At 64.2% G+C, this 134,411-nt stretch overlaps 7 protein-coding genes across 10 annotated transcripts; 5 read left to right on the top strand and 2 right to left on the bottom strand.

Moving 5' to 3' along the window:
• Nucleotides 1-4,445: 4,445 nt before the first annotated feature.
• Nucleotides 4,446-7,847, top strand: LBX2 (ladybird homeobox 2). The gene is made up of 2 exons (XM_039542093.1): nucleotides 4,446-4,779; nucleotides 7,385-7,847. The coding sequence occupies exons 1-2, from the start codon at nucleotides 4,446-4,448 to the stop codon at nucleotides 7,747-7,749; spliced, it is 699 nt and encodes a 232-aa protein (XP_039398027.1). The 3' UTR covers nucleotides 7,750-7,847.
• A 63,919-nt stretch (nucleotides 7,848-71,766) lies between these two features.
• Nucleotides 71,767-91,646, bottom strand: TTC31 (tetratricopeptide repeat domain 31). 3 transcript variants are annotated; one of them, XM_039540638.1, is made up of 18 exons: nucleotides 91,478-91,646; nucleotides 90,313-90,395; nucleotides 89,386-89,467; nucleotides 87,033-87,283; nucleotides 85,724-85,807; nucleotides 83,763-83,819; nucleotides 83,332-83,511; nucleotides 82,971-83,102; nucleotides 80,428-80,482; nucleotides 79,909-79,999; nucleotides 78,776-78,917; nucleotides 78,513-78,617; nucleotides 77,865-77,952; nucleotides 76,910-77,102; nucleotides 75,062-75,136; nucleotides 74,448-74,550; nucleotides 73,737-73,846; nucleotides 71,767-73,385 (listed from the first exon to the last, which is right to left on the bottom strand). In XM_039540638.1, exons 1-18 carry the CDS (start codon nucleotides 91,629-91,631, stop codon nucleotides 73,253-73,255), a joined length of 2,118 nt encoding a protein of 705 aa, XP_039396572.1. In that variant the 5' UTR covers nucleotides 91,632-91,646; the 3' UTR covers nucleotides 71,767-73,252. The 3 variants fall into 3 exon arrangements, with proteins under 3 accessions (XP_039396572.1, XP_039396574.1, XP_039396575.1); XM_039540640.1 differs by having other exon boundaries at nucleotides 83,371-83,511; XM_039540641.1 differs by having other exon boundaries at nucleotides 91,350-91,484.
• A 1,284-nt stretch (nucleotides 91,647-92,930) lies between these two features.
• On the top strand, nucleotides 92,931-107,565 carry LOC120406894. Its single transcript, XM_039542071.1, has 9 exons — nucleotides 92,931-93,450; nucleotides 100,466-100,631; nucleotides 101,490-102,986; nucleotides 104,058-104,144; nucleotides 104,373-104,534; nucleotides 104,947-105,107; nucleotides 105,389-105,541; nucleotides 106,118-106,232; nucleotides 107,384-107,565. The coding sequence occupies exons 1-9, from the start codon at nucleotides 93,400-93,402 to the stop codon at nucleotides 107,563-107,565; spliced, it is 2,574 nt and encodes an 857-aa protein (XP_039398005.1). The 5' UTR covers nucleotides 92,931-93,399.
• A 737-nt stretch (nucleotides 107,566-108,302) lies between these two features.
• LOC120406585 (coiled-coil domain-containing protein 142-like) lies at nucleotides 108,303-109,899 on the top strand. Its single transcript, XM_039541535.1, has 2 exons — nucleotides 108,303-108,499; nucleotides 109,564-109,899. Exons 1-2 carry the CDS (start codon nucleotides 108,412-108,414, stop codon nucleotides 109,818-109,820), a joined length of 345 nt encoding a protein of 114 aa, XP_039397469.1. The 5' UTR covers nucleotides 108,303-108,411; the 3' UTR covers nucleotides 109,821-109,899.
• A 5,652-nt stretch (nucleotides 109,900-115,551) lies between these two features.
• On the top strand, nucleotides 115,552-121,704 carry LOC120405984 (programmed cell death protein 4-like). The gene is made up of 11 exons (XM_039540061.1): nucleotides 115,552-115,702; nucleotides 116,580-116,853; nucleotides 117,389-117,486; nucleotides 117,713-117,826; nucleotides 119,121-119,342; nucleotides 119,609-119,706; nucleotides 119,810-119,924; nucleotides 120,032-120,139; nucleotides 120,329-120,439; nucleotides 120,714-120,853; nucleotides 121,330-121,704. Exons 1-11 carry the CDS (start codon nucleotides 115,676-115,678, stop codon nucleotides 121,379-121,381), a joined length of 1,359 nt encoding a protein of 452 aa, XP_039395995.1. The 5' UTR covers nucleotides 115,552-115,675; the 3' UTR covers nucleotides 121,382-121,704.
• Nucleotides 121,705-123,120: 1,416 nt separating this feature from the next.
• On the top strand, nucleotides 123,121-127,629 carry MOGS (mannosyl-oligosaccharide glucosidase). Of its 2 annotated transcripts, none has more exons than XM_039540059.1 (4): nucleotides 123,121-123,235; nucleotides 124,808-125,028; nucleotides 125,446-125,636; nucleotides 125,758-127,629. In XM_039540059.1, the coding sequence occupies exons 2-4, from the start codon at nucleotides 124,813-124,815 to the stop codon at nucleotides 127,493-127,495; spliced, it is 2,145 nt and encodes a 714-aa protein (XP_039395993.1). In that variant the 5' UTR covers nucleotides 123,121-123,235; nucleotides 124,808-124,812; the 3' UTR covers nucleotides 127,496-127,629. The 2 variants fall into 2 exon arrangements, with proteins under 2 accessions (XP_039395993.1, XP_039395992.1); XM_039540058.1 differs by lacking the exon at nucleotides 123,121-123,235 and adding an exon at nucleotides 124,577-124,586 and having other exon boundaries at nucleotides 125,758-127,628.
• Nucleotides 127,630-128,190: 561 nt separating this feature from the next.
• WBP1 (WW domain binding protein 1) lies at nucleotides 128,191-132,320 on the bottom strand. Its single transcript, XM_039540063.1, has 4 exons — nucleotides 132,189-132,320; nucleotides 130,771-130,873; nucleotides 130,296-130,457; nucleotides 128,191-129,808 (listed from the first exon to the last, which is right to left on the bottom strand). The coding sequence occupies exons 1-4, from the start codon at nucleotides 132,252-132,254 to the stop codon at nucleotides 129,126-129,128; spliced, it is 1,014 nt and encodes a 337-aa protein (XP_039395997.1). The 5' UTR covers nucleotides 132,255-132,320; the 3' UTR covers nucleotides 128,191-129,125.
• Between the last annotated feature and the right edge of the window lie 2,091 nt (nucleotides 132,321-134,411).

The raw sequence follows: 134,411 nt of genomic DNA, 5'->3' as shown, positions 1-134,411 counted from the left end.
TGATGGGGGCGCCGATCGGGCCGGGGGAGCCCGGAGCCAGCCGCGCCCGGGGCCGCGGCTCTGTCCCTGGCCTCCGCGGCGCGCACTGTCCCGGGTGGGGTCCCGGCCTCCCAACCCAGGCCCGGCGGGGGCTGCCACGCACCCCCCCGCCCAGGTTCAAGATCAAACGTCACCAGCTGCCCCTGCGGTGCCGAGCAAATCGCGCTCCCACGCGTGTGCGTGCGCCCCGGGGCTGTGGCGGGGCGCGGGGGGGGTGCCGGGGTCCAGCCGTCTCGGAGCGGGACTGCGGGGCGTGGGCACGTTTCTCCGGGTGTCTCTGTCCCTCTCCGCGCTCGGCCTGACCCCAGCCCGGACACGAGTCCCGCTCCCTGGGGAGGGGACGGTCCCGCTCCGCGGAGCCCAGGCGCGGCCCAGTGTCCGAGTCTCCCTGGGTAGAACAGCCGGGGCCAGCCCCGCCGGACACGGCGCTGCAGGCACCCCTGGGCCCCTACCTAGCGCCGGGACCGGGACCCGGCCGGCTGGGCATCTGGTCCCGCTGGCCTCGGCTCGGCGCAGCGCTCCGGACCCCGCCCGGGGCCTGCCTCCCGGACCGCAGAGCCCCAGGGAGCGGAACCCGCAGCCCGGGGGTGCCCAGCGCCCTCCCGACCAGAGAAAAACCCGGGAGCTCCTGGCTGCGGCTTCGCCTTTATCCCTCCAGGCCGGGCTTGGCCTGAAAAAACCCGGCTCACCACAGAACGGAGCCGAGTCTAGCCCGGAACGGAGAGAGAGAGGGTGTGTGGGGATAGATAGATAGATAGATAGATAGATAGATAGATAGATAGATAGGGTGTGTGGGGATAGATAGATAGAGGGGGGTGGATGGGGGTAGATAGATAGATAGATAGGGTGTGTGGGGGTAGTTAGATAGAGGGGGGTGGATGGGGTAGATAGATAGATTGATGGGGTGTGTGGGGATAGATAGATAGAGGGGGTGGATGGGGATAGATAGATAGATAGATAGATAGATAGATAGATAGATAGATAGATAGAGGGGGTGTGTGGGGATAGATAGATAGAGGGGGGTGTATGGGGGTAGATAGATAGATAGATAGATAGATAGATAGATAGATAGATAGATAGATAGATGCGGTGGATGGGGGTAGTTAGATAGAGGGGGGTGGATGGGGTAGATAGATAGATAGATGGGGTGTGTGGGGATAGATAGATAGAGGGGGTGGATGGGGGTAGATGGATTAGATTGAGGGGCTGGCTGGATCCCTAGCAGACGTGTACGGGAAATGACAGACATGACACACAGACGGGTGTCTATGGGGATGGATCGATTTGTATCGGAGTGGTGGAGATATGAACATGTATCTGTGCTTCTGTGCGTATAGGGAACAGCAGTGGGGTTTGTGTGTGTGTGTCTGTCTGTCTGGGTCTGTGCGCGCTGGGCAGACACACGAGCGTGTAGCACACACAACCCGTCTCGGGAATAGCGGTGATCGGCGTGTCTGTAGCAGTGGGTGTTTGTGGGTGGGTGTGTGGGGGGGGGTGTAGCTGTGGGTCAGTGCAGTGAGAAGCGGGCGGGGGTCGATGGTGGACACACACCAGCCAGTGGGTGTTGGTGGGTGTTTGTGTGGGTCTAGGGGGGGTGTAGCTGTGGGTCAGTGCAGTGAGAAGAGCGGGGTCGAGAGTGGGTGTTGGTGGGGTGTTTGTGTGGGTCTAGTGGGGGTGGAGCAGGGGTCGATGGCGGACACACACCAGCCAGTGGGTGTTGGTGGGTGTTTGTGTGGGTCTAGGGGGGGTGTAGCTGTGGGTCAGTGCAGTGAGAAGCGAGCGGGGGTCGAGGGCGGACACACACCAGCCAGTGGGTGTTGGTGGGTGTTTGTGTGGGTCTAGGGGGGGTGTAGCAGGGGTCGATGGCGGACACACACCAGCCAGTGGGTGTTGGTGGGTGTTTGTGTGAGTCTAGGGGGGGTGTAGCTGTGGGTCAGTGCAGTGAGAAGCGGGCGGGGGTCGATGGCGGACACACACCAGCCAGTGGGTGTTGGTGGGTGTTTGTGTGAGTCTAGGGGGGGGTGTAGCTGTGGGGCAGTGCAGTGAGAAGCGGGCGAGGTCGATGGCGGACACGCACCAGCCAGTGGGTGTGGGTGGGTGTGGGGGGGTGTGTGTGGGGGGTGTAGCTGTGGGTCAGTGCAGTGAGAAGCGAGCAGGGGTCGAGGGCGGACACGCACCAGCCAGTGGGTGTGGGTGGGTGTGGGGGTGTGGGGGGGGGGGGTGTAGCTGTGGGTCAGTGCGGAGAGAAGCGAGCGGGGGTCGATCGCGGACACGCACCAGCCAGTGGGGTGTAGCTGTGGGTCAGTGCAGTGAGAAGCGGGGTCGATGGCGGACACACCAGCCAGTGGGTGTTGGTGGGTGTTTGTGTGGGTCTAGGGGTGTAGCGGGGGTCGATGGCGGACACACACCAGCCAGTGGGTGTGGGTGGGTGTGGGGGTGTGTGGGGGGGGGTGTAGCTGTGGGTCAGTGCAGTGAGAAGCGAGCGGGGGTCGAGGGCGGACACGCACCAGCCAGTGGGTGTTGGTGGGTGTTTGTGTGGGTCTAGGGGGGTGTAGCGGGGGTCGATGGCGGACACACACCAGCCAGGGTTCCCCGGGTCGCTGTGCGCAGGCTGATCCTTGCGCAGCGGGTTTGCTCCGGCCCGGTGGAGACACAGTGACACGAGTCTCCCAGGGCCGCTCTGAACCCAGGATCGCAGCTGGGCCCGGGCGCGGGGGCCGGGCCGGGAAGGGCGCTGAGCTGTCCCGGGCGCGCTGTGTGTGTGTCCCGGCCCCAGACAGCCTGGCCGCGGGTCCCCGGCTGCCGGCCCAGCTGGCGCAGCGCAGGGGGCTTTACAAGTGCGCGGGATCAGAAAGCCATTTGTACGAGGGTTTATAGCCGGGCCGCGCTGTGAAACCCAAAACCAGCGCAGAGCCCCGGGCCCGGAGCCCTAATCACTGCCAGACGCGGCGGCCCCTGCGCTTTTATGGGGCATTTAGAGCAGGGAGCTAATAAATTTCTGGGACGGCAGCAGCCCCGCGGGGGGACGGGGAAGCCGGGGTGAAGGGCCGCAGGAGGGAGCCGCGCACCCGGCTGCAGTGGGGAGGGGAGGCGCGGCCCAGACGCGCCGCACATGGCCCGGGCCCGCCGGCCGCAGGAACTTTGAAAAGCTCTTTACGATAGTCCAGGAAAAGCCTTTTATCGCTCGCTTTTATATGGCTGGGGCCGGGTCTGCCTTGCATTAGCGAGCGGGCTGGAGGGGCCGGGGCGCCGGGGGAGGCTGGGCCCGGGCCTCGGCGGGCTGCAGCCGCGGCCCCCACCCGAGGGCTGCAAGGGGCAGGGCCGGCTCGTGGGGCCGCCACCCGAGTCCCACTCGCGGCAGCCGCAGGGCAGCTACAGCCGCCGCCCTGCGCGCCGCCCCGGGCACGGGCCGGACACGCCACCACCGGGGAGCCTGGCAAGGACCCGGAGCCCCGCACGGAGCAGCCAACAGCCGGGGCCGCGCGTCCACCTAACCCCGACGGAGGCCGAGGCAGGGCCCCGCCGGAGCGAGGCGAACAGCGGCTGCCGGGAGCCTCCGGACAAAGCCGCTGCGGCGAAGGGGCGAGCGCCCTGGCCCAGACGGCCCCGGCTCCGGCCGCAGGTTCGTGGGGAACAGCCCGGCCCGCCCCCCGCTGGGCTCCCAGGACAGGGACGGTCGCCCCCGCACGAGCCGCCTGTGACCATCCCGGCCCGCGTGTGCAGAGCCCGGCCCTGGGCAGCGGGTCCCCGGGGCCCGGAACGCGAGGCCGCCCGCAGGCCCCAGCCCCGAGCGTCCGGCACGTCCCGGTACCGCCGCTGGGGGCGGCGCGGGGTCGCTCGGGGCTCTGTGGGGATCCCAGGCCAGCAGGCCCCGTGTGTCTGCCAAGGGCCGTCTGTGGAGTGTGTCTCCGCGCTTCTGGGGGGCCTGGTCCTCGGGGACCCCCCGCACCAGCGGGGCCTGAGCCGCGGGACACCCCCCCGCAGCGGGCCCTTGGAAGAGGGGTCCCCCTCCCACTCCCGCCAGCTCCCAAACTTTGCGAATACTCCAGCTGAGGCTCCTCCTACCCCGGTGCCCAATTAGTGACTCTGGCCCTGTCCCTTTAAGGCTCCAGCGCCGGGCCAGCGAGGGGGAAGCTTTGGCTAGAACTGAACTCTCCGAATCAGCGGTGACTCGTTAGCGGGGAGCCGGGGGAGCCCCGCAGCTGGGAGCCGGGCCCCCGCCGGGGGACTCGGGGAGGTGTGAGCGTTGGCAGCAGCGGGCGCGGGGGCGGCGGCTGGGAGCCCGGGAGCTCAGTCTCCTGGGGGGACCCGGCCCCATGGCTCGGGGGGGCTGCTGAGCCCCTGCCCGGCGGAGGACGCGGAGCCAGGAGCCCGGGGCCGGGCGGGGGCTCCCCTCTTCTGGGGCCATGACCTCCGCCAAGGAAGGGAAGGCGGCGGCCCCCCTCTTGTACCCCGCCGGCCAGGAGAGGCGGAGGAGCCCGCTGGACCAGCTGCCGCCCCCGGCCAACTCCAACAAGCCGCTGACCCCGTTCAGCATCGAGGACATCCTGAGCAAGCCGTCGGTGCGGAAAGCGCCCGCCGGGCCCTGCGCCCCCTCGCCCCGGCTGCTGGACAAAGCGGCCGGCTCCGGAGCGCCCCGGAGCGGCGTGCCCGCCCCGTCCTCCCCGCTCTGCGCCCTGGAGGAGCTGGCCAGCAAAACTTTCCAGGGGCTGGAGGTGAACGTGCTGCAGGCTGCGGAAGGTACCGGGGCGCGGCCGGGGCGGGACGGTGGCCAGGGCCAGGGCCAGGGCCAGGGCCAGGGCGGCCTCCCCCGGGGCTCCGGCCTTGCCGACCCTGGCTGCCAGGGGGGGGCACCGCGCTGACCCGGCCGGCCGGCGGCCTCTGGGAGATGGGAAGGAGAAGCGGCCCCGACCTGCGCCGGGCTCTTTCCGGGACCCTGGCGGCCCCGCGGCTCCCCCCGCCCGGGGCCCGGGACACTTCGGTCCCGGAGAAAGCGAAAGCGCCCGGCGCAGGGGAGTCCCGCCGCAGGCAGGGAGGGCGAAGCCTCGCGCTGGGGAACGTCCCGGGGCCCAGGAGCTGCGGGCGGGACGGGGCTGAGGATTCAGGTTCCTTAGCGCGGTGGGGCCCGGCCGGGGCCCGTTACCCCGCGGGTGCCCGGGCTCTGCCGGGGGCAGCAGCTCCCCCGAGCTTGGCCTGGTTGTGCAAGAAAAGCACCGGCGAGGGCAGAACCGACTGGCGTTTCGGAGACGCGGCTCGTTTGTCCCGCGCTCCACAGCGCGGTGCCCGCGGCGCGTTCCGAGCCGCGGGGATTCAGTGTGTGAGTCCGGGTAAGAATGGGGCGGCGGCGGCCATTGTTCAGTGCCGGGCGCCGGGACACTCCCGGGCCGCGGGCCGCCTGGAGCCGGGCGCCCCGGACCGGTCAGACTCCGGTCGGGAAAGGCCGCGAGCCGCAGCCTTAGCTTGTGCCGGGGCTGGGCTGGTGCAAGACTCAGTCCCCGTTCCCCAGACAGACCGACCGACTCCCGGTAACTCGCCAGCCCGGCCCAGGCACGCGGATCCCAGCGCTGTCTGTGCAGCTCCGCGGGGCTGGAGCCTCCCCCGCGCAGGAACGAGCGGCGGGTTCCCGTTCCGCTTGGCACAGACATTGTTACAGTTATTGGGGCGGTGAAACAAACGCTCCGCGTGTGGCCGGGACCCGGTTTCGCTCCCCAGCCCGCGGGGGAACGCGGCGATTTACACCAAGGTGCGTGGAATCCGCTCTCCCGGGCGCCGCGCGCCAAACGCGGGCTCTGGATTTGCGGCACAGCCGGGTTTCGGGTTTCGGAGGCACACGCACGATTCTCCCGACACGCCGGGTATATGCCAAAGGGAGCCGGCTACACGGCCGGTACGAACAGCCGGCGATGGCCCCGGGAGACGTAGCAAATAGACCGCGGGGCGCGTGACAGCGAATTTCTTTCGGACTTTCTCCCGGGCGCACCCAATTCACGCGGCCCCGGGAAATGTGTGATTCGATACAACTAGCAGGGTGCACTCAACCCACGCAATCCACGGGCAGACATCGGCCGCCGGGCGGCTAAACTCGTTTCTCCCGCCCGGCCCTTTCCGCTCCTACGAACACATCGAGTTCTGGTGCGTTTTGCCGCCCGCGGGTTTACTGTCTCGGAGCGTGCACATTGCGGCCGAGAAAGGGCCCTGCGCGCCTCTCCGAAAGTGCAAAACTAGACTCGAAGGTGCCCGACCTTTCCAGGCAACCCGGCCCGCACATCGGGCTCCGTTCGTCCGCCCCGGTGTGTCTGTGTCGGACACGCGGTAGCGCAGCGTCGGGACAGACACATTCCTAGAGGGGAGGAAGGAACCGATCTTCGCTATTCTGCACACCCGCGTCTAAACTCGCTCGCGGGGGCCGGGGACCGATGTGCGCCGGGTTGGCCTGGCCTGGGCTCGGCTCCGGGAGTTTCGAGAACGGAGCCCGCAGCGGTCTCGTCGGGGAGATTTTAGCTCCGAAGGAAACACACAATAATTTCTAGAACGGAAGAAAGACGCTGCCGTGTGCGGGCTGTTTTCACCCGGCCCGGGTCTGTGATGCGGGAGATTTTCCGTTCAGAGTCGGTGAATCCAGCCACGGATTGTAACAAACGCGGCGATCGCTGCGTGTCAACGCACCACTGGAGATCCGCCGCGGCCCCTGGGGCCGGCCTGGCCCCCTCGCCCTGGCTGCGGCCGGGTTAGGGGGCTGCGGCGCGGGGAATGAAGCCGCGGAGAAGAGAATTTCACAGCCGGGAAGCTGCCCGGCCGGCAGGGTCCGTGTCAGGCCCGGCCGGGCCGGGAGATTTCGGGTGACTCGAGCCCCTTCGCCTAGCTCCAGTTGTCCGCGGCCCGGCCTCAGCCCGAAGGACAGGCCGCGGGCCGCCTGCAGGGCCCGACCCGCCGCTGCTGCCAGCTGCCCCAGCCCCAGGGAAGTCCTGGGAGCCGGGACAAGTCGCAGCAGCCGGCTCGGCCCCGGGCAGCGGGTGCGGGGCACCGCCCCGAGCGCACGAGAACGGAGCAGCTCCCCGGGACAGGCCACGGGGCTGCAGAGGGAGGCGGTGGGTGCCCCGCGGGGCCCTGCCCCGTTCCCCCCAGAGCGGTTCCCTCTCCCCCCACAGCCGAAATGAGCCCGGGCTGTGAGGTGCCTTCTCTCGCCCCGGGCAGCGTGCGGGGGGCTCGTAGGCCGCGCCCCAGGGAGCCAGACCCGCGTCCGCATGGCCCGGGGGTGCCGAGGAACAGGCCCCGGCCGGGGGCGGCGCAGGCAAGGTGCCCCCGGCCAGCAGCCGCCCTGACCGCCTCTCCCTCTCCCCCGCAGGTCGCGACCCGCTGGGCGCCTTCGGGCCGCGGCCGGCCAGCAAGAAGCGGCGGAAGTCGCGCACGGCCTTCACCAACCACCAGCTCTACGAGCTGGAGAAGCGCTTCCTCTACCAGAAGTACCTGGCGCCGGCCGACCGCGACCACCTGGCGCAGCAGCTCGGCCTGAGCAACGCGCAGGTCATCACCTGGTTCCAGAACCGCCGCGCCAAGCTCAAGCGGGACCTGGAGGAGATGAAGGCCGACGTGGAGTCGCTCAAGAAGCTGCCGCCGGCCGCCCTGGAGAGCCTGGCGGGCCTGGGCGAGCCCGGCGAGCCCCCGGGCCCCGAGCCCTGCTCCGAGGAGGAGATCGAGGTGGACGACTAGGGGCAGGGGCCAGCGCCCGGGGACCGCGGCAGGGACCCCCCCAGGCAGCCGGCTTTGGGGGCCAGACCGGCCCCCCGCCTGCCCCCTCTGAACTGAGAGCCCGGGACTTACCAAATACACCTCACTGAGGGGGGGCCCCGTGCCTACCTCCGCCCGGCCCCTCCCAGGCGCGGGTACCCTTCCCCCACCCCCGCCTACCTCCCCCCGGCCCCTGCGGGCGCGGGTACCCTCCCCCCGGCCCAGCCTACCCCTCCTACTGCCCCTTCCTCCCTCTCCTCCCCATGCGGGCCGGGGTACCCTTCCCCACCCCCGCCTCCCTCCCCCCGGCCCCGGCGGGCGCGGGTACCCTCCCCCCGGCCCAGCCTACCCCTCCTACTGCTCCTTCCTCCGTCCCCACCCCCTGCGGCCGGGGGTACCCTTCCCCCACCCCCGCCTACACCCCCCTTTCCCCCTCCGGGCCGGTGCGCCTTCACCCTCCTTCCCCTCCCAGGCCGGGGTACCCTTCCCCACTCCCGCCTACCTCCCCCTCCCTCCGGGCGCGGGTACCCTCCCCGGCCCAGCCTACCTCCTACTGCCCCTTCCTCCTCTCCTCCCCTGCGGGCCGGGTACCTTCCCCACCCCCGCCTACACCCCCTTTCCCCTCCGGGCGCGGGTACCCGCCCCCCGGCCCCGCCTCCCCCTCCTACTGCCCCTTCCTCCCTCCCCTCCCCCTGGGGGCGGGGGTACCCTTCCCCCACCCCCGCCTACACCCCCCTTTCCCCCTCCGGGCCGGGGTACCGCTCCCCACCCAGCCTACCCCTCCTACCCCTTCCTCCGTGGGCCCCCACCCCTCCAGCTCTGGAGATTGGCCTATCCACCCCGCCTACACCCCCTCTCCCCCCTCTGGGGGGGTACCCCTCCCCCCCCCCCCCTACCCCCCCCCCCCTGGTAGGTGCTTAGAGGGGATGGGGATCTGGGGCAAAAATCAGCCTGCTAGGGCGGGGGGGGGCCTCCTCTCTCCCTTCCTTCCAGATTGGCCCATCCCCCCAATGTTACCCTTCTCCTGGCCCAGCCTATCCCGCCTACTGCCCCTTCCCACCCGCTCCCTGCGCGGGTACCCTTCCCCGACCCCATCTTGCTTCCCCGCCTACCCCCTCCCCCCCAGGCGCGCTGGACCCTTTCCGGACCCCACACATATTACCCCGCCTGTCCCACCTACCCCCTCCTCCTCCCCGGGCGCGGGGTACCCACCTGCCCCGCCCCGCCCCGCCCGCTCCCGTCGCTCTCTGGGGGGATTTGGTGCAATTTCATTTTATTTTATTTTATGTTCTAGCGTCGTCTGGTCCCGTCGGGTGTGTCCGTGTCCCTCGGCTGCTCCCTGCCGCGGGCGGGGGGGGGAGCCCTGGCCTGGGGGGGGCGCTCAGTGAGAACGGGGGGCTCCGGGAGTCGGTGAAAGGAACAAGGGGGCGCGCCCGGCCCCCCTCCGTGGCCCTGCTCCTGGCTCTCCCCGCGGGGAGGGTGAGTGGGCCTGGCCCGCCCCCCTTTGTGTGTATATAGTTTGAATAAAAGGAGACACCTTATTAACAGCCGGGTGCGGCCCTTCTTGCTGCAGGGCCGGGCCGGGAGCCCGAGCGGAGCGGAGGGGGAGCGGGCCCCTCCCCCGCGGCCTCTTCTCCACGCCGTGTCGGCTCCGCTTGCGATTCAATTAGGAGCCGGCCGGGCTCCATATGGTTTGCGAGTCGCTGCAGCCCCGCCAGGCGGGTGATTGATCGGGGGCCAGTCGCACCCGCCCCAACCGGCGGCCGGCCCCGGGGTGGGGGGAAGCGGGGGGGAGCCACGGATTAGCTGGGTCCCGCGTGACGCACCACGGGCTCCCCAGCGGCTTCGTCCGGCCGCGACCCACTGGTAACGCTGCGCAGATCAATCACCGCCTGTTTATACTGGGGGGCGGGGGGGGTCAAGGCCCTTTCTTCGCCCCCGCGCGGCCTGCAGGGGGAGCGGGCGGGCCCCGGCCAAGCTTAGCGCCCCCCCCGGAGATCAGAGCCCTGGGGCGCCCCTCCCCGGAGATCAGAGCCCCCCCCAGACCAGGAGATCTGAGCCCCGGGGCGCCCCCCCCCGAGATCAGAGCACTTCCCCCCCACCTGGAGATCAGAGCCCTGGGGCGCCCCCCCCAGATCAGAGCACTTCCCCCCCACCCGGAGATCAGAGCCCTGGGGCGCCAGATCAGAGCCCCCAGACCAGGAGATCAGGAGATCAGAGCCCCGGGCGCCCCAGATCAGAGCACTTCCCCGGAGATCAGAGCCCTGGGGCGCCCCAGATCAGAGCACTTCCCCACCCGGAGACCACACCCCTGGGGCGCCCCCGAGATCAGAGCACTTCCCCCGACCTCGAGATCAGAGCCCTGGGGCGCCCCGCCGGAGATCAGAGCCCCCCCGACCAGGAGATCAGAGCCCCGGGGCGCCCCCCCCCCCGAGATCAGAGCCCTTCCCCCCCACCCGGAGATCAGAGCCCAGGGCGCCCCGAGATCAGAGCACTCCCCACCTGGAGATCAGAGCCTGGGGCTCCCGCCCCGGATATCAGAGCCCTGGGGCGCCCCGAGATCAGAGCCCCCAGACCGGGAGATCAGAGCCCCGGGGCGCGCCCCAGATCAGAGCCCTTTCCCCACCCGGAGATCAGAGCCCCGGGGCGCCCCCAGACCAGGAGATCAGAGCGCTCAGGCCCCTCCCCGTCACTTGACCATGGGCCCCTGCCTAGGAGGAAGAATCCCCTCCCCTCCCCTCGGATTCCTGCTGCTCCGCCCCCAGCCCCGACGTGACCGTCCCTTTCCCATTGTTTCTCTCTCTGGCTCGGTCCTGGCTCCAGCCCTTTTGTTCTCTCTCTGGCTTTGCTGCCGGGCCCAGGGACACGAGCTGTTCTCGGCTCCCCTTGGCCAGGAGCCCCCCCACCCCCAGCCGTTTGGGGGCCTGGCCCTGGGTGGGGTCTGGGCGGGACTCACGCGAGCGGCAGGGAGCCAGACCCCGCCGGCCTCAGGCAGCCCTGGATCGGGGAGGCACTGGACAGCCCGGGCAAACTGAGGCTGCTGCTGAGTGAATGGTGTGAACTCAGCTGGGGAGAGGCGCAAGGCCGGAGCAGTGGAGGGGCTGGTCCCCGGCCGCAGAGCAAGGCCCAGCGAGGCCCTGTGCCTGGGGGGCTCCAGCCCCCCTTCCTGCTCTGTCCCCTGGCCCCCTCGGGGGGCTTCTCCAGGCAGGGAGGGAACTTTCCTTCCCGGGAAGTGCAGCTGTTCCCAACATACTAGGGCTTGTGTGTGTCAGTGCGTGTGTGTCTGTGTCAGTGCGTGCGTGTCAGTGCGTGTGTGTCTGTGTCAGTGCGTGCGTGTCTGTGTCAGTGCGTGCGTGTCAGTGCGTGTGTGTCTGTGTCAGTGCGTGCGTGTCAGAGTGCATGTCTGGGGGGGTCAGTGCATGTGTGTATGTTAGTGTGTCTGTTAATGTGTGTGTCTGTGTCAGTGAGCGTGTGTCCATGTGTGCATGTGTGTCCGTGTGTGTCTGTGTCAGTGCGTGTGTGTCTGTCAGTGCGTGTGCGTCTGTGTCAGTGCATGCGTGTCAGTGCGTGCGTGTCAGAGTGCATGTCTGGGGGGGTCAGTGCATGTGTGTATGTTAGTGTGTCTGTTAATGTGTGTGTCTGTGTCAGTGAGCGTGTGTCCATGTGTGCATGTGTGTCCGTGTGTGTCTGTGTCAGTGCGTGCGTGTCTGTGTCAGTGCGTGCGTGTCTGTGTCAGTGCGTGCGTGTCAGAGTGCATGTCTGGGGGGGTCAGTGCATGTGTGTATGTTAGTGTGTCTGTTAATGTGTGTGTCTGTGTCAGTGAGCGTGTGTCCATGTGTGCATGTGTGTCCGTGTGTGTCTGTGTCAGTGTGTGTGTGTCTGTCAGTGCGTGTGTGTCTGTGTCAGTGCGTGCGTGTCTGTGTCAGTGCGTGCGTGTCAGAGTGCATGTCTGGGGGGGTCAGTGCATGTGTGTATGTTAGTGTGTCTGTTAATGTGTGTGTCTGTGTCAGTGAGCGTGTGTCCATGTGTGTCCGTGTGTGTGTGTGGCTGTGCGTGTGTGGCTGTCCCTGGATCTGCAGCAGACACTCCTGTGGCTCTGGGCAGGCAGCGGGCTGGAGGGCGGGGGCAGGGAGCAGGTTCCCCGGGGCTGCCTTAGGATAACCATGTTACTGCAGCATGGGGGGCAGAGGGCCACATTCCAGCCCCACAGTGATGGATTAAGCCTGGCACCGTTTCTATCTTGTCATGCCAAGAAAGTGATTTCAATTGAATTGGGAGCACGGAGCCCTTATGCGACACACATGTGCCTCCAGCAGGCCCCGCCCGCGCGCTGCAGCCACTGGGCCCCCCCGCTGCAGCTGCCTGCACCGTCGGATGCGTGGGACACCTGCCCGCGGGCTGGCGGTGATGTCGCCGCTCAGAGCGGTGACGTCACACCAAGCCCTGCACGGTTCCCCGAGGAACACGCCCACGCGGCCCCGGCTGAGGGAGAGGCCAGTGACCCACGAGGGACTTGGCTGGTGACATGACGCCAGGGCTGCTCAGGGCCCCGGCGCTCGGCAGAACTGACCCTTCGGCTGGGCGCTAGGTACCGACCCAGGCGCAGGGCACAGCCTCGCACCGCGGCCCTGCCAGGGTGGGGGCTAGTGCTGCCCCTTGCTCAGCTCCCCAGGCGGCAGCCAAGACGCTGCCCCCACTCCGGCCGTGGGAACAGCCGGGGGCTGAGCAATGAGATCTCGCTCCCAAAGCGCCTTTGAGCAGCCGCTGCAGGGAGCTGCTTTCAGTGTGACAGTTGTGAGGCCTGGGAGAGCCAGGCACCATGCACGTGCCTGGCAGAGGCGCTGCTCACTAGCCTGCCTGGGAACCGGGTTAGCCGCGGGTAGGGGGTAAATGCACCTCGACCGCAGGCCCCAGCGGGGCTGCACCAGTGCTCCGGAGGGCAGAGCCGGGAGGCAGCGCGGCTGGCTCAGGTGTCCTGCCTGGCAGAGCCGAGCTGCCAATTCTGCTGATGACGCAGGAGCTGCACTAGACAGCGAGAGCAGCAGCTCAGGCTGGTGCAGGCGGGGGCCAGGTGCACAGTCACTTTTCAGAGCCAAGTGGCAGGTGACGGGCCCATGGGGGACCTTGGGTGGCTCCACCCGCCTGGGGCTGCCCTCACACAGCTCTGGGCCTGTCCCTTCACTGGGCCTGCCCCCTCGGGGCCAAGGGCCATGGCCAGGCCTGCCCCAGGCCCCTGCCCCTTCTCCTCCGCCTGAGGCCCAGCCCCGGCCCAAGTGAGAGCAGCCAGGGCCGCCCCAAGACTGGCCGGACGTGCTGCCCCAGGCACGTGCCGCCCGCTGGCACCTGGAGCCGGCCCTGAGAGCAGCCCAGGGAGCCCGGGCAGCTGTGGGGCGCTGCAGCCCCTCCCCCTGCCCTGGGGGACACGGGTTGGGGGCTGCTCTCGGGCCCCACCACCCCAAGCAAATGAAGGGGCCCGGGCTCGCTGGCCTGGCCAGGGGGCAGGGCCTTGAGGGAAGGGGCGGAGTCACAGCAGGGGTGGAGCTCATGCCCCCCCAATGTTAGGAAGAATCCATTGCCCCGCCTCAGGGTGACTCTCTGGGGGGGGGGGCCTGGCTTCCCCACCTCCTGGGACCGACCCTCAGAGCCTTCAGCCCCCCGGCATCACCCTGTGAGCTCCCTGCAGGGAGGCCACCCAAGCCGGACCCCTGGGGGAGCCCTGCACCCCACCTCCGCGATGGGCCGGGACGCTCGGCCAGCGGGTGACAGCGGGGGGCTGGAACGGCGTAGCCAGTCCTTGGTTACAGCCTGGGCTAGGGATGGCCAAACCCAAGGTGGGCCCCAGTGCCCGGAGCAGGGCCCCACCCCCGCTTGGTCTCTTCCCCCCAAGGTCCCATCTACCAGACTGGGGTGGGGGGAGCTCAGGGCTTCTCCCTGCAGCAGGGTGGTGGGTCTAGGGGCTTCTGCCAGAGACGCCTGGGGCCTGCTGAGCGTGCGGCGCACTATTTAAAGGTTCATCCCCCCCACAACAGCATGAGGCATGGCCCCCCAGGCACCCCCCTTACCCTCAGCAGCCCCTCCCCACAGGGAGGGGGCCTGGCAGCACCTGAGTGGGGGCAGGAAACCCTGGCAAAAATAGGGGGAGGGAGTGCACGTGACCCCCACATGCCTCCCCATGTGATACCTCTGGCTTCTGCCCGACGGGGACGGGGGTCTTGAGGCTTCAGCAGGAGCCGGGCAGAAGCCCTGAGACCCAGCAGGTGCCCTGGCTCCTCGGAGGCCACCCCTGAGACATCTCCCCTGCCTCCAGCCGCCCCCGCAGAACCAGCCCACCTGCCCCACCTACGGCCTTTGTCCTCCAGCTGCGCACACTAGACCTGCCACCTAAGGAGGGGCTGGGGGGGCATCCAGGGTTGTTAGGTGCCAGGTGCCAAATGGCTGGGCGATTGGAGTGGCCATTGTCTTCTGGGACTGTCCGTGGGCCTGGGGCCCAGCCAGGTGCCGTCACACCGGGATCTCTGCACAGAGTCAACACCCTTCTCCTCCACATCTAGTAACGATGCAGCACTAGGGGAAACCGAGGCACACACAATATTCATTCAACATATTATGACTAAGTCTCACTCCGTCACAGAGCACCGGTATGCTGGGGGACTGGTGAGTGGGTAAGGGCCGGCACTGCACGCACCCACCCCCACCCTCCCGGTCTGGGGGGCAGAGCACAGTGGGCTGTGGAGTGTGGCTTCAGGCACCAGTTGGAGCAGCCCTGATGCTGCTCTAACTTCCTCCAAGGGCCGGCTGAGTCCCCAGCAGCTCCCGGGGCTGGGAGGATGGAAAGCTCCGCTGATGGACCGGGATGTCTCGCCTCAGACCTTCATCGTGCCCCGGGGGGCTCTGGCGCTACACGGCACTGCTGCCTGGGCTGCCCCACCCCCCCAGCCGTAGCGATGCCCCTCAGTCCTGACCCGCAGCCCCCGGCTGCGCCCATGCACCAGCCTCCAGCCCTGCCTGTAGGTGTAACATGGGCAAACGGCCAACAGGCCCTTGAAAGTGAACCCCGCCCTCACTTCACTGGTGCCCTCAAGGGGAGGCTTTAGCCCCAGCGGCTCCACAATTACCGGCCTGCGCGTGTCCCCCACTGCTGGGAATGGGCCACAGGAGATAGGGCAGGGGCTGCCCCCCGCGCTGGAGGGCGGCTGCTCTGGGGACCGAGCGCTCGGCTGGACTCGCAGCCTCCCCCTCTGGCAGGAACCTGCCCCAGGCCTGGCCGTCCTGCCTCCCCAGAGGGTGAAATCCCCCCCACCAGCCCCAGCGCGTCCGGCTGGAGGGGGGGCTGGCGTGGGCAGTGCCAGGCCTGTGGGCTCAGGGCCATGGCGCCCCTGCGTTGTCAGCCCTAACCTGCCCTGGCCTGTCGCTGGCCAAGCCTTAGCCATGGTGGGGGGCTGGGCTGGGGGCTGCCGGTGTGACTGACCCCCCCGAGCTCTCTGGCCTCGTCCCAGCCTGGCTCACCAGCTGAGATCCCCCCCCCCGGATCCCTGCCCTGCCTGTGCATGGGGGGTTCTCAGCCCTTGTGCACCCGGCAGGCCAGGCCGGGGCAGACCCTCCGGGTGAGTCTCACACAGTGCTGCCCTCTGCAGGCCAGACTGCTGTGACTGTGTGAGGGGGCTCCACTGGCGGGAGGGAAGGGGTGTGTGGCAGGGGGCTATGGGGCCGGGACCCCCAAAGGGCAAGCCCTTCCCCCGCCCCCTGGCAGAAGCAGCCAGCTCTGGGAACCAGCACCGGCTTCAGCCTCTCCGTGTCCCTGAGGAGCCTGAGCCCAGCGTAGCTAACGAGCCGAACGCCCGAGGGCGAGGCCGTGGGCAGCAGCTCCCCGCCTGTGCGCCAGTGGAGCGCTCGACCGCATGGGCAAAGCCGTGTGTGCCGGCACCAGAGGTGTGTCGCAGGCCGGTGCCAGGCTGCGGAATGACCCCCCGGGAACTACGGGCCAGCCCACCCCACCTGCTGCCCCGGCGCCAGCACAGAGCAGGGTGGCCATCTCAGAGCCCCCCTTCTGGGCACAGGGGGGCCATCTCAGAGCCCCCCTTCTGGGCACAGGGGGGCCATCTCAGAGCCCCCTCTCTGGGCATGGGGGGAGACCATCTCAGAGCCCTCCTTGGCTTCCCTGTCTCAGGGCTCCCCCAGACACTTCAGCACACTCAGGCTGCGGAATGAGCCCATGACAGGGCATTAGTCACACGGACGCCCCAAGGGTGGGGGTTTCAGGCTCCCCTGCCTGCAGGGCCCCCAGGCTGTTCCTCATCTCACACGTCCTGCAGCCAGGAGGGCTCCTGGGCTCCCCCGCCGGCTTCCCCCCACCCTGGACCCACTGAAAGTCCCGCAGCCTCCCGGGCTCCCTGCCCCGTGTGCAGCACAGTGCGCGGGGTGTCCCCCTCCCTGCTGCCGGCCGGGCTCTTCAGCGGGCCTGTAGCTCCAGCCCTGCTCCCAGGCCATGTCTGCCCAGCCAGGGCCTCTCCCTTAGGGCTCCCTGCCCTGTGACACGGGCCACGCCGGGCAGGTGCTGCAGGACAGGGCGGGGCCCAGGGCCCCGGCAATGGGGGGCCGGGGGAATCGGCCTCGAGCTTGTTACAGCCACAGCCCAGTGCTCAGGCTGCAAAGTCCTGCCTCCGCGTCAGGAAACCGCAGAATTCGGGGTGTCTGGGCAGCCTTGAGTCAGCCCCTGTGCCCATGTGGGACCCGAGCAGCCTCATCCATGCACACAGGCCTGTGAGCTCCTCGCTGCTCCGTGAGCGGCCCCAGGCCTCTCTACGCCCACTGCCCAGCCCCACGCTGAAGGCAGAGTCACTGAGTCCCTCCTGCGCGTTGCTGGGGCGCCCGTCGCTGCAGAGCCTTCGTGCATCGTCCCAGCACGCTGGGGTGCCCAGCTCAGCGCTGGCTGTCCCGAGCAGCCCTTTGTCCGTTCAGCGCCCGGCTGCAAGCACTCAGCACAGCTGCAGAGCCGGCCCCGGGTCCCACACCAGGCGCCCGGAAAACAGGGAGCGTCCCGGTAGCACCCACCCGGCCAGCCTGGGTGACGTCACGCAGGAGCTCTGGGGCAGGGGCAGGAGCCGACTCCAATTGGCTGGGCGGCATTGCAAACCTGTCCTCTCCTGCCCAGCGCCCGAGCCCCACAGCCACAGCCCGCCTAGCAAACAGGAGCCGAACCTGGGGCTGGCCTGGGAGCCCCCCGCTGCCTCCCAAGGGGGTGACCTAGCCACGCTCGCCCACCCTCCACTTCCCACCCCGATGCCAAGTGGCCGGAGCTGCTCCCACCCGAGGATGGCAGGGAACCCGTGGGCCAGCCTATGCTGGCTCTGGCTCCTGGCTCCTCTGAGGAGCAGCATGGGTAGTTGTGAGGTAGGGGGAGGTGGTTGTTGGTGTGTTTGTGGGGGGGTCTTTGGTTGGTTGGTCGAGTGGGGTGTGGGTTGTGCATGCGGTTGTGGGATGTGGGGTTTGTGGAGGGTGGTTATGGGTGTGATTGGTGGGGGGGTTGGTTGGTTGCACGGGGCTGGCTGTGGGGGTGGTTATGGGGTGCAGGGTTGGTTGTGGGGTGTGATTGGTGGGGTTGGTTGGTTGCACGGGGCTGGCTGTGGGGGTGGTTATGGGGTGCAGGGTTGGTTGTGGGGTGTGATTGGTGGGGTTGGTTGGTTGCACGGGGCTGGCTGTGGGGTGGTTATGGGGTGCAGGGTTGGTTGTGGGGGGTTGGTTGGTTGGACGGGGCTGGCTGTGGGGGTGGTTATGGGGTGCAGGGTTGGTTGTGGGGTTGGTTGGTTGCACGGGCTGGCTGTGGGGTGGTTATGGGGTGCAGGGTTGGTTGTGGGGGGTTGGTTGGTTGCACGGGGCTGGCTGTGGGGGTGGTTATGGGGTGCAGGGTTGGTTGTGGGGGGTTGGTTGGCTGCACGAGGCTGGCTGTGGGGGTGGTTATGGGGTGCAGGGTTGGTTGTGGGGGGTTGGTTGGTTGGACGGGGCTGGCTGTGGGGGTGGTTATGGGGTGCAGGGTTGGTTGTGGGGGTGTTTTTTGTCCAATAGTCAAAGCTCCTCCCCACATTGGGGCTCATAGCGCCCAAGCCAGATGGGGTCACATTCCCAGCTTCCCTCCCCAGCTGGGTGAGCGAGAGGCTGGCTGGGCCGGGGAAGTGAGAGCTAAGCCCTAATCACGGGACTCCAGGAGCTGGGGCTTCCAGGGAAATCTCCCCTATGGCAAGACAGGTGCTGGACTCCCAAGTCTGCAGCCAGAGGGTGTGTTCAGAGCAGGCGAGGTGTGGGCGGAGCCGTGTGCGGCTGTATTTTAGCTGCTGGTTGTGTTTGTGCCTGTAGTGTTGTGTGTTAGGTTTGGGCTGTGCGTTTGTGGTTGTGTGACTGGTATTTAGACGTGTGTGTGCGTGTGGTTGTGACTGCACGCGCGTTTCCCATTTGGGTTTGGAGTTGTGGCTGTGTGTAGCGGTGTGTGTGGAGGTGCGGCTCTGGGCACCGGCCCGGCTGAGGAGGTGGGGGGCTCTTTCCCAGGGGTCTGCTGGCTGTGGGAACTGGCACCGGGGACGTTGTTGCTGGCAGGTTTCCCAGCGCCTGGACCATCTATCAGTGAAATAACATCTGGGCCTCGGGGCTCTGACTCCAGGCCCACGCTAGCCGGGAGACACTGCCCAGCCCTGCAGCCGCTTCCTCCCCACGGCTCCAGCTCTGCGCACGGGAAGGGGCTGGCATTGCGGGGGTGGGGGGGAGATGGTGACAGCAGGGCGGGGGGGCTCGGGAGAGCAGAGGGCCAGGCTCCAGGGGAGGAAGCCAGGGAGCTCTACAGACACAACCCTGCAGGGGAGAAGGCCCCACAATCCATCCAGCACTAAGCAGCCGGGAGCTTTGCAGCCAGGGACCCCCGAGCTGGCACATGGGAGTATTCTCCCCATTTCACTGGGGGAGGGGGAAACTGAGGCACCTGGTGGGGTGGTGACCTGCCCAAGGTCACCCAGTGGCAGTGGCAGAGCTGGGAATAAAATGCAGGAGTCCCAGGCCCTGGCCCAGGCGAGCGGCGTTCACAGATGGGCACAGCGCTGCAGAGGGAGCAGGCGTCCCTGCGGCCACGCAGCACCTTGTCCTCAGCGCCAGGCCGGGAGCCAGCCTGCACCGCTGCACTAACCACTGCCCTACGCTGCCTCACCCAGCCCGGCTCAGCTACCCGGCTGCTGGCATGAGCTCCGAGGAGGTGGGGGGGTGTCCCCTGGGGCTGGGGGTGGGACCCCATGGGGAACAGAGGGGAGGGGGCCCGTCCAGCGCTAAGAACTAGAAAGAGAAGGCGAGGGCAGCCCCAGGCTGGCGGAGGCACCGAGACGCCCCCAGGCACCGCAGAGGAAGGGCGACTCCTGCAGCTGCTCGCTTGTATTAGCACGATGGAAACACGCCCTCGCGGGGGGAGCCTGCTGGCTGCCCGGCCCCCACTGCCGGGCCCAGGCCAAGTGTTGCTGATGGACCCAGCAAACAGCAATGACTGTGCAAGCGTGCAGTAGTGTGTGCACGTGCTCCAGGAGTGTGTGCGCCCCACGAGCGTGCCCCATGAGCGTGCCCGCAGGCTGTGGGAGCGTGTGCCGTGAGTACAGGGCCATCCTTACCCATACGCAAAGTAGGCAGCTGCGTAGGGCACCAGGAAACGTGGGGCACCATGTCTCCTGTTGCCCTGCACAGCTGCGTGCTGCTGCTCCAGCCCCTGCCCCTCCTCTTCCCCAGGGCCTCAGCCCCTGCTCCGCCCCCACTCCCCTGAACTCTGCAGCGGGGCCGGGCCCCCTCCCCCGCCCCGGTGGCGGGAAGTGCAGTCCTGGCCCCAGCCACTCCGCCGGTGAGTGCTGGTTCCCCCCTGCCCCCCAAGCCAGTGCCCCCCCACGGAGGCCTGGAGACAGCCCCCCCACTCGCCTCCCGCAGAGGCCTGGGGCCCCACACCCCCCTCCTTAGGGCCCTGCGTGAGTCGGAGTGCAAGCCGAGTGTATGCACCATGAGTGTGTGCGTGTGCCTTGAGTGTGCACATCAGTGGGGGGGATGTGTGTGTTCCCATGCACAACTGGCAGAGGGCTGGGGATCTGGTGTAACTGGTTTGGGAGCTGGGAAGCAGCAGATTGTGGATGACTGGGGAGGGGTGTCGGGGTTATGATGGGTTTGGTCACAGAGACCCCCTTGGGACTGTCACCCGATGGTGCTGAGACTACCTCCGAGCCCATTTTCCCTGCCAGCTTGGGACTCCAGAACCCTGCCTGCTGGAGCCAGACGCGCCAGCCTGCTGCAACACCGACCCAGGTCTGGTCAGCACCCCCAAAGCTGCAGGCTTAACTGAAAACAGCTCAGCAAGTCACCTATCTCCAGCACCCAGACACCCAGCTCCCAGTGGGGTCCAAACCCAAATCAATCCATTTTACCCTGTACAAAGCTTAGACAGGGTAAACCCATAAATTGCTCTCCCTCTATAACACTGATGGAGAGATGCACGGCTGTTTGCCCCCCAGGTATTAATTACTTGTTCTGGGTTAATTAATAAACAAAAGGGATTTTATTAAGTATAACAAGTAGGATTTAAGTGGTTTCAAGTAATAACAGACAGAACAAAGTAAGTCACCAAGCAAAATAAAGCAAAAACACGCAAGTCTGAGCCTAATACATTAAGAAACTGATTACAGGTAAATCTCACCCTCAGAGATGTGCCAATGAGCTTCTTTCACAGCCTAGACTCCTTCCTAGTCTGGGCCCGATCCGGTCCCCTGGTCCAGCCCTTGCTCCAGCTCAGGTGGTAACTCGGGGATTTCTCATGACTGCAGCCCCCTTTGTTCTGTTCCACCCCCTTATATGGCTTTGGCACAAGGTGGGAATCTTTTGTCTCTCTGGGTCCCTGCCCCCCCTCCTTCTCAATGGAAAAGCCCCAGGTTTAAGCTGGATTCCAGTAGCAGGTGACATGGTCACATGTCCTGTGAGACCCCAAACCTCCATTCTTCCCGGCCTGACTCACAGGAAGGCCTGCAAGTAAACAGCCGTCTGCAGTCAGTTGTCCTGGTTGATGGGAGCCATCAAGCTTCCAAACCACCATTAACGGCCCCCACTTTGCATAACTACAATAGGCCTCAGAGCTCTACTTCATATTGCTAGTTTCAGACACAGGAGTGATACCTTCATACAAACAGCATGAACACAGCGGTAGATTCTAAGCTTTGTAATGATACTTCACAAGAGACCTTCTCCATGAAGCACGTTCCAGTTACATCGTATTCACACTCATTAGCATATTTTCATACCATCATATGAAGCGCGACATCACGGGGTGCTGCTGTGTTTGTTTTATTTGGCACTGGGAGGGCGACACTGATCCCTGGCACCGGGCTCTGCGTGCACTCCCCCCCCACCCCCGCCACGGGAACAGCTCTGCCTGGCGCACAGCTTCCTCCGGCCCGCAGGGAGGGGGCAGGATGGGGCTGTGGTGCTGGGGGTGACAACGCTCCATGCCCCACCGCAGCAGTGAAGCAAAGGGGGTGTCACCAGGTGTGAGGGCAGGATCTGGCCCTGTCTGTCTAGGCAGAGCCCAGGCCCCTCCCCGCCCCGATGGGGGGGACAGAGCCACCTTGGGGGGAGGTGGGGCAAACTCAGCCCCTCCACAGGTAGGAAATGCCAACGCAAGGGGGCCCGTGTTGCCTGGGCCCAGCCAGGAAACAAAGCCTGAGACCCAGGGCCAGGAGTGGGCCCTGCAGGGCCAAGGGGCAGGGGTGAAAGTAACTTCCAGGACTTACCTGTACTGCCGGAGTCCTGAGGGGGCGTGGCCTCAACCAGAAGAGGCGGGGCCTCAAGATTTAAAGGCCCTGGGGCACTGGCTGTGGCTGGGAGCCCCAGGGCCTTTAAAGCAACCTGGGCTCACGGCAAATTAAAGGCCACGGGGCTCCGGCTGCGAGGAGCTCCGAGCCCTTTAAATCCCAGCCCCAGCCCAGCAGCCGGATCTGCGGGGGAGATTTAAAGGGCTCTGGGCTCTCCGCAGCAGCAGGGAGCTCCGAGCCCTTTTAATCCCGGCCACGGAAGCCGGTGCAGCCCGGCACGACATACTGGCTCTTGCCGGTACGCCGTACCAGACCATATCGGCTTACTTTCACCCTGCCAAGGTGAGAGATCCAGAGCGGGACAGGGAGTCCACAACCACGGTCACACCTAGAACCAACCCAGACCCCGCAACCACACCCACCAACCACGGTCACACCTACAACCAACCCTGACCCCGCAACCACACCCACCAACCACAGTCACCAGCACATCCAACCAACCACACCTAGAACCAACCCAGACTCTGCAACCACACCCACCAACCACAGTCACACCTACAACCAACCCTGACCCCGCAACCACATCCACCAACAACCAACCAGACCCACCAGCACACCCAACCAACCACACCCACAACCAACATTGAGCCCACAACCACACGCACCACCAACCAACCACACCCACCTACCCACACCCAACCAACCACATCCACAACCATCCCAGACCCCACACCCATCACCAACCAACCACACTCGCCTACCCACACCCACCATCACACCCAACCAACCACACCCACAACCAACCCTGATCCCACAACCATACCCACCACCAACCAACCACATCCACCAGCACACCTACGACCAACCCTGACCCCACAAGCAAAATCACCACCAACCACACCCACTCACACACAACCACACTTAACCAACCACATCTACAACCAACTCTGAGCCCACAACCACACCCACCAACCAACCACTCCCATCTACCCACATCCACCACCACCCACAACTACACTTATAACTAAACCTGATCCCTCAATCACATCCACCACCACCTAGCCACACCTACATACACACTCACAACCAGCCACACCTATGCCCAACCACAACCAACTATACCCAACCAATCACACCCACATACCCCCAAACCCACAACCAGTCACACCCCCACAATCACATACATCCAACGTTCCAGAACTACATCCCCACAACCAACCCAGAACCACACCCACCCAACCCCACATCCACACACCACTACATCCGCGCCCATAGACTCTCCCACACAGCAGACTTGCAGTGGCTCAAGATGCGAGAACCAACCTCAGGACAGGCTGTTGGGAACCAGGGCACAAACTCCACATTGGCTGTGAGTTCTGTGCTCAGATTTCACCAATCAGTTATCAAGTGTAAACTCCTCAGGCCCCGTAACACCTGACCATGGAGCCGCAGGTCTGCCTGGCTGTGGGACAGCTGGTCCCTTCCACCACGACTCACAGCAACACTCAGGCGACTCCCAGTCCCAAAGGACCAGTCACTGTCCCCAGGTCGATTGCTCCTAGCCAGGCCTGTAATAAACCAGATACAGATTCATTACTAGGAAGAGGAAACTGGAGAGTTATTTACAAGGCTAAAGCAGGTGAACATCAACACACAAATGGGTCACAATAAGATAACAGAAGTGTCTGTAATCAGCAACCTCTGTGTGCCCTTTCGGGCCGGCCCAGCTAAGCACTGGGGATTGTGACGGGTTGTCACCCTGGGCTGCAGTCTGGGAGCCGTGAGAAACCTCTGTGCCCCTCCAAGACACACAACTGGGTTGGGGCCACAGCCAGCCTCGCCCAGGCCCTGTTCTTACTCAAAACGACAGCAGGTGGCGCCACTCACCCAAACTGGGCTACCTGAGTGCCCCCAGCAGACACCAGCCAATCTCCCAGCTCCCCAGGCTCCCTGCCCTCCCGCCCCCCAGTATAAACCCAAAATTGTACCGTCTTGCCCTGCACAGGGATCTGTACAATGTCAGCTCATCACGTTCACCCTCCCCTCGAGGCACAAGCCGCCTGTGTTAAACCAAGCTGAGATTTTCTCCAGGCACTTGGGTCAAAAGCTCCCTGGTTCTAGAGAAAGCAAAACAAGAATCACAGAATCTCAGGGTGGGAAGGGACCCCAGGAGGTGTCTAGTCCCACCCCCTGCTCAGAACAGGACCAGCCCCAACTCAATCAGAAGTTTATTAAGTACAAGAGACAGGGTTTCGATATGAGAAGGGAAAGCAAACAGATCAAAGCAGATTACCCAGCAAACACACAAAACGCAAACTAAGCTTAACACGCCGGGTTAGGATGTGAAGTAACAATCTCTCACCCTGGCTCATGGGACAAGCAGGCTGCAGATTCTCAAGGCACAACACAAGCTGCACCGGCTTTGCATCTTGGGCTCCCCACCCCCACCCCCAGTCCTCTCAGGTGTTCAGTTGCGGGGCCCGACGATGTCACTCCCGGCCTTACACAGCTTTAGCACAGGGCTGGACCCTTGGTTCCAAAACCAGCTCCCAGCCCATCTTGTGGGAAAATCCAGGTACCCAAAGTGGAGTCCAGCGTCATGTGGCCTGGCCACCTGCCCTTGCAGAGGCAGAGCAGCCATTGCTTCCCGGCTGCCTGGAGCCTTCTCAGGACGGCTCACTGGCGGGAGGGGGCGCTAAGCTTCTCCTAAGGACTCTTGTTTTCTCTGGTGGCTCATTCCCTGAACAGGCCCTCCCCCGCTGTCTACACTGGAAGCATTTTCCCGAGTGGGCGTTACCCAGGTGTGACTACATGTGAAATACACACAGGCAATATCCAGAACTTCAGATGCAAAAATGATCCATGCACACAAATGAGATAATCATATCCAGCCAATCATAACTTTTCCAATGACGCCTGACATCACCCACTTTGTACAAAATGCATCATAATGATGCCATAATCATATCATAATAATATTACTATGATGAGTATGGCAGGTGGTGTCACAGGGAGCCCTTGCTTATGCCTAAGAAACCTTGCCCCCAGAGTCCAAGCAGCAGAGATTAACCCCCTCCAACCACACACTCAGAGCTGCAAGCTCAGCTGAGGGCAGGGGAGGGAAGTATTTTGTTCTCTAGTTGCAGGCACACAACTCCCACAAGGGTCCGTGTGGTGTCTCTGGGCCTTCCCTGGTGGGCAGCACGTAACAGCTTCTGCTGGAGACCAGTTCTCCCCACCAGTTACTGGCTCTCTCCTGCCTGGGGAGCGCCAGAGGCTCCAGAACAGCGCGCAGTGCGGGAGACACACGTTCCACGTGAGAGTCATGCCGGCAGCAGCTCACCAGCAGCTCCCATTGTAACACCACACAGCCCGGTATCTGTCACTGCTCCGCTGAGACATGGGCACCTTGGCATGAGCTGGCAACTGGCCTGCAGCGTCACACCAACCATCCACCCCCCCCCCAAGCTGCACCCCAGGGCGATGGGGGAAGCTGCTCTATGCCCCCAAACCCCTCCCTTCGCTGCATTTGAGCACATCATCCCACCCTTCTGAATGGTGGGGTGGGGTGGGGCCCTCCTTAGCCCCAAGGAATCACAGCGAGGAGAAGTCCACAGAGGACTCCCAGAGCCCATAAAGTGCCAGATCCCCTCTGGCCTGAGCAGCGCCCCTGGGGGACAGAGGCTGACGGGCTGAGCTAGGATCCCAGTGCCAGTGAGGGCCCCTTGCCGGGAGGCCCAAACCGACCCACACAGATCGGGGCCTGGGGAGCCTGGCAGGATCGGCTGAGGCCACTTCAGGGTCGGAGTGGGTGAGAAACGCCCCAGCCCAGTGTTTCCTCTCTGCCCATTCCTTCATTCTCTCCTTCTGCCATCACCCCGCCTGCGCTCCCCCTGCGCCCCTTCCTCATACACCCCTCTGTCCCCACACCCCCTCATGCACCTCTTTATCCCTACATCCCTCATACACCCCTTTATCCCTACACCCCACACACCCCTCATACACTCCTCTGTCCCTACATCCCTCATACACCTCTTTATCCCTACATCCCTCAATCCCCACACACCCCTCATATACTCCTCTGTCCCCACACCCCCGTCCTCACACCCCCTCATACACCTCTTTATCCCTACATCCCTCATACACCCCCCCGTCCCCACACCCCTTTATCCCTACACCCCTCAATCCCCACGCCCCCCTCATACACTCCTCTATCCCTACACCCCCTGCATACGCCCCTCTGTCCCTACACACCCTTCATGCACCCCTCTCTCCCCATACCCCCCTCATACACCCCTTTATCCCTACACCCCTCAATCCCCACACATCCATCATACACTCCTCTGTCCCTACATCCCTCATACAACCCTCTATCCCTACACCCCCATACACCCCTCTGTCCCCACACCCCCTCATACACCCCTTTATCCCTACATCCCTCAATCTGCACACACCCCTCATACACCCCTCTGTCCCCACACACCCCTCATTAATCCCTTTATCCCTACATCCCCCTCTGTCCCCACACCCCCTCATACACTCCTTTATCCCTATACCCCTCATACACCCCTCTATCCCTACACCCCCACATACAGCCCCTCTGTCCTCACACACCCCTCATATACCCCTCAATCCCTACACACACCCCTCTAGCCCTACACCCCCCCACATACACCCCTCTGTCCCCATACACCCATCTACCCACCTGTCCCTACACCCCCCATACACCCATGTATCCCCACACACCCTTCTATCTGCATGCACCCCAGACACCCAGCTCTCTAGCCCCAGACACCCCACATCTACCTGTCTGTCCCCCCTCACCCACCTCCATCTAGCTACCTGATCTCGGTTTATAGCCTTCTGTCTCCTGTCGTCAGGTGGCTGCGCCGTGCCCATCCCCGGGGTATCTGATCCGCCCGGAGGGATCTGACAGCTTCATCCCCAGCCTGTCCCCTCCCTTCACTCGCGCATCTCTTTCCTCCTCCAATTTTCTGGCTGATTAACTCTGCTGCTGTTTCCTGACAACCTCTGCTGTTGGTATTAATTTCTTTTAACTGGTGATTAATTACTCCCACTCTCCCTCTCCTCTCGCCCATTTGCATATTAATCAAATTCCACTTGATGGCCTGACTGTATCTTACAGACATGGGGTGGGGGCGACTCGCATCACTTGCAAATGACACTTCGCTTGGCAAACAGCAGGGGCTCCGCGTGCACACGCACCCCCACCACGCGCGCCCCCCCCCCCGGCCCCAAACAGCCTGGGGAGGGCCAGGCAGGGCCTGTGCTCCAGCAGCTGCCATTTGGGAGCCGCCGAGGCCGGAAGGCAAGTTGAGCCCTCCGGAGCCCCGCTCCCGCCACAAGGAGCCTGATCCCTAGGGACGGGGGGAAACTGAGGCACGGAGGGGCAGTGACCCAGCCCGGGCCAGTCAGGAGCCCCTGGCGGAGATGGGAACGGAGCCCGGGTTTCCCCTGGGTGCCCCTTTCCCCCGGCCCTCAGACAGCCCTGCGGACGCTGCGCCATGGGGGGCGCAGCCATGGGCGCCCCCAGGGCCGGGCGGGGCTCCAGGACCCAACACGGGTCAATAGGCGCCCCCAGTGCCGGACGGGGGCGGGGCCATAGGCGGGGGCGGGGCCCCAGAGCCGGGGGCGGGGCAATGGGCGGGGCCCCAGGGCTGGGCGGGGCAATGGGCGGGGCCCCGGGCCCGTGGGGGGGCATGGGCGGAGCCTCCGTGGCCGAGCGGGTCATTGGGGGGGGCACCCCCGGGTTGGGGGGGGCCAGGGGCGGGCCCCTCAACCCTGGGGGGGTCAATGGGCGGGGCCCCCAGAGCCGTGGCGGGGCCATGGGCGGGGCACCCCAGGGCTGGGCGGGGCCCCAGGGCCGTGGGGCGGCGCCATGGGCGGAGCCTCCAGGGCCGGGCGGGGGGCGGGGCCACAGGCGGGGGCGGGGCCCCAGAGCCGTGGCGGGGCCATGGGCGGGGCCCTCCACACTGGGCGGGTCAATGGGCGGGGCCCCAGGGCCGTGGGGCGGGGCCATGGGCGGAGCCTCCAGGGCCGGGCTGGGAGTGGGGCACAGCCCAGCCCAGGCACTAGCCCCGGGAGCCCGTCACTCGGGCAGCCCCTGCTCGTTCAGAGAGCGGCGGAGACTACAGCTCCCGGCATGCTCTGCTCCGGCGGGAGGCGCGGGTGGGCGGCATTGCATGCCGGGAGCTGTAGTCCGGCACACTGCGGACAGGCGGGAGGCGCGGCCCGGGCGCACTGACGTCACTGCGGACTGGGGCGCTCCCGTCACGTGCCGGGGCGCGCGGGACAGACACGTGTCCCGGGGCGGGGTGCGCGTGGCGGCGCCTCAGCCCCTGCGCGCGGCCCGTCGGTCTCCAGCGCTGCTGCCCGGCCCGGCGCACGGGGGGCCCGTGGCAGGCTCGCGTGGGACCTGCCCCCGCTGCAAGGGCCAGGGCTCCACCACCCCCCACCAGGAGCCGGCTGCGAAGGCCCCGTGCAGCCTGTAACGAACCTGGTTCCCGCGGGACCCAACTGAGAGGCCCCATTGCTGAGAGCCGGGCGGTCACAGCCCGCGGCTGGGGCCTTCGCACACCCCGGAAACCCAACCAGCCAGCCAGAGAGGCCTTTGGTCTCACCCCGCTGGCTAACCACCCGTCACAAGCAATTCCCTTAGACACTCCAGTCTCCCAGTCTCCCCACCAGTGCACTCGTCCTGGGGATGAATGGTTATGAAAACCAACACCCCAATAAAAGAAAAAGGTTCCCTCGATCCCAAAGGACCAAGCCCCAGACCCAGGTCAATATACACATCAGATCTTACCCACAAATCACGCTGGTGCCAATCCTTTAGAATCTAAAATCTAAAGGTTTATTCATAAAAGGGAAAAGATCGAGCTGGGAGCTAGAATTGGTTAAATGGAATCAGTGACATCCAGTGATGGCAAAGTTCTTAGTTCAGGCTTGTAACAGTGATGGAATAAACTGCAGGTTCAAATCAAGTCTCTGGAGAACATCCCCCGCTGGGATGGGTCATTCAGTCCTTTGTTCAGAGCTTCAGTTTGTAGCAAAGTCCCTCCAGAGGCAAGAAGCAGGATTGAAGACGAGATGGAGGAGCTGCAGCAGGCTTTTGTGGTCTCTTGTCATGTGGTCTTTGCTTTCTTTGTTCCAGAGACAAGCTGTCCATCACATGGCATGAAAAAAACCTTAAGAGTTCTATCCATAGGCAGGTCCCTGCCAGCCTTGCTGAGTCACAAGGCATATCTGCCTTCTCTCCATGGGTCAATTGTGTAGCTGATGGTCCTTAATGGGCCATCAAGCAGGCTAGGCTGAGCTAACACCAACTTGACTGGGGTGTCACCCAGAAGCAGAGCACAAGGCTACACTGGCGAGTTGCAGCGCTGGAAAGCCTCCACCAGCTCTGCAATTAATAAGTGGCCACACCTGCAGGGCACTTCCAGCGCTGCAACTCCCTGGCTGCAGCGCTGGCCGTACACCTCACTCAGCATGGGGAATAAGGATTCCAGCGCTGGTGCTGCAGTGCTGGTCATCAAGTGTGGCCACACACCAGCGCTGTGATTGGCCTCCAGGGTATAAGGATGTATCCCAGAATGCTTTTATAAATTACTCTCTCTGTTTTGTTATGAACGAGCTCCGCACGGAGCTCCGTTGCCGCTGCTGCTTATCTAAAAAACAAACAGAGCTCCTGTTTGCTGTGATCATCTGTACCTGGCTGTAAACAATCACATGAGATTGCAGGCAGGGAGGGAATGAAACAGCGGGGAGTCGTGTTGGCTGCAGGCTGTTTGCAATTAAGAGTTAAGACTAAGGGGTCGGAAACATGTTCTGATTTTTCAAGGCAGGAAGCTAAACACACAGTGTTGGCTCCAAAAATCCCCTCTCTCTCCCCCCGCTCCCTGTCACACTAGACCCCACTCCACCCCCCTCTTTTGAAAAGCACGTTGCGGCAACTTGAACACTGGGATAGCTGCCCACAATGCACCACTCCCAACAGTGCTGCAAATGCTGCAAATGTGGCCACACACCAGCGCTGGCCCTGCACAGCTGGATGACCAGCGCTGCAAACCGTAAGTGTAGCCATACCCACAGACAGTCTAGAGCCAATACTCATAACTTTAAATACAAAAATGCTGCAAGCACCTAGACAGCATAACCATAGCCAGCCAACCAGAACCTGGTCTTAGACAGCCTATTTGACTCCTTTTATACAAGATTTGCTGCAAATAAATAACAGTGGTTGCAACAATGATCTATACAGTCACAGGTTATGTCAATAACGTCACACAGACACCTCTGCACAGTGGCCCAGGCTCCCACACTCACCCCACCCCTCCACACACACTGCCCCACCCCCCAGATCCCTGCCCTCCCACCCGCACCCACAGTGGTGAGAGTGGGGAGTGTTGTGGTTGAAATAGCTGCTTGGGAGGGGCTCATCCACTGAGTGGTGGGGCAGGAATGGGAGTGAGCTGGGGCAGGATGTGCTGTCTGGAGTGGAGTGAGGGAAAGATGGATGGAGGGAGGGAGGGAGGAGAGAAGAGGTATGCTTGGGGGGATGGACAGTCAGACGCTCTGTGTGGGACGGGTGGATGGATGGATGCTCTGTGCAGAATGGATGGATGGATGGATGGACGCTCTGTGCGGGATGGAGGGATGGGTGGACGCTGTGTGCGGGATGGAGGGCCGGGTGGACGTTCAGTGCGGGATGGATGGAGGGATGGATGCTCTGTGCAGAATGGATGGGTGGACACTCAGTGTGGGATGGATGGAGGGTTGGATGGATGCTCTGTGCGGGATGGAGGGCCGGGTGGACGCTCTGTATGGGATGGAGGGACACTCTGTGCGGGATGGAGGGCCAGGTAGATGCTCTGTGCGGGATGGAGGGATGGGTGGACGCTCTGTGCGGGATGGAGGGATGGGTGGACGCTCTGTGCTGGATGGATGGAGGGCCGGGTAGATGCTCTGTGCGGTATGGAGGGATGGGTGGATGCTTTGTGCGGGATGGAGGGATGGGTGGACGCTCAGTGGGGGATGGATGGAGGGATAGATGGACGCTCTGTGCGGGATGGCTGGAGGGATGGATGGACGCTCTGTGCGGGATGGAGGGATGGGTGGACGCTCAGTGCTGGATGGATGGAGGGATGGGTGGACGCTCTGTGCGGGATAGAGGGATGGGTGGACGCTCAGTGTGGGACGGAGGGATGGGTGGATGCTCTGCGCGGGATGCAGGGATGGGTGGACGCTCAGTGTGGGATGGATGGAGGGCCGAGTAGACGCTCTGTGCGGGATGTAGTGATGGGTGGACGCTCTGTATGGGATGGATGGAGGGATGGGTGGACGCTCTGTGCGGGATGGAGGGATGGTTGGACGCTCTGTATGGGATGGATGGAGGGATGGGTGGACGCTCTGTGCGGGATGGAGGGATGGGTGGACGCTTAGTGTGGGATGGAGGGATGGGTGGACGCTCAGTGTAGGATGGATGGAGGGATGGGTAGACGCTCAGTGCGGGATGGAGGGATGCTTGGACGCTCTGTATGGGATGGATGGAGGGATGGGTGGACGCTCTGTATGGGATGGAGGGCCGGGTAGACGCTCTGTGTGGGATGGAGGGCTGGGTAGACGCTCTGTGCGCGTGTGACGGTGCTGCCCGTGGGAGCCAGCTGAGGTCACTCAATCAGGGTGAACTGCAAACCAAACGGGGCAGACAAACCCCAAATGCTGGTGGTTATTCCAATACTTAGATTTACCAACCAGCACAAAACAGCTTCTCTAGTACCTCACTGGTCACTTAGAAGTCCAAACCCCGCAGTTCCCTTAAAGTGCCCAGCCTCAGGCCTCCGTCCAGACACACCTGTCAGATATGATGATGATTCCTGAAAATCTTACTTCATCATATAAAAGAAAAGGTTCTTCCAATCCCAAAGGATCAGCCACATACCCAGGTCCAATTATAACTTAGATCTTACCCAAAATACACGCTATAGCCTATTCTTATTAACTAAGCTAAAATTTATTAAAAAAGAAAAGATAGAGAGTGTTGGTTAAAAGATTAATCTACAGACAGACTTGAATTCAATTCTTGAGGTTCAGATACACAGCAGAGATGAGCTTGTAGTTGCCAAAAGTCCCTTTAGAAATAGTCCATAGGTTACAGTCCAATGTCCATATTCAGGGGGCTCCAGTCAATGACTGGGGATCTCAATCCTTATGGCTTAAGGGTTCCCCCTCTTGAAACCCAGAGTAGATCGGAGATGAAGCAGGATCATGTCCCAGGGTTTTTATACATTTCCAGCAGCCTTTCGGCCTGAGAAAACAATAGGCTCAACTCCTTCTCCCAAACATCCTGGCAATTAGCACAGAGTAATTTATCCATTAAACAGTTCAGATACAGGTTAGCACAACCTTCAAAGAGACACACAGACAATAATACTATTTCACTCAAGTATCATCATAAATGTTAATATTCCTTTTTTGATCTTTGAATTAAAACTCTAGCAATAGAGGAGACTTGTTTGCTGTCATCACAAGACCTGAGCAAACATCTCCCCTTCTACCTCTAACAATGCAGACTTGCATTTCAAAGCTCTGTTCATTTACAGATCTTCCTAACCCGTTGTGACGTTATTGATATAAATTGGGACCATATAGAACATGGGTTGCAACCAAGGTCCTGCAGTGGCACCAAATCTTAGATAAAGGGGGTCATCTAAGGTGTCTAAGACCAGGTTCCGGGTTGCTGGTTATAATTATGCTGTCTGTATGTCTGTATCATTTTTAGTTGAAGTTATGAATGTTGGCTCTATGCTGTCAATATTTCAAGTTTGTGCTGTGCTTCTGGGGGAAGCCTCCCAGACAAGCTGGTGTTAGCTCTGCCTAGCCTGTTTGATGGCCCATTAAGGACCATTAAGGACACAATAGACCCATGGAGAGAAGGCAGACACGCCTTGTGACTCAGCAAAGTATGCAGGGACTGGCTCATGTGACTCAAGGCTCCATTTTGCTGTAAAATTCCACAGTGAAGACAAAGGGATTCTTACACCTGGAAAAGTCTATATAAGCCTGATGCTTCGTCTCCATCTTGTCTTCAATCCTGCTTCTGACCTCTGGAGGGACTTTGCTACAAACTGAAGCTTTACACAAGGGACCGAAGGACCCATCCCAGTGGGGGATGTTCTCCAGAGACTTAATCTAAACCTGCAGTTTATTCCATCGCTGCTGCAAGCCTGAACTAAGAACTTTGCCATCACTGTATGTAATTGATTCCATTTAACCAATTCTACCTCTCTTCTCTACCTTTTTCCCTTTGTAAATAAACCTTTAGATTTTAGATTCTAAAGGATTGGCAACAGCGTGATTTGTGGGTAAGATCTGATGTGTATATTGACCTGAGTCTGGGGCTTGGTCCTTTGGGATCGAGGGAACCTTTTTCTTTTATTGGGGTGTTGGTTTTCATAACCATTTATCCCCAGGACGAGTGCACTGGTGGTGATACTGGGAGACTGGAGTGTCTAAGGAAATTGCTTGTGTGACTTGTGGTTAGCCAGTAGGGTGAGACCAAAGTCCTTTTTGTCTGGCTGGTTTGGTTTGCCTTAGAGGTGGAAAAACCCCAGCCTAGGGCTGTAACTGCCCTGTTTAAGCAATTGGTCCTGATTTGGCACTCTCAGTTGGGTCCCGCCAGAATCGCTCCGTCACACCCGTCCTCAAGGTTCACCCATGGGTCAGGTCAGTCTGTGAGTTAATTAACTCTTTCTGGCCCTGTCATCTTACAATATCTCATTGAATCACAGTCATAACATCACAGCGGGATGAAGTGATGGGTGGACGCTCTGTATGGGATGGAGGGATGGGTGGACGCTCTGTGCGGGATGGAGGGATGGGTGGACGCTCAGTGTGGGATGGATGGAGGGATGGATGGACGCTCTGTGCGGGATGGAGGGATGGGTGGACGCTCTGTATGGGATGGATGGAGGGATGGGTGGACGCTCTGTGCGGGATGGAGGGCCGGGTAGATGCTCTGTGCGGGACGGAGGGATGGGTGGACGCTCTGTGCAGGATGGAGGGCCGGGTAGACACTCTGTATGGGATGGAGGGATGGGTGGACACTCAGTGGGGGATGGAGGGATGGGTGGACGGTCAGTGTAGGATGGATGGAGGGATGGGTAGACGCTCTGTGCGGGACAGAGGGATGGGTGGACGCTCTGTGCGGGATGGAGGGATGGGTGGAGGGTCAGTGTGGGATGGATGGAGGGCCGGGTAGACGCCCTGTATGGGATGGAGGGATGGGTGGACGCTCAGTGGGGGATGGAGGGATGGGTGGAAGCTCAGTGTAGGATGGATGGAGGGCCGGGTAGACGCCCTGTATGGGATGGAGGGATGGCTGGACGCTCAGTGGGGGATGGAGGGAGGGCCGGGTAGACGCTCTGTGCGGGACGGAGGGATGGATGGACGCTCTATATGGGATGGATGGAGGGATGGGTGGACGCTCAGTGGGGGATGGAGGGATGGGTGGACGCTCTGTGCAGGACGGAGGGATGGGTGGACGCTCAGTGGGGGATGGATGGAGGGCCAGGTAGATGCTCTGTGCGGGACGGAGGGATGGGTGGACGCTCTGTGCGGGATGGAGGGCCAGGTAGACGCTCTGTATGGGATGGAGGGATGGGTGGACGCTCAGTGGGGGATGGAGAGATGGGTGGACGGTCAGTGTTGGATGGATGGAGGGCCTGGTAGACGCTCTGTGCGGGACGGAGGGATGGGCGGACGCTCTGTGCGGGATGGAGGGCCGGGTCGACGCTCTGTATGGGATGGAGGGATGGGTGGACGCTCAGTGTGGGATGGATGAAGGGCCGGATAGACGCTCTGTGCGGGACGGAGGGATGGATGGACGCTCTGTGCGGGACGGAGGGATAGGTGGACGCTCTGTGCGGGATGGGTGGACGCTCAGTGTGGGATGGATGGAGGGCCGGGTAGACGCTCTGTGCGGGACGGAGGGATGGATGGACGCTCTGTGCGGGATGGAGGGATGGGTGGACGCTCTGTGCGGGATGGATGGAGGGCTGGGTAGACGCTCAGTGCGGGATGGAGGGATGGGTGGATGCTCTGTGTGGGATGGAGGGCCAGGTAGACGCTCTGTATGGGATGGAGGGATGGGTGGACGCTCAGTGCGGGATGGAGGGATGGGTGGACGCTCTGTGCGGGATGGATGGAGGGCTGGGTAGACGCTCAGTGCGGGATGGAGGGATGGGTGGATGCTCTGTGTGGGATGGAGGGCCGGGTAGACGCTCTGTATGGGATGGAGGGATGGATGGACGCTCTGTGCGGGACGGAGGGATGGGTGGACGCTCTGTGCGGGATGGAGGGATGGGTGGACGCTCTGTATGGGATGGATGGAGGGATGGGTGGATGCTCTGTGCGGGATGGAGGGCCGGGTAGACGCTCTGTATGGGATGGATGGAGGGCAGGATAGACGCTCTGTGCGGGACAGAGGGATGGGTGGACGCTCTGTGCGGGATGGAGGGATGGGTGGACGCTCAGTGGGGGATGGATGGAGGGCCGGGTAGACGCTCTGTGCGGGACGGAGGGATGGGTGGACGCTCAGTGTGGGATGGATGGAGGGCCGGGTAGACGCTCAGGGCGGGAGGGAGGGATGGATGGACGCTCTGTGAGGGATGGCGGGCCTGGTTGACGCTCTGTATGGGATGGAGGGATGGGTGGACGCTCAGTGCGGGATGGAGGGATGGGTGGACGCTCAGTGTAGGATGGATGGAGGGCCGGGTAGACGCTCTGTATGGGATGGAGGGATGGATGGACGCTCTGTGCGGGACGGAGGGATGGGTGGACGCTCTGTGCGGGATGGGTGGACGCTCAGTGTGGGATGGATGGAGGGCCGGGTAGATGCTCTGTGCGGGACGGAGGGATGGATGGACGCTTAGTGGGGGATGGAGGGATGGGTAGACGCTCTGTATGGGATGGATGGAGGGATGGGTGGACGCTCTGTGCGGGATGGAGGGATGGGTGGACGCTCAGTGGGGGATGGATGGAGGGCCGGGTAGACGCTCTGTGCGGGACGGAGGGATGGGTGGACGCTCAGTGTGGGATGGATGGAGGGCCGGGTAGACGCTCTGTGCGGGATGGAGGGATGGGTGGACGCTCTGTGTGGGATGGAGGGCCAGGTAGACGCTCTGTATGGGATGGAGGGATGGGTGGACGCTCAGTGGGGTCTGGAGAGATGGGTGGACGCTCAGTGTAGGATGGATGGAGGGATGGGTGGACGCTCTGTGCGGGACGGAGGGATGGGTGGACGCTCTGTGCGGGATGGAGGGCCGGGTAGACGCTCTGTATGGGATGGAGGGATGGGTGGACGCTCAGTGGGGGATGGAGAGATGGGTGGACGCTCAGTGTGGGATGGATGGAGGGCCGGATAGACGCTCTGTGCGGGACGGAGGGATGGATGGACGCTCTGTGCGGGACGGAGGGATGGGTGGACGCTCTGTGCGGGATGGGTGGACGCTCTGTGCGGGATGGATGGAGGGCTGGGTAGACGCTCTGTGTGGGATGGAGGGATGGGTGGACGCTCAGTGGGGGATGGAGGGATGGGTGGACGCTCAGTGTAGGATGGATGGAGGGCCGGGTAGACGCTCTGTATGGGATGGAGGGATGGGTGGACGCTCAGTGGGGGATGGAGGGATGGGTGGACGCTCAGTGTGGGATGGATGGAGGGCCGGGTTGATGCTCTGTGGTGGATGGAGGGATGGGTGGACGCTCAGTGTGGGATGGATGGAGGGCCGGGTGGACGCTCTGTGCGGGATGGAGGGATGGGTGGACGCTCAGTGTGGGATGGATGGAGGGCCGGGTAGACGCCCTGTATGGGATGGAGGGATGGGTGGACGCTCAGTGGGGGATGGAGGGATGGGTGGAAGCTCAGTGTAGGATGGATGGAGGGCCGGGTAGACGCACTGTCAGGGAAGGAGGGATGGGTGGACGCTCAGTGGGGGATGGAGGGATGGGTGGAAGCTCAGTGTAGGATGGATGGAGGGCCGGGTAGACGCCCTGTATGGGATGGAGGGATGGATGGACACTCTGTGCGGGATGGAGGGATGGGTGGACGCTCTGTATGGGATGGATGGAGGGATGGGTAGACGCTCTGTGCGGGATGGAGGGATGGGTGGACGCTCAGTGGGGGATGGATGGAGGGCCGGGTAGACGCTCTGTGCGGGACGGAGGGATGGGTGGACGCTCAGTGGGGGATGGATGGAGGGCCGGGTAGACGCTCTGTGCGGGATGGAGGGATGGGTGGACGCTCAGTGGGGGATGGATGGAGGGCCGGGTAGACGCTCTGTGCAGGACGGAGGGATGGGTGGAGGAGGGTGACCCGTGTTTGGGGCAGACACAACGCAGTCCTTCGGGTTATTGTGTCTGCCAGGACTGCAGTAGCTGCCTCACAGTCCCCGGCCCGGCAGCCAGGCCTGCCCTGAGCAGGCCCTTTGCCCCGAATGTATCTGACTCGTAGGCTGTTTCCATCCTGCAGCGCAGCTGGTAAACGGTTCCCATCCCCTCGCCTTGGCATCGGGTGTCTCCCTGCCAGCCTGTGCCCATGCTCGGGAGCAGCTAGCCCCCTGCTCCCCTGGGGCAGCGCTGGGGCTCCCCACCGCCTGCCCCACGCTCAGCTGAGGCCAGAGCCAGGCCTGGGCGACTAGGAGCGCTGTCTGGGGGTGGGTGGGGGGCAGGGTGGCCATGGAGAGCCCCCTGCCGGACGCCTGGTGACACCCCGCTGCCCGAGTACCATGGTGCACAGCCTAGCTGGGCCCCAAGGGGGCAGAGTTAAGGTTCTCCGGGGGCACAGCACAGTCACGGCATTGCCTGCAGTGCAGGGTTGGGGGGCCTATCGGTCCGGTAGTGGGGCAGGAGCCTGCGGGAACACTGCACTCACCCGTTTGAGCTCACGCGCACTGGAGGGGCGAGGTCCCACCGCATGGCGGATGCCCTTTCATACAGATGCGCTGGAGGGGAATCACGCCGGAGGCCCAACATTCCCAGGGTCCCTAGCCTCTGCGTTTGGGGTCTGCAGCCCCACAAGCCAGGGTGCAGGGAGCAGAAGCCCTGTTGAGGGGTCAGGCCCAGGCACCTCCACCCTGGCGGGTCAGGCTGATGCCCAGAGCGGTCTCAGCTCTCCAGGGCTGGGCGGGGTGGTCACTCACATCCCCCCACACTGCTCCCCTGGCTGCTACCTGCAGGCCAGCTGCCCTCCCCTCCCGCCTGGGGGTCTCCGGAGCGGCCTCCCCATGGCCTGCAGCACGGTTAATGCAGCAGCCACTGGATGGCAGCAGAGACTCGTCCTTGAGCCGTGGGGGTTCGGGAAGGGATTGGGGGCTCGCCTGAGATCCAGCCCCAATGGCCTTTCTCAGTGCCCCTCATGACACCTCCCCCCTCCCCCTCAGCTCGCCCAGCTCCCCCAGGCTGCCCCAGGGCCCTCCCCTTCCCTCCCCTGCCCCACGTCGCCCAGCGCCCCCAAGGCACCCTGCCCCACTCAGGAGCTGAAAGCCCCGCTGGGACACCCCACCCCTCGGGACATGAAGGGAAAAGGTTCTGGTCCCGCTACTTCCTAATGCCGAAAGCAAAGGGGCCTCGGGCCCAGCCTGCACCCGCGTCGCCTCAACAAGTCTCTCCGAAAGGTGACGTTTCGCATCACCTCCCTGGCCTCCCCCGGCCGTGCTGAGCAGGACGCCGGGTGTCCTGGCAGGCTGAGAACAGGGCGAGCCGGCAGAGCGGGGCACAGAACCAGCAGCTCCGTTTAGCTTCCGCCCCGGCTGAGCAGACAGAGCCTGGAACTGGTGACGCCGGCTGGCGCCTGGATCGGCCGGACCCAGCCAGCCGGACAGAAACGGACACCGCAGGCGGCCTGTGACCTCTGCATGCACTTGGGGGGCCGGGTGGGGTCTCCTACTACACATCTGGGGGGTTTCCTGGGGCCCGGGGGAGCAGGCGTCCTGCACGTCCCCGCTGCTGGGGGCTAGGGACAGGCTAAGGGAGCCCAGCCGGAATTCTCTCTCTCTGAGAAAGGTGTTGAACTTTCTGGTCAGGATGGGAGCTCCGTCCCCCCCTTTTCCGGTGCCTGAGGAAACACGGGGACCCCTGGCGCCGCACAGGCACCTCCTCTAGCTCCAAGAGCTCAAAGAGCCTGCGGCCGTACAGGCTCCTGGCGGGACCCCTGCATAGGGCTACGGGCGGGGGCGGCGGGGGGGCAGGCCCTTGGTGCTAGTGAAGCCATCAGCCCGGCAGTGCTGGTGGGGGTGCCCCCGTCTCTCTAGGGCAAGCCCGGCGGGCGGGGGGGGGGTTCAGTGTCTGTGGCCCAGCAGTGCCCGGCCTCTCCGCTGGCTCTGTCCAGTCAGTGCAGAGCACGGGGCTCAGTGTGTGATGTAGGAGCCGAGACCCCCAAACACAGGGGCCGCCGACAGCCCATAATCTCTGCTGAACGGGGCAGGATTCACGCAGGGAAAGGCCCCAGCTACAGCTCGGTAGCAGGGCCCCGTACCGGGTACTAAGTTACGGGGGAGCCTCTGTGAGCATCTCGAATACAAAATCCCCCAGTGGCAGAACACGCCGTCCCGGGGCCGCACGCACTGGGGACAGGCCAGCACGTTAGATTTTCCCATGGGGGTTGCCAGCAGTTTGAACCCCATGATATGCTGCAGCCCGGCCAGACTGTTTCCTCCAGGGGCTCTGCCTAGACTGAGGGCTCCAAGCACCCTGGCTGCCCAGAGACCCCCTGGCAGGTCCCCAAAAGGCTGGGGCGGTTGCTGGGGCAGCACAACAAGCCAGGGCAGCTCCTGCTCTGCGGGAGGCCCAAATCTAGCTCCATCTTCCAAGCCTCGCTGCCTACCTGCAACCAGCACCAAAAGACCAGACACACCAACGGCCTTCACGATAATCCGTCAAACTGTTTAGTACCTGAGTGATTCCTTCTGGGGGAACAGCTGCTCTGCAGCATCCAGCAACAGTGACAAAACAGAAATAAAAATCTCAACAGGATCGTCAGCATCAGTATTATGCTTTAATAAAAACCGCAGTGACACTTGGCAAAACAGACAACACGTCCCAGCCACTTGCCCCGAGCCCTCCAGGCCCGGACGTCACGGACACAGACCCCTGGCTGGCAGTCACTGCCCTCCAGACTCTCACACATACAAAGTGAGCCACTGCGCAATCTGGGGTTGGTTGGTTTTTTAAAAGCTCCATTGAAATAATATCCCAAAAATATGTAATGCAAAAAAATACATTTATGTTATACAAAGATTGAAAAATATCTATTAAAATTATGAAATACTATTAAATCCTCTTACAAACAGCAGGAAACGGTTATAAACTCTAGTTATTTACCTTCAACAGCCAGTAAAACTCAGAGATTCTCAGAGAAACAAACCAAACTCCCACTTTCGCTTGGGGCAGAATCCCCTCCCTGATCCCCGGACAAGTTCAAATACTGTATTTACAATAAACACTTTAGATACAACACAGCAAATCTAATACATTTTCCTTAAATCTCATATTTTTTTAAATCTTTTTTTAAAAAATGGGTTCACTTTGGTAAACAAAACCATGTGGTCTGTGCAGTCCGGGTCAGACAATAATCACCTCTTAGCAGCTAAGACATTCAATAGGAAAACGACATTTTTGCATTGTATTGGGATGAGTGTGCGTGTCCGCACCCCCCCGCAGAGCTACATATGACATCACACGCTCCCGCACACACTGGACAGACCGACAGACAATTCTGTACAATGCAAAGAGCTACGCTAGTCGGACACCCCCACAAAGTGTCTTTTGAGGCAACTGTTGCATTTCCGTTTTTTCCCCAAATGTTTAGCTAAAAGCTTAAGACAATCTCTCCTTGCTGGAGGCGAGGGGGTCTAGGGGATGTCAACATCAGATTTCACCCCAGTGTGCCCACCAGAGCCCCTGCAGTGTCTGGGGTGGGGTGGGGAGGGGAGGGAAGTGGGGGTGGGGAATCTTGTCTCTGCAATTCAATTGAGGAATTTCCATAAAGGGGAAAACTCACAGTGTCAACGGAGGCAGCTGGAAACAAACCAGCAAGGCAGGGAGGCGCCAGGCCCCTGGCTGGGGGAGGGGGCAGGGGAGACATTGCGGCCCCCAGCCCCCAGCCTAGGAGGGAAGGAAGGGGATGCGCTGCGGCCCAGCCCGGGGGGAGGGGGGAAGAAGCGGAGGGGGGGTATATTGGGCTGAGTGTGATGCAGTGTGTGTGTTACGGGAGGACTGGGCCAAGTGGAGCAGTGTTGGGCTGAGTGTGATGCAGTGTGTGTGTGTCGGGAGGACTGGGCCATGTGGAGCAGTGTTGGGCTGAGTGTGATGCAGTGTGTGTGTTATGGGAGGACTGGGCCATGTGGAGCAGTGTTGGGCTCAGTGTGATGCAGTGTGTGTGTTACGGGAGGACTGGGCCAAGTGGAGCAGTGTTGGGCTGAGTGTGATGCAGTGTGTGTGTCGGGAGGCCTGGGCCATGTGGAGCAGTGTTGGGCTCAGTGTGATGCAGTGTGTGTGTTACGGGAGGACTGGGCCATGTGGAGCAGTGTTGGGCTGAGTGTGATGCAGTGTGTGTGTGTCGGGAGGACTGGGCCATGTGGAGCAGTGTTGGGCTGAGTGTGATGCAGTGTGTGTGTTATGGGAGGACTGGGCCATGTGGAGCAGTGTTGGGCTGAGTGTGATGCAGTGTGTGTGTTACGGGAGGACTGGGTCATGTGGAGCAGTGTTGGGCTGAGTGTGATGCAGTGTGTGTGTGTTACGGGAGGACTGGGCCATGTGGAGCAGTGTTGGGCTGAGTGTGATGCAGTGTGTGTGTGTCGGGAGGACTGGGCCATGTGGAGCAGTGTTGGGCTGAGTGTGATGCAGTGTGTGTGTGTCGTGAGGACTGGGCCATGTGGAGCAGTGTTGGGCTGAGTGTGATGCAGTGTGTGTGTGTCGGGAGGACTGGGCCATGTGGAGCAGTGTTGGGCTGAGTGTGATGCAGTGTGTGTGTGTCGGGAGGACTGGGCCATGTGGAGCAGTGTTGGGCTCAGTGTGATGCAGTGTGTGTGTTATGGGAGGACTGGGCCATGTGGAGCAGTGTTGGGCTGAGTGTGATGCAGTGTGTGTGTGTCGGGAGGACTGGGCCATGTGGAGCAGTGTTGGGCTGAGTGTGATGCAGTGTGTGTGTCGGGAGGACTGGGCCATGTGGAGCAGTGTTGGGCTGAGTGTGATGCAGTGTGTGTGTCGGGAGGACTGGGCCATGTGGAGCAGTGTTGGGCTGAGTGTGATGCAGTGTGTGTGTGTCGGGAGGACTGGGCCATGTGGAGCAGTGTTGGGCTGAGTGTGATGCAGTGTGTGTGTTACGGGAGGACTGGGCCATGTGGAGCAGTGTTGGGCTCAGTGTGATGCAGTGTGTGTGTGTCGGGAGGACTGGGCCATGTGGAGCAGTGTTGGGCTGAGTGTGATGCAGTGTGTGTGTGTAGGGAGGAGTGGGCGATGTGGAGCAGTTTTGGGCTGAGGTGATGCTGTGTGTGTGTGTCGGGAGGACTGGGCCATGTGGAGCAGTGTTGGGCTGAGTGTGATGCAGTGTGTGTGTGTCGGGAGGACTGGGCCATGTGGAGCAGTGTTGGGCTGAGTGTGATGCAGTGTGTGTGTTACGGGAGGACTGGGCCATGTGGAGCAGTGTTGGGCTCAGTGTGATGCAGTGTGTGTGTGTCGGGAGGACTGGGCCATGTGGAGCAGTGTTGGGCTGAGGTGATGCAGTGTGTGTGTCGGGAGGACTGGGCCATGTGGAGCAGTGTTGGGCTGAGTGTGATGCAGTGTGTGTGTGTCGGGAGGACTGGGCCATGTGGAGCAGTGTTGGGCTGAGTGTGATGCAGTGTGTGTGTCGGGAGGACTGGGCCATGTGGAGCAGTGTTGGGCTGAGTGTGATGCAGTGTGTGTGTCGGGAGGACTGGGCCATGTGGAGCAGTGTTGGGCTGAGTGTGATGCAGTGTGTGTGTGTCGGGAGGACTGGGCCATGTGGAGCAGTGTTGGGCTGAGTGTGATGCAGTGTGTGTGTGTCGGGAGGACTGGGCCATGTGGAGCAGTGTTGGGCTCAGTGTGATGCAGTGTGTGTGTTATGGTAGGACTGGGCCATGTGGAGCAGTGTTGGGCTGAGTGTGATGCAGTGTGTGTGTGTTGGGAGGACTGGGCCATGTGGAGCAGTGTTGGGCTCAGTGTGATGCAGTGTGTGTGTTATGGTAGGACTGGGCCATGTGGAGCAGTGTTGGGCTGAGTGTGATGCAGTGTGTGTGTGTTGGGAGGACTGGGCCATGTGGAGCAGTGTTGGGCTGTGTGTGCTTGTGTGTGTGTTTCGGGAGGACTGGGCCATGTGGAGCAGTGTTCGGCTGAGTGTGATGCAGTGTGTGTGTGTTGGGAGGACTGGGCCATGTGGAGCAGTGTTGGGCTGAGTGTGATGCAGTGTGTGTGTGTTGGGAGGACTGGGCCATGTGGAGCAGTGTTGGGCTGAGTGTGATGCAGTGTGTGTGTCGGGAGGACTGGGCCATGTGGAGCAGTGTTCGGCTGAGTGTGATGCAGTGTGTGTGTGTTGGGAGGACTGGGCCATGTGGATCAGTGTTGGGCTGAGTGTGATGCAGTGTGTGTGTTGGGAGGACTGGGCCATGTGGACAGTGTTGGGCTGAGTGTGATGCAGTGTGTGTGTGTTGGGAGGACTGGGCCATGTGGAGCAGTGTTGGGCTGAGTGTGATGCAGTGTGTGTGTCGGGAGGACTGGGCCATGTGGAGCAGTGTTGGGCTGAGTGTGATGCAGTGTGTGTGTCGGGAGGACTGGGCCATGTGGAGCAGTGTTCGGCTGAGTGTGATGCAGTGTGTGTGTGTTGGGAGGACTGGGCCATGTGGAGCAGTGTTGGGCTGAGTGTGATGCAGTGTGTGTGTCGGGAGGACTGGGCCATGTGGAGCAGTGTTCGGCTGAGTGTGATGCAGTGTGTGTGTTACGGGAGGACTGGGCCATGTGGAGCAGTGTTGGGCTGAGTGTGATGCAGTGTGTGTGTGTCGGGAGGACTGGGCCATGTGGAGCAGTGTTGGGCTGAGTGTGATGCAGTGTGTGTGTCGGGAGGACTGGGCCATGTGGAGCAGTGTTGGGCTGAGTGTGATGCAGTGTGTGTGTCGGGAGGACTGGGCCATGTGGAGCAGTGTTGGGCTGAGTGTGATGCAGTGTGTGTGTGTCGGGAGGACTGGGCCATGTGGAGCAGTGTTGGGCTCAGTGTGATGCAGTGTGTGTGTGTCGGGAGGACTGGGCCATGTGGAGCAGTGTTGGGCTGAGTGTGATGCAGTGTGTGTGTTATGGTAGGACTGGGCCATGTGGAGCAGTGTTGGGCTGAGTGTGATGCAGTGTGTGTGTGTCGGGAGGACTGGGCCATGTGGAGCAGTGTTGGGCTGAGTGTGATGCAGTGTGTGTGTCGGGAGGACTGGGCCATGTGGAGCAGTGTTGGGCTGAGTGTGATGCAGTGTGTGTCGGGAGGTCTGGGCCATGTGGAGCAGTGTTGGGCTGAGTGTGTTGCAGTGTGTGTGTCGGGAGGACTGGGCCATGTGGAGCAGTGTTGGGCTCAGTGTGATGCAGTGTGTGTGTGTCGGGAGGACTGGGCCATGTGGAGCAGTGTTGGGCTGAGTGTGATGCAGTGTGTGTGTTACGGGAGGACTGGGCCATGTGGAGCAGTGTTGGGCTGAGTGTGATGCAGTGTGTGTGTCGGGAGGACTGGGCCATGTGGAGCAGTGTTGGGCTGAGTGTGATGCAGTGTGTGTGTGTCGGGAGGACTGGGCCATGTGGAGCAGTGTTGGGCTGAGTGTGATGCACTGTGTGTGTCGGGAGGACTGGGCCATGTGGAGCAGTGTTGGGCTGAGTGTGATGCAGTGTGTGTGTTACGGGAGGACTGGGCCATGTGGAGCAGTGTTGGGCTGAGTGTGATGCAGTGTGTGTGTTACGGGAGGACTGGGCCATGTGGAGCAGTGTTGGGCTGAGTGTGATGCAGTGTGTGTGTCGGGAGGACTGGGCCATGTGGAGCAGTGTTGGGCTGAGTGTGATGCAGTGTGTGTGTTACGGAGGACTGGGCCATGTGGAGCAGTGTTGGGCTGAGTGTGATGCAGTGTGTGTTACGGGAGGACTGGGCCATGTGGAGCAGTGTTGGGCTGAGTGTGATGCAGTGTGTGTGTGTCGGGAGGACTGGGCCATGTGGAGCAGTGTTGGGCTGAGTGTGATGCAGTGTGTGTGTTACGGAGGACTGGGCCATGTGGAGCAGTGTTGGGCTGAGTGTGATGCAGTGTGTGTGTCGGGAGGACTGGGCCATGTGGAGCAGTGTTGGGCTGAGTGTGATGCAGTGTGTGTGTTACGGGAGGACTGGGCCATGTGGAGCAGTGTTGGGCTGAGTGTGATGCAGTATGTGTGTTATGGGAGGACTGGGCCATGTGGAGCAGTGTTGGGCTGAGTGTGATGCAGTGTGTGTGTCGGGAGGACTGGGCCATGTGGAGCAGTGTTGGGCTCAGTGTGATGCAGTGTGTGTGTTACGGGAGGACTGGGCCATGTGGAGCAGTGTTGGGCTGAGTGTGATGCAGTGTGTGTGTTACGGGAGGACTGGGCCATGTGGAGCAGTGTTGGGCTGAGTGTGGGATGCAGGTAGGGTGACCAGATGTCCCAATTTTATAGGAACAATCCCAATATTTGGGGCTTTGTCTTATATACGCGCCTGTTACCCCCCAACCTGGCCTGATTTTTCACACTTGCTGTCTGGTCACCCTAGACGCAGTGTGTGTGGATTGGGCTGAGTGTGTGATGGGCTGTGTGCAATGTGGTGTGTGGAGTTGAGTGTGGGATGCGAGGCGGGGATGTCAGGCTGTGTGTGCAATGTGGGTGCGTGTGTCAGGCTGAGCGAGCAATGCAGGTGCGTGTGCAATGCGGGTGTGTGTGCGATGTGGGTGCGTGTGTCAGGCTGAGCGAGCAATGCGTGATGCAGGTGCGTGTGCATGTGCAGGCTGAGCGTGCAATGCAGGGTGCGTGTGCAGGCTGAGCATGCAATGCAGGTGCGTGTGTCAGGCTGAGCGTGCAATGCAGACTGGGTGAGCAATCCGGGGTGCGTGCGCGCTGCTCCGGGCGCTAGAAGAGGCGCAGGCGGCGGCAGGGCGCGCTGCTCCGGGCGCTAGAAGAGGCGCAGGCGGCGGCCAGCGGCGCGCGCTGCTCGGCGCTAGAAGAGGCGCAGGCGGCGGCCCGGCAGGGCGCGCTGCTCGGCGCTAGAAGAGGCGCAGGCGGCGGCCCGCGGGCGCGCTGCCCGGCGCTAGAAGAGGCGCAGGCGGCGGCCCGGTGGGCGCGCTGCTGCGGGCGCTGGAAGAGGCGCAGGTGGCGGCCCAGCAGGGCGCGCTGCTCCGGGCGCTAGAAGAGGCGCAGGCGGCGGCCCGGCAGGGCGCGCTGCTCCGGGCGCTAGAAGAGGCGCAGGCGGCGGCCCGGCGGGGCGCGCTGCTCCGGGCGCTAGACGAGGCGCAGGCGGCGGGTGGGCAGGGCGCGCTTCTCCGGGCGCTAGAAGAGGCGCAGGCGGCGGCCCGGCAGGGCGCGCTGCTCCGGGCGCTAGAAGAGGCGCAGGCGGCGGCCGGGGAGGGCGCGCTGCTCCGGGCGCTGGAAGAGGCGCAGGCGGCGGCCCGGCAGGGCGCGCTGCTCCGGCGGTGGAAGAGGCGCAGGCGGCGGCCCGGCAGGGCGCGGCGCGGCGGCGGCCGGCGGGAGAGCGGGCAGTACTTGACGGTGTGCGCGTAGTCCCCGCGGGCGCTGCACAGCGGGCAGGTGTAGGCGCGCAGGATCGGGCACAGCACCCGCCCGTCCAGGCTCTTGAGCACGTGCGAGCCGAACACCTCCTGGGGCGCCCCGTTGTTCCGGCAGAAGACGCAGATCTTGGGCTCCGGCTTGGCCCGGCTGCCCCCGGGGACCCCCCTGCGCCCCCCACGCTCCGCGCCCAGCAGCTCCAAGGGGCCCGGGCCGGGCGCGCAGCCGCCCCCCGAGGCCCGGCCGCCGGCGGGCTGGAAGGGGCGCAGCCGGGCGAAGCGCTGCTCCAGGTCGCGCAGGGCGGCGGCGGGGCCGGGCGCAGCCGGCAGCGAGCGGGCGGCGGGGGCGGCGGGAGGCCGGGCCGGGCCCACCAGCGCGCACAGCCCCAGGTAGTCGGTCCAGAAGTCGAAGGTGGCGGCGTCGCGGCAGCGGCGCTCCGGACACTCCATGGCCCCGGCCGAGGCTCGGCGCAGAGGCAGCGAAAAGCTGGGCTGGACTCTGCCCGCTCGCAGGCTGCGGCTCCGCGGGGCGGGGGGAGCGGCGCGCCGGCCCCTGCAGCCAGCGCATCCCCGGGGAAGCGGCCGGGGGCCTCCGCGCCGGACCGATTGGCCGAGCGCCCGGCGCCTCCCCTGGGTGGGGAAAAGCGGGACAAACGCGGGCCGGTTCCCCGGAGCCACGCAGAATCGCTGGGGCTCCCAGGGGAGAGGCAGGCTCGAGCCCGGGAGAGAACCCAGGAGTCCTGGCTCCCAGCCCCCACCCCACCCCCATCTAACCACCAGCCCCCACTCCCCTCCCAGAGCCAGGGAGAGAACCCAGGAGTCCTGGCTCCAAGCCCCCCACCCCATCTAACCACCAGACCCCACTCCGCTCCCAGAGCCAGGGAGAGAACCCAGGAGTCCTGGCTCCCAGCCCCCTCCCAGAGCCAGGGAGAGAACCCAGGAGTCCTGGCTCCCAGCCCCCTCCCAGAGCCAGGGAGAGAACCCAGGAGTCCTAGCTCCCAGCCCCCACTTTAACCCATTCGATCCCTGCTCTTCTCCCACAGCTGGGATATTGCTCAGCAGCTCCCACTGGCCCCGCTCCTGTCCCAAGGCTGGAGATGGTATTTCTGATGTGCCAGCGAGGGGCCCCGTGCCAGGCTCCCCCTGCCCCCGGGGGTGTCCGTGCGCTGGCAGCCCCAGAGGAAGGAGCTGTGACGTTATTGATATAAATGGGGACCATATAGAACATGGGTTGCAACCAAGGTCCTGTAGTGGCACCAAATCCTAAGTAAAGGGGGTCATATAAGGTGTCTAAGACCAGGTTATGGGTTGCTGGTTATAATTATGCTGTCTGTATGTCTGTATCATTGTTAGCTGAAGTTATGAATGTTGGCTCCATGCTGTCAGTATTTCAAGTTTGTGCTGTGCTTCTGGGGGAAGCCTCCCAGACAAGCTGGTGTTAGCTCTGCCTAGCCTGTTTGATGGCCCATTAAGGACCATTAAGGACACAATGGACCCATGGAGAGAAGGCAGACACGCCTTGTGACTCAGCAAAGTATGCAGGGACTGGCTCATGTGACTCCAGGCTCCATATTTTTGCTGTAAAATTCCACAGTGAAGACAAAGGGATTCTTACACCTGGAAAAGTCTATATAAGCCTAATGCCTCATCTCCATCTTGTCTTCAATCCTGCTTCTGACCTCTGGAGGGACTTTGCCACAAACTGAAGCTTTACACAAGGGACTGAAGGACCCATCCCAGTGGGGGATGCTCTCCAGAGACTTAATCTAAACCTGCAGTTTACTCCAGCACTGCTGCAAGCCTGAACTAAGAACTTTGCCATTACTGTATGTAATTGATTCCATTTAAACAATTCTACCTCTCATCTCTACCTTTTTCCCTTTGTAAATAAACCTTTAGATTTTAGATTCTAAAGGATTGGCAACAGCGTGATTTGTGGGTAAGATCTGATGTGTATATTGACCTGGGTCTGGGGCTTGGTCCTTTGGGATCGAGGGAACCTTTTTCTTTTATTGGGGTGTTGGTTTTCATAACCATTTATCCCCAGGACGAGTGCACTGGTGGTGATACTGGGAGACTGGAGTGTCTAAGGAAATTGCTTGTGTGACTTGTGGTTAGCCAGTGGGGTGAGACCAAAGTCCTTTTTGTCTGGCTGGTTTGGTTTGCCTTAGAGGTGGAAAAAACCCAGCCTAGGGCTGTAACTGCCCTGTTTAAGCAATTGGTCCTGATTTGGCACTCTCAGTTGGGTCCCGCCAGAATCGCTCCGTCACAGTGGCGTAGTCGTGCTAGGATCCACAGAACCAGGTCAATTAAGCTTTGGGTCAGAACCCCACGCTATCCAAATTTTAACTTTGGGATTGAGAGTTTGGTTGGTTAAAGATCAGTGACCATGAGAGAGAGAGCATCAGGAAAAGCAAGGAAACTGCAAGCCTTGAGAGACAGCCTGCAGTTTGATTATGAGCAAGAACTGGCAGAAATTCGAATGGAGAAAGAGGCTGATGAGAGAAAGAAAGAAGTTGCTAAGAGAGAAGAAAAAGCTCGTAAGAGGCGTCTGGAGCTGCTGGCTGCTGAGGAGAAAACTCGACAGATGCAACAGGAGACAGCTAGACTCCAACTCCAAGTCAAAAAAGCAATGGAAGAACAGCAGAGACTGTATCCTCTTGAAAGTCCAGTTTGTAACAATTTTGGTATGTTGTATAATTCTGAGCAGTTGTCTGGGGGTAACCAAATGTACCCCAACAATGCCACCTTTTATGTCAATGCTGTTACTGTGGGTTCAGTAGGGGGTGGCCCCATAAATTGTGCCAGTGCTATGTACGAGAGTGTAAAAGTCAATGGTAAAAGCTGTTTAGGGCAAACTATGGCTTCTAACATCACTCTTGTTAGAGCGGATCTGGTCAAAGAGGAAGATTATTTACCAAATCAAAGTGTGAATGTTGTGATCCTCTGTGAGTTTACTGTCCGTGTGCCTTTAGCCAGAATCCACCTTGAGTGGAATGGGGCTCAGCATGAAGTGATAGCTGGCGTCAGGAAGTTATTGCCTAAAGATCTTTTAATTGGGGAAAATGTTAAAGATTTGTTCAGTCCAGGTAGCCAGTCACAGGAGAGGAATGATCTTAAACCTGTGTCTATTGTGAGCAATGATTTGCCTGAGGAGGATTGCTCCAAAGGTTTGTCTGTGCAAAAAAGCAGTTTGTCTGGGAATGAAGTTTCTGAATGTCTGTCTGATGTCTCAGAAGGAAATCTGGAGTTAAATCAAGAGCAGAAAGATCTCATTGGGGAGGAAAATGTTTCTCAGGTTAAATCCCTAACTGAGGAGGGAGAGGGTAAATTTGTAATGGGTAATGGATTGGTGGCTAGTGCAGCTTGTAGAAGTAAACCTGAAATGGGTAACTGTGATTTGCTAAAAGTAGCTCAGTGTAGTGAAAAGAGCAGCAGCTTATCTGTTGGGAGAGGCAATGTGCCTGGTAGGGAAAGTTTGCAGGAGACTAGGCAGCCTTGTGAGCTGATGGCTTTGTCTAATCAGCAATTTGGGAAGGGAGGGATAGTGGAAGATGAGTGTCCATATCCCTTACCTGTTTCCTGTGTGGAGAAATGTGACAGTGGAGGGAATGTGCCTGTGTCTGTCAGGAGTATTGACTTGCCTATAAAGGAAGCTACTCCAGTCTCCAAGCAGTTGTCTGTGAACAGCCCTGTGTGCTGGGACAAGGGAAGTAAAATCCCAAGCTGTGTGTCTGGTAAAGGAGAATGTGTCTCCGGCTCTTCTGTGTCTGTGGAGCAGACAGAAGGTGCCTGTCAGCCTGTAATGGTTGAGGGTGATTCAGTTGTCTCGAAGTTGGTTGTAAATACAGCTAAAGCCCAGGAAGGGAATGGTCCTGAGTTTGTGTCTGCTGGGGGGAATGGCACTGTGACTAGGTTGCATCCAGTTAGTGTCATAGCAAAATCCCAGAGACCAGACAATTCCGGTGCTTGTAGTTTGCCAGTTGCTAATGTGTGGTTGGAAAAGGGTGCAGCAACTCTGGCTGATCAGGGTGATACCAGCCAGGGCACAAGGAGAGCATAAAGGTGATTTAATTGTGTTACCGACTGACAGTTTGACAACTTGTAGCAAGAAGGAAAAGATTCCTGAACTTGTTCATGGCCAAGGGAAGGAGACTACTTCTGACCTGTTATCTAGAAAGTCTGTAGCATCTGTGGTTGCTCAGGGAAGTGTTCCTTTAGAGCAAGCCCTAGGTGAAGAAGGGAAGGGCAGAATTTCTGAGAGGGGTGAATTGCTGCTTAGAGAAGCTCCTAGGGAAAGGAATCCTCATGGTAGCCTGTGCAAGCAGTTTACTGCAACTGAAGGGTGTAAAAGTGATCTAATCAAGAAAGTTTCAGTTCCTAACAGCCAGAAATTTTCTGTTGTGAATGGATCCACTGACTTTCCTTTTGAGAGATCCAGTGTGGGCAGCTTTGAAAAGGTCTCAGGTGGAGTAGAAGCTGTTAAGGAAGTTGAGCAGCCCTATAACCACCTGGCTGTGTGTGGCCAGCTTGTTGGTGGGGAGACAATGCTGTTGGGACAGGAATGTCTCCATGCTGAATCTGTAAGTGAGCAGTCGGTGCTTCAGGATCTGAGGACAGATTCAGTTACTGGTGTTTCAGGGCAGAACAGTTGTATGGCTAAATGCTTGAGGAGGCAGGGGAGAGCAAGCCAGCTCTCACCCTCAGACTCTTTGGATTTGTGTGGTATCTCTGTAAGACAAAGTCCAGCCGTGGAATCCATAGCAGCTAAGAAGTTAAAAGCGAGTGTCTGTGTTGATGCGAATTACTTGGCTGGCAGGGAGAAGAAAGACTTGCTAATAGCTGTTAGCACAGAGGGCCCACCCCATCAGCCGGTGATCTCTGTTAAGCAAGAGAAATCAGGGTTTAGTCCCGAAGAACAAGAAGGAAAGAGAAGACTGAATTTTGCAAAGGGAACCCACAGGTTAACCCTAAAATGCCCAAATTCCAATGGTATTGAGCCAAGGGTGTGGCATGACAAACATGATTGTAAATGGACACTTGCAATGAATTTGTTGTTATTGCTAATGCTAATTTTTGTAACTAATGTGTTGCTATGGCCAAGAACTGTAACAATGTACAATGTGCCTAATCTTTTGGAAAATCCCTTAAACATGTTGAAAGGAATACATGAAAACACACTTTATGTTAAAGGGCCTTGCTATACTGATGTTTCACAGTTAATGCATGTAAACAGTGTTGGAACTTTTCACAGGGGAAAATACATTCCAGACCTGATGTGCTGTATGAAAGGGGAAACTGAGGCACACTACCATATTGCTTTCATGGCTAAATGCCAAGATTCCTGTAATATGAACAACCTCTATATCTACATTGGTTTAATGTTATTTGGATTCAAAATATTGGCCAGAACTGGTATGGATAAAGTAGCTATTTTCTTTAGCTCTTGGCAAGATCACATGAAACATACAGGAACCATGCTGCAAAAGCTAACCAAGTTATACCTTGAGTTTGTAAAGAGATCCATTCATGTTATTGAACATGACTTTGATAAACCATTTCGGTTATACCCTGGTGCGGCCTCTAGCCCAACACTAGCTGTAGTGAGACAGACCCAAGGAAAGGGGGCTCTTGGGATGCAGTCAGCGATGTTTTGTCATCCCTTCCTGCATCAATTTTGCGTTGGGGGTGTGACGTTATTGATATAAATGGGGACCATATAGAACATGGGTTGCAACCAAGGTCCTGTAGTGGCACCAAATCCTAAGTAAAGGGGGTCATATAAGGTGTCTAAGACCAGGTTATGGGTTGCTGGTTATAATTATGCTGTCTGTATGTCTGTATCATTGTTAGCTGAAGTTATGAATGTTGGCTCCATGCTGTCAGTATTTCAAGTTTGTGCTGTGCTTCTGGGGGAAGCCTCCCAGACAAGCTGGTGTTAGCTCTGCCTAGCCTGTTTGATGGCCCATTAAGGACCATTAAGGACACAATGGACCCATGGAGAGAAGGCAGACACGCCTTGTGACTCAGCAAAGTATGCAGGGACTGGCTCATGTGACTCCAGGCTCCATATTTTTGCTGTAAAATTCCACAGTGAAGACAAAGGGATTCTTACACCTGGAAAAGTCTATATAAGCCTAATGCCTCATCTCCATCTTGTCTTCAATCCTGCTTCTGACCTCTGGAGGGACTTTGCCACAAACTGAAGCTTTACACAAGGGACTGAAGGACCCATCCCAGTGGGGGATGCTCTCCAGAGACTTAATCTAAACCTGCAGTTTACTCCAGCACTGCTGCAAGCCTGAACTAAGAACTTTGCCATTACTGTATGTAATTGATTCCATTTAAACAATTCTACCTCTCATCTCTACCTTTTTCCCTTTGTAAATAAACCTTTAGATTTTAGATTCTAAAGGATTGGCAACAGCGTGATTTGTGGGTAAGATCTGATGTGTATATTGACCTGGGTCTGGGGCTTGGTCCTTTGGGATCGAGGGAACCTTTTTCTTTTATTGGGGTGTTGGTTTTCATAACCATTTATCCCCAGGACGAGTGCACTGGTGGTGATACTGGGAGACTGGAGTGTCTAAGGAAATTGCTTGCGTGACTTGTGGTTAGCCAGTGGGGTGAGACCAAAGTCCTTTTTGTCTGGCTGGTTTGGTTTGCCTTAGAGGTGGAAAAAACCCAGCCTAGGGCTGTAACTGCCCTGTTTAAGCAATTGGTCCTGATTTGGCACTCTCAGTTGGGTCCCGCCAGAATCGCTCCGTCACAGGAGCTGGCCTAGTTTTAGTCTCAACCCTCTTCTGCACGTGTGACTCCAGCTCCCTGCTCTGAGCACTGGGTTCCAGTGAGACTCAGGGACAGATCCTGGGACTCCCACTCTGCTCAGGGCATGTCTTGCACTGGAGTAAGTCACATAAAACCCAGACCCCCGCCCCAGCAAGCCCTCGGAGGAAGAGGGGGAGGGGTGTTTGTAACGGATCCGAACAGCAGCCAAATCCTGGAGTGGATCAGAGCTGCCGGGAAATTCCACCTGAGCAAACCTCCAGCAGAGCAGCTGCAGCCATGGGGAAAATGCCCCTTGTTGGCTGCAGGGCCACAGCCCAGGAGCTGAGCCGAGGGAGAATCCAGGCCCAGAGTCTTTGTCCCGCAATGGGGCAGGACAGGCCAGGACTGCCCCAGGCGGGGGGAAGATCCTGGGGTGAAGAACAGCAGCAGCTCCAGGCACCGGCGCGCCAAGCCGCGGGGGGCACCTGCCAGTCCCTGCGAGGGCGGCACAGTCAGGCAGCCTTCGGCGGCGTTTCTGCGGGAGGTTCCCGGTCCCATGGATTTGGCAGCAATTAAGTGGTGGGTACGCCGAAGCCGCGGGACCGGGGACCTCCCGCAGAAACGCCGCCGAAGCCACAGGACCGGGACCGGGGACCTCCCGCAGGCGCGCCGCCGAAGCCGCGGGACCAGGAACCTTCCGCAGGCGCGCCGCCGAAGGCACAGGACCGGGGACCTCCCGCAGGCGCGCCGCCGAAGGCACAGGACCGGGGACCTCCCGCAGGCGCGCCGCCGAAGGCACGGAACCGGAACCGGGGACCTCCCGCAGGCGCGCCGCCGAAGCCACGGGACCGGGGACCTCCCGCAGAAACGCCGCCGACGGCACGGAACCGGGAACCTCCCACAGCCGCGCCGCCGAAGGCACAGGACCGGGACCTCCGCAGGCGTGCTGCGAAGGCACAGGACCGGGACCTCCCGCAGGCGCGCGCCAAGGCACGGAACCGGGACCTCCGCAGGCGCGCCGCCCGAAGGCACGGAACCGGGACCTCCGCAGGCGCGCCGGCCGCGGACCGGGACCGGGACCTCCGCAGGCGCGCCGCCAAGGCACGGAACCTGAACCTCCCGCAGGCACGCCGCCGAAGGCACGGAACCGGGGACCTCCTGCAGGCGCGACGCCGAAGGCACGGAACCGGGACCTCCGCAGGCGCCGCCGGCCGCTGACCGGGACCGGGGACCTCCCGCAGGCGCGCCGCCGAAGGCACGGAACCGGGGACCTCCCGCAGGCGCGCCGCCGAAGGCACGGAACCGGGAACCTCCCGCAGGCGCGCCGCCGAAGGCACAGAACCGGGAACCTCCCGCAGGCGCGCCGCCGAAGGCACAGAACCAGGGACCTCCCGCAGGCGCGCCGCCGAAGGCGCAGGACCGGGGACTTCCCGCAGGAGCGTCACCGAAGCCGCGGGACCGGGGACTTCCCGCAGGCGCGCCACCGAAGCCGCGGGACCGGGGACTTCCCGCAGGAGCGTCGCCGAAGCCGCGGGACTGGGGACTTCCCGCAGGCACGCCGCCGAAGCCGCGGGACTGGGGACTTCCCGCAGGAGCGTCGCCGAAGCCGCGGGACTGGGGACTTCCCGCAGGAGCGTCGCCGAAGCCGCGGGACCGGGACTTCGCAGGCGCGCCACCGGCCGCGGGACCGGGACTTCCGCAGGCGCGCCGCCGGCCGCGGACCGGGGACTTCCGCAGGCGCGCCGCCGAAGCCGCGGGACCGGGGACTTCCTGCAGGAGCATCGCCGAAGCCGCGGGACCGGGGACTTCCCGCAGGCTGCCGCCGAAGCCGCGGGACTGGGGACTTCCCGCAGGAGCGTCGCCGAAGCCGCGGGACTGGGGACTTCCCGCAGGAGCGTCGCCGAAGCCGCGGGACTGGGGACTTCCCGCAGGCACGCCGCCGAAGCCGCGGGACTGGGGACTTCCCGCAGGAGCGTCGCCGAAGCCGCGGGACCGGGGACCTCCCGCAGAAACACCGCTGAAGGCAGCCTGCCTGCCGTGCTTGGGGCGGCAAAAAAGCCAGAGCCACCCCCAGTAAAGAATCAGGTCACAAGTCGAAATGTGGGACCCCTTGTCTGACAGAGACACTGAGAGCCCGACAAGCCAGGCCTGCGGGGCGCCGGCACTGCCACGGTGTCTGGGACTCCAGCATGAGTCTGCATCTCCGATGGAACCCGTTCTCCCCAGGAGAGGGGAGAGGGAGGGGACCCCAGGTGTCTGTGATACGCCGGGACCCTTGGGGCTAATGTGGGGGTCCTCGGAGAGGTTCCTCGTGTGCAGCCACCGAGTGCACAAGGGCTGAAACGGTAGCTGCTGTTTCCCTCCCACTTCTCAACCCTAAGGGACCAAAATCACTTCTGTATTCACAGGCATTTTACTGAGCTCCCTCTGAAATTCAGCCCCTGCCAGGGGTGGCCTCACACCAGGGTTAACACCCAGCCCTTGGGGCCAGGCCCATCGTTTGGCATCTCGCCCAGAAGAGGCCGTGCTGAGCCCAGCACAGAGCCGGCAGTGCTGCACAGTCTCCCTGGGCTCCGCCTGGCTTCCTGGGGCAGAGGAGGGTTTTGAACCCGAGGCAGTGGCCGGCCCTGGTCTCACAAACTCAGCAGGCCTGAGCCAGCGCAGCCTCGAATCAGGGGCGGCTCTAGGGATTTTGCCGCCCCAAGCACGGCAGGCAGGCTGCCTCCAGCGGCTTGCCTGCGGAGGGTCCGCTGGTCCCGCGGCTTCGGTAGACCTCCCGCAGGCTGGACCAGCAGACCCTCCGCATGCAAGCTGCTGGAGGCAGCCTGCCTGCCACCCTCGCGGCACCGGCAGAGCGCCCCCGCGGCTTGCCGCCCCAAGCACGCGCTTGGCGTGCTGGGGCCTGGAGCCGCCCCTGCCTTGGATGGATGTGCTGAGGAACAGCGATGTGCTGCAGGGTGCGAGCTGGGGGGCTCAGTAGGGGGCACGCTCCCCTCCAGATAAGCACCGACTCCAAGCACCCAGCGCCCAGGGAGACGTGGCGAAGGACCATCGCCTGCTGGGGAAGGCACTTGCCTCTGCTTGTCGAATCAGCCCCCAGCCTCGAGCCCACATGGTGACAGCCAGGGCCGGCTCCAGGCACCAGCATTCCAAGCTGGTGCTTGGGGCGGCAGTCTGCAAGGGGCGGCAGTCCCTGTTGTTTTGCCCCCAGCAGGGCGCCGAATTGCCGCCGCGGACGGCGGGGGCAGTCCGTGTGCCTTTAGAGCGGCACGTGCATTTCCGCAGTGGCGGCAATTCGGCGGCAGCTTCTATATTTAACTGTCCAGGGTGGCTTCCGCTAAACATAGACGCTGCCGCCACCGCGGAAACACGCCTGCTGCCCTAAGGGCACACTGACTGCCCCCGCAGTCCGCAGCGGCAATTCGGTGCGCTGCTTGGGGCGGCAAAAACTGTAGAGCCGGCCCTGGTGACAGCAGCCAGAAATCCCGCTCCCCGGCGCCAGCTGGCTGCGGCTGAGCCACATGTTCACGTCCAGGCCGTACTGCACCTGGGGACCGGGGAGGCACCACCAGGCTATTAAACCATCTCACTCCAGCGCTGCCCAGGGTATCTGGCTCCCCGCCCAGCAGGGCCACCCAGAGGAGTCAGGGGGCCGGGGGCAAAGCGGGGGAGCTGCGGTGCTTGTACTCACCCGGCGGCGGTCCGGGTCTTCGGCGGCAGGGGACCCTTCAGTCGCTCCACGTCTTTGCAGCACTGAAGGGCCCCTGCCACCGAAATGCCGCCACAGACCTGGACTGCCAGCAGAGCGCCCCCTGTGGCTGGCCGCCCCAAGCACGCGCTTGGCGTGCTGGTGCCTGGAGCTGCCCCTGTATACATCCCAGACTCACCCTTTTGGCCAAAGCATCACATGTTCAGCTGGTTATCAACCACTGCAAGGCCCGAGTCTTTGTCAGAGTCAGTGCTTCCCAGGCCAGAGTCCCTCTCCTGCAAGGATCCTGCATTCCTTGTTCACAGATTGTGACTTTACATTCGGCTGTATTGAAATGCATGTTGGCGCTTGCTGCCACCTTGCCAAGCGCCCCAGAGTGCTGTCAGTGCCCTCCCCCCCCCCCCAGGCTTTGTGTCATCAGCAAACTCCATCAGTGAGGAGTGGATGTTTTCTGCCAGCTCATTGATAAAGCTGTTTAATAGCACAAGGCCAAGAGCCGATCTCGGGGGACCCCACTAGGAACAAGCCAGCACAACAATGATTCCTCGGTTACAATTACGTTTTGAGACCTGTCAGTTAACCAGCTTTTAATCCACGTAATGATGTATTGTTCTAGCTTTTTAATCAAAATGACAAGTGGTACCACATCAAACGTCTTACTGACGTCTCAGTACATTACACATCAACCCTGTTTCCTTTCCAGCCAAACCTGTAATACCATCAAAGCCAGATAGCAAGTTCGTGTGACAGGATCTATTTTCCATAAACCCGCATTGACTGGCAGTAATAATATTGCCCTCCCTTAATTGTTCATTAAACAACTCTCATATCAGCCGCTCCATTCTCTTGCCCAGGCCTGATGTCAGGCTGACAGGCCTATAATTACCTAGGTCATTCTTACCTCGGGCACGGTCCCCTTTACCTCCTTAAATGTTGGCACAGCAGTAGCTGTCTGTCTTCTGGGACTTCCCCAGGGCTCCAAGACCTATTGAAAATCAGCATTCCTGGTTCAGCCATCTCCTCAGCCAGCTCTTCTACAACTCCTGCCTGGACGTTATCTGGACCTGCTGCTTTTAAAATGTTTAACTTTACTGGCTGCTCTTTAACATCCTCTCAATTACTGTTGGAATGGGAAGTGTCTCCTCAACTGCCGGGACTCCAGCCTCTGGCTTTTGCCCAAATACACAACAGAAATCTCTACTGGACACTTCTGCCTTTCTCCATATCGCTGACAGCTCGACCATGTCCCTGGGCCTGGCTGGCTGGCTCTTAGCCTGCACCTTCCGGCCTCTCTGCAGCCCTGGGACACGACAGATTTCAGGGGGTGTTATAGCTCTGGGTCGCTCCCCATTTCTCACTACCATGGGCTCCTCTCGTTCCAGTCGGTTCTCTATAGGTCTTTATACCGTGCTCGTCACCCCAGTGCACAGGGCCCCCAAATCCTATCCTGGGCACTGCCTGTGGGGCCTGACATCATTCATTCATCATTCATGCCCGTCACCCCAACCGGGGTATGGGCCGCCAACCACAGATCTCCATAGTCTTCTATCCTGGGCCATTCGCTCTAGCTGGTTCCAGGTATAGCCCATTTTTTTGCTATCAACCTGAAGGTCGCGTCGCCAGGTATTTCTTGGGCGGCCTCTTTTCCGCTTGCCTTGGGGGTTCCACTGCAGTGCCTGTCTGGTGATGTTGGTTGGCTGCTTGCGTAGTGTATGTCCTATCCAGCCCCACCTTCTCCTTCTAATTTCTTCCTCTGCTGGGAGTTGATGGGTCCTCTCCAAGAGGTGGATGTTACTGATGGTGTCTGGCCAGCGGATCTGGAGAATCCTTCTGAGGCAGCTATTAATGAAGGTCTGGATCTTCCTGGTGGTTGTTTTGGTTGTCCTCCAGGTTTCAGCTCCATACAGTAAGACTGATTTCACGTTGGAGTTGAACAGTCGAATCTTTATTGCCAAAGACAGCTCTCTGGAGCTCCAGATGTTCTTGAGCTGTAAGAAGGCTGCTCTTGCCTTACCAATCCTTACTTTGATGTCTGCGTCTGTGCCACCCTGCTGGTCGATGATGCTACCTAGGTAGGTGAAGGACTGCACTTCTTCCAGGGGGCTTCCATTCAGTGTGACTGGGTCGTTGCTGATGGAATTGATCCTAAGGATCTTGGTCTTATCCTTGTGGATGTTGAGGCCAACCTGTGATGACGTGGCTGCCACTACGTTGGTCTTCTCTTGCATCTGCTGTTTACTGTGCGAAAGGAGTGCAAGGTCGTCGGCAAAGTCCAGGTCATCAAGCTGGGTCCACAATGACCATTGGATTCCATTCCTACGCTTGTAAGTGGATGTCTTCATAATCCAATCGATGACGAGAAGAGAAGTGGTGACAACAAGCATCCTTGTCTGACTCCGGTTCGCACCTGGAAGCTGTTTGTGAGCTGCCCTCCGTGGATCACTCTACAGTGTATGCCGTCGTATGAATTCTTGATCAGGTTGACCACCTTTGCTGGGATGCCATAGTGCCGAAGGAGCTTCCAGAGGGTCTCTCGATCCACGCTATCGAATACTTTCTCATAGTCAACAAAGTTGATGTACAACGAGGAGTTCCACTCCATAGACTGCTTGACTATGATGCGGAGCGTTGCTATCTGGTCCGTGCATGATCTGTTCTGCCGGAAACCTGCCTGTTCATCTCGTAGCTGTGGATCGACGGCATCCTTCATTCTCTCTAAGAGGACTCGGTTGAAGACCTTCCCTGGCACCGACAGGAGTGTGATTCCTCTATAGTTGGCACAGTTGCTGAGGTCTCCTTTCTTGGGGATTTTGATGAGATATCCCTCTTTCCAGTCAGCTGGAATCACTTCTTCTTCCCATATCTTCTCAAAGAGGGGGTACAGCATTTCCACTGAAGCATCCAGGTCTGCTTTCAGGGCCTCTGCTGGGATATCGTCAGGTCCAGCCGCCTTCCTGTTCTTCATCATGGTGATGGCTTTTCTGATCTCGTCTCTGGTTGGTTTATCGCAATTGATTGGGAGGTCCTCATTGGCTGGGTCGATGTCTGGTGGATTTGGTGGTGCTGGTCTGTTCAGGAGTTCCTCAAAGTGCTCCGCCCATCTGTTCATCTGTAGTTCTATTCCTGTTATAGACTTTCCTGCTTGTCTTTAACGGACGTTCTGGCTTGCTGAACTTTCCAGACAGTCGCTTGGTAGTATCGCACAGCTGTTTCATGTTACCGCTGTATGCTGCCTGCTCTGCTTCTGCTGCCAGTCCATCCACATAATCTCTCTTGTCCTTCCTAATATTCCTCTTCACTGCTCTGTGGGCTTCAGCATACTCTTTTGAGCTTTGGCCTTTGCTGCTCTAGTCCTGCTGTTGTTGACTGCTGCCTTCTTCTTCTTTCTGTCTTCTATCTTTGTCAAGGACTCTGCTGTGATCCACTCTTTCTGCTGGTGTTTCTTAATTCCAAGCACTTCCTGGCATGCTGACCTAAGTGTGTCTCTCACTTTCTGCCATCTGTTGAGTACACTGTCTTCCTCTTCCTCAGACCGATCCTGTAGTACTGAAAACTTATTCTTCAGCGTCAATCCAAAATCTTCCTTGGTCTTATGGTCCTTCAGAAGGTTGACGTTGTACTTCGCTCTTCTGTCTGACGCGTCTATCCAGTTCTTCTTCAGCTTCAGCTTCAATCTGGCCACCACTAAGTGATGGTCGGACGCCACGTCTGCTCCTCTTCTAACTCTAACGTCCTGCAAGGACCTTCTGAACTTCTTGCTAATGCAGACATGGTCGATCTGGTTTTCTGTCATGCCTGCTGGCGATACCCAGGTACTCTTGTGGATCCGCTTGTGAGGAAAGATGCTGCCTCCTATGACCAGGTTGTTAAGTGCACACAGATCCACAAATCTCTCTCCATTCTCACTCATCTCTCCCAGAGCGTGGGTCCCCATGACTTGTTCGTATCCTGTGTTATCAGGTCCAATTTTGGCATTAAAGTCTCCCATAAGGATGGTAATGTCTTTGTCTGGGAGAGTCTCTAATATTTTCTGGAGTCTGTTGTAAAAGTAGTCTTTGTCCTCCTCTTCACTGTCATTGGTTGGAGCGTAGCACTGAACAACATTCATCTTAATCCTCTTCATTTTAGTTCTGAAGGATGCTGTGATGATCCTGGGACCATGTGCCTCCCAACCAATCAGTGCTCTCTGTGCCTGTTTGGACATCATGAAGCCTACTCCCTGTGTGTGGTGTGCGTCGCTCTCTTCATGTCCTGAATACAGCAACAGCTCTCCTGTCAACAGTCGTCTCTGTCCAGCTTGCGTCCAGCTTGTCTCGCTAATGCCTAGTAGGGTCAGGTTGTTGCTCCTCATCTCTGCTGCAACCTGCGCCGTCTTTCCTGACTCGTACATGGTCCTCACGTTCCATGTGCCGATGGTAATCCTCCTGGCTGCAAGAAGGGTGATCGGCTTAGTGGCTTCCTCGCGGCTTTCACCACCCAGCGTCATGCATCTTCGAGTTGAAGACCCTTCTTTTTCCAGGCTAAAAGTCTCTGTTAACTCTATTGTTGGCGTTTCTGTAGCAAGCTGATTTTTACGGGGTGGAGTTGCTAGCCCCACGCCCAACCCTCCTCCTTTACCCTGACTTGGGACAGGCAGATGGCCCCAAAGGACCTCTCTGGTGGAGTTTGCAGAGTTGTGGCTGGGGGTCAATGTGGGGCTGGGGGAGGGGTACAGAGTTGTGGCTGGGGGTCAATGTGGGGCTGGGGGAGGGGTACAGAGTTGGGGCTGGGGGTCAATGTGGGGTGGGGAGGTGCAGAGTTGTGGCTGGGGTCAATGTGGGGCTGGGGAGGGGTGCAGAGTTGTGGCTGGGGGTCAATGTGGGGTGGGGGTGGGGTGCAGAGTTGTGGCTGGGGTCAATGTGGGGTGGGGAGGGTGCAGAGTTGTGGCTGGGGTCAATGTGGGGTGGGGTGGGGAGGGTGCAGAGTTGTGGCTGGGGGTCAATGTGGGGTGGGGGTGGGGGTGGGGTGCAGAGTTGTGGCTGGGGTCAATGTGGGGTGGGGGAGGGGTGCAGAGTTGTGGCTGGGGGGGTCAATGTGGGGTGGGGGTGGGGTGCACGACTGTAGTTTAGGGGATTTGAGCTGGGCCACATGAGTCGCTGTCGGGTGGTCGGTGGCCAACACTCCGGGGAAGACATGGGCAAATGGGAGAGAGTCCGGAGAAGAGCGAGAAGCTGATGGAAGGTCTGGAGCCCAGGGGCTGGGAGGGACGGAAACCCCGGGGGCAGCTCAGGCTGGAGCAGAGCAGACAGGAGGGGCCGTGAGAGGAGGTTCGAGTGTGGACACGGTGGCTCTGGAGGGGGGTGGGAAATGGTTCTCCTCAGCCCCCGAGGGCAGGACAAGGAGCCCCGGGGCGGTTTGCAGCAGGGGCGGTTTGGGCTGGACACCAGGAGAAGGTGCTCGCTGGCCGGGTGGTTAAGCGCCGGGATGAATCGCCCAGGGAGGCGGGGGGGTCTCCGGCCGGGGGGGGGGGGGTTTAAGAGCAGGTCAGACACACCCGCCAGGGTAATATGGGGTCATAGGACCGGAAGGGACCTCGCGAGGTCACCTAGTCCCGTCCCACCACGAGTGCAGGGGCTGGCCTGGCCGCCCTGCCTGTCTAGGACTGTTACACACCGTGCAGGCAGGGGGACCTCACACCCCTCATCTTTAATGCATTTGGGATTTCCTCCCTCTTGGGTTGCTGGGGTTGGCAGCACAGGTGCCCCCCCCCCCCAGCTGTAACCACTCAGGCCTTGCAATGCTGAATCCAAGCCCCATCCTTTCTGGAGGTCACAGCCACTGTCACAGCCCCAGCCCGTGGTTGGGTTGGTTTCTCTTGGCTGCTGCCCCGCTCTGGGGCTGTGTGGCCCATTCCACGCCCCAGAAGGGGATGCAGCTCTCCCAGGAAGGCAGCCGGGTTACTGGGGTGCAGCACCTCCCAACTCCTCCCTCTGTTGGAGGAGCCCCCAACTTGCCAGAGGCGAAGGGGAGCAGCAGCCCCACCCCATTACCTGCAGAGCCACTGAGGCAGAGCAACGGCTCACCTGATGGAGACCTGGTTGCTTGGCTTCTTCTCCCCAAGGTCTGCTGGCCTGGCTGGCGCCTGGGCCTGGCACCAGAGATCAGCCTGGGTGCTGGCCCCAGCTACCCTTTCCCTCTCCAGCTAACGGCAACCCAGGGCCACCCAACCAAGGGTGTTTCTAATGGAGCAGATTGCAGCCCCCTTATGGAGGTGCAGCCCTTGGACACCCCAAGCGCCGGGCGGGAGACCCCAGCATGCCGTGCTTCACCAGCCAGACCCCTCAGACCCAGCCTGAGCCCACCCCCTCCGTAGACATCACTCAGCCAAGCCAGGCCCATTTGGTTCCTTTCAATCTCTACCCAAAGCTGAGCCCCGCAGGCTCCGACCCTCCTCTGCCTTGTCCACACTGTCCCAGCAAGGAGGGGCCCAGGACCAAACGTTGTACCCAGCTGCTGTCATGCCAGGGCAGGGCAGAGAGGGGGTCTCCCCTCGCTGCTGCTCCAGGACGAGAACCTCAGGGATCGAGGGGCTCAGAGTTGAGGAACTTCCTCCTCTCCCCCAGCTGCCAACCACTGGCCTATTCCCCACCCTCTCCTATTACATAGGTGGGTCCCACTGCTGTGCCCTCCGCCCTCCCATGGCCTTGGCCATCCCTGCTCCCTCACGTGGGGTGTCTGGTTATTTCCCCCACGTGGATTAGCTGCATTTTTCTTGCTGGGTTCTGCCCTGCCCCTGGGTAGTTCTCTGTCCTCACGGAGCCTGGGGCCTCCTCCCACTCTGACTTCACTGAGAAGTTCACCCACGTGCCCTGCTCGCCCCTTTGACTTAATGAGGCCACGAAACCCAGCAGGGGCTCTCGGCCCCGCGTGGCTCACGCCAAGGCTGGCGCGACACTGACAAGTGAGCTCGACTCAGCGAGGTTGCTCGAGAGTGTGAAAGCTGCACCCCCGAGCGAGGGCGCTCCGCTGAGCCCCCCCGGCATAGGCGCCGAGTTCTATGGCCCGTGGGGCCCAGGCTCCAGCAATATTCCCGAGGGTGGGCCCAGCTCCACCAGGCCCTGTGCTCTGGGGGTCCCCGTGCCAGGGGTCGGCCAGGTGGGGCAGCTCCCCCCAGCCCTGACTCGGCTCACAGCCCATTGGCCGGGAACCCCAGCCAATGGGAGCTGCCGGGGGCGGTGCCAGAGCTGCCTGGCCACACCTCCACAGCAGGGAGGGGGAGGGAGCCACAGGCAGCGGCTCTGAGCCCTGGGCAGAGGGAGCAGCAGGGTCAATGCCTGTCGGACTGACACAGCCGGGGGGCTGTGGGGGCAGCCAGACACGGACACAGCCGGGGGGTTGTGGGGGCAGCCAGACACGGACACAGCCGGGGGGTTGTGGGACAGACAGACACAGCCGGGGGTAGTGGGGGCAGCCAGCCAGACACAGCTGGGGGTTGTGGGACAGACAGACACAAGGACACAGCCAGGGGGTTGTGGGACAGACAGACACAAGGACACAGCCAGGGGGTTGTGGGACAGACACACACCAGGACACAGCCAGGGGAGTTGTGAGGACAGACAGATGGACACAGCTGGGAGGTTGTGGGGGCAGCCAGGCAGACACAGCTGGGGGTTGTGGGGGCAGCCAGCCAGACACAGCTGGGGGTTGTGGGACAGACAGACACAAGGACACAGCCGGGGGTTGTGGGACAGACAGACACAGCCAGGGGGGTTGTGAGGACAGACAGATGGACACAGCTGGGGGGTTGTGGGGACAGACAGATGGAGCCGTGGGCGGGGAAAGGAGCAGCAATGGGCACCCCGGGGCTGGTATAATACACACAGGATGGGGGGAGCTTCCTGAGGGGACTATAGCAACACCCCCCGCAGAGCAGACCCAGGTTGCAGCTGGCTCCGCCCATCACAGCCCCCTGCCCCACAGAGACCCACACAACCCTCTGCCCCCTCGAGAGACTCCCAATGACCCCTGTGCCCGTCACTCCTCTCCAGAGAGCCCTCCCCTTTGTGCCAGCCCACTCCCCTCCCCCACTGCCTCCCCTCCTCCAAAGCTCCCTACAATCTCCCCCTTTGCCTTCCGCCCCCCAGCCCAGCCCATTCCATTGGCCGGGAGGCTCCCAGTCTAGTGGCTAGCAGGGCCCACGGGAGCTGCACCTGAGGCAGGCGCCTGCCTGCAGATGCAGACCTGCCTGGCTGTGCCTCCACAGCACAGGGAGGGGGAGCCCGAGCCACAGGTGAGCAAGCCCTGGTCAGCATCACAGGCCCAGTAATTCTCTGGATATTTAATTTCACTGAGGCAAAATGTGTGCAATGTTATGGGTCGAATGATTGAATGACATAATACCCACCTGCCCGCATTGTCCAGCACTAAGTCCAGTCATTTTGTCAAGTGTTTGTGGCACAACATGGTGGTGCCTACCCCTCCCTTGTGCTTCAGGGGGTGATGGGGCCCAGGGCAGCCTGGGGCGTTAGCGGGGGGCCTGGCCCTGGCAGCAGCGAGTGACCTGGCCCCAGCCCACTCTGCTCCACCTCGCCAGCTCCCGGCATTGCTCAGGGGCAGGGCCTTGGGGAAGAGGTGGAGGGTGGCGGGGTGGGAAGACGCTGGGCGGAGCAGGGTCGGCGCCAGGCACCCCGCTAACCCCCCAGGCCACCCTGGACCCCACGTCCCCCTGAAGCATAAGGCAGGGGTAGGCATCCTATGGATGGGACGGATCCACTTGGGCACCACCAAAAATTATACAAACCTGCCGCCCATGCCCCCCGGCCCAGATGGCAGGATTCTTCTGTTGCCCCCGCGACCCCCGCTCGGGGAGGAGGCTGAACCCCAGCGCTGGAGCGAGTGGCTTTGCTGACGCGCTGCGGCTCTGCCGCGGTTTAAGTGGAGACGTAGCCCAGTCGCCCCCTTTGTTCACACCCCGTCAGCCTGCTTTCAGCCCACACGACAAGGGCACGACCAAGCCATGGCAAGGAATTTTTCAATTACGATTCCAGGAGCCGCAGCATCAGCTCGGTTACTGAACTCCAGCTCCCCGCCCTCGCCTGCCATGCGTGTGGCTTCTCACCTCACTGTTGGACTCTACAAGACCCGGCTGTCTGCCGAGATTGACTCTTCATGCGGTGCCCGAGCTGCTGCTGCTCATGCCTCCATTACCATCCAAGAGAGCAAATGGGATTTTCCACTTCTTCAGCCGGCTCTGCACACGCTGCTGCCCCAGGTTTGTGCATAAAGGTGTGAGGTGGAGCCGACTATGAACAGGTGCCAGCGAAGCCCCCCCCAGCCCGGTTTGCACTGGCGGAAGAGCATCCATGCACGTTTCACGGGAACATCACCCCTCTGCGAAAACCAGCCCCACGTGTGTGAACAGCGAGTGGCAGCTGCTGGCCGGTTTCCAAGGAGGGGCCCGGGTCGGGCAGCTGGGGTAGCAACTGCCAAGGTCGCTTCTTTCCAGGGCAGATTCCAAAAGCAGGGAACTGCCGGAGCTTCCCGACGCCTCGTCCCGTCCCCTCCTACCCTGAACCCACCTCTAGTCACCGCTTTTAAGGCCAGAAGTGACCACTGTGACCAGTGACTCTGACTCCGTTACATTGCAGGCCAGCGTGAGGGAGCAGGGAGCTGGGAGCTGGGCGGGTTTGACCTGGGAATGTGGCCGGGGAGTTACATTGGGGATGGGAAGGAAGCTCCCTGAGCTGTAACCTGAGCCAGGAGGGGGGTGGGGAGAATTCACACCTGCCCCGGGACTGAACAAAGGAGAGGAGGAGCTGGGGGGAGGGGGAGAGCTGCTGGAGGAGGTTTTGTTGTCAGTCTTGGGCTCGGGGGTGCAACCCAAGCTGGGGTCTAAGCTTCCTGAACCTCCCAGGACTTGATTGAGGGGTCCAGGCTGTACCTGCACGCTCCGCTTGCGACTGTGTCCTGTCGGCTAATAACCCTGCTGTGTTACTGGCTGGCTGAGCGTCCCAGTGAATCGCAGGAAGAGGGGTGCAGGGCCCGGCTCCCCCGCACTGCGTGACAGCCCGCGGGGACACCAGCCAGCCCAGAAGGGCAGGTTCAGCTAGAGCAGAGCTGCCAAACCCCCCGTCTGGCCAGAAACCCTCCCTGGGACGGAGCCTCCACCACCACCCCAGCTCAGCCAGTTAAATGGTGAACGCCCCAGGACCCAGCACCTCCTCCCCCTACTCAGGAGCTGGGGGGAAGGATCCTGCCTGCTCCAGGACAGCCACCCTCCCCCCGGCTCCCAGTCCTGTGGGAGAAGGGTGTAAGCTGGGTGGTTTGGGGGCCCTGGGCAGGGACACCCCATCCATCCGCGAGCCAGGTGCTGGCAGTTCACTTCCTGAGGAGACCCGGGGAGTGAGGTGGAGACACGCGGGGGGTAGGGTAAGAGCTCCTGGCATGGCTGGTGGTAGTGGGGGGGGGACAGGGGGGGTTAGTTCCTGGCTCCCGGGGCAGCTTGGCCAGGCGTTGCCATTACAGGAGACGGGTCATCCTGGGGTCTCTGAAGGAATCAAGGAGTTTCACTGGAACCACAAACTCAGCTCCCGGCCCCTGCCTGCCTCGCTGGGACTGGGGGGGCAGGTGGGTGTCAGCTGCAAAGCAGGGGCCTCATGGGACAGCTACCGAAACGGGAAAGGAGCTGGCCAGGGGTGGCCCCATGGAGAAGGCCCTGCTCGGAGAGCTCACAGAGCAATGGCCCGAGGCCAGGACGTTCTCACCCATGGGGACAGGAGAGAGGAGGGGCAGGCATGGCGTGCGTGTGATGCTCTGGCCCAGACCAGGGGAAGCAGGGCTCTGTGACAGGGGGACCAGACAGCAAGGGTGAAAAATCGTGATGGGGTGGGGGGGTAATAGGAGCCTATATAAAGACCCAAAAAATCGGGACTGTCCCTATAAAATCGGGACATCTGGTCCCCCTACTCTGTGATGTCAGCGAATATTCACGTCTGAAAGACATTTTCTTTCACACCCCAGGCCACGCGCGAGTCTGGTGGTGTGTGAGCCAGACCCGAAGCGGAGGGGCAAGAACGTGGGGGCCTCTGCCCCCCCATCAGAAAATACACTTGGTGGGATGCCAAGCGCACAAGGCACCAGAGCTGCTGCGGGAACCAGCTGTAAGCTGCCTTCATGGACAAGCCCTTTGCAGAGCCAGTGAAACGCAGCGCTGGGCTCGAAGGCCCCAGCCCGGCCCCCCTGGAGCTGCTGCCAGGTGGGGACCACTCCAAGGATGGTTCTGATTTCCCACGTGGGGGGAGCCACACAGGAGACAAACGCTGCGCCTGAGCCTCCACCCTAGAGCACACCGGGAGGGAGCTGCCTGAACCAGCCAAGAGGAAATGCTGATGACAGTAAAGGGCAGAGCCCTGCGAGGGAGTTGGGGGCCCATGTCTGGGCCTCCCTGTGCTCAGGAACCACTCCTGTGAGCCTGGCCCACCTCCCCCCACAGGGAAAGGGGCTGGGCCCCATTGCTGGGAACACTCCAAACCACACACTGGCCATGTCCCCAGGGTACCTGCAACGCTGCCGGAAGGGTCTGTATTTGGGTACAGAGAGGACAAGATGGGCGCTGCAGGGTCCATTCCAGCTACACGTTTGGCACCGAGTCAGCAGGGATCCCCTACGGCGCCCAGCCCTGGGCGTCTGAAGGGAAAGAGGGAGGGGGGTCCGACCCCTGGAGCTGGGGCCAGAAGAGACAGGCCGGGTGGAGAGAGAGACAGGGAGGGGGGAGAAGAGACAGGCAGACAGAGAGACACATGCTGCCTGCAACGATCATTGCATCCATAATGTTGTCACGGCAACAAGCAATCCCAGCTGGTGCAGGAGGGGGAGGGCGCTGAGCCTTGTGCTCATGGGGGGGGAGGAGATGGACCCATGTTTGTTCGCCTTGGTTAACTGCTCTATGCCTGGGGCAGGATCAGTCTCTCGCTTGGCCCCCATAGGTCCAGCCCCACGTCTCCCTGGCCAGCGCAGAGCTGGCCCTGCTGGAGCCCTGTCCTGGGTGATGCAGGACAGCAGCAGCTGCCCCGGTCCTGGCAGAAGCAGGTTCCACCATTTACTGCTTCCCCCAACCCCATGCCCATCTCTCAGCCTGAGCCCCTCTGAGTTCACATGGCTCTGAGCTCAGCAGTGGGCACTAGCCAGCCAGGCCTTCCTGCTGGGCTGGTGCTGCAGGAATGGGAGGGGCCCGGAGCCCAGGGCCCCAGGCAGATGTGACCCCGCAAGGGGGAGTGAGTTACTCCTTGTCTAAGTGCGTGGAAAGAGAAGTTGTGGTGCTCTGGTGGAGTTTAATCTGGGGGAGACAGGCTGGAGATCTCATGCAGCCAGCAGGTAGTTTTCAAAACTCTAATGATGATTTTAGAAAACTTTTTACCACAACAAGCTTTACATCCAACATGGGGAAATGCTGGACCTCATTATGATAGATAAAGCTGCACTGCAGCTCATTGATCACAGAAGGTAAAAACACCAGGGAGAAATCTCTGGCTGGCAGGGCTAAGTACATAAAGAAGGTTTAAAGTATGTTAGGAGCAAACAAAATCCTACCAATGGTACCGGGCCCCTACTCGATGGAAATGCTCCAAGTGTTGTAAGGATGCAGAAAAGGCAGCTGCGTTCGGTAACTAGCTGTTTGTGTGTGTAAAGACGCCGGAAGAGCTGGGTAACTATAGGCTGGTTGGCCTGACATCAATCCGAGCTGAAACCCTGGAAAAGCAAAGGCAGGCAGGCCAGGGCATCACTGCGGCCAGTCAAGGTGGTTTCATGGGAAACGGGGCTCGCTCGTCAAACAAAGCGGATTTCATTTTCTGATGAGATCACAGATTTGGCTGATGAAGGTGACCACATAAATGCAGTATCTTTAAACGTCTGTAAGGCACTTGTCTTAGTACTGCATAGTATTCGGCCTGAAAAATCAGCTCTAGCCCCTCTGAACAGAGCCCACGTTGACTGGTTTAAGAACTGGCTGACGTCTCCAACAGCAGTCGGCCCTGGGGAGTCCTCGCTGAGCGGGGGTGTAGCCAGTGCAGCAGCACAAGGGTCGGTAGCAGGCCCGAGATGCCAACACCTTCACCGATGATGTCGAAGTAAATATCAACTCTGCATGCGGCACAGATTGGGGGAGCCGGGAATAACGAGGACTGTGTGGTCTGGATTGCTTGGTAAGCTGGGCCCATTCAACCAGAACCTTTTCATCCAGCAGCATTACCCACCTAGGAGCAAGACCACACCGCCCGAGTGGGGCCTGGCTCCTGGAAAGCAGCAACAGAGAAAGATCCTGGGCTCCCTGCAGACAAGCAGCTCCAAAGAGGGATCATCCATGGGCGGATTTGCGGGGGGGGTGAGCAGCAGCAGGGAGGCGATTTTCTCTCTGGTCCGGCACTGGGGAGACAGACACCAGAATCCTGCATCCGGTCTGGTAGCCACATTTTAAAAGGAAGGTGCACCAGAGGGTGCAGAAAAGGGCCAACGTGACTCAGGAGCTGGAGAAAACACATGCCAGCAAGAGCGCAGCCTGCTTAGCTTGTCAGAAGGACGCCTGAGGCGACTTGATCCCATTGCAGAGGTACCGTCATGGGGAGAACAAGCTCCTCCACACTACTCCACGGGCACACTGTCCCCGGGCCACGCACGAGTCAGCTGGGGCCAGCTCACAGCCTCATTCCCCAGCATCCTAGTTCAGAGGGGAAGGGGCAGGGCAGGGGCCAGCCAGGTCACAATTACTCACTTCGTGGTGGAACTCAGGACTGCCTCATGTTCACACCGCTGCTCAGTACTTCACCGCATCACTGCCTGTGGCATGAGTTCCACGGACTCCTCCCAGCCGGGGAGAAGCAGTTTCCCCTTTCTAAGCCTTGGCACCCCTCTAGCACACAGCTGGCTGCACCCTGAGAGACAGTGCCTCAGCGCCACCTCTGAGCCTGGGGAGGGGCACTTCCTGAGGTCTCCATGCTTTTGCTCAGGATTATAGCTGTAGCCTGGTCTCCGCCCACCCCGCACAGCCGCTGCTGCCCTTCCTGCCCCCGGGTGGCAGCAGTGCCTGGAAACGCCTGTACCCCAGGTGGTGCCCGCTCCTCAGATGCAGCCCAGCTGATCCAGGCCAGCGGTGCAGATCCATCTAGCACTGACCCCTCACCCAGCACAGCTCCATCTCCTGTGCAGAGCAGGGAGACAGGAGCGCTGCTTGGGGGCCTGCCCCAAGCTCCCCATGCAAGGTGGGCGCCAAGCCACCAGTGCGATGGGAGAAGGCTCCTGGTGCAAGGGGCCCCAGCTGTGGGGCTCACAATGGCATGGGGCAGCAGGGGAGCCATGGGACTGAGCCACCAGGACTCTCGGGTTCCTCGCCCCACTCATCCTTCAGACACGCCCCCACGGTGGGCAGCACCTGCAGACACTGCAGCGTAAGGGTTAAACAGCCCTACCCCACACTGGAGCTCGGGGGTCAGGACTGGAAGTGGAGTGTGCCCAGACTCCACCGCTTTGGGGAGACTGTGTTCAGAGTGCAGGGAGGCTCCTGGGAGACACCCCAGAGGCCGTTCCAGCCTATCCCCTTGTCCCTTTTCACTTTGCCGTGGCCGGGGGCGGCTGGTCCCCTGTGCTGGCTGCACCCTGTTGGGAGCCCACAGCTCCTTCCACCAGGAGCACAGGAGACGCAGACAGCCAGGGCAGGCTGCGCCAGCTCTCCCAGGAACAGGTGCAGCTCTGCCATGCGTGCCATGGAGAACAGCGGCACCTGCTGGCACAACCCACACAGTATGCAGAGCGGCTCCCCACACACACAGCTGCAGGAGGGGGCTCGGGGGCCATGGTGGGTGAAGCCAGCAGGGCCAGAGTGGGAAGGCGGAAGGGAGAGGGTGGGTTCTTCCATGAGTTTTATTAAGAACAATCTGTAAATCTCCAGGCAGGTACAAATCCCTGAACAAATTCCCACTGGATACCGAAGCCACTGCAAACCTGGGGCTGGCCGGGGGGAGAGTCTGCGGAGCCCCACCAGGGCAGCGGCTCGCCTCCCCACAGCCCGGGAGCAAGGCCCACCCACTGAACGCTCTCAGGGCCATAAGAGGTCAATTCGCATCATCTCCCGCAGGCAGATCCTGGCCCCTCAGCCATGCGCAGCCCGGCACCTGCCCCCAGCAGCCAGCCAGTCTCTGATCAGCAGGGCAAGGCCGGGCCCTGGTACCCAGCTGGCTTTGCACTCAGGGCTGTGGGAGACAGGTGAGGCCGAGGCCAGCCAGACTGGGCCGGAGCCGAAGAATGGAGCCGGCACTAGGGCAGAGAGCCCCAGGGACGGTGCTGCACATGAGCGAAGGGGGATCAGGGACCCGCCTGCCTGGTGCCGAGAGCACCATGTGGCAGGGGAGTAAGGAGCTGGCCCAGGCCTGTGGGGCTCTGCATGGGGCGGCCCAGGTTAGCCCCGAGGGCAGAGGGATATTCCATGAACAAAGGGAACATGTTAAAAGCCCGAGTATGTGGAACCGGGGGTGGCTCTATGGACAGGGGCCAGGCTCCCCACCCAGCCAGCCCCCGCAAAGAGCTCCAGCAGGGCGGGCAGACTGGGTCAGGCCAATGTCCATCTAGCCCAGTGTCCTGTCTGCCAACAGGGGCCAGTGCCCAGTGCTTTACAGGGCACAAAGCATCGCAGCACAGACAAGCCCGAGCTGGGCAGAGTCCGTGTAACAGGCCCGGGGCTCAGCCAATCAGAAGGCAGGAGGCAGAGAGCATGGCTGAGGGAGGAACCTGCCCCGGGACAATTTTTGGTATGAAATAGCCATAGAAGAGCAGCCCGGGGGGTGCAGACTACAACTCCCAGCATGCCACACTGCCCCCCATCCCAACAGCTTGGCTCCAGGGCATGCTGGGAGTCGTAGTACCCATAGGCCTCACTCCATAATTAAGGCAAAGGGGGCTGCAGCCAGCTCCAGTGCCCCCATAGGTGTGGGGCACAGCGCCCCCACTGGGCAATTCCAGCCCTCCCTGCCAGGAGAGGCCCAGCAATTCCCTCCAGGCCAACCAACCCGGAGGCAGCCCCTGGGAGGCCGCCCCACCCAGCCTGCATGGCTCCTTCCTAGGGGAGGGAAACCCGCAGCCCAGCCCAGCCCAGCCAGCCAGGGTCCCGATCCACAGAGCAGCGAGTCCAGCCCTACCCCAGGGGGTGACGCCCACTAGCTGGCGCTGGGTCATGGGGAGGCACCAGGCAGCAGCTGGAGGGACCTCGGGAAGGCCCAGTACCGTGGCCGTCCAGTCACTCGTGTGCCCACGAGGCAGCGTGGCCAGGCGGGAGCCAGCTGTCAGCCTGGGGACATCCGGCCTCCAGGCTCCTGCAACGACGGGGCCAGGGCAGGGCCCTAGTGCTGAGACAGCTTCTTGTCCAGCCCCTTGCTGTGGGGCAGGTGGCGGAAACGGCAGTCGGCCCCGTAGCTGCAGCCGGCGTTCCGCCAGAAATGGCACTCCAGGGTGGGGGGCACTCGCACCGGCTCCCTGCGGGGCACACAGAGGGTCCAGAGCCTGCACACGCCTCACCAGCCCATCCCCCAAACACGCACAGCCCAGAGCTCCAGCCCCCCACCGGCAGACCTGGGGCTGGGGTGCCACTGGTGATGGCATCATGCCAAGGCAGTACCAGGCCACGGCTCCAAGCTGGCACTGGAGGGGTGGAGCCAAGCAGGGCCAGGGCACCTGGAGGGGCGCTGGGCAGACCCCTCCTCAGGCCTGGGGGCAGCCTTGCTTCGGCTCCTCAGCTCCACATCTCAGCAGCCCCGGAGCAGGGGGCACTGCCCACTCCTGCCTGCTGCAGGCCCCTGCACTCCCATTCCCAAGGGCAGCACCTACCTCGCCACAGGCCGCGGGGCGTTGCCAGGGCCAGCCCTCCCAGGGGCCGGGGTGGCATGGTCAGGGTGCTTCAGCTGCAGCACAAACTTGGTTCCTTCCACTTCAGCGCCCTGGGGAGAAAGGGGCCGGTCAGCACAGGTCACCCCGTGGGCCAGGAGCAATGCAGGAGGGCACCATGGCACAGCAGGAGACACTCCAGCGAGGCAGGGCTCTGGGAGAACAAGGGGGGCCCAGGCTGCGGCGCAGAGGGGCCTGGGGGGGCGCAGACGAGCCCAGGCTGGTGTGACCAAGCCGGTGTCGCTGGCACAGGCCCTGTGCAGACGGCCCGGCCCGGCCTGAGCACGGGGCACCGAGGGAGGGTTCTGCTCACCCAGAACTGGGCTCAGCACCAGGCACTGACTGGGGCAAGTCTCCATGCAGAGTACGTGCCCGGGGCAGGGATGGGCAGTGAGTGGGGGAACTACAGAACCCAAGCGGGGCTCTGTCTTCACGGGGGAGCCTTCGGGTGGGGCCCCCAGCCAGAGAGAGGCAGGATGAGTGGGCCCCTGGGCACAGCAGGCCTGGCCCTAGGAGAGCCGAGCGCCTGCCATGACCGGTCCTGCCTGCTGCCCACCAGGCTGCACTGATGGCTGGCAGCAGTGGGGCCCTGCCAGCCTCTGCCAAGCCACATGGGCCAGTGCCCCCAGAGCCTCTCCCCAGGCCTGGCCTGACCTGCAGGGCTGCGTAGGCCGCCTCCGCCGCCTCCTTCTTGGTGTAGTTGATGAAGGCGCAGTACTTCTCCGGGAGCATCCGCACCGAGTGGATGGGCCCAAACCTGCCGAGCAGACGGGGGCTCAGCCCTGGGCTCGGGCAGCCAACAGGAGGGGCTGGTGTGTCAGCCGGAGGGAGGGAGACAGCCAGCGAGGGGCCGTGAGTGGCCGGGTTACTCCGGGGAGGGGAGGCAGACGCGCCTCAAGGCAGGCCTGGCTCCCGGCCCCCCGCTGCAGGACGGTGCAGCCAGAGCCAGACGGGAGCGGCTCTGGCCCAGAAGGCAGCGCTCCTTGGGCTGGGTGGCCCCCAGGCTGGCCCTGAGGCAGCTCCAGGCACGTGGCGCTTGCTAGCCAGGGCAACGCCAGGGGGCACCAGTGGGACTGGGGCACAGGGCCTGGAGGGGCACCAGCCTAGGGCTGGGGCCAGGGGGCCAGAGAGCCCCGGCAGGGGAAGGACGGGCTGGCAGGAGACCCAAAGCAACAGGACAGGGCAAGGGTTATACTGCAGGGCCCAGGCTCCACCCCAGCCCCACCGTGCCCTGCCCCAGACAGCTGGGGGGGGGGGGAATCACTCACGCCTCAAAACAGCTGCGCAGCAACGTCTGGGTGATCCTGGGGGTGACGTTCCCCACCCACACCGCGTACCACTCCCTGCCGAAGGCACACAGCACGGGGTCACCCAGGGGGCCAGCAAGAGTATCGCCCCGCCCCACCGCCCGCCTGCCCCTCCCCGCCTCCAGGCCCAGCGCCCGCCCTGCCCCGCCTCCAGGCCCTGAGCCCGCGCCCCCGCCCCCAGGCCCAGCGCCCGCTCCCCCGCCGCACCCCCAGGCCCAGCGCCCGCCCCTCCCGCCGCAGCCCCAGGCCCAGCGCCCGCCCCTCCCCGCCGCAGCCCCAGGGCCAGCGCCCGCCTCCCGCCGCAGCCCCAGGCCCAGCGCCCGCCTCCGCCGCAGCCCCAGGCCCAGCGCCCGCCCCTCCCGCCGCAGCCCCAGGGCCAGCGCCCGCCCCTCCGCGCAGCCCCAGGGCCAGCGCCCGCCCCTCCCGCCGCACCCCCAGGCCCAGCGCCCGCTCCCCCGCCGTACCCCCAGGCCCACCGCCCGCCCCTCCCGCCGCACCCCCAGGCCCAGCGCCCGCCCCCCCACCCCGCCCCAGGCCCAGCGCCGCCTCCCTGCCCCAGGCCCAGCGCCCGCCCCTCCCGCACCCCAGGCCCAGCGCCCGCCCCTCCCCGCCGCCCCAGGCCCAGCGCCCGCCCCTCCGCCCCAGGCCCAGCGCCCGCCCCTCCCCTCCTCCAGGCCCAGCGCCCGCCGCACCCCAGGCCCAGCGCCCGCCTCCCGCCCCAGGCCCAGCGCCCGCCCCTCCCGCGCACCCAGGCCCAGCGCCCGCCCCTCCGCCCCAGGCCCAGCGCCCGCCCCTCGCCGCACCCCAGGCCCAGCGCCCGCCCCGCCTCCCGCCCCAGGCCCAGCGCCCCGCCCCGCCCCCAGGCCCAGCGCCCGCCCCTCCGCCTGCCCCAGGCCCAGCGCCCGCTCCCGCCGCACCCCAGGCCCAGCGCCCGCCGCCCCGCCCCAGGCCCAGCGCCCGCCGCACGCCCCAGGCCCAGCGCCCGCCTCCCCCGCACCCCCAGGCCCAGCGCCCGCCCGCCCCCAGGCCCAGCGCCCGCCTCCCCGCGCACCCCAGGCCCAGCGCCCGCCCCTCCCGCCTCCCCAGGCCCAGCGCCCGCCTCCCCGCCGCACCCCAGGCCCAGCGCCCGCCCCTCCCCTCCTCCAGGCCCAACGCCCGCCCCTCCCCCGCCGCACCCCCAGGCCCAACGCCCGCCCCTCCCCCGCCGCGCCCCCAGGCCCAGCGCCCCGCCTCCCCGCCGCCTCCCTGCCCCAGGCCCAGCGCCCGCCTCCCGCCGCACCCCAGGCCCAGCGCCTCCCCGCCGCGCCCCAGGCCCAGCGCCCTCCCGCGCCCCAGGCCCAGCGCCCGCCTCTCCCCCGCGCCCCAGGCCCAGCGCCCGCCCTCCCCGCCCCAGGCCCAGCGCCCGCCCTCCCCGCAGCCCCAGGCCCAGCGCCCGCCCCGCCCCGCCCCCAGGCCCAGCGCCCGCCCCTGCCCGCCTCAGGCCCAGCGCCCGCCCCCACCCCCCCGCCCCCGCCCCCAGGCCCAGCGCCGCCCCTCCCGCCCCATCTCCAGGCCCAACACCTGCTCCCCCGCTGCACCCTCAGGCTCGCATCCCGGCCCCCCTCCGCCCCGGATCCAGCGCATGCCCCCGTCCTGCCCCAGAGCCCACCCCTCCCCACAGCCCCAGGCCCACCTGGCTCTTTGCCCAGGGCCCAGCGCCTGCCCCATCCCCAGGCCCGAGTCCCAGATTGCTCCTCAAGCATAGCCAGAGCTGCACCCAGGAGACTAGCCTGTTTCCCCCCACAGCCCACCTCCCAGGCGCCCCGTTACCTGGCCTGATGCACAGTGGCTATGGGGTGTCTGGTGCTAGCTGGGGTCTCCCTGCTGCTGGCCCGGAGCCCCTGCTGGCCTGGGCCTTTCCCTCGGCTCCGGGAGTTCGTGATGGTCACAAACCCGCTCTCCCCATCCTCGTCCCCCTCGCCGCAGCCACTGCTGCCCGGGGACCAGCTCCTGGCCTGCTCACCTGGGGGGACAGGCAGGCTGAGCACCCCCCGCTCGGTCAGAGGCAGGGACAAGCGGGAGGCTGCTCACGAGCTGCACAGAAGACTCGGCCCCCCAGTGGGGACACTGCCGAGGGGGCAAACAGGGCTGGGGGACTGGCAGTTCAACCCTGAGCTGCCCCTCGAGCCCAAGCTGCAGCCCCCTGCTATCCCAGACCTGGGCTCCCCATCCCCCCCCAGCTCTGCCAGTGCCCCTCACTCCTGACCCGCAGCCCCCTGCTATCCCAGACCTGGGCTCCCCATCCCCCCCCAGCTCTGCCAGTGCCCCTCACTCCCGACCCGCAGCCCCCTGCTATCCCAGACCTGGGCTCCCCATCCCCCCCCAGCTCTGCCAGTGCCCCTCACTCCCGACCCGCAGCCCCCTGCTATCCCAGACCTGGGCTCCCCATCCCCCCCCCGCTCGGCCAGTGCCCCTCACTCCCGACCCGCAGCCCCCTGCTAGGCCAGACCTGGGCTCCCCCTCGCCCCCCAGCTCTGCCAGTGCCCCTCACTCCTGACCCGCAGCCCCCTGCTATCCCAGACCTGGGCTCCCCATCCCCCCCCAGCTCTGCCAGTGCCCCTCACTCCTGACCCGCAGCTCCTGCTGCCCCACCCAAGCTTTGCCAGTGCCCCTCAGTCCCAGCCTGCAGCGTTACTGGTTCCCCAAGGAAGACGGGGCCCAAGCCAGGTCTCCACAGGGAAGCAGAGCTCCACACCCAATGGTCCCCATGCCCCTGTGCCCTTACCAGAGCCTGCCGGCTGAGACTCCGTGGCTCCCAGCGACGGCTCCATGGGCAGGCTCCTCTCACCGCTAAAGCTGCTGAAGCCGTTCTCCTGTCGGGAGGGGAGCAGGTCAGCGGCCCAGTCCCACTCCCCTTTCCCTAGCTAGTGAGCTAGGGCTCTGATTCTGCTGACCATCACCCTGGCATCTGGGCACCTGCACATCAAATCAACCCGGGCTGGTGCAGGCGGCCTCGCAGGGAGAGGCCCCGGCACAGTTTCCCAGCCTCCCTCGGGGATCTCCACCTGCAGCCGGGCTCCTGGCTGCCCTAGGCTGTCACCAGGGGTCAGAGCACGGAGCCCCTTGCCTGGGGGAAAGACTGGACACCAGGGGCTCGGGGCACATGCAGCCTAGAGCACGGAGGGTCCCAGCCAGAGCCCCCAGCCTGAGAGGGGTGATCCTCCCAGAGATGACGCCGGGCCCCCAGTGATGTCCCAGCAGGCCCGGCAGGCCGAGATTATTCCTGCCTCACGCTCTGTGCCCAGCTGCCCCTGCTGTGTCCCGTGCAGGGTCCAAGCCAGCCAGCCCAGCGCACACCCGCTCAGGCCGTGCTGTGCCCACGGCTGGAGGGCCTGTCTCCCCCCCACCCCGCGTCAGCGGCAGGGCCACTCACCAGGATGAGCTGCACCTGGCAGACTTCCAGCTGGGCGGCCGCGTCGGCATGGGAGCTGTCCAGCCGCAGCAGCTCCAGGAAGGTGCTTTTGGCCTCGGCATAGCGCTGGGGAGAGCCAGATAGAGTCACTCACTGACACCCCCACCAGGCCCAGAGCCTCCCCACTCCCCCTCACCCCCACCACTAGGGCCAGGCTCCCCCCTGCCCCACAGGGCCAGGCCCCCGCCCCCTTCCCCTGGCTCCCACCCCCCACACCCAGGTACCTTCAGCCCCATGAGGGCCTTGCCCTTGCGGAAAAAGCCTTTGGGCCAGCCGGGCAGGAGGCTCAATGCCACGTGGGCATCACTCAGGGCCTTGTCGTACTGCTGCATCCTCTCATAGCAGTACGAGCGGTTCCCGAAGAGCCTGCAGGGAGAGCGCGGTCAGCGAGCCTGCCCCAGCCCCGGCTGCCCGCTCCTGCCCCAGCCCCGGCTGCCCGCTCCTGCCCCAGCCCCAGCGCCGGCAGCGCTGGGCCAGTCACGGACCCTGCCCCAGCCCCGGCTGCCCGCTCCTGCCCCAGCCCCGGCTGCCCGCTCCAGCCCCAGCCCCAAAGCGCCCGGCAGTGCTGGGCCAGTCACGGAGCCTGCCCCAGCCCCGGCTGCCCGCTCCTGCCCCAGCCCCGGCTGCCCGCTCCTGCCCCAGCCCCGGCTGCCCGCCCCTGCCCCAGCCCCGGCTGCCCGCCCCTGCCCCAGCCCGAAGCGCCCGGCAGCGCTGGGCCAGTCACGGAGCCTGCGCCAGCCCCTGAAGCGCCCGGCAGCGCTGGGCCAGTCAGGGAGCCTGCGCCAGCCCGGCGCCCGGCAGCGCGGGGCCTGTCACGGAGCCTGCCCCAGCCCCGGCTGCCCGCTCCTGCCCCAGCCCCGAAGCGCCCGGCAGCGCTGGACCAGTCACGGAGCCTGCGCCAGAGCCTGCTGCCTGCTCCTGCCCCTGCCCCGAAGCGCCCGGCAGCGCTGGGCCAGTCACGGAGCCTGCGCCAGAGCCTGCTGCCTGCTCCTGCCCCGAAGCACCCGGCAGCGCTGGGCCAGTCACGGAGCCTGCGCCAGCCCTGGCTGCCCGCCCCTGCCCCAGCCCGGCGCCCGGCAGCGCTGGGCCAGTCACGGAGCCTGCGCCAGCCCTGGCTGCCCGCCCCTGCCCCAGCCCCGAAGCGCCCGGCAGCGCTGGGCCTGCGTGGGGGCTGAGGCTGCAGCACACCGTGCAGGCCCAGAGGGAGTCGGGCTGGGGATACAGGGCCAGGGCTGGGAGGGAGAGCCCCCCACCCCTCCCAATGAGAAACACTCCCCCCAGCCCTGCCCCAAAAAGCACTCCCCAGAGAGAAACAAACACCCTCGCCCCTGGCCAGAGAGCACCTGGGCACTCCTACCTGTGCTCCCGAGGGTTGAGTTTGACAGCCTCGGTGAAGAAGAGCACGGCCTCCTGGAAGCAGCCCCGCGCCGCCGCCTCGTTCCCATAGCCTGTGAGAAGGAAACAGGGCCCCCATGACAGGCACTGCGTCGCTGCCCCCGGGCAGCTCAGCCAGGCCTGCAGGGTGCCCGTGCCCGCCTGGCACCTACACGGAGATCACACTCCCCGCGAGACAAGCGGGATGCAGCGGGGAATGGGCCGAGGGGGGGAAACAAGGCTGGGAAGCAAAGGGCCCTGGGAAGGACTACGCCTGCTCAGGGCTGGGCTGCGGGTCGGGAGTGAGGGGCACTGGCAGAGCTGGGCGGGAGCCCAGGGCTGGGCTTGGGGTGGGAGCTGCGCGTCAGGACTGAGCGAGACCAGCAGTGAGGGGGAGGGCAGGGCGGAGCCAGGTTGGCACAGGGAAGGCGGGGCCCTTTTCTGGCCCCACCCCCTTCTTTCTGGTGTGGGAAGGCCGGGCCTGTGAGGGGCGGACACTGACCTGCTAGCACTGTGCTGGGATCCACTCCACTCCCATCCTGCCCAGGCCTCGGCACCTGCCCAGGGAGCCAAGGAAGAGGGTGAGGGCTGGGCTCATCCCCCGCCCCCGAGAGGCGAGCGTCAGGCTGGGCAGCGCGTGGCCACGGGGGAGAGGCAGCAGCAGAGCTGCCAGGCCAGCCTCCCGTCTGGGACCCACGCTCGCCTGAGCCGGGCACAGACCCTGCGGGAACTGAGTCACCCAGCCCACCTCTGCCACCGCGCCACGCCTCAGGCCACGGCTGCTGACAGCGACGGGCCTCGCCCCCGGGAGGCTGCTTTCTTCCGGCACAGGCAGGGCAGCGGGAACATTCCAGCTCCTCCTGGGGACGCGCCGCTCCAGTTCAGACTGCAGCGAGGGGGGCCGGGTTACACCAACGCCCCTCTGCTGGCACCGGCCCCCATGGCCCCAGCATTCAAGGAACCAGTCAGTCAGTCGCACTGAGGGGGGTCTGGGGCTCCCCACCCGCCTGCCCCAGGGAGCTCTCAGGCCGAGCAGTGCTGACCACCTTGGGGTGCAGCAGTGGGAGGAGGCGGGGGCCCTTCGGAGACTTGTCTCTGCCCAGCGAACGCAGGTGGTACCAGGCACCTCCAGGATGTTCTCAATGTCTCCAGCCCATGGCCGGAGAGCTGCCCGGGGTAGGGACACACAGCAAGGAACTGCTGTGCTCCCTACCAGGGAGGGACACAACTCAGGGGGACCTGCAAGGCTGGGGTACTGCAACGGCCGCCCCCCGCAGGGCCGCCCCAGCAGAGCCTCTGGCTTGCAGGGGAAAACCTGAAGCCTGCTGCTCCCCCTGGCCACACAGGCTGCCCGGCTCGCCAGGACCAGCCCGGGCAGCAGGGGACACGGACAGGGCTCTGAAGGGCAGTGTGGCACTGGCCAGACTTGCGCCCACTGCCATGGCAGCTGGGGGCAGCAGGCTCACACCCTGGCCTTTCCCCTCGGCCAGAAGGGGCAGAGGATATTTCCTGCCCAAGCTGAAGGCTTTGTGCCCCATGCCCTGCTCCCTGGGGACGACCCAGCAAGCCCTTCCCCCACCTCTGGGCCTGTGACTCACACTGGGCCCCCAGCCCTGAAAAGCGGCACTTCCCCGTGCCAGCCACTTGCACGGCCGGCAGTTCCAGCCTCCCACCCCAGCCAGCCCAGCCCGGTTCTGCCTCCAGAGCATGGGGGTGTCTGTGTGGGCAAGGTGGTGCCCCACTGCAGCCAGGGCCCCCCAGGCAGGACAGCTCTGGGGAAGCGCAGGGAGTCGTTCAGCGCATCGCTGCCCCATGCCGGACATCAGCGGCTCCAGTCCTGTGCTGGGGACTCGCGCGCCCCCAGCTAGCCCAGTCCGCCCCCGAAGGCGCAGTTTAGCCCCCCCAGTGAGATCAGCCAGGACACAATCCACACGACGGCCCCGCCCTTCCCGCCTCACCCAAAGCTCCCGTGCTGGGATTCTTGGCTGGCACCTGGGCACTGAGCCCAACCTCACAGTACCCGGGCTGCTCTGGCACAGCGCTGCCAGCTCTGCTAACCGTTCCCCACACGCCCACGGGCCGGGGCCGCCCCTCTGCGAAAGCGCAGCACCAAATCCCTCCACTCGGATTGCCTGACCGGGATCTGCACACTCCATAGTTCTCACTCAGTCCCGGGCCCCTGCCCTGAACTAGGCACCTGTACAATGACATGCCACGGACTGGCACCGTCCAGAGAGACACGCAGACAGACCCACTCCCCTCAGTCGCCACAGCGCTGCCAAGGAGACCGGGCGCAGCCGGAACTGCCCCTCCCCCTCAGCTGCTCCAACCCCACCGGGAGCCAAGCCCAGCAGGCTGCAGGACGAGGCGCCTGAGTGCGCTGGCCAGGGTGGGGACCCACCTTCTCCTTGGGCCAACAGAGCCAGCAACTGAGCAGCCTCCTGCCCACACAGGGCCTCTGGCCCGTTCACTAGCCCAGGCTGCAGGCCAGGCTTGGAGCGACGCTGCAGCGTTAGCCAGACTCCCCTGAGCCTGGGTCTGCAGGGGGGTGTGGCTTGCTTGCATAGCAGCTTGCTATGGGGCTGCCCCACACCTTCCCCCATTCACTCTGCAGCCTGACGCCCCATCCTAGGCACATGTCTGTCGAGCCGCTCGCTGCTCCCAGCAGCAGCCCCGGCACACTCCAGCCTGGCCTTGACCCTTGCACAGGCCCTGGGAAACCGCAGGCCACCCAGGGCTCTGTCGGGGCACAGATGTCCTAGGCCAGGGTCCACACCGTGGATCACTCGCCTCTCTTCCCCGCTGGCTCCCTTGCGGTGCTCCCAGCTGGGTCACTGGGCAGAGCCCGCCCTGCCTCTGCTCCCTCCAGCTAGGGGCAGGTCCCCTAGCAGGGGGCCGACGGCTCCGCCTGCGCTTGTCCTGCTTTTCTTGCCCCTCCCCCCAGCCAGGGGGCTCCCTCCTCCCCCATGGCTGAGACACGCTAGGGGAGGCGCGTTCACCCGGCCCGCTCAGAGGGAGACATCAGCCCAGGAACCCAACACTCACCTCCTGCTGGGGCTTCCTGTCCGGCTCCCTGTGCTCAGCTCTGGGTGCCTTCTCCTTCCTGGGCGTCAGCGGCTTCACACCCACCTTACGCTGCGCTTTGCAGACAAAGGTGCTGCTCAGGTCCAGCTCATCCTGGGGGAGGGGCACAGGCGTCAGGCTGGGGGGCAGGGACATCAATCCAACAGCAGGCCAGCCCAGCGCCCTGCGGGGTGCATGACCAGCAGACACCTGGCCCCAGAGGCAGCGGGTCCCTGACCCCCAGCCAGCTGACCCCCCCCCATTCCGTCTAGGCAGGCCGGGTGAGCGCCGGGCCCTGCACCAAAGCAGGACAGGGCCACAGCCCAGCACACCCAAGCCTCACCTCCGTCTCCTCCTCGGTGCTCATGTCTGCACTCCTGACCTGAGCCCTGACTCCCTCCCCTCTCCTAGGAGCTGAGGCCTTGCTGGGATCTCGCCGGGAGGGGCTGGAGTCCAGGGGCCCCTTCCGCAGTGACGTCACGGCGCCTTCCTCCTCCGCGTCCCCGTTCAGACAAGGTTCATTCTGCAAGGAGAGCACCGGCCTGTGAGATCAGAGCTCCACTGGCAGCTTCCCCAGGATGGCAGGGCTCTGCCACCTGGCACCCGCCCGCCCGACTCCCCTGGGAGGGGAGAGCCCAGCCCAGCGCTCGCAGGTTACAGCCCCTCCTCTTCTCAGACACACGGGAACCAAGAGTGCTGCGCCCCCGAGTCCCGCTCCCCAGCCCGGGGCGGCAGGGCAGGCTGCCCGGAGAGCAAGGCGCCCCAGCCACTTACCGACTTGGGCTTCAATTCTTGTTCTAGTTTTTCTTGCCTCTTCCGGTCTTTCTGCCTCTGGAAGCCACAGAGAAACGAGTGAGCTCCAGAGAGGTGGCGCTTTCCCCAGCCAGGGGCCCTGGCCCCGCTCCCTCCTGGGGCAGGCTGCACCCAAATCACCACGGACACAGCCTGGGGCCACCCAGCAGCCACCCCCCCACCCCAGGGCAGGCAGCCAGGGCAGCTCCTCCGGCAAGGGGAACGAGGCTGAGACAGGCTCTCCTGCAGCGGCTGGACGCAGGGCGGGCTGAGCTCCTGGCTTGGCAGCCTGGGCGTGAGAGGACTCCAGGGAAGGGAGCACACGGGTACAGCCTGGCCAGCACTCCCTCTCCCACACTGACCAGAGAGTCCCTCCAACGCGTGCGATTGCTGCATGATCCGAGAGAGACTCCCCGCCCTGGCTCCTTAGCCCAAGCTGTGACAGCCCCACACCCCGTTCAATCTCCCCCACACCCGCCCCTCTCCTATGGGGCTGCTTTCCACTAATCTCCTCGAGGAGTATAAGGAGGGGACTGAGCTCGACATGGTCCCTTCCCACAGGCTGAGAGACGGAGCTGGAGAGCTCAAAACACGGGGCAACTGGGTAGCAGAGAACCAGAAGTTTGCCCTCCAGAGGATCCATCAGGCTGTGCAGCACAGCTGGTTGGCTGGACAGGGAACAAGGGGAAGGTCTCCCCACAGCTGGAATCCCTGCACCCCCAATCTCTCACGAGCCAGGCTGGGAGACCCCGGATTTGAGTGCCTCGCTGGCATGACAGAGGCTGAGTTTGCTGTCACGTCCATTTTGCCAACAGACCTGGTATGGGCCCCAAACAAACCCATCTCCTGGCCACAGCCTCTCTGCCCTGCTTGGGGGTGGGAGAACACCACGTGCGCTGCTGGGGGAGGCAAGCGCTGTCACTGGTGTGGCGGGGTCTGTGCCACTGGCACCGCGGGTGAGATGCCCACCCCATCCCCTGGGGTCACCAGTCAGGCGGGCGAACGGGGAGGAGGGAGCAGGCATGCCGGGCGGGCGGGCGAACGGGGAGGAGGCAGCAGGCACGCCGGGCGGGCGGGCGAACGGGGAGGAGGCAGCAGGCACGCCGGGCGGGCGGGCGAACGGGAGGAGGGAGCAGGCACGCCGGGCGGGCGAACGGGAGGAGGGAGCAGGCACGCCGGGCGGCGGCCGAACGGGGAGGAGGCCGCAGGCACGCCGGGCGGGCGGGCGAACGGGGAGGAGGCAGCAGGCACGCCGGGCGGGCGGGCGAACGGGGAGGAGGCAGCAGGCACGCCGGGCGGGCGGGCGAACGCGAGGAGGGAGCCGGCACGCCGGGCGGGCGGGCGAACGGGGAGGAGGGAGCAGGCACGCCCGGCGGGCGGGCGAACGGGGAGGAGGGAGCAGGCACGCCGGGCTGGCGGGCGAACGGGGAGGAGGGAGCAGGCACGCCGGGCGGGCGGGCGAACGGGGAGGAGGGAGCAGGCACGCCGGGCGGGCGGGCGAACGCGGAGGAGGGAGCAGGCACGCCGGGCGGGCGGGCGAACGGGGAGGAGGGAGCAGGCACGCCGGGCGGGCGGCGGCGAACGGGGAGGAGGGAGCAGGCACGCCGGGCGGGCGAACGGGGAGGAGGGAGCAGGCACGCCGTGCGGGCGGGCGAACGCGGAGGAGGTAGCAGGCACGCCGGGAGGGCGAACGGGGAGGAGGGAGCAGGCACGCAGGGCGGGCGGGCGAACGCGGAGGAGGGAGCAGGCACGCCGGGCGGGCGGGCGAACGCGGAGGAGGGAGCAGGCACGCCGGGCGGGCGGGCGAACGCGGAGGAGGGAGCAGGCACGCCGGGCGGGCGGGCGAACGGGGAGGAGGGAGCAGGCACGCCGGGCGGGCGGGCGAACGGGGAGGAGGGAGCAGGCACGCCGGGCGGGCGGAGAACACAGTCCTGGGCACTCACCTTCTTCTTAAGTCTTTTCTTCTCTGCTTTCCTTTTAACTCGCTCCTCCTCAGCTACCAGCTCCTTGGCGTTCTTCTCCGCTTCCTGGGGAGAGAAGCGCGCCAGCTGGGCACAGCCCCACCCCAGCCAGCCCTGCCCAACTGGGGGCAGGGGCACACCGCTGGAACCCAGAGTCCCTACCCCCCAGGAGGTCACAGGTGATGATGAGAAGGACCCCCTCCCCCACAGGAAATCACACTGCAGGGAAAGCAGAACCAAGGTCCAGAGCAGGGAGCCCTGGCAGACAGGCAGCTGAGCATGTGCTCCTGGTAGTGCCATGCTGGATCTAACAGGGGAGCGTGGCCTGTAGCTGGGCAGGCAGAGGGGTGGTGAGCAGGAGCCAGGCGGTGCTAACATCTGTGCGACCTTCGCTGGGACAGCGGCCCACAGCTGGGTGACAAACTGGAAAGAGCTCCGAGGATGCTCTGCGCGCTGACCTTCGCGAGAGGCTCAAGCAGCTCGGTCTATTCAGCTGAACCAAGAAAGAGCCCTGAGGGGACGAGGAGGAGACTTCTGAGAACCCAAGGCGAGCACACAAGGGCAGGACCCATGGCTAGGAGCCGAAGCAAGCCCAGTTCAGACTAGCACCCCGTGGGACGTGTTTCAGCAGGGACGTGGTGCACTGTGTTCTAAGGGCACGTCTATACTACCCGCCGGATCGGCGAGTGTTCGATGCATCGGGGATTGAGTCATCGTGTCTCGTGTAGACGTGATAAATCGATCCCCGAATCGACGCCTGTACTCCACCTCGGCAGGAGGAGTAAGCGGAGTCGACGGGGAGCCGCGGCGGTCGACTCGCCGCCGTGAGGACGGCCAGGTAAATCGAACTAAGATACTTCAACTTCAGCTACGCGAATAGCACAGCCGAAGTTGCGTATCTTAGTTCGAACCCCCCCGCCCGCCCCCCCACCAGCGTAGCCCAGGCCAAAGAGAGGCTCTTGCTCAAATGCACAAATGCCTGGGGCTGGATGCAGGAAGCCAGAGAGTGGAAGCTCTTCTCTTTTGGCTGCAAAGGCTGGGGAGTCCTTCAGACTGAACCCCCCAAGCTGTATATGGTGAGAAGGCGGAGGAGGGGTGGGGGGGGGTCGCACTGTAAATAAACTGCACCGGTGATTGCTGAGCCAGGTGGTCTCGGAGTGGTTTTTGGAGCAGAGCAGGGGCAGGAGCAAAGGGGTCCCTGCTACGCCCTGTTACACGGACCCCCTGCGGGAGAGGACGGACAGCCCAGGGGAACGGAAGGGAAAGAGGATGACCCCATGGCTCTGCTCACCTCTGCGGTCACCCGCTGCCTCTGGGGCAGTTTCAGGTCCAGCAGTTGATAGTCCAGCGAGCTCTGGGGCGGGGGAGCTGGTGAGGTGTCCTTGCACAGGAAGGATTTCCTGAAGCCACAGAAGGTGCCAGGGACCGAGTCCTCGTCAGTCTTTGCATCGCATTCCTTGCTGGAATCATCCCATTTCTCCTCCTCATCCTCGTAATACTCCCCATCGTTGTCGTAGTAATAGCAGAGCTCTTCGTCCGAGTCTGCATAGGGAGAGCACAGCAGGCGCTCACCCCCACGCAGCGACGGCCTGTGCTGTACCACCCCCCACCAGGTCCCAGCCACACTCCAGAGAGGGTCCCCAGTGCATGACTCCACCAGCCTACACCTCCCAGGGAGCAGAGCTCTCGATGCGCCCCCTCACTCCAAACCACGTAGTCCCCAGCACTCCCCAAGCCTCGAGTGATCAGGGACGGAGCAGCCCCATCCCAAAACCAAAACACGGAAATAAACCAACTCACCCCAAACCCCTCCCGCCCGAGGGAGGAGCCTGAGATTCCATAGACCCCCAAGGCCTTCCCTATTTCTGTCAATCTGCCATGGGAGCTGCCCAGACTCTGTGGTGAAGGGCAGGGGGTGAGCTTATCAGGATGGGGCCGGAGGGGATGGGAGATTCCTGGCAGTTCAAAATCCCAGCCTAGGAGGAGCTCTCAATCTGGGGAAACTTCGTTCACAAGTCCCCCAGGGGACCGCGACACTGCAAAGAGAAACCTGCCAGGCCACATCACAGAGCCCAGTCAAAGGAGTCAGACTCGCAAGGCTAAAAATAGCAGTGCAAATCTTCCCACTTGGGCTGGAGCCTGGGCTCTGAAACCCAGCCAGGGGCTCGGATCCCAGCCTCCAGCCCAAGCAGGAACGTCTACATTGCTGGTTTAAGCCCTGTAGTGCAAGCCCAAGTCAGTTGAGCTGGACTCTGGGTTTTCTCTGGAGTGTAGACGTACTCCTAGAATGTGGATGAATTTCCTCCACCGCTGGGTTTTAGCAGGGACGGGACGATCTGCTGACAGGCTCCCGCCCCATACATGCCTCCAGCCCATAGCTCTGGTCCTCTGTCTGTCTACCTCTCGTCCTGTACTTCAACTGTGAGGTCTCTGGGGCTGTACGTACACAGCGCCCAGCGCAACCAAGTCCTGGGCCACAACCGGGGCTGCTCGGCTCTGCCGCGATACACGTGGCTGGGGAATGTCCGGGCCAGGGCGCTGACTAACAGGTGTTAGTCACTCCCCAGCCCCACTCAGATTCGAACCACGCCGGGACTGGGAGGAGAAAGAGCACCCGGCCGAGTCCTCTGCCTGTACCCTGCCCCAGAGGCTACTCTCCCAGCATGCAGTGCTCCAAGCAGCCTGAATTGCACACTGGGAAGTGTAGTATTCCAGGGCCTTGTGTACTGGAGAATTAAAAAACAGCTACAACAGGCCCCCTTGTGGCAGCCTCATCAGAGGCAAAGGACTTCTCAGCCCATGGAGTCTGAACCCCACCCTCCACCGCAAACCTGATTCTCCCAGGGCAGGGTGAGGCACTTGGCAGAGGGCAGGGTGCATCGTTCGGAAAGAGCTTCTGGGCCAGGGCTGTGGGACTGGCCCCTCTCGGCAGCGCTGGCTTGTCCCCACGGGGTTCCCGAGCACTTTACCAAGAACATACGAACGGCCAGACCGGGTCAGACCAAAGGTCCATCCAGCCCAGTGTCCTGTCTGCCGACAGTGGCCACTGCCAGGTGCCCCAGAGGGAGTGAACAGAACAGGGAATCATCCAGTGATCCAGCCCCTGTCGCTCATTCCCAGCTTCTGGCAACCAGAGGCCGGGGTCACCATCCCTGCCCATCCTGGCTAACAGCCATCGATGGACCTGTCCTCCATGAACTTATCTAGGTCTTTTTTGAACCCTGTTATGGTCTTGGCCTTCACAGCATCCTCTGGCAAGGAGTTCCACAGGTTGACTGTGCGTTGTGTGAAGCAATCAAACAGGGCTCATGGAAGCAGGGGTGTGAACAAGTGAGGGGCGTGAAGCCTGCCTGCAGCAGGTATACACCAGGGCCCCAAGCCCTGGGCACGGCCCCAAGCCCTGGGCACGGCCCCAAGCCCTGGGCACGGCCCCAAGCCCCGGGCACGGCAGCACCTCATACAAGCACCAGAAGTAGGTGGACTGTTAGCACCGCAGGGGTGGAGCCAGGAGGGGCTGGGGATTGCTCTGCCTGAGGAGACAGGCTGATTCCATAGGAACAGGAGACACGCTGCTTCCAAGAGCTTCTGACCCAACAAGGTCCAGCCAGGAAAGCCTCTGGCCTCCCCTTCCCCACCCCTCATACCTGCTATCTCCTCGGCTTTGGCACTGTTGGGGGGGCCGTACAATTTCTCCATCATCAGCTTCTCCATTAAGTTGTTGAGATCCTAGGAGAAGGAACCACATTTAGTGACTCAGGGTCACCAGCAGCCCCCACTGGGTCCCTTAGCACCTCATTGAACTCACTGCTGCACCCTCCAGTTAAAATGGGACCCAGTGGGTCCCTTAGCGCTGCCCCAGGCTCACTGCAGCGCCCCCCCCCCGTTACAGCAGCCCCCACAGGGTCCCTTGGCACCTCCCCGCCGCCCCAGGCTCACCGCCGCGCCCTCCCATTACAGCAGCCCCCACCGGGTCCCTTAGCGCCGCCCCGGGCTCACTGCCGCACCCCCCCCCCGTTACAGCAGCCCCCACAGGGTCCCTTAGCACCTCACTGAACTCACTGCCCCGCCCCCCCGGGCTCACTGCCCCCGCTGGGTCCCTTAGCACCTCCCCGGGCTCACCGCCGCACCCCCCCGTTACAACAGTCCCCGCCAGGTCCCTTAGCACCTCCCCGGGCTCCCTGCCGCGCCCCCCCCCCCCCGTTACAGCAGCCCCCACAGGGTCCCTTGGCACCTCCCCGGGCTCACCGCCGCGCCCTCCCGTTACAGCAACCCCCACCGGGTCCCTTAGCACCGCCCCAAACTCACTGCCACACACAACTTGAAGCTCTGGTCAAACCAGACAGAAAAGGCAGGAGTGAGATTCTCCCACAGCCCTGGCCCAGGCTCCCCATCCCCTCCTGCAAACCAGGCAGCCAGAGCACAGATGGCTGCTGAGTGTCTTGGGCTGGAAAGCATGTCTAGTTGCCCTCCCCCACCCCAGGGGTCTGGCTGGGAATGTGGGAGCCTCATGATCCCCTTGGGGGATGCACCCCACACACTCCCTTGGAGGCGGAGGGACGGCAGACACATACCTCTTCCTTGTGGTGCTCTGAGCTGGGGTCCCAGCCATACCTGGGGAGCAGGCTCAGGGGGAAGGACCCCGGTGGGAAGGGCCCTGTAAGACAGCAGCCAAGTGAATGCGCACAGGGTCAGGCAGGCAGGTAACACACCAACCCACCAGCTCTGCAGAGAGCTGCAGCCCAAGCACCCCCGTCCCCCGCAGCCACAGAACACCCCTGCCTCAGGCCCAATGCATCTCCTCAGCTCGCCGGCTGGGGGGAGCGCCCCAGGTAGGTCACGCCCCAGCAGGGTCCCTCAGACCCCCCCCCGCGCCCGGCCCCTCAGACCCCCCCCACTGCCTCAACCCGCCCTCCTCGCCCAGCTCCTCAGACCTCCCCACCTCCCCGCTGCACCCAGCCCTCAGACCCCCACTGCCTCACACCCCTGTGCCTGGCCCCTCAGACCCCACTGCCTCAACCCGCCCTCCTCGCCCAGCTCCTCAGACCTCCCCCACGTCCCCGCTTCCCCCAGCCCCTCAGACCCCACTGCCTCACCCCATGCCTGGCCCCTCAGACCCCCGCGCCCGGCCCCTCCGACCCCCCCCACTGCCTCACCCCGCCCTCCTCGCCCAGCTCCTCAGACCTCCCCCACCTCCCCGCTGCACCCAGCCCCTCAGACCCCACTGCCTCACCCCCGTGCCTGGCCCTCAGACCCCACTGCCTCAACCCGCCTGGCCCCTCGCCCAGCTCCTCAGACCTCCCCCTCAACCTCCCCTCTGCACCCAGCCCCCACCCTCAGACCCCCACTGCCTCGCCCCGTGCCTGGCCCCTCAGACCCCACTGCCTCACCCCCTGTGCCTGGCCCCTCAGACCCCCTGCGCCCAGCCCCTCAGACCCCGTGCCTGGCCCCTCAGACCCCTGCGCCCAGCCCCTCAGACCCCCTCACTGCCTCAACCCGCCCTCTGCACCCAGCCCCCACCTCCCCGCTGCTCCCAGCCCCTCAGACCCCGTGCCCAGCCCCTCAGACCCCCACTGCCTCGCCCCCCGCCCGGCCCTCAGACCCCACTCACCCCGCTCCGGCCCCCCGGGGGCTCCCGCCTCCCCGAGTCCCGCGTTCGGCATCAGCCCAGGGAGGGGTGGCCTCCCTCCCACACCGGAAACAGACCCTCAGCCCACCCCACAATCCTCTGCGCCGCACCGTGAACGGAAACAGTCACAGGAGTCCGCCCTGCCGGCGGACCGGAATCTGTCATCTGCTGACGCCATCTTTGTTCGGGGCACGACGGCACATGAGCCCTCAGGCCGCCATCTTTCTTCGGGGCACCACGACCCGTGAGCCCTGAGCGCGCCATCTTTGTTCGGGGCACGACGGCCCGTGAGCCCTCAGGCCGCCATCTTTCTTCGGGGCACCACGACCCGTGAGCCCTGAGCGCGCCATCTTTGTTCGGGGCAGGAGAGCACGCTGGTTCCTGGGGCTCCTCGTGCGTTTGCCAAACAGCAGCTGAGGCTCTGGCAGCAGCGCTCACTGGCTGGGAGACCCCAGCCCCACGCTGCCAGGGCTCCCTGCAATGACACAGGGCGAGTGGCCAGGCTGGGGCAGCCCCGTGGTCCAGCCAGCCGAGCCCCCGGGAATGAACTGAGCCGGCGATCCCCAACGTTGCCTATGGTCCTATGGACTATTTCTAAATGGGCTTTTGGCAACTGCAAGCTCACCTGTGCTGTGTATCTGAACCTCAAGAATTGAATTCAAGTCTGTCTGTACATTGATCTTTTAACCAACTCTCTCTCTCTCTTTTCTTTTTAAATACATTTTAGCTTAGTTAATAAGAATTGGCTGTGGCGTGTATTTTGGGTAAGATCTAAGTTATAATTGGACCTGGGTATGTGGCTGATCCTTTGGGATTGGAAGAACCTTTTCTGTTATATGATGAGATAAGATTTTCAGGACTCATCATCCTATCTGACGTGTGTGTCTGGACAGAGGCCTGAGGCTGGGCACTTTAAGGGAACTGCGTTGTTTGGTCTTCTAAGTAACCAGTGAAGTACTAGAGAATCTGTTTTCTGCTGGTTGGTAAATCTAAGTATTGGAATATCCACCAGCGTTTGGGGTTTATCTGCCCTGTTTGGTTTGCAGTTCACCCTAACTGAGTGACCTCAGCAGGCTCCCACGGGCAGCACCATCACAGTGAGTAGTTGTGCTAGAGCTAGAGATGCATCTGGCCTGGGGCAGAGAGGGGCTGGGTGGTTCTCCCTCCCCACCCTGTATAGGGGCTGGCCCAGGGCCTGTAGCGTATTCCCCATCCCCCACGTTTGGGGCATGCCCCACAGTTTGGGGACCACTGGGCTAGGGACATTCAGAGCATGGGATTGCATCCCTGATGGCTAACAGCCATTGATGGACCCATCCTCCAGTAACATATCTAGTTCTTTTTTGAACCCAGTTATACTTTTGTCCTTCACAGCATCCCCTGGCAAGGAGTTCCACAGGTTAACTCTGTGTCGTGTGAAGAAATGCTCTCTTTTGTTTGTTTTAAACCTGCTGCCTATTAATGTCATTGGGTGACCCTGGTTCTTGTGTTCTGCCAAGGAATAAATAACACTTCCTTATTTACTTTCTCCACATCAGTCATGATTTTATAGACCTCTATTGTATCCCCCCCTTAGTCATCTCTCTTCTAAGATGAACTGTCCCCGTCTTTTTAATCTCTTGTCATATAGAAGCTGTGCCATACCCACAATCACTTTGTTGCCCTCTGTACTTTCTCCCATTCTAATATTTTTTTTTCAGATGGCATGGCCAAAACAGCACACAGTATTCGAGGTGTGGGTGAGCCCAGTGCCCGGGGGAACCCTACAGTCACACATGGGATGGGCAATTGAGGACAACGCTGGGACTGCAGGCAGGAAGCTAATGTGGGTTCGCGGTTCCCCAGCACCCTGGCGGGATCCCCAGAGGATTGGATGTGCTCAGCGGGCTGCTCCGGAGAGGAGGACTGCCTGCCTGCCCGCCCAGCCCCTCTGCAGGACTGCCTGGATTAGGAGCTGATTAGAGCTGCTATTAAGATCATTTCTCTCTGGCTTTAGCAGCAGGCAGCTGCGTGGGGCCGTTGCTGACCCACCATGGACAAGGAGAGCAGCATCGAGAGAAGCCGCAGGAAGGCCTACCTTGAGGTGAGGACTGGGGGGAGCACTGCGTCTGCGCTGTGTCTTTTTGGGGTGCCAATGGGAGCAGGGGACTGAGGCCAGTCACTGGGGATTGGAGGGAAGGCTGAGCTAACCCCACAGCAGTCCTGTTACATGGGGCCCCAGCTGGCACAGGGAGTTCTCCCCCTTGGGGGCTGGGTGTTTCTCAGGCCAGGCAAGGGGGTGAATGTCTCCAACACACCACAGCCCTATGGGTGGGATCATTGGTGAGCCCCAGGCTCTGAGTTGACTATGGAGCCAAGAGGGTCCTTCCCCAGGGACAGACACGTCTCTGGCTGGACTTCAAGTAGCTTGACTTGCCATATAAGTAACTGGGGGGGACCCCAGGCTGGGACAACATGAACAAGGGAGAGTGGATCCCCAGCATCCTGCCCCCCCAACCCTTCATCTGCCCAGGCACCCCCTGAAACTCTCCCCCCAACCCAGCAAGGGGAGACCCAAGTCACTGTAGCCCGTCGCCAGCCCCAGCTGGCAACGGCTCTACGGGCAGAATGCCAGCCACCCGGAGAAGCAGAGCCCTCTGGAGAGAGGGGTGGGCTGGGAGCTAGGCCCTGGCGTTGGGATCCCAATGCACACCAATGGGCCTGGCCTGCGGCAGGCCAGCCCCCTGCCCCATGCCTCAGTTTCCCTCTGTAAAGTGGGGACAGTGCTGTTGCCCTGGAGGTGGGAGGTTAGTTCGTTACCCAGGATTAGTTGGTCTGCAAAGAGCTTTGAGAACTGCCACCCGGGGCACCTGGCCGGGGTTAGGGTTCTAATGGAGACAGACCCCCATGCCGAGCTCCGCAGAGCAGAGTGGCACCAAAGCTGCGAGGAGTCCTGGCCCCCAGCCCGTGTGCACTATGCCCCTTTGGGGAACAGCTCCCCACAAGTGCCAGGAAAGCCAGGAGCCGCACCAGGTTCACCTCCGTCCTGCCACCAACCCACCGTTCCTGCGCCTCCAGGGCAGGGCCAGGGAGTGGGCAGCGAGGTCGTGCACCGGCCTGTCTCCCCCAGCCCAAGTTGGGATCCAGGCTTCACACAGGTGTGTGCATGCGGGGGAGGGGGAGCGCTAGGTGTGTGTGTGGCGGGGAGAGATGGATAATGGGGACAGCCCAGCGGTTGGCCCCAGGGCTGAGCGACTGACTCCTGGCCCTCGCTGCCCAGCTGTGGAACCCAGTCCTCTGGCTCCCTAGTTCGGTGCCCCCCACCCCCCTGCCAGGGGGAGCGCGGCCTGTCCGGGCTCCCTTGTTTCTTCTGACCAATAAGAAACTGCTCTCCTCTGCCCCCCTCCCTGCTCCTCCTTCACTGCACCCCTCTGCCCCTTCTCTGCTCCCCATCCCTTCTACCCTCCCCCACTGCGGCACCCCTCCATCCCCTTTCACTGCACCCCTCTGCCCCCTCTCCCCCCATCGCTGTACCTCTGTGCCCCTTCCCTGCACCCCTCGGCCCCTTCTCCCCGCATCGCTGTACCTCTGTGCCCCTTCCCTGCACCCCTCGGCCCCTTCTCCCCATCACTGTACCCCTCCTCCCTTCCCTGTGCCCCCTTCGCTGCACCCCCACTGCGGCACCCTTCCATCCCCTTTCACTGCACCCCTCCCCATCGCTGTACCCCTGTGCCCCTTCCCTGCACCCCTCTGCACCCCTCTCCCCATCGCTGTACCCCTGTGCCCCTTCCCTGCCCCCTCTGCCCCTCTGTCCCCATCGCTGTACCCCTGTGCCCCTTCCCTGCACCCCTCAGCCCCTTCTCCCCTCCATTGCTGCACCCCTCCACCCTCCTCCACTGCACCCTTCTCCCCTCCCCCATTGCGGCGCCCTTCCATCCCCCTTCACTGCACCCCACCCCTTCTCCTGTTCCCTAACCCCCACCCCCGTTCACTCTCTGCCCCTTCTCCCCTCCCACATCGCTGTACCCCTCCACCCCCCCTTCCCTGCACCTCTCTACCCCCTTCTCCCTGCTGCTCCCCTCTGCTCTCCTCCTGCATCCTGCCGAGCAGCCCCCTGAGCTCCAGCCAGGCCTGTGGGTTACACAAACACCTTGAAGCGCTGGGGTGGCTTCCCTAGGCGACAGGGTGGGTGCGCAGCCCTGGCCCTGGCTCTGGGCTCCGGCAGGGAGCCGTGCAGGCAGAGTGCAGCTGGGTGGCTTGTGGGAATGTGCCAGACCTGAAATTGGCAGCCAGGCCTGTTGTGCTGGCTGGAGGCGTGGGGGGGCACCGAACTAGGGAGCCAGAGGACTGGGTTCCACAGCTGGGCAGCGAGGGCCAGGAGTCATCGCTCAGCCCTGGGGCCAACCGCTGGGCTGTCCCCATTATCCATCTCTCCCCCCCCCCATTAAACCCAGGTCGACCAGTGTCACCTCTGTGGCCTCCCTAGCAAAGTGCGGGTCTCTGACCTCTTCAGCCTCCTCGCCCCTTCCCGGCCGGCCTGCCCCTTGCTGATGGGAAGGGGCAGGGAGAGTTCAGGTAGAGAGGAGCAGAGTCCAGGCGCTTGCTGCTGCTGGGGAGTTGCGGGAGGGCAGTGCCGATGAAGCCAAGCCCGTCCAGCAGCTTTTCCTGGGGCAGGAGCTGAGCGATCCCAGCACATGCACGCCTGCCCTCCCCCCACCCCCAACGGGCACGCACAAGCACCCACCCATGTGTGCACCCAGCCCAAGGCACAGGTGCATGCACCACCCCCACCCAGCCTAGCATAGCCTTGACCACACCTTCCCATGCATGCACCCCCCGCCCGTCCTCCAGTGTGTACGTGGACCCCCCGACACACACGCCCCCTGGACAAGGCTCAAGTGACCCCGCACTGCTTTGGAGAACTTCCCCAAAGAGCATAAAGCAAATCTTTGCAAGAACACGTCAGAAGCCCCAGCAGACCCAAGGCATGGCCCATCCCCGCTCGGGCTCTCCCTCCCTCCCTTCATCGCTAGCCCCCTGTGGGCACCCAGCCAGCTGCCCCCACACCCCAGCACCTCTGTGCTCAGCACTAACTCAAGGGGAGGGTCAGCAACACTGAGCCTGGAGCCGGCGTGGGAGCAGGGGAGACTCAGGAATTCGTTCCTCCAGAACAATGCCCGGCTGGGGTTCCCAGGCGCCCCTGCTCTCTCCTGTGTGTGTTCAGGGCAGTCTGGCTGGCTGGGCTAAGGAGGCCAAGCAGCTGACCCAGTGGCACACACTAAGCGAGGAGATTGGCAGGGATTAGACCTCAGGATGCTCTTGGCTTTCAGTCCACTCCCTTCATGCATAAAGCAGCTGCTGAGACAAGGGGCTGGGAGACCGCTGGGCTGGGGTCAGCCCTCAGCCACACTAGAATGGGGACAGGGCCGGCTCCAGGCACCAGCCGAGCAAGCTGGTGCTTGGGGCGGCAGATTCCAAGGGGCGGCCTCTGTCCAATCCTTTTTTTTGTTTTTGCGCTTCGCCGCTTCCGCCGCCCCTGCAGGTTTTTTTCTTTTTGGTTTGCTGCTCCTGCCGCCCTGTAGGGGGCAGCGGTGTGGTTGAGGGGAGCTGCTGGGAGCGGTGCCAGGTCTCCAGCAAGCCCAGCACGGCAGCCTGCCCACCGGAGCGGCGTGGAGCCCTCCCAGAAGGCAGCGCGGCACGACGGGCCGCATGGCGAGCGCCCCGCTTAAGGAAGCCCTGGCCGCCCCCTTCTCTCTCCCCCCCGCGCCCGCCCGCTAGCTGGGGTGTGCACTCCGCTGCACGGGGTCTGCGGGGCTGGGAGTCCCCCTGCACCCGCGCACCCGTCGCCCCGCAGGGGTTTTTTTCTTTTTGTTTTTTCTTCCCTTTGCTGTTCCGGCTGGCCGGCAGGCAGGTCTGTTTCGTGCCCCGACCCACTTCGCTGCTCCAGCCGGCAGGTTTGTTTCACGCTCCCCTCCCCTTCGTCGCTCCGACCAGCAGGCAGGTTTCCCAGAATTCCCACCCCGCCCTTTGCTGCTCCGGCCGGGCGGCAGGTTGGTTTCCCGCTCCCCCCCTTGCTGTTCCAGCCGCTGCACAGGCTTTTTGTTTTGCTTGGGGTGGCAAAAAAGCCAGAGCTGGCCCTGAATGGGGAGCAGAAGGATAGACAGAGAGACACTCCTGTGCCAGATAAATGTGGGGGCCCTGCTAGCCTGACGCTCCCCCGGGCTGCGCTGGAGCAGACCAGTGGGCACAGCTACGTGGCAGGCCTGCCTCTTGGTTGCACCACATCAGGCTACTTGGCAAAGTGCAAAGGTCCCATAACACAGGCTGTGCAGGGAGGGAGGGGAGAGCCCCAGCTGAGGGCCAGCCCAGCCAGCCTGACATCTCGCCTCCCTCCCTGCTAAGTCCTTACCCAGCCCTTGGATGAGTTGTTTCTGGAAGGGCCTGGGGCATGCTAGGCCGAGAAGGCCTGACTGGTCTCTGCCCCAAAGAGCACACTATGGGGCAGGTAGCAGCAGGGCTCTGGCACTCACTGGCTACACCAGCTTATCCAGGGGGCCCAGGCACAGATTCTGCCCAGCACCTTCTGCAGGGGGCATCAGAATTTATGGGGGACATGGGGTCGCTACCAGGGTGTTGCAGAAGGTTCTTCACGGGGAATCAGGGGGTTTAGCCAGAGGCATCACAGGGGGGGCTCTACAGGGGGTGTTGCAGGGAGCTCTGTGGGGGGGCATTGCAGGGGGTTCGGCTGGGAGTGATGCAGGGAGCTCTGTAGGGGGCTCTCTGGTGGGTGTCATGGGGGGCTCTAGGGAGTGTCGCAGGAGGCTCATGGGGGCTGTTGTAGGGGGTTCAGTTGGGGTGTCACGGTGGCATTGTAGGCGCTCTGTAGGGAGTGTCGTGGAGACATCACGGGGTTTCAGTCAGGGGTGACATTGGGGGTGCATGGGGGCTCTGTGGGGATGTCATGGGTTCAGGGGGGGTGTCATGGAGGATTCAGTCAGGGGTGACATAGGGGTTCATGGGGGCTCTGCAGGGTTCACTCGGGGTGACCCGGGAATCATGGGGCACTCCTAGGGGGTGACATTGGGGGCTCTGTGGGGGTGTCACGGGTTCAGTGGGGGTGACATAGGGGGTTCATGGGGGGCTCTGTGGGGGTGTCATGGGTTAAGTGGGTGTGACATAGGGGGTTCATGGGGGGCTCTGTGGGTGTGTCACGGGTTCAGTGGGGATGACATAGGGGTTCATGGGGGCTCTGCAGGGGCATCATAGGGGTTCAGTGGGGGTGACGGGGTTCATGGGGGCTCTGTGGGGGTGTCACGGGTTCAGTGGGTGTGACATAGGGGTTCATGGGGGCTCTGTGGGGTGTCATGGGTTAAGTGGGTGTGACATAGGGGTTCATGGGGCTCTGCAGGGGCATCATAGGGGGTTCAGTGGGGTGGAGGGGGCACTGGGGGGTGGGTGGGGGCTGGTGACATAGGAGGTTCATGGGGGGCTCTGTGGGGGTGTCACGGGTTAAGTGGGTGTGACATAGGGGGTTCATGGGGGGCTCTGCAGGGGCATCATAGGGGGTTCAGTGGGGGTGACCTAGGGGGTTCAGTGGGGGCTCTGTGGGGTTCACTCGGGGTGACCCAGGGGAATCATGGGGGACTCCTGGGGGGTGACATGGGGGGCTCATGGCAGGGGCAGTGCCCTGCTGGCTGCAGAGGGCGCAGCACGGAGTTCCACAGGTTGGCGATGGTGGGGATCGGTGGGGCCCACCCCTGAGCCAGTGCCCCGCAGCCCAGCCCCCTCCAGCGTGGGGCACCCGGGCGGGGGAGGGGCAGCTCCCGCCTCTCGGCTCCGCCCATCACTGTCCGTACGTGGCGAGACGCCGACTTCCCTTATCACGTGACAGAGCGGGCGGGGGGGCTGAAGCACGGGGATCCCCGTCACGTGCCAGTTCCTAGCCCGCTGATTGGCTCTTGGCCCCCAGCGCCCTGTCCCGAGCTGGGGGCGGTTCGGCGCGAGGCGGCGGCCGGTGAGTGTCAGGGCCGGGATGGGGCTGGCGCGGCCGCCGCTCCGCGGCCACCAGGGCCCCCAGCGCCGGGCCCCAGGAGCCTCCGGGCGGCCGCGGAGGTGCCGGTTACCATGGCTACCGCGGGCCGCCCTGTGCCCGCTGAAGTGCCCGGATGGACACGGAGGCGTCCCGTGGGGGCGGGGCCACTCCCGGGCGAGCCACGCCCCCTGCCGACGCCACGCCCCCTGGCCGGCCCCGGGGCCCCCGCGGGGCAGGGGGAGCCCGGCCGGCGCTGAAGGGTCCGACAGCCCCCAGCCCCCCTCCATTCATAGCCCTGCTGCGCCCCGGCCGGGCTGAGCCCGTGTGGGGACGTGTGGCCTGGGCTGCCCCCCCCCCGCGCTGCCCTGGGGGCCCCCCCCGGGTCTGTCTCCCCTGCAGCGTGAGCGCCAGTTCGCAGAGCCCGGCCTTGAGCGTCTGCGCTCGCCTGCAAGCCCCGGGGTGGAGCTTGGCCCCGCCGGCGGCTGCGGCGTCTACACTGCGTCCAGCCAGCCAGATCCCAGCGTTCCTGCCCCCTCCCCCCCCCCAAAGCGGGGCCGCTCCCGCCCCCTGTTCCTGGGGCAAGGGGGGGAAACCTGACCGGCTGCTCAAGCTGCCTGTCCAGGAGACAAAGAAAGTCAGGACGCGGGATTGTGGCTACTTGGGGCAGACTGCCGGAGCACAAGGCCACTGGGGCTGCGGCATCTACATTGGGCTTGAACTCTGGCTCCAAGCTTGACTGAAGCTCAGGTCCTCCACCCCCCCCACACACACACACATGGGGCCCTGGGTCTAAACCCGGGGTTAGCTAGCGTGATTTGTGTGTCGGCAGAAGGGGGTTAGTCTTGAGGCTGAGTTCAAACCCTGGGCTCGCACTGCAGTGTGGACACCCCCTCGGTTCCTGAGTGCCTGTCCCCGGCACGTGGGGGTTGGGGCACTGCCCTAAGGTGGCAGCTGAGGTCCGTGTGACTAGGGCTGTCAGGAGATGGTGCTGCTGTCCTCAGGAGGGGGCAGGGGCAGGGGCAACTAAGCTGGCAGCTGCCACTGCGGGCGATGCTGCGGTTGACCCTCCAGCCCTTGCCTCTTGCAGATGATCGAAGGAGATGGCATTGGCCTGAACGCTGTCTTCATCCTCATCATGTCACGCATGTCGCAGGCCTCAGGCTCCATCCTGCCACCTCTGAGCTCACTGGTGGGGCCCAAGAAGGTGTCTCCCGCTGCTGGGCAGGGGGAGCGAGAGGAGTCAGCGGACTCAGGTGAGGACAGAAACTCGGTGGGGCTGGGCAGCACCGGTTCGGGCCGGGGGAGAGCTGGACACCAGAGCCTCCCATTGAAGGCAGAGACCGTGAGCCCCAGTTGAGGGCTGTGACGGCAACTCCCTGGCGGCCTGTGGTGGCCCAGGCTGCTCGCTGCGGGCCAGGGCATGCGTGGCTGCTGCAGCTCAGGTAGACACCTGGGGCAGGGGTGGCTGCTCTTTTTAGTCCCTTGATCCTTTAATTGCATTTCTGCCTCCTTCCTGCAGCGCCTTTTGTTCAGTCTGGGCCGTTTAATCCCTGGGAATTACGGGCAGGGGAAGGGCAGCTGAGGTCCCAGCGCAGCAGAGACAGGGATGGGGGCGGGTAAGAAGCAGGGCAGGCTGACGAAGTGCAGGGAGCTGCAGATGGCAGAGGGGGACCTGCAGCCTCGTGTCACAGCCCTGAGAGCAGCGGGAGGCAGGGGAGACAAAGCTCCCTCTGCAGCACTGGCACCGTAGTGCTGGGGCCTCCAGCGAGGGGTCTCGCTCCTTTCCCCAGGGCAGGGCTGGCGGGGGGTCCCCAAAGAAGCGTGTGGGAGTGGTGGGTTGAGGATGGGGTAATTATGGGGGGTCCAGGGGCTATAAAGCAGGTCCCCTGTGGTTCCCCACCCCCCAGGCCACTGGAGCTGGGGGTGCCTAGGGAGCGCTGGAGGCACAGCTGCAGGGGCATGACGGGCCGTCGGGGGGCATATCTCTGCTCCCCTACAGATTGTGCCCTCTCCGTTCAGCCCAGTCTGGCTCTGCTTTCGCTGCTGGGGGAGGTTACAGGGGGCTCCCTGGGGCTGCAGCCGCCTCCTCCCTGAGGCTCCGTGCCTTGCAGGCTGCAGCTCCCTGAGCAGCTTTGCCAAGTCCCTGCAGAAGGCGGAGGCCCTGCTGTGGAACTGCGTGAACCCCAGTGTGCGGCGCCTCCTGCAGCAGCATGCCAGTGCCTACGACAGCGACGAGGAGGACTCGCCCGGCGCCCTCGCCCGCCTGGCCCAGGTGGAGCACAGCTTCCTGGGGCTCAGCCGCTGCCTCTGCGTGCAGGAGAACCCCCGCACCGAGACCTTCCGAGGCCACGTCAAGCCGGCGGCCAGTGACACGGCCCAGGGCGCCTTCTCCTACCACCCCGTCCACCCCCGTGTAGCCAAGCACTGTGCCACCTTGCACGCCCTGCTGCAGCACCGCCACCGCCTCCGCCTCTCCCGCGAGTACAGCCGCCGCCTCAAAGGGGCCTCGGACTTCGTCCGCCACCTCCTGGCTCTCTTGGCGCTGAAGGACCGGGGAGGGGACCCTGGGGGGAGCAGGCAGCTCAGGGGACTCTGTGAGGAGCTGCGGACTCATACCAGCCACTGGAGCGGGCTGCAGCGCAAGATGCGCAGCGACCCCTGGCTGCGGGTGCTGCTGCTGCAGCCTCACGAGTCAGTGACACACATGAAGCGGGCGCTGGGTCTGCTGGCCCTGCACGCCATCCGCCTGGTGGAGCGCTACGTGGAGGTGCAGCTGCACTGCCTGGCACGGGCCAGCCCCGCCGCCGTCTCCCCTGCCCAGCTCTCCGACCTGTTCCAGGGCTTGGAGATCTACAACCACGTGCTGAGCGACCAGGCCCTGGAGCGAACCTCTGGCGAGCCGGGGACTGATCCCGCCACTCCACTCCGGCGCAAAGGGGACGTGGGGGGTGGCGCTCAAGCCTATCTCATTGGGCGGGTGCTGGGCGTGCTGGCAGCCGAGAGAGGCAGGCTAGCCGCCCACCGACTCCACCAGCTCCTCCTGCAGCGGGCACAGGGGGACGGCCTGGAAGAAGTGCACTGGGAGAGTGCTGTGGTGCCTTGCTCCATGGACCGCAGCAGCAGCGAGACAGATGTGGGGTCCCCTGGGCCCCCCACAGTGGAGGGGCTCCCGAGCCTCCCCGAGGAGCTGCAGGTGCTGTGCAGGGAGGACAAGGAGCTCCTGGACCTTCTTCTGGGAGTCTTGGTGGCCTCCACCGACACGCTCTGGCACCATGTGCTCAAGAGGCCCAAGCAGGAGAAGCCCCCGGCAGAGGAGGACCAGGAGCCCCCCATGGCACCGGCCGCCAGCCCGGACCAGGACGAGAGGCTGAGCCCGGCCTCCCTGCCCAGCTGGAAGTCTGTGCGGTGGCTGGACGCGTTCTACTCGGAGGCTGCCGAGGTTCTGTATGCACAGTACCGCCCGCTCTTCTGGGAGGCCGCGGCCACCTCGCTGGCCCATCACCTGGAGCTGCGGCAGGACCAGGCACAGCCCGGCGGAGGCCTGCCCCAGTGCACAGAAAGGGCAGCAGCTGCGCTGGCGCAGGAGCTGAGCCAGGCACTGAGTCAGGGTGAGTGCAGGGGGGCGGGGACTGGGACGTGGGGCCTATCCCCTCTAGGGGGCGCTGGCTCTGATCCGGTCTCAGGGTGGTGGCCTGGTTGGTTATGGGGGGTGGGAATGGGGCACAGGGTCTTTTCTCTCCAGGGGCGCTGGCTCTGATCCGGACCCAGCTCGGGGACTGGCTGGCTCTGGGGGGAGGGTTTGGGACACGGTGTGTCTCCCCTCTGAGGGCGCTGGCTCCCATCCAGGTTAAGGTTTTGGTGCCCAGATATCCTTCCCATCAGGGCTGCGGCATGGCCCCTGGTGCAGGAGTTGGGGTCTCAGGGTAGGGGTCTGCCCCGGCCTGGCAGTATCTGGCTCCCTGGTTGGCACCAGCAGTGGGAAGCCAAAGGCTGACTGGCCTGATCCCCTCCTCCTCCGCCGGGGCTGTGCCCAGGGGCAGGGCCTGTCCTCAGGGCCGGCTTTAGGAAGTGCGGGCCCCAATTCGAACATTTTCGGCGGGGCCCCAGCAGGGATGACTAAAAAAAAAACGTAAAAAAAGTGTTTTTCATTTCTTCCCTGTATTATTTACTTTCCATAACTATATAAATAATAACAAAATTATCTCTTACGTACATTGTGTCATGTATTATAAATAGCAAGTTGGTTAAGAGGAACTTTATTGTCCATCTCAGGCAGGGCAGGGGGTGTGGGGCTGGCTGTGGGCAGGGCAGGGGGTGCAGCAGGGGCTGGCTGCGGGCATGGGGATTGGGTACAGGGGGTACAGCCCACCCTGTATGGTGAGTGCCTCCTCCTCCTTCCCACACCAGGGTAGTAGCAGCGGCCATGGGCTCGGGGGCTATTTTAAGGGCCCAGGGCTCCCCTGCTTCCACCGCCCCAGCCCTTTAAATAGCCGAGGGAGCCCTGGGGAAGTGGTGGGGCTCTGGTGGCTATTTAAAGGACCGGTGTGGCAGAGGCAGCTGGAGCAGCTGCCCGTACGCCATACCAGGGCTTGGGCGCGGGGCCCTCTTAGGGGAATCGGGCGAATCAGCCTAAAGCCGGCCCTGCCTGTCCTGGTGCTCAGCCCTGTGTTCGCTTGCAGCCCGCGTGCCCCCGGAGTGCGAGGCGGCGCTGCGGCGCCTGTGCCCGGGTCTGATCTCTCAGGCTGTCTTCCAGAGCTGGGACCGAGGTAAGGCCCAGGGGCTGCTGGCCTGGAGGCCCTGAGGCCGGCAGGAGTGCTGTGGGGAGGCCTGGCGGCTGGCTCTGGGAACGGGGGCCCTGCATGGGGTACTTTGGGGGCGTGCTGGGAGTGGGGAGGCTCTGCGGTGACCTCAGGGGGACAGGGGCAGGGTGTTTCAGGGCCTCAGGCGGTGGCAGCATCTCCCTCCCCCACCGTGGTGCTCTCCCCTCTCCGCAGGGTTCTGCCAGGCCCTGGGTTCCAGCCTCAGCGATAAGTGCGTGCCTGGGCCTAGGACAGCGGGCACGGCGCACAGCAGGACTGCCCAGCTGCTCCGGGAGCTCCACCCTCCCCTGGCCTTCGCCCTGAAATGCCTGGAGCCTCCGCTCGCTGCAAGGACAGGTGAGTGAGGGCTCTCTCGGCTGCAGGGCTGGAGACTCAGGGAGGCGGAGCAGGGTTCTGTATCAGCCAGAGGGGGCGCTCACCGTGGGGGCGGTTCCTCATGGAGACGTGCCCCAGTGCTCTGCTGAGAAATCAGCTTCTAGGGCCCTGGCACTGCCTGTTCCCCCCACCCCCAGGCCACCCCTGGCGCTGCCCGGCCCCACTCCCATGCCCCTAAGGCTGCCCCGGCACTTCCCGGCCCCGAATCCCCACACCATCCCCCTCGCACCCCCAGGCCACCCCTGGCACTGCCTTCCCCCCTGCCCCCCCCCCCCCCCGAGTCCTCATCCTGCTGGGCTCTCCCCTGTGCCAGCTCACTATGTCCCACGGGGTCTCCTGGCTTTGACCATTAACCCATTGTCCCTCCCTGCAGCGAGCGGCAACCTCGTCTCCCCGAGCCTCCGGCTGGAGCTGCTGACTCGCTGTCTGGCCACGGGGCAGGCCTCCTGCTCCTGGCTCATGGCCAAGGCCTATCAGCACCTTGCGGCCTGGTCCCTCTGCCCATTCCTGCTCGTCACCCAGGGAGATCTCCAGGCAAGTATGGCTCCTGGGACACTTCCTCGGGCCGGGACCCGCAGCCAGGGAGCTGCTGGCCGGGCCTGCAGCATCTCTGTCCGCCAGCCACAGGGAGTCATGGAGACAACCGACCCCCAGCACCAGCTGCTCCCAAGCCAGAGTCCCTCCCTGTAGTGTGTCCGGGCGCAGAGGGGGTGGGCCTGGGATCCCAGGCTGCGGGGGGGCTGCAGCTGGCCCCCAGCCAGGCTCTCTGTGGCCATGGCTGAGCTCAGGGCTTCACGTCTTCCTCTCCTCTGCAGCTGTTAAAGGCAGAGACCACCAGGTTGGCGGAGCTCGTGAGCGGGGCCTTCCCTGAGTTGGGGGAGAGCCCCAGGTGGGTGCGGCCGGCCCTTGGCTCCCACCAGGAGCGGCAGCTGTGCCTACAGATCCACTCCACCGCCGCCAGCATCCAGGTAGGGGACCCTGCCCTGCCTCACGGTGGGGTCTCGGGGCTTCAGGGGAGGGTCCCAGTCCCTTCCTCTCTGAGCCGCAGCCCTTCCGGGAGCAGGGGCCAGGCCTGGCCGCACTCCTCTGGCGAGCCCCGGGGAGCTGGGCCGCAGAGCTGGGCGCGGGCTGGAAACCCCTGCACCTTCCTGTCCCCTGCCCTGTTCTGGGCCGCAGGGCAGGGCTGACGGGGGTGGGGACGGGACTGGCTGTGGGCTGGGTGGGCAGGTTGTAGGGGGAACGGCTGGTGGCAGCTCTAGGCAGATGGGGGGTGTGGAGCGTGCGGCGCTGGACGGAGGCTGAGGGCGGGGCCGGCCCCACAGGGGCGGCGCTGGACAGAGGCTGGGGGCGGGGCCGGCCCCACGGGGGCGGCGCTGGACGGAGGCTGGCTCTGTTCCATCTCCTGGCATGTGTGCCCAGGACCCTGCTGCGTCCTGGCAGGGCGCTGTCGTGCTTGCTGGACTAAGCTGCCAGGTTCCCGAGGGCGGGGGTGCCAAGCCGGGCTCTCCCGGGGGTGCCGGCCCAGCTCCCCCTCTGTTCCCCAGAGCTTCTCGCAGGACGTGCTGCGGATGTTCTCCACCGACTGCAAGCGGATGTCGGCAGAGATCTTCGGCCAGACCATGCCGCTGGGCAAGCACTGGAGAGCAGGCCTACGTGCAGGTACGTCCCCCCGTGTCCTGTGCCCAGCCCCTGCCCGCCGACAGACCCAGTGGGCAGAGCCGCTCATAGCTGGCATGTCAAGCTGAGAGACGCTTCCTTCTTGCCCAGGCCTGTCCCGGACCTGCCCTGCCAAGGCAGCCCGGAGCACTGGCTCTGGGCCCAGGCCCTGCTAGAAGGCCGCTGAGCCGGCTCTCCCTGCAGGGATCGCTAAGTCTCTGGGCCTGGTGCTGCCCCACAGGGCCCAGGCCAGTCTTCCCCAATGGTCCCAGTGAGAACTGGAGGTACCTGCTGCTGGGGGTGCAGTGTGAGCGCTGCCCTCCCCCATCCTGCCCCTCCCTCCAGTGGGCAGCGACTCGGCAGCCAGCGCCCCCTGGGGGCCGGGCTGGCACAGCAGTTTCTGTGGGGCCACGGGGGGTCACTGTTAAGTGTTGCCCTTCGGGGGTGGAGCACAGGGGCAGCTCCAGGCCCCAGCACCCCAAGCGCGTGCTTGGGGCGGCAAGCCGTGGGGGGCGCTCTGCCGGTCGCCGGGAGGGCGGCAGGCAGGTTGCCTTCAGCGGCACGCCTGCGGAAGGTCCACCGAAGCCACGTGACCGGCAGAGCGCCCCCCGCGGCATGCCGCCGTGCTTGGGGCGGCGAAATGTCTAGAGCCACCCCTGGTGGAGCGTCCCACAAACGATCCATCGGCCTCACACCGAGTCCTTCCTCCCTCTCCCCGGGGTTTGCCCACCTCCTTGCCGGCCCCACCCTCCTCTGGCCTCCAGCCGGGGACCCGGCAGGGTCTGCCTAGTCATACCTCCTCCCTGCTCCACCTGTCAGCAGGCCCTTCCCACAGCTCCGGATCCGCTCCAGGCTCCCCCAGGTGGGAATTGAACTCCCTGCTGCCGCCCTCATGTGGCCCTTCCAGCTCTCACCTGGGTGATCTGGGCCCGGCCCCCTGGCCAGTGCTGCCAGCTCTCCCTGGGCACCTCCTGCCTGCAGCCGCCCCGCTGGCTGTCTGCATTGGGCCTACCACACTGTGGAGTTGCACCCGGGTGCCCTGAAGAGCTCCCCAGCTCCCCATAACCCTTGCAGTGCCAGTGTGGGGCATACACCCCTCACAGCTCTCTCCAGCCATGCAGGGGTAACGTGGCCCCCTTCCCCACCTCTTTCAGACCTGCCCAGCACCCCAAGTGAGTACGCCTTGGCCGCCGCCCAGAGTGTCCTGGGCCAGGTCCTGCAGGGCATCCAGGTGCTCCCGCGCGAGTCCCAGGTGCCCGCGCTCACCCACGTCATGACAGCCTTCGTGGAAGCCTGGATGGACCACATCCTCACCCAGAAAATCAAGTTCAGGTAATGGAGCTCATGGGGTAGGGGGCTGCGAGTCAGGATTGGGGGGCACTAGCAGAGTTGGGGGGAGCCCAGGGCTGGGGTTCCAGGGGGCTGTGGGTCAGGATTGAGGGGCACTAGCAGAGTTGGGGGGAGCCCAGGGCTGGGGTTCCAGGGGGCTGCGAGTCAGGATTGGGGGGCACTAGCAGAGTTGGGGGGAGCCCAGGGCTGGGGTTCCAGGGGGCTGTGGGTCAGGATTGAGGGGCACTAGTGGAGCTGGGGGGAGCCCAGGGCTGGGGTTCCAGGGGGCTGTGGGTCAGGATTGAGGGGCAATAGCAGAGCTGTGGGGAGCCCAGGGCTGGTTTACCAGGGGGCTGTGGGTCAGGATTGAGGGGCACTAGCGGAGCTGGGGGGAGCCCAGGGCTGGGTTACCAGGGGGCTGTGGGTTAGGATTGGGGGGCACTAGCAGAGCTGGAGGGCGCCCGGGGCTGGGACGCCCGGGGGCTGCGGGTCGGGATTGGGGGCACTAGCAGAGTTGGGAGCCCAGGGCTGGGGTCCAGGGGCTGCGGGTCGGGATTGGGGGCACTAGCAGAGTTGGGGAGCCCAGGGCTGGGATGCCCGGGGCTGTGGGTCAGGATTGAGGGGCGCCGGGGCTGGGATGCCCAGGGCTGGGGTTCCAGGGGCTGTGGGTCAGGATTGAGGGGCAGGGGCTGGGAGCCCAGGCTGGTTCACCAGGGGCTGTGGTCAGCCTGCAGGGCACTAGCAGCTGGGAAGCAGGACTGGGGACACGGTGCGGCGGCTGGTGCAGTCGGAGGAGTCCGGCCTGTCGCCTGAGATCAAGCAGTCGGTGCTGTCGCTGCGCGTCTTCCAGCAGATGGACAACGCCATCGTCTGCCTCTTGCAGCAGCCCAGCAGCAAGGCCTGCCTGCCCTCCCACACCTGGGAGTCCTTCCGCAAGTGCTGTGAGTGCCGTGGGGCTGGGCTGGAGGGGCCAGCAGGCTGCACTGCCCCAGCCAGGTGCATGAGGGCGGGTCAAAGATCAGAGCCCGGACGTGCCCAGAGATGGGCTCTGTTGGGTGCTGTTCCCGGCGCACAATCAGTGTGCACGTGCTGAGCACACGGAGTCCTGCTCCCAGGCCCGGGGACCGGCTGGACTTGCTCAGCTCCGCACCGGCTGTGGGGGAGCACTGGGGGGGACCGGCTCCACCCTGCACGGCACCCCTGGGCCCAGCGGTGTCAGGGAGGTTAGCGGGCGCCCATCGAAGTGGAGGTGCCTGTCCGTGGCTCTTTCTCAGGCAGCCTGCTGGAGACACTGGCTGGGCCGGCTGGGCCCAGGGGAGCAGTATCCTGTGGGTGGTGGGGCTGGGTATGGGTGGCTCAGCCATGCTGAGGGCTTCTCAGCCAGGGGGCAGTGGGCTGGGATCCCCCGTGCTACTGGGTTTGGGCTCCTCTGCAGATGGCAAGAGCCTGTCCAAGGGGCCCCTGCCCAGCTCCCCAGGAGATGAGCTCGCCCCAGACGCCTGCGCATCCGCTGAGTGATTCCAGGGGGAGCAGCTGTTCGTACGGAGCGGGCAGGAGTCTGCGTGGGGCACCGCCTCCCCCGGCTCTGATCAGCCCCAGCAGGGCGGGGGACCAGGGCAGGGGGGGGGGATGGCCCAGGCTAACCACCCCTCACGACCTCCCCCCCGCTAACCTCCCCTCTGCCCCCCTCAGCTAATCACTCCTCACAACCCCCCCACAGGCTAACCACCCCCTGCCTTGCCCCACAGCTAACCACCCCTGCCCCACAGGCTAACTACCTCTCATGACCCCACAGCTGACCTCCCCTCTGCCCCTGTCCCACAGCTAACCTGCCCTTGTCCCCTCTCCCCGGCTAACCTCTCCTAGCCCTGCCCCCGGCTAGCCTCCCTTCGTGCCCCCGGCTGACATCTCCTAGCTTCACCCCCCGGCTAACCTCTCCTAGCTTCACCCCCCGGCTAGCCTCCCTTCGTGCCCCCCCGGCTGACATCTCCTCTCCTTGGCCCAGGCTCACACAACGGCGTCCGCACTCAGGACTTCCCCGCGGGCAGCCTGAACAGCCTGGAGAGCCTGGACGTGCAGGCCTTGCGCAACAGCACCGCCCTGGAGAGCCAGAGCTCCGACCTCCTCAGCCACCTGCAAGGCAGCTGCACCCCGGAGTCCTACCTCCCGAGCACCCAGCAGGAGTGGCTCTCCCTGCGGCTGCACGGCACGCGGCGCTGGAAGGTGCCCAGCCTGCCCTGCACCAAGAGCGCGGAGCCCTGAGCGGCTGGGCTCCCCCGCCTGGGGACGGAGCCCGGCCACGTATTCGTGGTTAGAAATAGAGCAGCCAAGTAGCCTCAAAGCTCCATGGCTCTGTGGTTCTGTTCTGCCCCCATGGGATCCGCTGCCCCCTGGCCTGGCCAGCCAAGGCGTGCCTGGCAGGGTGGCACATTCCCCGACCTGCCTCCTGGAGCAGACCACAGCCAGGCTCCCCGTGGGACTACAGATCCCAGCATGCAGTGGGCCTCTGCGAGGCCAGCTGGGTGCAGAACTCCCTGAGCCAAGGCCCCACAGCCATCAGCAGGAGAGGGCTGGGGCTGGCTCCTGTCTGAGCTGCCCCTGGGCCAGGCTCTCTGCCTGCAGCCAGCTCTGCAGGGAGCCCCTGGCTCGGGCGGGGTGGCGGACAGCCTGTGTGTTCTGGGGGGAGTCGCTGCCCCCCACAAACAGCTCGGCCCAGTGACTGGCCTGGCTGCATGGACCAGGCCCCCTGCAGACTGTGAACAGCCCCGCGCCCCTGGCCCGGCACTGGGGTCAGCGCCCCTACTGAGCCCCCACCCTGCTCCCTGCAGCACAGACCCTCTAGCACCATGCCGGGGCATTAGCGCCCCCTACTGCCAGCAGCCCTGCCGAGCTCCTGGGATCTGAGCCGTGGGTACATAGAGCAGCTTTGGCAGGCCTCACTTCGTGGGGCGGTCCGGCTGCGGGCTCCAGGGCCCTGGGGAGTCCTGGAAAGGGAACGGCCCTGGGGCTCTGAGCTGTGTTCTGCTCGCTGTGGGCACGCACAGGGCAGAAGTTGGTTCCTCAGTCCCAGCTCCTTACAACTAAATCAGTGGCAGAGAGCAGTGTGAGTTCACCAAAGGCATGTGCCTAGGTGTGGTGATGACTCCTTTCCATTTGTAAGTAACTAATGGGAGGCGCTGGGGTTTGGTGGGTTGTACATGACACCCCGGGTGACACCTCCCCACCACCGCCTGGCTGCCTGCCCACCTGCAGCTTCCTTCCTGAGCAGTGGGCTCTTACGGGGCACCCCCGCCCCACTGCTGCTTTGGTTGTGGAGTTTGACTAAGGAGCTGGGTTTTCACTGGCTCCTCGTGACAGAATAAATCTCTGCCTGCACCACGTCTCTTCACCCCCTCAGCTGCTCTGATGTGGCTGAGCTGTGGAACTCCCGAACTTGCAAAGAAAAATGTTCACAAATCGTGCCCCCTCCCCCAAAATGCCCCCTTGGAAAGGTTCAGAAGTGGAAACAGGGTGTCAATGACCCCATGGGCTTGCAGTGTTGGTCGGTTGTTCTCCGTGAGGGCTGCGTGGCTGGGCTGTGGGCCCTGGACTGACGAGAGCATAAGAGCAGCCACACTGGGTCAGACCAATGCTCCTCCAGCCCAGTGTCCTGTCAGCCGACTGGCCAGTGCCAAGTGCCCCAGAGGGAGTGAACAGAACAGGGAATCATCCAGTGATCCAGCCCCTGTCGCTCACTCCCAGCTGCTGGCAAACAGGGAGGGGGAGACAGGTCTGTATCTCAGGGAAGGCCCTTGTTGCTGGGACCCCTGGGGCTTTGAACAAAACTTGTGTTTGACTCTGTGCATTCCTGCCCTGTTTGCGAGGGAGAGAGCTGAGCAGTGAGGCTTAATCCAGGTAAACAGGAGGGGCAAAGTGGGGAGAGGTCAGAGAGGCAGCTTGATCCTGTCTGAGGTGTGGCGCTACACCACGGATGAGGGAACTGCTGCTCTGCTCTGCCCTGCCCTGGCTGTGCTGGTTTTGTCTGCCAGAGGACAGAACAGATTTCCGGCTACACCAGAGGAGAAGATACCTGGGCTGGTACCGTACGTCACAGCAATGTCCAAGAAGTCTTTGTTTTCCTGCATGCTGCAGAGCCGGATTCAGACGTCATTGTCCCGCTGCCCCAAGGGAAGGATCAGCAACGAGGGAAGAGGAGAGAGGAGGAACCAAAGCAGCAGACACGTCTGACCGAGAGGGCACAGAGCCAGGAGGCTCTCAGCCCAGCTAGACCGATCGAAATGTTTTCAGATACTCAGCAAATCAAGGACAGGAGAACCTGGAACAAAAATCTACAGAGGACAAACCCGGGGCTGGGGGTGGTTGTGGTCTGAAATAAGCAGCTACGGCTAGAGTTGGTTCCACCATTGCAAGAATGCAACCAGTCGTCAGTGGTGACTCCAAGAGGAGTGGAAGAGAATTCGGGCAGGGACACGAGCCCACGGGACAGTGCTGTCTGCCCGCATGAAAACAGGAGCTGTAACCACGGGATTCGGAGGCTGGCTGGCAGGTCTCCCCCAGGGCTGCTGACGCACATCGGAACCAATGACACCGCAGCCCATGGAACCACTCAGATTATAGGAGGCCTCAGGCAGCTTGGAAGGGAGCAGAAGTAAAGGGAAGTCCAAGTGAGCGTCTCTGAGAGTCCACCGGCCCCCGTGTGACAAGGCAGAAAGTGCTGGAGGTGATCTCTTGGCTACATGACTGGTGTGCGGCTGAAGGCTTTGGGTTGGTTGAACGTGGTGTCCCTGACCTCTGTTTGCCAGAAGCTGGGACTAGGCGACGGGATGGGTCACTGGATGATTCCCTGTTCTGCTCATTCCCTCTGGGGCACCTGGCACTGGCCAGTCGGCAGACAGGACACTGGGCTAGATGGACCCTTGGTCTGACCCAGGCTGGCCGTTCTTATGTAAGATTGGGCCGTGTTCCAGTGGGAGAGCACAAGGAAGTTGAAAGAAAACAAGATGGATTTTGGTCGTCAGATCAAAGTAGTGACCTTGGTCTTTTCCAGTCCCATTTATTGACTGCAGACAAAAGTGAGATGCTCCCACACTGCACAACTAGCTTTCAGCTGCCCTCTCTGCTGCAAAGGAGACACGAGCCACAGCCGGTGTCCTCCGACTCCCATTAAAGTGTACGAGGCCACATTGCTGCTGTCTGAGTCTCACAGCACCACTGAAGCCACGAGCTGGTTCAACTACCAGCGGCATATAGGGACAGGGTGGGTTCCTCGAAAGGGTGTGGGGGTTCTGCTGGTGGCCTCTGTTTTCTGTGTTAGAAGCAAGGGGGAGCAGCAGTGTGCATTAAGCTAGGCCTGGCACATCCGTGTAGAGTTAATACACGTGATTATTTGGGATCCAGCTGCCATGGGACGGCACCACCCACAGCCACCACCTGCTAGCCCACAGCCGCCCGCCGCAAGCCCACAGCGCCCAAGAGCCAGTGGATGGGTGATGGATCAGCACAATCAGAGAGGCAACCCCTCAACCGGGCCCCAGGGCCAGCCTCCTCTTGCTGGGCAGGGGGTGAGGGGCAACAGCCATTGCTGGGCTGCCCACACTGCTCTGACTGCACCCCAGAAACGCCCCCTCCTCCCTCTGCCAGCCCTGCCTGATGCAGGAGCCTGGTTCCTGGGAGCAGGAGGGGGGAGTGCAGGGCAGCTGGACAAGCTGCTTGGTGTCAGTGCTCCCAGCCCGCGTGGATGGGCAGGGAGGCTACACCCGCACCCCCAGGTCCCCAAGGCCTGAGAAGGTGCAGCATGACCCTGCAGCGCTCCTGGCAGAGTCCATGCAGCCGGGCTGGGTGGGCAGTGAGGGGTGGCGGGGAGGCAGAAAGGTGGTGGTGTAGGATGGGGGAAGCCGGACATAGGAACTGGGGCAGGGTGATGGAGGAGGGGCTGGCAGGAGCTGAAGCGCTTACAAAGGAATCCCTGAGCTGAGCTCAGCAGCCTCCTTTCACCTTGGGGCCAGGCAAGGCCTGAGCTCCCCCCTGCGGTGGGTTGGTCCCCCAAGGATTTGCCATGCCTCCCATTCCTTTGTCTCTGAGGCAGGGGTGTTAGGCCACTGCTCCCTTGTCATCCAGCCCAGCCCTATGCCCAGCCTCCATCCGGGGTCCCAGCTCCCTCTGGCTCCGGCACATCCCTTCCAGTTCTAGGAGATAGGTATATCTCCATATATTATATTATCTCCACCACGGTGAATTGCAGAGAGAGCCAAGGGGCAGCCTAGCCATGGGGCCATCGGCCCATTGCACTGGCGGGAAGGCCCACAGCAAGGGCGGGAGCAGCCGCAGGTTCCTAGGCAGAGCCCTGGGGTCTACCTTGCCCCGTGAGGTGGCTGGAAGTTGGGGCCATACTTTTCCCACACCCTGTCAGCCAGAGGCTGGGGCCAAGGCAGATCTGGCCTGCAGCCCTCTGGTCTCCCCGTCCCCTACCACCTCCAGCTCTCCCAGCATGGGGCCTGCAGTGTTCTTGCCCCTCTGTGTGAGTGGTGGGCTTCAGCTGACAGCAGGGGGCTTGCAGGCAGTTTCCATCATGGGGAGAAAGGGCTGATTCAAGTCAGCCCGTATTGCTGTGGCACGATCCAGTTCATTCACAACAACACACTAGGTCCTGGTTCCCTGGACACCGCAGAAGCACCCAGGTAGTTCCCTTACTAGTCCCATGTCTGCCCCTCCAGCCAGCCCTGAGTGCTCCCTCTCCAGGCCATGGCCACCACTGCGGCTCTCGCTGCCTACTCCTTTCTCTGGGCTTTCTCACGCCCACACACAAGAGCTGCAGCAGTCAATGCCGCAGCCCCTGTGTGGCAATCAGTTCCCAGGAAATTCCATCAGCTGCAGGGCTTACCTCTGGGTCTGGCCTTGCCAGTACCTTAGCTAGTGGCTTTCCTTTCTTTCAGCTCTCACAACACAACAGGGCAGTTAATTGCCCCTTAATTTTGCCCACGTGAAGGACAGCACACACCTCACCCAGATGTGTCACTCCTGGCTGCCCCCTTCCAGCACAACCCTGGTCAGTGCAAGGATCATGGGGGTTGGGCCCAAGAGAGAGCAGTGGGGTGTGATATTGGGGTCTCAGGGATGGATCCAGTGCGCAGACCTAGGCCCCTGGCTCCCTCTCTGCCCCCCCGCCCACTGCCTGGGCTGGTGGGGTCCCCAGAAGAACCATGACTGAGCCCACTCCTTGCCCCTCTCCCCTTCCCAGAGCCATGGGTCAGTCCGCTCCCTGCCCCCCCCCCCAGAGCCATAGGTCAGTCTGCTCCCTGCCCCCCCCCACCTCCAGAGCCATGGGTCAGTCCACTCCCTGCCCCCCCCAGAGCCATGGGTCAGTCTGCTCCCTAACCACCCCCACCTCCAGAGCCATGGGTCAGTCTGCTCCCTAACCCCCAGAGTCATGGGTCAGTCCGCTCCTCCTGCCTCCAGAGCCATGGGTCAGTCCACTCCCTGCCCCCCCACCTCCAGAGCCATGGGTCAGTCCACTCCCTGCCCCCAGAGCCATGGGTCAGTCCGCTCTGCTCCCTCCCACCTCAGAGCCATGGGTCAGTCCGCTCCTAACCCCAGAGCCATAGGTCAGTCTGCTCCCTGCCCCCCACCTCCAGAGCCATGGGTCTGTCCACTCCCTGCCCCCACAGGCATGGGTCAGTCCGCTCCCTCACCCCCCCCCCCCCCAGAGCCATGGGTCAGTCTGCTCCCTGCCCCCCCCCCCAGAGCCATGGGTGAGTCCGCTCCCTAACCTGCCGCCAGAGCCATGGGTCAGTCCGCTCCCTAACCCCTCCCCCCCGAGCCATGGGTCAGTCCGGGGTTGTGGAGCCGTTGCTCCGGGGGCCGCTAGGGGGAGACGCAGAGCGGCCATTGGTCCGCGCAGCGGCCGCGCCCCCTGCTGGCGTGGGCGGGGCACTGGGGGCGCGGCTGGGGGCGGGGCCAGCCTGGGCTCTGCGGCTGCCAGGCTGACGGGAGTTGTTTGGAGTCCCCGCCCCCCGAGTGCGTCACTTCCGCAAGGGGCGGGCGCGCGGAGCAGCGAGGCGCAGCGGAGCTTCGGGGTCGGGGTCGGGATCGCGCCCGGCTCGGAGCTGCCGCCTGCGGCCATGTCGGGTTCGGTCAGCCCCGCCCTGGCAAGTACCGCGCGAGCCCCCCGATCCCGGCCCCGCCCCCCGAGCCCCCCCGCGCGAGACCCTCCAACCCCTGACCGCCCCCCGGCCCCCGACCCCGCCGGTTCCTTCCGGCCGCGCCCCACCCCGTGGCTCCGTTCCCGGCCCCAGCGCCCCTGGCGTGTCCTGCCCGTCACCATGTGCGCTGGGGCGGGGCCGAGCGCCGCGGGGCCCCAGCGCCCCCCGCGCCTCGGCCCGCCCCGGGGGCACTGGCGGGGGCTGCGGGTCGGGAGTGGGGGCAGAGACCTGCCAGGCTGTCTGCATCCCTGGGGAATGGGGCAGCCCCCCAGCTGCCCCCCAGCCTGCAGGCCGGGCCCCAGGCTGCTCCCCTGCCTGGCCTGACAGTTGCGGTTGGGCCTTGGCTCTTGCCCGTGCCCGGGGGTGGAGGCTGCCTGGCGCTGTGTGAACTCCCAGCCAGCGGCTCCTGGAGCGCCCTGCTGGGCGAGGCCGGGCCTGCAGTCGGGGTGGGGTGCACTGGGAGCGCTCTGGGGCCTCCCCGGGGCTGCAGGTTAGGAGTGGGGGCACTGGCGGGGTTGGGGAGCCCCTGGGGCTGCAGGTCGGGGTGGGGGCACTGGCGGGGTTGGGAGCCCCGGGGCTGCAGGTCGGGGTGGGGGGCACTGGCGGGGGTTGGGGATCCCCGGGGCTGCAGGTCGGGGTGGGGGGCACTGGTGGGGGTTGGGGAGCCCCTGGCGGCCTGCAGGTCGGGGTGGGGGGCACTGGCGGGGGTCGGGGAGCCCCGGGGCCTGCAGTCGGGATGGGGGTGCCTAGGGAGCGCTCTGCCCCGGGGCTCTGGGGGGCGGGCGGGGTCCACGGGGCGTCTCTGACCCCACCTGCCCTGCAGGCCACGGGCCAGGCCGGCTCAGAGGAGGAGGCTCTGGAGGAGGAGCTGATGGATGGCGACGGGTCCCGCCCCTGGACCCCGCAGGAGAAGGCCCTGCACGAAGCCCGGCTCAAGGCCAAGGCCAAGCGGCGCCTGCGGCGAACCTCGTCCCGGGACTCCACCCGGGAGCCGGCCCCCGAGGGGGGGGAGCCCAGCCCCGAGCCCGGCAGCCCCAAGGGCAAGAGCAACGACAGGAAGTCGCGCATGGGCAAGGGCCGTGGGCTCCCCAAGAAAGGTGAGGGCAGGCCCCTGGCCCCTCCTGCTGCCTTGGGGCACCCCCCTGCCCCCCCACTTCCCTCCCCACATCCCCCTGGCCCCTCCTGTTGCCTTGGGGCACCCCCCCGCCCCACGGTGCAGCCTGCAGTCCCTCCTGGCTCACTGCTGCCCCACACTGCAACTCCCCAGTCCCCCAACCCGGCACAGTGCAGCCCCTGCTCCCTCCCCACCACTCCTGCTGCCCCAAAGACACAGGGATCCTTCCCTCTACCTCCCTCAATCCCCACGCAGTCCCCTGCTCTTCCTGTGCTGGGTGGAGCTGCTCCTGCCACGTGCTGTGGGTTTGCTGGGCCCCACTGAATTCACTACACTTGTGACACAGTCATGCCCAGGCTGGGAGCCTGCTGCTCTGGTGCCCAGCTTTGCCCGGGGCTGGGGGTGCTGAGCGGTGCCCAGGGCCCCCGGTCCCTTTTCTGTAGCAGGCAGAGCTGAGCTGGTGCCCAGCTGGGAGGCTGTGGCCCATGTGGGTGGCTGAACCAGTGTGTCTCTGGCAGGTGGCGCTGGGGGCAAGGGCGTGTGGGGTGCACCTGGCCTGGTGTACGGGTACCAGGAGCCCGACGCGCGGGACCCCAACTACGACGAGTCATCTCAGGTACGTTCCCAAGGGCAGTGCAGTGTGGCAGTCCCGGGCCCCTTCCTCCCTCCCCACGGAGCCCAGTGTCACAGACCTCGACCTCAGCACCCATCCACTGCTGCCCCTGGCCTGCCTGCCTGCCCCCACTCAGCCATGCCAGCCACCCTGGACTGGTGCTCCTGTGGGTGGGGCCTGTCCCACTGGGGGTGCCGCTGGCCGTGAGCCCCTCTGCCCCTCTCTACAGGGCGACACGGTCTATGCCACAGTGGCGCCGGAGCTGGAGGAGGGGGAGCTGGAGAAGAATGTGCACCCCATGGTGCTGGAGTACTTTGAGCACGGGGACACCCTCGAGGTGATGGTGAGTCTGGAGAGTCTGTCTCTCCCCCCCCCCCCCCGCAGGCTTTTGGTCTGGGAGGATTTCAGGGGCTACATCCCTCTGGCTAGGCCCGGGGGCCCCTGCAGTGCCAGGGAAGGGCACTGGGAGCTGTCGAGGGAGGAGGAGGATGGCGTGGGGGTGAGCTGGGAGCCATGGAGGGAGGAGGAGGAGGATGGCATGGGGGTGGGCTGGGAGCTGTGGAGGGAGGAGGAGGATGGCGTGGGGGGGGGCGGGGTGGTGTGGTGGGTGGTGGCGGAGGTTGGCGTGGGGGTGGGCTGGGAGCCGTGGAGGGAGGAGGAGGAGGATGGCGTGGGGGTGCGCTGGGAGCTGTGGAGGGAGGAGGAGGAGGAGGATGAGGATGGCGTGGGGTGGGCTGGGAGCCATGGAGGGAGGAGGAGGATGGCGTGGGGTGGGCTGGGAGCCGTGGGGAGGAGGAGGATGGCGTGGGGTGGGCTGGGAGCTGTGGAGGAGGAGGAGGATGGCGTGGGGTGGGCTGGGAGCCGTGGAGGGAGGAGGAGGAGGAGGATGGCGTGGGAGCCGTGGGGGAGGAGGATGGCGTGGGGTGGGCTGGGAGCCGTGGGGGAGGAGGATGGCGTGGGGGTGGGCTGGGAGCCGTGGAGGGAGGAGGAGGAGGGAGGAGGATGGCGTGGGGGTGGGCTGGGAGCCGTGGGGGGAGGAGGATGGCGTGGGGGTGGGCTGGGAGCTGAGGAGGGAGGAGGAGGATGGCGTGGGGGTGTGCTGGGAGGAGGGAGGAGGAGGATGTGTGGGGGTGGGCTGGGAGCCGTGGCGGGAGGAGGAGGAGGATGGCGTGGGGTGGGCTGGGAGCCGTGGGGAGGAGGATGGCGTGGGGTGGGCTGGGAGCCGTGGAGGGAGGAGGATGGCGTGGGGGTGTGCTGGGAGCTGAGGAGGGAGGAGGAGGATGTGTGGGGGTGGGCTGGGAGCCGTGGCGGGAGGAGGAGGAGGATGGCGTGGGGGTGGGCTGGGAGCTGTGGAGGGAGGAGGAGGATGGGGGGGGGGTGTGCTGGGAGCTGAGGAGGGAGGAGGAGGAGGATGGTGTGGGGGTGGGCTGGGAGCCGTGGCGGGAGGAGGAGGAGGATGGCGTGGGGGTGGGCTGGGAGCCGTGGCGGGAGGAGGAGGAGGATGGCGTGGGGGTGGGCTGGGAGCCGTGGAGGGAGGAGGATGGCGTGGGGGTGGGCTGGGAGCCGTGGCGGGAGGAGGAGGCCGGGGGGCTGGGGAGCTGGAGGGAGGAGGAGGATGTGTGGGGCAGCTGGCGCAGGAGCTGCTGAGGGAGCTGAACCTGGGCAGCAGGAAGCATGCCGTCCCCTCGCTGGCTGTGGCGTTGGCGCTGGAGGGCAAGGCCAGCCACCGGGAGCTGACCTCCCGCCTGCTCTCGGACCTCGTGGGCAAGGTCATGACCTCGGAGGACATCGCCAGGGCCTTCGACAAGATGCTCAAGGACCTGCCTGACCTCATCCTGGACACTCCTGAGGCTCCGCAGGTGGGGGTTGGGGAGACAAGGGGGGCAGCTGGCTGGGGGGCAGGGCCAGGAACGGCATTGGGGGGAGAGCTGGGAGGGGGGGGCATGGGAAGGAAGGAGCTGGGAATGCCCTTGGGAGGGTGGGACCAGGCTGGGGATACCATGGTGATGGGGGGCTGGCTGGGGTTGGGTGGGGGCTGTAGCACCTGGCCCTGCCAGGCAGAGGAGGTGCCGTGCCAGGCCCTGGGTGGCGTCTGCGCCCTGACCACACGCTCGCGCCTCTGCAGATGCTGGGCCAGTTCATTGCCCGGGCCGTGGCTGACCATGCCCTGCCCCTGGACTTCCTGGACCGCTACAAGGGGCGCGTGGACTGTGAGCACGCCAGGTAAGAGTCTCTCCCCCTCCCTTGGGCAGAGTGCCCCTGCCCTGGCACCAGCCGGTAGCATCCCCCGCGAGAGCCCCTGCCCCTCACCGTCTGCTCCTTGCAGGGCTGCCCTGGACCGCGCCGCCGTGCTGCTCCGCATCAAGCGGGACGTGAACCAGTTGGACAACGTGTGGGGAGTGGGGGGTGGCCAGAGGCCCGTGAAGCATCTCATCAAAGAGGTGAGCGCCTCACGCCCCCGGACAGCCGGCTGGGCCCCGGGGCTGGGTGAGGCCTGGGCGGGCGCCTGCCCGTCCCCGTGCTGAGCCCTCAGTACCTCTCCCCACAGATGAACCTGCTGCTGCGCGAGTACCTGCTGTCCGGGGAGGTGTCGGAGGCAGAGCACTGCCTGCGGGGGCTGGAGGTCCCTCACTTCCATCATGAGCTGGTCTATGAGGTAGGGCGCAGGCCTGGCCTGGGGTGTCCGTTTGGGGCTGCGCTGTGATCACCAGCGCTGGCCGGGGGCAGTACCCAGGGCACCCCCAGTGGGAGCTGTGCTTACTACTGGATCCTGGGGGGTGCCCGTGATGCCAGCAGTGGCTGGTGCTGCACACCCCATGCTGATGCCCCTCCTCCACCCTCGCAGGCTGTAGTGATGGTGCTGGAGTCCACGGGCGAGACTCCTGTCGTCATGATGGTAAAACTGCTCAAGGTGCTGTGGGAGACGGGCCTGGTGACCCTGGACCAGATGAACCGGGTGAGTGCCGGAGCTGGGACAGGAGCCCGGGGAGCAAGGGGCTGGGTTGGTGCCATGAATAGGGCGAGGGAGCCAGCCGTGAAGTCTTGGCAGACTGGCCAGCTGCAGCAGAGGGTGAGGAGGCCTTTGTGGGGGCAGATTCAGCCTCTAGGATTGACTGCAGCACAGGCTGCCATTCCCAGCCCAGGAAGCGAGGTCTCCTGGGGGCATCATGGCTCCTCCCTGCTCTGCCCCAGCATTCCTGGCTCTGATCCCAGTTCTGATCCCCCCCCAGGGCTTTCAGCGAGTCTATGACGAGCTCGGAGACATCAGCTTGGATGTGCCCCTCGCTCACCGGATCCTGGAGCGGCTGGTGGATCTCTGCTTCGAGGAGGGAGTCATCACCAAGCAGCTGAGAGACACCTGCCCAGCCAGGTACCTGCAGCATGGGGGGCTACGGGTCAGGATTGAGGAGCACCAGTAGAACTGCAGAGGAGCCCAGGACTGGGATAGAAGGAGCTTGTGGGTTGGAAGTGGGGGGAAGCCCAGTGCTGGGATAGCTGGGGGCTGTGGGTCAGGATTGAGGGGCACCAGCAGAGCTGTGTGGGGAGCCCTGGGCTGAGGTGGCAGAGCTGTGGGGCAGGAGTGAGGGGCACCGGCAGAGCTGTGGGTTGCGATTGAGGGGCACCGGCAGAGCTGTGTGGGGAGCCCTGGGCTGAGGTAGAAGGGGCTGTGGGTCAGGATTGAGGGGCACCGGCAGAGCTGGGGGTCGGGAGTGAGGGGCACTGGCAGAGCTGGGGGGGTGGGGGGCGGGGCAGGGCTGAGCTAGCAGGGGCTGTGTGCAGGGAGAGCCCAGGGCTGGGCTGTCTGGGGCCTGGCTCACTGACATTCCTGTCTTTCCTCTCTTCAAGGGGCCGGAAGCGATTTGTGAGCGAGGGTGATGGGGGGCAGATCAAGCACTAACTGGCCGTCTCATCCCCCCCCCCAGCCTGACAGTCGCCTGGAGGTGATTGATGTCCCCCAGCTCTGGAGTTCTTCCTTGTCTGTCTCCAACTGGGAACGGCGCCAGGGAACCACCCAGCCCCCAGACGGGGCGGTGCAGAGGCTGTGATGGATCTTGGGGGGAGGTGGGGTCCAGGAGCAGGGAGGGGGCTGGTGGGCTGATCTCCCAGCTGGGGCTGCCCTGGAGCTGGGGGCTGGGCGCAGCTGCAGGACTCTTGCCCCCTCCACCTCCCTGCAGCCCCAGCTGGGAGATGTCCCTCCCTCGCCTAGTGGGGCTGTGTCTTAACAACCATGCTGTGTCTGTGCCCCAGCCTGGGTCCATGCAGTGGGGTTAGCAAGGGGGCATTTCCTCCCTCCCCCCAGCCTCCTATGCTGGCTAGTGCAGGAAAGGGCCTGCTTCTCAGCCTACCCCTGGGGAGGGGGGGGGAGCTCTGCTTGGGGGCTTTGGGATTCCTTCCTTCCCCACAATGGAGCAACTGTCAGTCCAGCTGGGGGGGGCTGGGGGCGCAGGCCTGGCTGTAACTCCATCTGCAGCATTCTCCCTGGTGCCCCCCCTTCCCACCCCAGGGCGTGGCCTGGCCTGCAGACTGGGCTGGGTAAGACCAGCCTGTCTTAGGGGAAGGCAGTGTGTCCTTCCGCTGCCCTGAGAGCGAGCTGGGGGCTTGCAAGAGACATGCCCAGGCCTCTCCCCTGGGCTGGGCATCCGGCCACACAGGACAAGCTGCTTCCTTGTATCTTATGCCAAGGGCCAGGAACAATCTCCAGAGCAAAGGATTGTGGGTCACACTGATCAGCTTGCCACAGGTAAGGGGGTCACACCCACCTCCCCACATCTCAGCTCTGCTCCTCTTCTAGGCAGAGATCCTGCTGCCCCCCCTGGGACCCACATAAGCACTGCCCCAGAGACTAGCCTCAGCTCTGCCCCCAAGGTGATTGGCTCAGCATTACCCACAATCCACTGCCTTGTGCTGCCTACAGCGACTCAGCACAGTGGAGCTCCCCTGGGCTGCAGCACTGGGGGGAGGTAGCACCAACGGCCGGTCCGGGCCGCATGCAGGAGCACTGGGTGTGACAGCTGGCGTGGGGGGGTCTGCCTGGCCTAGGGGGGGCAGGTATCTGAAGGGTGTGGAGCTGGGGGCTCTGTAGGCCTAGGGGGGCTGGGGGTATTTCAGGGAGGTGATGGGCTGGGCCTCATCTCCCGGGCAGGGGCCTTAAACCCCAGCGCTTGGGCAAGGTGGGACCTGAGGGGCTCCTCCAGCTCTGCCTGCCCCCCCCCCCGGCCCCCCGCTTGGCGCGGGGAGCAGCAGCTGGGTGCTGCAGGGGGGGCTGCCCCTCCCCGGCTTGGGGGCGGGGGGGCCGCGCTGGTGCAGCCGCACAATAAAGACGTGTCCACAGGAACCGCTGCCCGCCTGGGTTTGTCTTCCCGGGGGGGGCTGGGGGAGGGGGCCGCCCCAGGGACCCCCTCCCACCCGCCGTGGCCCCAGCTGCAGGGTTGGACCCCGGGGGCCTGCTGCCAGCAGGGCCTGGGCCGGCCCATCCCCCCCTGCACCCGGGTTAGCCCCGGTCGGGCAAAGCCGCTGGCCGGGCCGTGCCCGTGGACTACAGCTCCCGGCGTGCAGCGCGGCGGGCTCCCAGCCACGCGCAATTGGGGCTACGGGGGCCAGGGCGCACCGCGCGGGGCATGCCGGGAGAGGCGGTGACGGGGCCGTCCGCCCTTCCCGCCGCGCGCGCCTGAGGATGGTCACGTGCGAGTGCCGCGCGAGCCAGTGACATTAGCGAGCGTCGGCGGAGGAGGGATCGCGGGGGCGTGGCCCGGTTTGCTGACGTGGCGAGCAGGGGCTCGGAGAGCTGCTGGGGGCGGGGCCCGTGTGGTGATATGGAGGGGGTGGGGCCGGGTGGGCTGGAGCCGGGGCTCGGCAGGCTGACGTGGCGACCTGGGGCCGAGGCTGCTGAGGGCGGGGCCCATGTGCTGACGTGGCGACCTGGGGTTCGGAGAGCTGCTGGGGGCGGGGCCCGATGTGCTGACACAAGGCAGGGGGCGGGGCCCATGTGCTGACGTGGCGCCCTGGGGTTCGGAGAGCTGCTGAGGGCGGGGCCCGTGTGCTGATATGGAGGGGGTGGGGCCTGGTGGGCTGGAGCCGGGGCTCGGCAGACTGACGGGAGGGGGCGGGGCCGACGGTCCCTGTCTCGGCGCGTCGGGGCCTGGCGCGCTCGGGCTGGGGACGGGGCCTGGCGGGCTGACGTGGCCCGGGGCGGGGCCGGTGTCCTGGCGGGCTGACGTGGAGGGCGGGGCCTGGCGGGCTGACGTGCGCGGGGCGGGGCCGGCGGTCACTGTCTCGTGCGGCGGGGCCCTGGCCCGGGCGCGCTGGCGGCGGGGCCCGGCGGCCGCGCGCGGGCCGGCGACGGGCGGGCGGGGCCCGCCGGCGGCGCGGCGGGAGCGCGGGGCCCCTCCGGGGAGGGCCCGGGCCTGGGCCTGGGCGCTGCTGGCGCTGCTGGCGCTGGGCGCCGCCGGCCTGGCCTACGGGCTCTACGGGCGCTGGCGGCTGGGCCGCCGCGTGGTCACCCCGCACCCGGCGCCGCGCGTCCTGCCCGCCGGCAGCAGCGGTCCCCGCGCCGCGCCCGAGCGCTTCTGGGGCTCCTACCGCCCGCACGTCTACTTCGGCATGCGGCCCCGCAGCGCGCGCCCGCCCGTGGCAGGTGGGGCGGGAGGGCAGGTGGGGCGGCAGGGGCCGCCCGGGGCAGGTGGGGGCCGGGGCGGGAGGGGGCGGGGCGGGGCGGGAGGGGCCGCCCGGGGCAGGTGGGGACCGGGCCGGGCCGCCCGGGGCAGGGGCGGGCGGAGGGCCGCCCGTGGCAGGGGCCGGGCCGCCCGGGAGGGGCCGCCCGGGGCAGGTGGGGGCCGCCCGTGGCAGGACGGGTGGGGCTGGGCCGGGCAATTCCTGGTGGGAGGGGCTGCCCATGACAGGGAGGGGCGGGGCGGGGGGTTCCGGGCCGGGAGGGGCTGCCCGGGGCCGGTAGGGGCGGGGCGGGGCGGGGTGGGGGCCGTGCCGGGCCCGACCGGGGTGGGAGGGGCTGCCCCGGGCAGGTGGGGGCGGGGCCGGAAGGGCTGCCCATGGCAGGGAGGGGCTGGGTGGGTCGGTTCCAGGGCGGGAGGGGCTGCCCGTGGCAGGTAAGGGCGGGGCGGGTCGGTTCCAGGGCGGGAGGGGCTGCCCGTGGCAGGTAAGGGCGGGGCGGGTCGGTTCCAGGGCGGGAGGGGCTGCCCGTGGCAGGTAAGGGCGGGGCGGGTCGGTTCCAGGGCGGGAGGGGCTGCCCGTGGCAGGTAAGGGCGGGGCCGGGAGGGGTGGGCTCCACTGGCCCGGCCCACTCTCAGTCTCCCCCTCTCTCCCCCAGGCCTCATGTGGCTGTGGCAGGCGGCGGCGGAGGCCCGGCTGCGCCACACGTGCGAGCAGAGCGACGGGCTGCCCGGCTACGGCTGGCTGCTGCACGACGGGCTGCGCTTTGGGGTGCAGGAGATCCGTGACCGCGGCCTCACGCTGCGCACCGAGTTCGTGAAGCGGCCGGGCGGGGAGCACGGCGGGGACTGGAGCTGGCGGGTCACAGCCTGGCCAGAGGTGGGGCTGCGGGAATGAGGAAAGGGCCCTCCCCGGGGTCAGTGACAGCTGGGAAGGGAACCCAGGAGTCCCGGGCTCTCCCCTCCCCCAAGTCGCTACTGTCACCCTCAGGCCAGGTGTCCTCCCATAGCTGGGATTCCTGGCCCCTTCCCTGCGCCCCGCGGAGTGATGCCTGGGCTGGGCCCTGGGGTGGGGACTCCCCGTTTGAGCCCCACGATGGATCGCACCATCCAGCCCCTATGTTTGGTGGCGGTTCCTCTCCTGCCCCAGTCTCTGTCCCCAGGGAACACGGGGCGTTTCCTGCTGTGGGTGGGTCTCAGGGGGCTGCCCCCTGTGGCTGTGCAGGGAGGTCCTGGAGGCTCCAGCACAGAGGGCTGCAGGGCGAGCGATGCCCAGTGTCCATCTCCCTCCTTGCAGAGTGCGGGCGACCAGCCCTCCCTCGTCTCCCTGCTCTTCTACGTGGCCACAGACGGGCAGGGGACGCTGCAGCCGCACGTGGAGAACACACGGTTGGTGTCCGTGACTGGGACATCGGAGGAACTCGGCCATTTCAACGTCACCTTCCACAAGCCCACCACAGAGACCGGGGAAGCCCTCGGCTATGCCAGGTATGGGGGGGGGGCTCGGAGCGGGGCGGGAACCCTGGCTGTGGGGGAAGCGCCTGGCTTTCCCAGGAGGGGGCGCTGTGGGGTGTTCCTGGCTCCGGGCCTGACCCCTCCTCTCTTGCAGCTATAACCACCTGGATGCCAGGAGCCCGGGCCTGCACCGCCTGACAGACGTGGTGAAGAGCAGCCTCAGCAACCGCTTTGTTTACGCGGCGCCAGGCGGGCCCAAGCGCCGCTACTTCGCTGTGGACACGTCCCAGGCGCTGCCTGGGGAGCCGGACCAAGCTCCCCAGAGCCACCTGCTGCTGCACCAGGTGACGCTGGCGCTGCCCTGCCGCGTGGAGGTGACCTTCGAGTCCGGCAGCTTTGCCGAGCGCCCTGGCTCGCTGGTGGGGGCGGTGCTGAGCGAGGAGCTGGCCGGGCACGTGGCCGCCTTCGAGCGGCGCTTCGAGGAGACCTTCTCCCTGGCCCGCAAGGGCTTCACGCCCCAGCAGCAGAGCTTTGCCAAGGCTGCCCTCAGCAACATGCTGGGTGGGATGGGCTACTTCCACGGGCACTCCATCGTGCAGTCTGCGCACAACCAGCACCCCCTGCCCTACCCCGAGGGCCCCCTGTTCACCGCCGTGCCCTCCCGCTCCTTCTTCCCCCGCGGCTTCCTCTGGGACGAGGGCTTCCACCAGCTGCTGCTGGCGCGCTGGGACCCGGCCCTGAGCCGCGAGGTCATCGCCCACTGGCTGGACCTGATGAACGTGGAGGGCTGGATCCCGCGGGAGCAGATCCTGGACGACGAGGCGCGAGCCAAGGTGCCTCCTGAATTCATCCTGCAGCACAACGAGGCTGCCAACCCGCCCACCCTGTTCCTGGTGCTGCAGCAGCTGCTGCGGGAGCCGGGCCGGGGCCCCGCGGAGCTGTCCTACCTGCGGAGGCTCTTCCCCCGCCTGCGCACGTGGTACGAGTGGTACAACACCACGCAGGCGGGGCCGCTGCCTTACACCTTCCGCTGGCGGGGCCGGGACCAGGACACCGACCGCTTCCTCAACCCCAAGACGCTGACCTCCGGGCTGGACGACTACCCTCGCGCCTCGCACCCCTCGCCGGCCGAGCGCCACCTGGACCTGCGCTGCTGGATGGCCCTGGCCTCGGGGGTCATGGCCCAGGTGGCCGAGCGGCTGGGCGAGCCGGCTGCCGAGTACCGGCACATGCAGCAGGCGCTGAGTGACAACGCCCTGCTGGAGGAGCAGCACTGGGCCGAGCAGCTGGGCATGTTCGCCGACTACGGCAACCACAGCCAGGCCGTGAGGCTGGAGCGCGAGAAGGTGGCTGTGGGGCCGGGGCAGCCCCCCCACCAGCTCCCCGCTCCGCGCCTGGTGCGGGTGGTCCGCAAGCCCCCCAAGCTGCAGTTCGTGGGGGCCCTGGGCTACGTCAGCCTCTTCCCCTTCCTGCTGCAGCTGCTGCGGCCCGACTCGCCCCGCCTGGGCGGCATCCTGGGGGACCTGCGCAGCGAAGAGAAGCTCTGGAGCCCGTACGGCCTGCGCTCACTCGCCCGCACCAGCCCCCTCTACATGAAACACAACACGGAGCACGACCCCCCCTACTGGCGGGGCCCCATCTGGATCAACATGAACTACCTGGCGGTGCGGGCGCTGCACCATTACGCCAGCCTGGAGGGGCCCTACCAGCGGCAGGCAGCTGCGCTCTACCAGGAGCTGCGTGCCAACCTCATTGCCAACCTGTACCGCCAGTACGCGGCCAGCGGCTACCTGTGGGAGCAGTACAGCGACATCACGGGCCAGGGCCGGGGCTGCTACCCCTTCACCGGCTGGTCTGCCCTGGTGGTGCTCATGATGGCCGAGGAGTACTAGGGGCCAGGCTGGGAGAAGGGGGTTCCAGCTGCCGGCAAGGGGCACCCCCACCTTAGTCTAACCCGCAGCCACCGTTCAGGGTGGGGCTGGGGAGGGGCGGCGCTGCTGCATTATGGGGATACCCCGCCACTGCCCAGGCCTTTGCCCCTGCTCGTCTTTCTCAGGTGTTTTCATACGAATGTTGGGGGGGGGTGTCTAATTCTTTTCAAGAATAAAGCTGAGTAGCTCCACCCTCTGCTGCCATCTTTGGGGCGCAGCAGCCTGGGAGGGGGTGGACACAGCCAGCCATCGGGCACTGGGGGGGGGTGCCTGTCATGTTTAGGGGTACAGCTCCCAGGGGGTACTGGGGCCTGGCAGACCACACTGCCTGGAGCGGAGGGGGGCTGCTGGCCACAGCCCTTTCCTCTGCAGCTCCCATCAAAATCCTGGGGCACGTCAGGGGTCTGTGGTGCGGCTCCACCGCGCGTACCAGGCAGCCTGCTCTGGGGGGGGAACCCAGCAGCCTCCAGCCCGTCCCCAGGCTGGGCTGAACCAAGCTTGGGCAGCCGTGAGGAGCAGGCCACCTACAGTCCCTATTTCCCACTGGTAGCTGGACCCCGCAGAGCTGCCCTGCTCTCCCCCCACACACAGCTGAGCCCCCAAGCAGCAGGGTGTGGGTTTGCCTCTCTTTCCCCCCCCCGCAGACACTCACAGGCTGTAATTCCACATCTCTTTAATAATGAGAACTGTCCCACAGGCTGGGAGCAGAGGCCACGTCTCTCACCGAGGCAGCCCCCACCCCCTCCAAGCGCTGGGGTGCCACGGGGAAGGCCTGCTAGCTGCCCCAGGCCAGCCACCCCCCACTCTCCCAGAGAAGCACCTTGGGTGAGGGAGGGGGCACTGGGCAGGAATAATCTGATTCGTGCAATTCCACCGAAACCCAGTCCCAGTGGGAACTCTACGGGGAGGGGAAGGACCCGGGCCGGGCAGCGCTACGCATGGTACCCAACAAACGACAGCAGCACGCAGAGTGAGGGGGACACATCGTCTACAGAGAGTCAGTGGGGGGACAGCCTCCCCCGGGCACGCTCTCCCCAGGGGCTCCACGCCAAGAGTCCACACCCCAGGGAGGGGTCAGTCAGCCACATGGTGCCGGTGCAAACTGTCCCCGACCCAGCACACAGGGCAGAAGCCGAGCTGGAGGCAGGGCCCTGGGCCAGGAGGGGTTTGGGTGGGACCCCCTCCCCGCTGCAGCCAGGAGCTGCCTGCTGTCCTGCCTGCCAGAAGGGAAAGCCCCCGCAGGGCTCCAACGCTCCCAGGCACAAGCACTCAGGAGAGGGAAGGGCTGAGAGGCAGCTGCCCTGCCCCCCTCTCCCCCCCACTGCCCGGCATGTGGGGCAGGAAGAGGCCAGGGTGCTGCCTCTCAGCCCCACGCAGTTCTACACACCCCACCCCACCGGGCAGGATTCCCAGGCAGCCTGCCAGGGTAAGGGCATAGGACAGGGACCTCTGCCCCTCGGCCAGCAGCACAGAGGTGGGGGCTGATGGGAAGGGCCGCTCCAGAGCCCTGGAGGTGCCAGGCAGGGGAAGGCAGCTGGGGTCACAGGGCAGGAAGCGGGGAGCTGCCGTCTGAGGCAGCACCCAGCTCGGCTCAGACAGGCAGGACAGGTGAGCCGGGCTCCTCACTGCCCCCGTCGCTCTGGAGCCCACAGAGGCTCTTGCGCTCCAAGAGCTGGGGGGACTCGGGCCCTGCCTTGCTGAGCAGGTGCATCTCCTCCTCACTGTCCTCCCCGCCCTCCTCCTCCTGGCAGCGCCCCACCTCAATGCCCGAATCGCCCGTCAGGCGCCGGTGCCGGAAGTGCTCACTGCTGCCCCCCTGGGCCACGCCCTCCTCCCCCCCCACGCCCTCCTCCTCCTCCTCCTCGATGTCTGAGCAGCGGTGGTAGTCGGCCTCGAAGAAATCCACGTTGGAGGAGAAGAGGGTCTGCTTGGGTGGCGCCTCGCAGGGGGCCGGCTCCTCGGGCAGCTCCCAGCTGGCGCCAGTGCCCGTGCTGCTGCTGCCGCCTTCCTCGCTCGGCGTGCTGGCCTGGCTGCGCTCCGTCTCATCCGTGATCTGCACCGACAGAGACGTGCTGCTGGGGGAGGTGAGGCAGCTCGACTCGCAAGAGCAGCTGGTGAAATTCTCCGAGCTGGGAGACAGGGTCAGGGGACTGGAGCCCAGGCGGCTATGCGGCCCGCCCAGCTGGGCCAGGATGGCGCTGTAGGGGGGAGGAGGGGTGCTGGGACGGTGAGCCACCTCCTCGTAGGCAGGCAGCTTAAAGGAAGCCAGCATCCCTGGAGGGGAGAGAGAGAGTCACCTGGGAACCCGAAGGGGGCCAGCCACAACCACAGCCCACCCCCCCGGCAACCCCACCTGCTTCCCACCCTGTGAGCCCCGCTCACCTCCAGGCCTCTGGAGCTGCCCCTCCTGTCAGCCCCCAAGCTGTGTGCTCCTGGCATTGCCCCCTGCCCCAGACACAGCCCTGCCCTCACTGTGCTTCCCGGGCTGACCGCCCCGTGGGGCCCAGAGCCACACCACAGATGTTACACCTGAGCTGGTGAGGACACAGCCTCAGACCAGGGCGCTCCCCACCCCCAGTGGAGGATCTGGTCCCATGCACGACTTTCCAGCAACAGCAGGTTAAGACCTAGGCTGGCTTTCCAGCTCCCGGGTCTGAGAGCCTGCCTGGGTGCGGACGGCCAGCGCGATGCACACGTGGCCAGACCGCCCGAGCTGGGCTGAGGACGGGAATCGGAGGGAGAGAGGCTGTGCGGCACTCACTGAGATCCATCATGGAGGTGGGGTAGTTGCAGGCACCGTGGTAGGCGATGAGGTTGATCTCACGCTGCCGCTGCTGCTGCTGAAGACGCAGTTTGGCGCGGCGGTGCCGGTAGGCACAGCAGCAGCTGAAGAGGATGAGAATGGTCCAAAGGAGCCAGAACCCTGCAGACAGGAGAGCACTTGAGAATGACCCTCCTCCAGGAGCCCCCAGTACAGCCCCACCCCACAGCACCCCCTGCTGGAAGAGGCTGGGACTGGAGCAGTCAGGAACTCCCCCCAATCAGTGCCCCAGTCCTGTCCCCCACAGCACCCCGTGCTGGACCAGGCCAGGAGCAGCTGGGAGCTTCCCCCCACCACCCAGCCCCCTGCCAGGAGAGGCTGAGAGCTCCTCCCATCGCAATAAGGATCCCCGAGAGGCAGGTGCTGGCCCCAAGCCCTCGGCAGCCTAGTGTTGCGTCGTCTCCTCCCCACTCACACCAGAGCTCGTAGTAGTAGGTGCAGCATCCAGTCTCTCCGCAGCAGTGGCCCGTCTCACACACATAGGGCTGGTTCTTCACCCCTGGGCAGTATTCCCGAGCCTGCAGGGAGAGGACCTGGCATTACACTCCACAGCCACCCCACAGTGTGTGTCGCCCTCCCACCGCACCGGCACCCCATTAGGGGCACAGCCCTGCCGGGACGTCTGCAGGGGAGCCCGGGAGCCCCCTACGTTGCGAGTTGGTTGGCAGCAGGCTGAACGAGCCCCACACAGACCCTGCCCCACTGCAATGGCTGAGGGTCTCCTAGCTGCATGATGCCCCCCAGCAGTGCTCCAGGACAAAGGCCGGGGGTCCACGGAGCCTCTGGTGGAGGCGCCTCATGCCAGTACGGGCAGGGCCAGGCCAAGCCCCTGAAGCGCACAGAGGGGTCAGGCTGACGCTGGTGAACCCGCCCCGCCAGGCCCTCACCCCCAACACACACACCCCTCTATGGAGCCAGGGCTGCTGCTTAGCAACAACCTGCTTCAGCACCAGCTGCCACTGGGGGTGAAGTGTCCCTGCCTGGCTAACGGGATCCCAGCCACGGCAGCCCCTGCTCTGCACAGCCAGGCACTCTCCCTTCACGGGCACCGGGCCGCCACGGTCCCCACCGAGCCTCTCCCCAGGGTGCCCCCGCGGGCTGTCCCGTTCTCTAAGCCGGGTCACGGCTGCCTCCCTCCCTCCCTCCCTCCCCTGTGGAGGCTGCGCCCAGGCCTGAGCCCAGGGCTGCACAGACCTGCTCCCGCAATTTGGGGTGTGAGGTTAAAGCGATACAGGCCCTGTCCTGGGAACGCTGCACCGTTCGGACGGGTCCGCCCGGCCAGGGCACAGCCCCGCGCGAGTGCAGCCCCGTCCACACGGGGCCCCCAGTCCCACCCCCCGGGACACCAGGGATCAGCCCCCAGCCCTGTGACTGGGCCGGGCCGCACACACGGACCCGCGCGCTGCGGGCCGGGCGGGGGGCCTCGTGCGGACCCGAGGGGAGGGAGCGGAGACCGGGACGTGCGGACCCGCGGGGGCACGTGCGGGGGCGGGGCGGGTGGGCTCGTGCGGACCCTGAGGGGGCTCGTGGAACCCGGGGCGGAGACCGAGACGTGCGGACCCGCGGGGGTCACGTGCCGGGGTGCGGGGGTCACGTGCGGGGGCGGGGCGGGCTCGTGCGGATCCGCGGGGGCACGTGCGGGGGCGGAGCGGGGGCTCGTGGAACCCGGGGGCGGAGGCCGGGCGGAGGGTGCGGGGGGGCTCGTGCGGCCCCGCGGGGGCACGTGCGGGGGCTCGTGCGCGGGGCGGTGCGGGGAGGCCGGGCGGGCTCGCGCGGACCCGGGGTGAACGGCGGCAGCGCCCGGGTAGCCCCGCCCGGCCCGGCCCGCGGTACCTGCTGCGGCTGCTGCCGGCCCAGCAGCGCGGCCCAGGCCCCCTCGGAGCCCCCGGGCCGCTCCATGGCGCCGCCTACAGCCCCCCGCGGCCCCGCTCCGCCGCCGCCGCCGCCCGCAGCAGCCGCCGCCGCTCCCCCGGCCCCGGGGCCGCCGCCGCCATCCCGGCCGCCCGGCCCGTCTCCTCAGCCCGGGCCGCAGCCTCCGCCGCCGCCATCACGCCCGGGCCGCGACGCCCGCCCCCCGCCGCCGCTTCGGCCAATCCGCTCCCGAGCTGCGGCCAGCTGCCAATCCGCGCCGCTGCCCCCACCCGCCTCAGCCAATCATCGGCGACCTTCCTGCGCCCTCACGCCCAACAACAGGAGACAAAGAGACCGAGGCCCGGCCCCGACGATGACTGACAGGAAGCTTGGCCAATTGAGATCGCATTCCCGCCTCTCAGCGACTGACTGCCAGCAGGTCTGGCCAAAGGCAGGGCTGATTTCGGTCTCGGTGAGAGACTGATAGATACGAAAACCAATGAAAGATGGATACCCGCCTTCTGGGTGGAATTTAACAAGCACCTGCCCAATGGAAGGAGAGTTCCACGCCCAGGTTATGACTGACAGGAGCTGTGACCAATGGAAACCAGACACTGGCCACTGTGAACGTGAGTGACAAGGGGGACAGCTAATGGAACCACCGGGCAACTCTCTCGCGCACTAATTGCTACAGTCCGCCCTCTGCTGGCTGTTCCCGGCAGGCGGGGCTGGCAGGGTCCCTCTGCATGGGAGCGGGAGGGGGACTAAGCAGGGCGGGGGGAGTTCCGGGGGGCCTGTGCGCAGGGGCAGGTCCAGGAAGGTCCCTGTGGGCAGGATGGGGCGGGGGTCTGGGTGCTGTGAGCAGGGTGGGGCAGGGGCTGGGTGCTGTGAGCAGGGCAGGGTGGGGCAGGGGCTGGGTGCTGTGAGCAGGGCAGGGTGGGGCAGGGGCTGGGTGCTGTGAGCTGGGTGGGGGTCTGGGTGCTGTGGGCAGGGTGCGGTGCTGGGGGCGGGGTGGGGCGGGGGGCTGGGTGCTGTGAGCAGGGTGGGGTGGGGGCAGTGGCTGGGTGCTGTGAGCAGGGTGGGGTGGGGCAGGGGCTGGGTGCTGTGAGCAGGGTGGGGCAGGGGCTGGGGGCAGGGCAGGGTGGGGCAGGGGCTGGGTGCTGTGAGCAGGGTGGGGTGGGGGCAGGGTCTGGGTGCTGGGGGCAGGGCAAGGCACTGGTGGTGCGCAAGGACTCAGGGCATGTTTCCAGGCCCGGTGCAAGGATGCTTTGTGCCCTAGGTGAAACTTCCACCTTGCCCCCACACCCCGTCTGAGGCACACCCCCGAGGCATTTTCCCCCCCTCTGCCCTGAGGTGTCCCCCTTGCGGCAGCTCCCCACCCCCCCCGCCCCAGCTCACCCCTGCTCTGGGCGCGAGCACCCGGAGCACGCCATCGCTGCTTCACTTCTCCCGCCTCCCAGGCTTGCAGCACCTAAACTGATTGGCGCCGCAAGCCTGGGAGGCGGGAGAAGTGAAGCAGCCACGGCGTCCTCGGGGATGAGGAGGGGCAGGGGTGAGCTGGGGCGGGGAGTTCCCCTGTGTGCCACGCCCCCCCTTCCTTGCTGCAGGCGGCCCTCCCTGCGCCCCCCTGCCCCAGCTCCCTCCGCCTAAATGCCGGCGGCAACCGGGGCACCCGAAGATCCGACCGCCGTGGTCGCTGCCAAAGAAAATGGCGCCCCCCAAATCCCAGCGCCCTAGGCAACCGCCTAGGTCGCCTAAATGGTTGCACCGGCCCTGCATGTGTCTGATTGCCCAGGCTGCTCCATGCACAGGGCAGAACAGAGGCTGGCGAGGGCCCCGTGTCTGGGGCAGAGGATGGGGATGTCCCTTGGTGTTAGCACTTGGCCCAGTGCCCTCTGTGCAGGGGCAGCACTAGGTATTTTGCCTGCAGGAGGTCCCTGGTCCCACGAATTTGGCGGCAGCCTGCGGGAGGTCCGCTGAAGCCGCGGGACCAGCAGACCCTCCGCAGGCATGTCGCCGAAGGCAGCCTGCCTGCCGCCCTCGCGGCGACCGGCAGAGCGCCCCCCGCAGCTTGCCGCCCCAAGCATGCGCTTGGCGTGCTGGTGCCTAGAGCCGCCCCTGCCTCTGTGCAGGCACCAGGTTGCTGTGAGTGGAGTCACTCCCAGACATCCAACCACTTCCGAGCCAGCAGGGTCTGGCTACAGG

The sequence above is a fragment of the Mauremys reevesii genome, linkage group 5 (genome assembly GCF_016161935.1).
Source record: "Mauremys reevesii isolate NIE-2019 linkage group 5, ASM1616193v1, whole genome shotgun sequence".
Taxonomy (NCBI): domain Eukaryota; kingdom Metazoa; phylum Chordata; order Testudines; family Geoemydidae; genus Mauremys; species Mauremys reevesii.
Note: the sequence above shows the minus strand (reverse complement) of the source record. Positions and strands in the feature narration are given on the sequence as shown.

What these genes read in the sequence shown, in the direction of transcription:
- LBX2 (XM_039542093.1), top strand. Translation starts at nt 4,446, where the DNA reads ATGACCTCCGCCAAGGAAGGGAAGGCGGCGGCCCCCCTCTTGTACCCC. An exon ending in CGTGCTGCAGGCTGCGGAAG is followed by an intron (nt 4,780 to 7,384) that starts GTACCGGGGCGC and finishes TCTCCCCCGCAG; the next exon opens with GTCGCGACCCGCTGGGCGCC.
- LOC120406894 (XM_039542071.1), top strand. Translation starts at nt 93,400, where the DNA reads ATGGACAAGGAGAGCAGCATCGAGAGAAGCCGCAGGAAGGCCTACCTT. An exon ending in GAGCCAGGCACTGAGTCAGG is followed by an intron (nt 102,987 to 104,057) that starts GTGAGTGCAGGG and finishes GTTCGCTTGCAG; the next exon opens with CCCGCGTGCCCCCGGAGTGC. An exon ending in TCACCCAGGGAGATCTCCAG is followed by an intron (nt 105,108 to 105,388) that starts GCAAGTATGGCT and finishes TCTCCTCTGCAG; the next exon opens with CTGTTAAAGGCAGAGACCAC.
- LOC120406585 (XM_039541535.1), top strand. Translation starts at nt 108,412, where the DNA reads ATGGACAACGCCATCGTCTGCCTCTTGCAGCAGCCCAGCAGCAAGGCC. An exon ending in GGAGTCCTTCCGCAAGTGCT is followed by an intron (nt 108,500 to 109,563) that starts GTGAGTGCCGTG and finishes TCCTTGGCCCAG; the next exon opens with GCTCACACAACGGCGTCCGC.
- LOC120405984 (XM_039540061.1), top strand. Translation starts at nt 115,676, where the DNA reads ATGTCGGGTTCGGTCAGCCCCGCCCTG. An exon ending in TGAAGCATCTCATCAAAGAG is followed by an intron (nt 119,925 to 120,031) that starts GTGAGCGCCTCA and finishes CTCTCCCCACAG; the next exon opens with ATGAACCTGCTGCTGCGCGA. An exon ending in CCCTGGACCAGATGAACCGG is followed by an intron (nt 120,440 to 120,713) that starts GTGAGTGCCGGA and finishes ATCCCCCCCCAG; the next exon opens with GGCTTTCAGCGAGTCTATGA.
- WBP1 (XM_039540063.1), bottom strand. Translation starts at nt 132,254, where the DNA reads ATGGAGCGGCCCGGGGGCTCCGAGGGGGCCTGGGCCGCGCTGCTGGGC. An exon ending in GCCGGCAGCAGCCGCAGCAG is followed by an intron (nt 130,874 to 132,188) that starts GTACCGCGGGCC and finishes CTCTCCCTGCAG; the next exon opens with GCTCGGGAATACTGCCCAGG. An exon ending in CACCTCCATGATGGATCTCA is followed by an intron (nt 129,809 to 130,295) that starts GTGAGTGCCGCA and finishes TCTCCCCTCCAG; the next exon opens with GGATGCTGGCTTCCTTTAAG.
- TTC31 (XM_039540638.1), bottom strand. Translation starts at nt 91,631, where the DNA reads ATGGCGCGCTCAGGGCTCACGGGTCGTGGTGCCCCGAAGAAAGATGGC. An exon ending in CAGAGCACCACAAGGAAGAG is followed by an intron (nt 89,468 to 90,312) that starts GTATGTGTCTGC and finishes TCCTTCTCCTAG; the next exon opens with GATCTCAACAACTTAATGGA. An exon ending in GCCCCGCGGCCTGTGGCGAG is followed by an intron (nt 73,386 to 73,736) that starts GTAGGTGCTGCC and finishes TGTGCCCCGCAG; the next exon opens with GGAGCCGGTGCGAGTGCCCC.
- MOGS (XM_039540059.1), top strand. Translation starts at nt 124,813, where the DNA reads ATGTGGCTGTGGCAGGCGGCGGCGGAGGCCCGGCTGCGCCACACGTGC. An exon ending in GGGTCACAGCCTGGCCAGAG is followed by an intron (nt 125,029 to 125,445) that starts GTGGGGCTGCGG and finishes CCCTCCTTGCAG; the next exon opens with AGTGCGGGCGACCAGCCCTC. An exon ending in GAAGCCCTCGGCTATGCCAG is followed by an intron (nt 125,637 to 125,757) that starts GTATGGGGGGGG and finishes CCTCTCTTGCAG; the next exon opens with CTATAACCACCTGGATGCCA.